Source organism: Notamacropus eugenii, chromosome 1 (assembly GCF_028372415.1).
Source record: "Notamacropus eugenii isolate mMacEug1 chromosome 1, mMacEug1.pri_v2, whole genome shotgun sequence".
Lineage (NCBI taxonomy): Eukaryota > Metazoa > Chordata > Mammalia > Diprotodontia > Macropodidae > Notamacropus > Notamacropus eugenii.
In genome coordinates this window covers 698,816,276-698,960,454 of record NC_092872.1, presented here as the reverse complement: position 1 = coordinate 698,960,454, position 144,179 = coordinate 698,816,276, and the positions used below count along the sequence as shown (strand labels likewise).

Below are 144,179 nucleotides of genomic sequence, written 5' to 3'. Positions count from 1 at the left end.
TAGTAGTGCTCTCAGTATGACAGAACCTTTTACGTATCCTGTACCTCATTTGATCCTCAGCATAATGTGCTTATATAGGCTTCATTATCCCCATTTTACAGATAAGGAAACTGAGGCTTGCAGAAGATAACTTGCACACAATCTCATATCTCTAATAACCACTTCTCAGGTTAGTTAAAGATAGAATTTTCTTGAGCCAAGATGGCGGAGTAGAAAGATACACATATGCTAGCTCCTAACCCATAGCCCATAAAATACCTGTAGAGAAGAACTCCCAACAAATTCTGGGGCAGCAGAAGCCACAGAACAATGGAGTGGAGGAGATTTCTGTTCCAGAGAGACCTGAAAAAAGGACACGAAAGGTCTGTCATGCACTGACCCAGAGCAGAGCCCAGCCCTGCCTTGGCCGAGAGGCACCGAGAGGAGGAGATCCAAACAGACTTCAGGGACAGAATCTCCAGCTGCAGTGCAGGTCCCTCCACCCACAGGTGCCAAAGGTCAGTGAGAGGGTCTTTTCAGCTTGCCAAGAGGGGAGCAGGGTGTCTCCATAACTCAGGCCCCCTCAGGAGGCAGCAGTGGACAGGGGCTCCCAAAGCAGGCAGGAGCTCAGATCCATAGTTGAACATCTCCATGTAAACTCCCTGAGGGAGCTGAGCCCTGTGTGTTGGCCCTGCCCCAACCTGAGCACCTGAATTTAGTCTCACACTGAATAGCAGCCCCACTCCCGCTGAAAGCTCTGAGGCTGGGAAGCAGCATTTGAATCTTAGTCCCCAAGCACTAGCTGGGTGGATCTGGAGGTGAGGTGGGTATGGAAAGGAAACTCAGAAGTCAAGTAACTGGCTGGGAAAATGCCCAGAAAAGGGAAAAAAAATAAGACCATAGAAGGTTACTTTCTTGGTGAACAGATATATCCTCCCATCCTTTCAGATGAGGAAGAACAAGGCTTACCATCAGAGAAAGAGATAGAAGTCAAGGCTTCTGTATCCCACACGTCCAGAATAAATATTCAATGGGCTCAGGCCATGGAAGAGCTCAAAAAGGATTTTGAAAATCAAGTTAGAGAGGTGGAGGAAAAACTGGGAAGAGAAATGAGAGAGATGCAAGAAAAGCATGAAAAGCAGGTCAACACCTTGCTAAAGGAGACCCAAAAAAATGCTGAAGAAAATAATACCCTGAAAAATAGGCTAACTCAATTGGCAAAAGAGGTTCAAAAAGCCAATGAGGAGAAGAATGCTTTCAAAAGCAGAATTAGCCAAATGGAAAAGGAGGTCCAAAAGCTCACTGAAGAAAATAGTTCTTTCAAAATTAGAATGGAACAGATGGAGGCTAATGACTTTATGAGAAACCAAGAAATCACAAAACAAAACCAAAAGAATGAAAAAATGGAAGATAATGGGAAATATCTCATTGGAAAAACAACTGACCTGGAAAATAGATCCAGGAGAGACAATTTAAAAATTATGGGACTACCTGAAAGCCATGATCAAAAAAAGAGCTTAGACATCATCTTTCATGAAATTATCAAGGAAAACTGCCCTGATATTCTAGAACCAGAGGGCAAAATAAGTATTTAAGGAATCCACCTATCACCACCTGAAAGAGATCCAAAAAGAGGAACTCCTAGGAACATTGTGGCCAAATTCCAGAGTTCCCAGGTCAAGGAGAAAATATTGCAAGCAGCTAGAAAGAAACAATTCAAGTACTGTGGAAATACAATCAGGATAACACAAGATCTAGCAGCTTCCACATTAAGGGATCGAAGGGCATGGAATAGGATATTCCAGAAGTCAAAGGAACTAGGACTAAAACCAAGAATCACCTAGCCGGCAAAACTGAGTATAATACTTCAGGGGGAAAAGTGGTCTTTCAATGAAATAGAGGACTTTCAAGCATTCTTGATGAAAAGACCAGAGCTGAAAAGAAAATTTGACTTTCAAACACAAGAATGAGGAGAAGCATGAAAAGCTAAACAGCAAAGAGAAGTCACAAGGGACTTACTCAAGTTGAACTGTTTACATTCCTACATGGAAAGAAAATATTTGTAACTCTTGAAACTTTTCAGTATCTGGGTAGTGGGTGGAATTACATACACACACATGCACGCACACACACTCACAGAGACAGAGAGCACAGAGTGAATTGAATAAGATGGGATCCTATCTTAAAAAAATGAAATTAAGCAGTGAGAGAGAAATATATTGGGAGGAGAAAGGGAGAAATGGAATGGGGCAAATTATCTCTCATAAAAGACGCAAGCAAAAGACTTTTTAGTGGAGGGAAAAAGAGGGGAAGTGAGAGAAAAACATGAAGTTTACTCTCATCACATTCGACTAAAGGAAGAAATAAAATGCACATTCATTTTGGTATGAAAAACTATCTTACAATACAGGAAAGTGGGGGAGAAGGGGATAAGCAGGGTGGGGGGGATGATAGAAGGGAGGGCAATGGGAGGAGGGAGCAATTGGAAGTCAACACTCTTGGGGAGGGACAGGATCAAAAGAGAGAATAGAAGCAATGGGGGGCAGGATAGGATGGAGGGAAATATAGTTAGTCTTACACAACACAACTATTATGGAAGTCATTTGCAAAACTACACAGATATGGCCTATATTGAATTGCTTGCCTTCCCAAAGGGAATGGGTGGGGAGGGAGGGATGAAGAGAAGTTGGAACTCAAAGTTTTAGGAACAACTGTTAAGTACTGTTCTTGCTACTAGGAAATAAGAAATACAGGTAATGGGGTATAGAAAGTTATCTGGCCCTACAGGACAAAAGAGAAGATGGGGATAAGGGAAGGGAGGGATGTTAGAAGGGAGGGCAGATTGATGATAGGGGCAATTAGAATGCTTGGTATTTTGGGGTGGGGGGAGGGGACAAATGGGGAGAAAATTTGGAACCCAAAATTTTGTGAAAATGAATGTTAAAAATTAAATAAATAAATTAAAAAAAACAAACCTAGAAGGAGAGGTATGAATTAATGCAGAGTGAAGCAAACAAAACCAGGAGAAGAATTTATATGACTGCAAATAGGGGGGATAAACAACTGATAGAATAAGGAACTCTTCCAAAGGACCAATGGTGGAACATGCTATCTACCTCCTGATAGAGAGATGAAAGACTTAGAGTGAAGAATGAGACAATTTTTCTGGACATGGTCAATGTGAAAATGTATTTTGCCTGACTGTACAAGTTTGTAACAGGTTTTGTTTTCTTTTATTATCGGGGGGAAAAGGAGGGAGGGTGAGAAGTCAAATTTTTGCTGGTCTATTGTGTTTCTATTTATCTGATTAAATATTTCCCAGTTTTAATCCAGTTCAGGCAAGGTGTTTGACATCTCTGACTTCAACCCTCTCATTTCACAGAGGAGGGAATTAAGGGCCAGAGAAATCATGTAATTTACCCAATGTTACACAAGCAGGGGTAGCAGGGCTGTGATTGGTAATGATGTCTTCTCGCTCCAAGACCAATGGAGCTGAGAGCCACTGTTGACTGTTCTTGAAAAACATGGTTTCAGTTTGTAGTGAAGGCTAGGTGTATCCAGGAATTGGAAGCAAAACAGATAACTCCATCCTTTATACAAATCCATATCTCACCCCCAAACTGATACGACAGGAGTAGGTCTCATTTCTCTGAAGTAGGAGGAGGTCAAGGGAAGTGAGACGTCCTGTGTGCTTAAATTAGATGGAGGTGAGGGGAGTGGCGCAAAGAAACTGGCTTTGAAGACAGACTGAAAAATGAGGTTTGTTCAACTTGGAATAAAAAGCATTTGAAGGTGAACATAATTCTAATGTATGAAATGATGAAGGTTATAGATTGGGAAAATGTGATTCTTTGTAACTCCTGAAATACTAGAACTAAGGAGGCCCTCCTTAGAATGGGGCAGACATAGAGCCCTGACTTAAGAAAAGAATTAAGGGCAAGGTTTCTAAAGTGAGCTGAGAGGTTAAAGATTGATAATCAATTTAATCTATTAATCATTCAAAAAGCATTGGAAATAGATGAAAATGAAACTCCTTAAGGGGTTTGCAGGCCATTAGAGAAGATATATATGTATATATACACATATGTATATACACAGACATACATATAAATATATATATTTATATTATATGTGTGTGTGTTTGTATATAGTTCATTGAGTACACACAGCACAGTGAGTTGGGGTTTTCATGATAGTACAGGGCCTAGGGCTGTTTCTGGTTGTGGGAAAAATCTATATTGCTCTCAAGAGTCCCTGCTGGTCACCAGTCTTCTTAGTAGAGTCTGGGGTATCAGGATTCTCCCAGCTTCAGCCTGGCTTTGGAGAATCTTGTCAAGGGCCTCACCCTGGAGCATCTCTTTTTCTCACTGGCTGCCCTCCCTGCTTGTCTAACATCGTTTGAACCAGTGTCCTGCCAAGACTGTTCCCATTCATCCCAGGAGGAACAAAGTCTGGCTTGGGAGCCCATGAAATGCCACTTCTCACTTGGTGTTTCTGTCTGAATACCATATTTATTGTCCAAAGTCATATGATTTTATGATGGAATAAACACTGTCGATAAAATAAGTGTTTATGAACAAAAAAACAAACCCCAAAAACCTCCAGTGGTTTCCCGATGCCTCCAGGAGCAAATATAAAATGCTGGTTTGGCATTCAAAGCCTTTTATTACCTAGTCCCCTCCCACTTTTCCAGTCTTTTTATACATTAGTCTGCACCAAGTACTCTTTGATCCAATGGTCCTGGCCTCTTGGCTGTTCCATAAACAAGATTCTCCATCTCTTGGCTCTGGGTATTCTCTCTGGCTGTCCTCCAGGCCTAGAACACTCTCTCTTCTCTGCTTCAACTACTAACCTCCTTGGCTTCCTTTAAGTTCTAGCTAAAATCCCACCCTCTACAGGAACATCCATATTTCACATTATCATGGATGCTGATCCAGAAAAGGAGATTGAGGAGAGATTAGAAAAGATAGGAGGAAAACCAAAAGATAGCACTGTCATGGAAACTGAGGTAGAAAAGAGCACTGGTCAACAGATTAAATGCTGCAGAGGCATCAAGAAGGATACAGATTGAGAAGAGGACTCAGCAATTAAGAGACCAATGGGAACTCTGGAGAAAGCAGTTCAGTGTAATGATCCCATCAGAAGTCAGGTTGCAGAAGGTCTAGGAGAGGGTGAAACAAGAGGAAATGGTAACACTGAATATAGACAATTTTTTCTAAGAGTTTGGCTGAGAGAGGGAGTGAAGATATAGTAGGACAATGAGCAGAACTCAGGAATGATGTAAACTAGGGAGAGTTTTTTTACGAAGAGGGATATTTTGGTGTGTCTGTAGAGAGCAAAGAAAGAACAAGTAGAAAGAAGAAACTAGTGGATGGAACTGGTAGAAAAATGAAGGACTAGAGAGGAGGATGATAATGCAGACAGTCTACCAGAGAAGATGCAGGAGACAAAGATCAAGGGTACATGTAGAAGTATTGGCCTAGGAGAAGTAAAGGACTATGTCTTCCTCAGAGACTAGAAGAAGAGATGGGAAAGGGATGTATGTTATGGATGGGGGAGGAGAGAATAATGTCAAGGTGAGGTGGGTTCTTCAGGACACGTGCCCCTGGTGAGCATATATAGGATTTAGAACTTGACAAGATCTTAGAGTTGACATAGTCCAACCCCATCATAGAATATTGGTGAGAGGAAACTCACTCACAGTCATGCATGATGAAAGAAGCTCAGAAAATGTCTAGTCAAGATAAATAACCTCCCTTGGCCAGGGTTCTTTTCTCCCTCCGCATTTTCTTGCCATCTCTACAGAGAAAATAGAGAAGTATGGAATTGAATTGTTTGGAATATTTCATGTTAAGGCAATTGTATAAAGTTATTTAATGTCAAGCAATGGGCAGGCAGACATTTGGAAAGAGAGCCATTGGGGCTTTATGGAGAAGATATTGGTGTTGTTTGGCCTTCATTCTCAAAGAGGACCACAACATCAGGAAGGTGACACCATGACTTCGAAGTGAATTAGATTTAAGTGAAGCAGGACTGTGCAAAGTCACCAGCCTCAACTTTCTCCTCTGGAGCCATCTGGGTCCAGGGGTGAGAGATAAATCAGGATGACTGGAGATGCCCCAAGAAGAGGATGCATGAGAAACACTCTGGAGCCCGTCAAGAGGGGACACCAAGATGGCATGACTGAGGGACTTCTGATGACCAGTCTGTGATGTATCTAACTTCTAGCTAGAAGAGCCTATGAATGGATTTAGTGCCAATCACTAAAGCTCCAGCTAGATAAATACTGTGACGTGAAACAGAGATCACCCTGCACCCTTGACATTTAGGAGCACAATGCTCAAGAAGCAGTCTTCTGCTGATACACTCTTTGAGAATTCCCCAGAAATGTCCAGGAAACTGGATGGTAGGAACTGAGATTTCATGACTCACATGCTTGGGAATTTTAAAACAGACATTGTTGATCTGGATTTTTGGTATAATAAAGAATTCATTTAAACTCTTGGTAAATGATTAATCAGGGGCAGTTAGGTGGTTCAATGAACCTAAGTTCAAATCTGACCTCAGACAACTGACACTTCTAATTGTGTGATTAATCATTTTAGGTCACAAAATTGGGGAAATGATCATAGTTTCATTTGGATAGGGGCTGAGCATAAGAAAATTTTGAGTAATTCATAATCTGAAACAGAAATCTAGGCTAAGTCTCTAAAAGGAAAGGCTGGGAGACATAGAGACCAGGGTCTTAGCTTACCATGTGGGAAAGGGCCTCACTACTCAGACTGGTTAGGTCCTCTCTACATTTGCAATTTGATCCCACAGCTCAGACCTTAGGACTACTATCCTATTTGACTTTTCAGAGCACAGATAACCTCTTAAAGCTAATACTAAACATGTGATCCTGTGAGGTATGGGCTCTTTAGAGTTGTGAGTCCCAAATCTGATTAACAACTTCCCATCAGTGACCTCATTATGTTGCTAAATATATGTTGCTAGGGTAGGGAGGAGGGGAGACTTAGAACCTCAGGCATCACTTTGTCACATTACAATTCATTTGCTCTCAGCGTAAGGTTCAATGCACAGCTGAGGTTTATCAGCTTTTCCTGACACTCATGACTAAGTCACACTTTCCTAGACTCTCTCCATCTCTTCTAATCATGGAATCCTCCTACTCTGAACACTCTCCCTATTCACTATTTCCAAGGTCCCATAATCAAACCTCTCCCCATACTTCCTCAACCAAACAGAAAATATTTTCAGATGAAATACTAACCCCCAGCCCAAGCCCTTTTGCTTCATCTCCTTCCTTCCTCCCTTCTACTCCACCTCTCTCTACTCCATAACCAACAGCAGTCCCTAGGCTACTGTCCAATGGCTTTAAACGTGCCCCCAAAATCACAGGCAGCTGCGTACCCTGGAGCCACTGGCATGCAGCTGTTCCTTATTTTCCACATGGCCTCCAAAATCTTCACCATTTGGCATGGCCAAAGGAGGCCTTAGGGATTATCTAATCCAACCTCTTCATTTTACCAAGAGGGAAGCTGAGACCCACAGATGTCAAAGTTCAATGGGGCATAAATAACAGAGTTAGGATTAAAACGCAGGTCCTCTGATGTCAAATCCAGTATTCTCTTCATGTAAGAGGCATGGTGACCACATGTCCCAATGTCAAGAAAAAAAAGTACAGCTTCACTAAAGTTTTACAAAAGAATTATCTCTTGACAGACCATGTATCCTTACTTCCTATGTACTTCCTATGTTCTTAATCAGTATTTACTTATGTACTTACTATGTTCCAGGTACTGAGTGTGCTAAGTACTAGGGAGGCAAAGGAAGGCAATAAGCTGATCGCCACCTCCAAGGTACTCACATTGGAAAGGGGGAGAGCCCGTGTTCATAACCAGAAGCATACAAGATATGTTCCAAGGAGATGGAAGGGGATTTTAGAGGATGGGTTCATGTGGTAGGAGACAACAAGGAGCAAACTCAAGACCTTCAGTCTATGATGTGTACTTTTGAATATCTTCAAAGCTAAAACAATTCTGGTGCTTTGAGGGGGCAGTCTTGGACTTCTCTTAGAGCCAAACCAGGGAGGAATCAGTGTTTGGTGTTTTGTGATGGCCCCTGCCCCAAACTGATTCCAAGAGAATCAGAATTTCAAAGTAGAAAGAAACCTCATTGAGTTCAACCTGGACCTGAGTAGAAATTCCCAATAAATAGTCTTCCAACCTCTGAATAAACATCCCCACTGAAGGCCAACACACTGGCTTCCAAGGCAGGCAATCCCATTTTGTCAGTTAGACAGTCAATCCACAAAGATTCACTGAAAGTACTTACTATGTCCCAGGCACCATATTAAGCACTGGGGAAGCAAAGAAAAGCAAAAATCCTGGTCCCTGTCCTCAGGGAGCTCCCATTCTAAATGGACAGACATGTAAATAACCAGGTGAATAGAAGGTATGCACAGATCAGATGGAAGGTGATCTTTGAGGAGAAGGTGCTAACACTTTGGGACGGCTAGCTCTACTTATTATGAAATTTCCTCTGACATCCAGTCCAAATCTGATTCTTGGCAACTGTTGCCCCCTGCTCTTGGCTCTGCCCCCTTGGCCTGGGCAAAGCCAGCCTAATGCCTCTACTATATGACAGCCTCTCAAATCCTTGAAGACATTTATCCCTAAATGGCCTCTTCCCCAGGATTAAAAACAAAAACCAAAATCCAGTTCCTTCAGTTGATATATGTCTTATATCATCTCAAAAAATCAATAAACATTTAATAAGTATCTACTAGGGCAGATAGGTGGCACAGGACATAGAGCACTGAGTTTGGAATCAGGAACATGAGTCTCCCTGAGTTCAAATCTGGCCTCAGACTCTTACTACCTATGTGACCCTGGGCAAGTCATTTAACCCTATTTGCCTCAGTTTCTTCATCTGCAAAATGAACTGGAGAAGGAGATGACAAGCCACTACAGTATCTCTGCCAAGAAAACACCCAACGGGGTCGCAAAAAGTTGGACATGACTGAAAAACTATTGAACAACTAAAGCGTCTACTATGTGGCAGGTCCTACGCTAAGCTAGACCTCTCACTAGCCTGGTTACACTCCCTCAGGGGGCTCTCTGGTTTGTAAATGTCCTGCCTAAAATGTGGTGCCCAGGATATTATATGAAACTACAGATGTGGTCTGGACAGGGCAGAGGACCATGTGCAACAGTCTGGGTGATGTGCTTCTCTCCATCCAGTCTGCAATCGCATTTGGTTTTTTGCTCTTTCTGGTCATCACTCATTTTTGAACTTGCATTTCAGTAAAACTCCAGATCTTTCCCACAAGAACTATTGCCTGTCTATGTCTCCCTATGCAGTTCTTGTGAATTATAGTAGTAACAACAACAACATTTGATCCTCACAAAAGTATTATTATCATCCGGAAAGCAGTGTTATTATCATCTCCATTTTACAATTGAGGAAATGGAGGTAGACATAAGTTAAGTGACTTGCCCAGAGTCATACCCCTACTAAGTGTCAGCATCTGAATTTGAACTCAGATCTTCCTGACTCTCTGTGCAGTGTGTCACAGCACCAAGTAGAGAATTTTACATCTATTCCTATTAAATTTCATCTTCTTAAGGCTGTCTCATTGTTCCAGTCTATTGAAATCCAGATCTTGACTACTAGCTTCTCTTCCCAACTTTTTTATCTGCAAATCTGAGAAGCCTGATATCTCTGCCTCATCTAAGGTACTAATAAAAGGGTGTTGAACAGTACAGGTGCTGAGCCAGATACTCCATGAATGATCATCTCAACTTTTCTACAGTGAGTAAATCTGGGAATTTGTCTTTATGAATTGCTGCAGCCAAAGAATTCATCGCTCACTTCTAGCATTTTTAACATCTATGGCAAGAGTTCTTAAGTTTGGGTTTGTGAGTGTCTTTTTGTTTGTTTGTTTTTATTTCTGGGGAGGCAATCAAGAATTAAGTGACTTGCCCACAGTAAGTTACAGCTAGTAAGTATCCAGTGTCTGAGGATAGATTTGAACTCAGATCCTCCTGACTACAGGGCCAGAATTTGTGAACATCTTTTCCCCAACTTTTTGACAATTGCATTTCAGTCTAATTGTTTTCCTTTGTAATTTTCTATCTTTAATTTCATTTTATTCTTCTAAAAAGAGGACTGTGGATTTCGCCAGACCACCAAAGGATATAATGACCCCCAAAAGGTTTAAAGCCCTTGTTTTGGGGGTTGTTGTTGTTACCCTAGGGGTTCTAGACAAGATGGGTGTTGCCTCTGGTTCCAGCCCGCCCCTTCTCCTTATCTGAATCAGGGTCCTTAATTTTAGACAAAGGTGTTGAATTCTTCTACATCTTGTCTGTTTTACTCTAAGGCAACAACCTCCTGTGCCATTCTTGGTGCTGATTGGGGAGCAGTGGCTTCATTGTAGCGATTTCTTTTGGTTAAGCTTTTCATAATTCTTTTGTAGCAAGCTGATGAGTTGTTTCATTTCTCAGAAAGGTAGACCTTGACTCTACCTCTATTTCTTTTTCAGTATATACATATTTCTTTTAAACCTTCCTATCTAATTATCAAATCTTTGCTTAATTTCTGCTTAAATATTTCCGATACTTTCTAAACATTAATGTTTTTCAGCAAGATTTTGTCACCTTGCTTCTATGCTTAAAAGCAAATTTCAGCTGCATAGGGCAACTTGTTTCTCAATAGGAGAAATGAGGAGGTAGCCTTGGGGTGCTGTGGTTGAAGCTCTGGACCTGGAGTCAGGAAGACCTAAGTTCTAATATAACCTTAGCCCTTCCTGGCTATGTGACCCTAAGCCAGTCACTTCACCTATATCTGCCTCCTTGTCTGTCAAATGGGGGTAATAATAGTACCTACCTCCCAGAGTTGTGAGAATAAAATGAGATATTTGTGAAACACTCTGTAATCCTTAAAGTTATATGACACACACACATACACATACTTACACATACACATACATATATATGTATATATACATACAAACTATTATTATTCAATTCTAATTCCTTGGACTTCCTCTGAACCAAATAAAAACTCTCTTCCCAAGTGTACTATATTTGTGTACCATATGGCCATTTGTAACAGGACAATAGTTCTGGTCCTCTGCTTATATCCTGATGGTAATATTCTTGTAACAAATGTTAGAATCCAGTTCTTGATGAGACCATTTTTACTGTTTCCAGTCTCCAAGAAGGTCTCCATTCTCATGTTTATTTCCTAATGCTGGCCCTGTTGACCTTACCATCCATGGCACCAAAGAGAATGCATTCTCTTCACAGGTGTGTTCATTCTGTGTTTGACAATTCATTCTACAGTTCAAACAGGTGATTCTGGCTTTCTGATGGTCTCCTCATATTGTTTTTGCACCTTGAGTCTGTGGTTGTCATTCCTTGTCCAATTCCCTTTCCAGATGTAAAATGTTTGACCCTAGGTCTCTTTCTTACCATTTTTTCTGTGAGATCCTTCAGCTGACCCATTCTTGGACCATGAAAAGGAAATGTCCGAGTGGTATTCAGGCTTAGAGTCTTTGAAATACTGATATTGAATGGACTCATTTTCATAGCACTCAAATGATTTCAAGGTGTCCGTCATGTCACCTTTATTCAATGACAATTTCAATGCTAAGATATTCTTTAGGAATGTCCTTATGTCAAGTCCATTGACTTCTTGGATCATTCTGGTCACATATGCATCTTTAGAGGGTTTCATTTCCTTTGTTACCAATCTAGTTAACTTGATGTGCATCTAAAAAAAGATATCCAGATGGCAATTCCCCTTTGAACTAAATAACATTGCCAAAATTAGTCATCATCCTTGTGGTCTTTGGGCTAGTGGCACAGAACAACTCAGGTCTTTGTATGCACTCCAGATACGTGAGTCCAGAGTTCCTTCTCCTTAGACTCTGACGTTAAGAAAATCTGGCCTTCAAAAGCTTTACATGAAAGAATTCATCTTGTCCCTATCAGAAGTCCACCAGTCCTGTAGAAAGTTTATTACATGCCTGGCTAAGACTTTCCTCAAGAGGGCAAAAGTACTTTTCTAAGACAGTTCCTACCTTGAGCTCTGCTGTGCTATCTATGATGAGGTATTTTATCAAGGGCTTGCTCACAAACAAGATCTAGCTTCAGAGCTGGTGTTTCTCTCGGAGCTAATCTGCACTTTGCACATATGTAAGATTTGTCTTTCCCCTGTAGGGGACCCATCTATGGGTGAAATGCTACTTTCTAAAATAGTAGGCCTGCCTTCCTGGTAAGCTACACCTTTTTTTGTCTAGAGAAAAACATTTGTTTATGTACTAAAAGTATTAGATTCGTAATATTAATTTAATAGTTGTTGTTGAGTCATTTTCGTTATGCCTGACTCTTTGTAACTTCATTTGGGATTTTCTCAGCAAAGACACTGGAGTGGTTTGCCATTTCCTTCTTCTGCTTATTTTACAGATAAGGAAGCTGAGGCAAACAGGATGAAGCAACTTGCCCAGGATCATATAAGTGGTAAGTATCTGAGGCTAGATTTGAACTTAGGAAGAGGAGTCTTCCTGACTTCAGACCCAGCACTCTATCCACTGTGCCACCAATTGTCCTAGTATAATACTATATATTAATACATACGTATATAAATGTATTTAAGTATTCAAGACAAAGTACACATATAGAGAATTGTTAATAACTATACACACATATGTATATGTATTTATATACACAGAACAAAGACGGTAGCTCAGATAACTCATAGAGTACTGAATGAATGGATTCCTCAAACCTGACTTGATTGTGAATTACCTTGAGCTCTAATTCTTTTATCTGTCTTTTCAATATTCTTACAACATCTTCATTTTGAGTCTCTAAATCTAATCCTAAAATTAGGGGACCCCCTCTCACCATTAGTTTCCAGTTCAGAAACATTACAATAGTTAATACGTGCGATAGTTTCTATTTTAATGGAGTGATAACTTAAAATTCATATTTAGTATACTAGTAATGCTGGAAACTATAATCATTAAGCAGTTAGCCTATACAATAATAAAGCATGAAATAATAGTTATATGCTATTAATATGCATCAGAAAACAGTAAACCAGACAAGTACCTAAAAGTAATTGTCAATAACACTGTCAGGCACTTTGCATAATAATTGTACGAGAAAGAAAGTATGCAAAAATCTGAGGCAAAAGCCCTACATGTACAAAGATGATCAAAGTATACCATGGGTACTTGTAAGTCCCCCTTCAGTCTGTTACATGAAAAATTTCCATATTTAACCTCATTATCCAGAGTTCTAGGATAATCCAGGAGGCATGTTTAGATATTTTCTCATTATTTGATACAATTTCAACTACCTAAATTAATTTATTTAAATTGCAATGGATTCAATTAATCAAGTAAACTCAGAGACTTTATCTAGCCCATCAAATATTATTTAATAAATGGGAGATTTCCCACCCCAAAGTAGTTACTCACATAAGGCATATATTAAATGCCTTAATTTTCTAAGATTAAATCAATACGCAAATTATTGAGAACGTAATTTGTTAATAATGGCCTCAGTAATAAAACAAAGGCATTGAAAAGTATTTACAATATTGTAGCTGTGAGAAAAAGAATAGCCTGAATTATCTCTAATCATCATGATACTAACAAGTGACTTCTCTTTACTTATGGAAATACCACTCAATTCACTCAATATGCCAAGAAAAATTTCTTCTCAAGAATAATTTTCATTAAAACAGGTTCATCAAGAAGAACTCCTCACTGTCCTTTTTCTGTCTTCTCAAGCTTCAGTCCTGACAGTAGAAGTGCCAGTCGGTCAGACAATACACATTTAGTGAGCATCCACTATGAGCCAGGCATTGTGCTAAGTGCTGGGAGATAAAAAAAAAGGCAAAAGACAGGAGGAAGAAGTGCCAGCCCTCAAGGAACTTTCAATAGAATGAAGCAGAAGGCAAGTGAATAAACATATACAAACAAGCTATAATCTTCAATATTCAGGCAGTAACTTTTGCCCTCATTTTCACTTTCATGTTGACAACTGAGCACATTCCGCTATGACCAGGATGGAAAAAAAATAAGAGGCATGATGTGTGCAAGTTTTTGAAGCGACTGGAATACTACTAAGCGCTTCATTGCTCTCTACCCTGCCTTTCTATCTTTCACTTCACTCACCCTAACATAGCAAAGAATTCTCTGTGCATTCGGACTGTCGGTGAGGTCAAGACCTTACCAGTCTCAGCAATTTCTAATAGCAGTGACTAAAGTCACAACAACCTCTCCTTTGCTTTTCAGAGGATGGTCAAGGTAGAGAGGTTTACAGTAGGATAATACTGTCTGAAATCAATGTTTTGTTTTGTTTTGTTTTAAATTGAGATGTTAGCACAGAAGGTCACAGAATTCTGAGGAATCACTAGCAAGAAAAAATGTTTTGCATGTTACCAATTTTATTTTGCATACTGCATTTTATGGGTTATTTCATGGTTATGGTGTTAGGAAAGGCACATGTTATCAGAATTAATGTTTTGTTACAAATAATTTTATGCAGAAGAGTGTATTTTCAACGATCTCTAGCAAAAGATCACAGTTTTTTGGTGGATGTGGGAATCTAACCCTCTATTTCCCATAGGTTCAATGTATCAACATTCACATTTTTTACTTCATGCTGTTCTCCAGGAATATTACTCCAGTGAAAACTGAAGATGCATAAGGTATGCATAAGATAAATAGAAAATAATTAATGACAGAAAGGTACTGGAATAAAGAGGGCTCCAACAACTGATCTCCTTGACTTCAAGTCCCAGCGGAAATCCGCTTTCTGTAGGAAGCCTTCTCCAGCCCCTCTTAATTCCAGTGCCTTCTCTCTTTTAATTATTTCCTGTTTATCTTGTATATAGCTTGCTTTTTGTATATATTTGTTTGTATGCTGTCTTCCCCATTAGACAGTAAGCTCCTTACAGGTACTGTCCTTTGCCTCTTTTTGTGTCCCTAGCATTTAGCACGATGCCTGGCACATAGTAGGTACTTAATAAGTGTTTATTGAATTAATAAATGGATGAAGCGTTTTACTATGTGTCAGGTACTGTGCTAGGTGCTGGGTACACAAAGGAAAAAAAATGATACAGTTCCTTACTGTTCCTCTCCACCCAGGCCAGCATATTTACTCTCTCCCCATGGGGTAATTGGCCTGTGCCCCCTGAAACAACCTGGGCTTTGATAGAGCACCTTTGGTCTCCTCTTACTTGGTTCCAAGATGAACAACAAAAAATGGGCATTTTCAGCTAAAATTATCTTATGGGGAGTTTTCCCCTAGTAGAGTTTAAGCTCCTTAAGAGGAGGGACTTCATTCTTTGTCTATATTTGCACCCCTAGCACTTATAACAGCATCTGATATGCAGCTAGAGCTTAATAAACGCCTACCCATCTCTATGACCTCAAGAAACTTACATTTTATTGAAAGAGCCAATAATACACACATAAGTAAGTATGAAATATAAGCCAATTAAATACAAGGTAATTTTGTGGGAGAATCACCAGGAGTTGTGGGGGATCAGGAGAGATTTCATGGAGAAGGAGGTACTTGAGTTTTGAAGGAAACCTGAAATTCCAAGAGGTAGAGAAGAGGAGGTGTGCTTTTTAGTCCTGCTGAAGAGGAAGTGCAAAGGCACAGAGATGAGAAGTGGAGACTGCACTGTGTAAGGAAAGGCAACAAGGTGAATTTTGTTGGATCATACATAGAATAAGAACATGGGAGGAATGAATACTAAGCGTCCAAAAGTAGGTTGAAACCAGGTTGCTAATGACTTTAAAAGACAGATTGAGCAATTCATATTTTATAGAGAGCTATTAGAGTTTAAGTAGGAGGATAACAATCCATTTCAATCATTCATTTTCAAAGCTAAGGAGCACAGAGCCCAAAGAGGTAAAATGAAGGGTCTAAGAGAATCAAAGGCTTGACCTCTAGAATCTGAAGAAATTGAACTGGAGCAAACCCAGAGTAAGGTGAATAGGACTAGGTAGGTCACTGTTGGAGCCCTATGCATTGGCATAATGGTCACCCACCTGCAGGGTCAGTGATTGCATCAGGAAAAGCCACATTATTTCCTGAAAGCTGAATAAACAGTGCTGTTTTCTAAGCTATTCAACCAAATGGTAAGTCAACTATTTCTAGGAAAATTCAGCAACTGATGTAAGCCGGGTGAAATAAATTTCTCCTTCTCCAACTTGCTGGTAACAAAGTAGTTTACTCCCCAAATTCCATTTACTGTGGCCTCAACTAAGGAGCTTATTTGGATATGGCCAGGAAACATCTGTTTCATATTTGTAACAGATAATTCTGATTGTTGCCTGAATCATACATGGGAGCCTTCAAAATTCATATCCCTATTATCTCTGCTAATAATCAGCAAAAGCACAGAATCTTAGAATGGGAAAGGATGCACTTCAGAGGTCACTTATCCAACCTGTATATGACCAAGCCTATCCAGTGTACTTAACAAAAGATTCTCCATTTGGTGGGGAGGGTGGGGTGGAAGACATGCGGGGGAGGGAGTGATCTAACTATCTTCCAGGGTCATCCATTTCACATTTGAAAATTGTACGTCAAGCCTAAATTTCCTATTGGCAACTTTCACTGTTGTTCCTAGTTCTGCTGTTGGAGCTAAACAAAGAGGAGAAGAAAGGGAAGGGAAGGGAAGGGAAGGGGAGAAGATAAAGATAAAAGAAAATAAAATAAGGAGAAGAAGGAGGAGATGGAGAAGAAGAGGAGGAAGAGGAGAAGGAGAAGAGGAAAAAGAAGAAGAAGAGGAGGAAGAAGAAGAAGGAGGGAAGAGGGAAGGAGGAGGAAGAATAAGAATGAGGAGGAGGGGAGAAGGGAAGGTATAAGCATATATTAAGTACTTACTATGAAATGGATACTTTGCTAAGTGCTTTACAAATATGATTTTATTTGTTGGGTAGATAGAATATTTCTTAAGTGCTTACTGTGTGTCATGCAATGTGCTAAGTTCCAGGAACACGAAGACAAGCTAACAAGATAGCTTCTACCCTTAAGGAGCTTCTATTAGAATAGAGGACAAAACATAAAAAGGAACTGGAAAGGGATGGGGGAGCCTCTAGGAATGATGTGGAAAAGCCTAAAGAGTCAGGAGTGGAACTGAGAGAGAAGAAAGCCTGGAGGAGCTGGGCATCTCCTGTAATGATGACCTTCAAAAACTTGAGGACACCTATAATGTTTTCCCTCAGTCTTATCTTCTACAGGTTAAATATCCTTGGATCTTTCAACCTGTCCTCACATGGTATGATCTCAAGGCCCTTTATCTCCTGGTCACCATCCTCTGTATGCTTCCCACCTTATCAATGTCTTTGCTAAAAAGAGAATGAAAAGACTCAGGATATGGTCTGAGCAAGGCAGAGGAAAATGGGGTTATTACCTCCCTGGACCTTGACTCTATACCTTTCTTAATATAGCCTAAGATTGTGTCCTCTTTTTAGTGACATACCATACTATTGTGAACTGGAAATTCATTAAAACTCCCAGATATTTTTCAGTCAAATTGATGTTGAGCCATCTCTTTCCCATCTTGTGCTAATGAAATTATACTTGAATCCAATGGAGTGTTTTAGATTTATCCCTATTAAATTTTATCCTATCAAATTTAGTCCAATATAGATTGTTAAGGTTGTTTTGGATCATCTAGTGTGCTAGCTCTCCCTCCCAGCTTTGTGTCATGTGCCAATCTAATAAATCTAACATCTATGTCATTATCAAAATCATTGATAAAAATATTAAATAGCTCAGCAGCTACTGCAGATATCAGCGGCACTCTGTTAGAGACCTCCTTCCAAGGTGACACTAAGCTATTGACTTGTCTTTGGATCTGGCAATCCAACAATCCAAATCTACCTAGTTTTATTTTATCATCTATTCTCATATCTCCCTACCTAGTATAAAGAATAGCAGGAGTTTTTGTCAAATGCTTAGCTAAAATGCAGGTAAAATATATACAAATGCATTTCCTTGATCCCACTCCACAAGTATCTCAATATTTCAATGAATCCATGGTCCCATTTATTTGAATATTCCCTCTAATGCTTCAGCTGCCAAGATAGCAACTCATCCCCACCATCATCGAGCATGATTTTTGTCCATGCCCAACGTGATGATGGGTGCCTCATGAAAATCTCTTGACATTACACAGATAGTGATGCAGCCTGCAGACTGTTTATTGGCTAATCTTTATTCTTGCTACATGACCTACCCATTCCCTTTGTAGGTCATAAATTTCTCAAATTATAACCTTTATGCCAAATCTTCCACATAATTCTTCATTGGCAATATATTGGAGTATACTCATGCCCATCATCTGCCTCTCCATTACACTTTTGGTGAACTGAGACTAGTTCTTCAGAAACTGATATTTTTTGACTTGCAAATAAATATTACCAGAAAATATTGATGTTAAAAAAATAAGTTTTTGTTGCAGTGAGAAGCTGGGGTCATTAAAAGTACAATGTAGTTTCTCAAAGGCAATCTAGACTACTTTCTTCTTGCTATTCAATTCTTGGCCCTTTTATCGTCCATCCACAATGTCTGGTTAAGATCAAATGAGATAACACATGAACAACCTTAACATGCTATGTAAATGCTAGCTATTATTGTTATCATTATGATCGTTATTGGAGATATACACTGATGGACTACATTAATAATTTGTCCAACCAGCTATATAGTAGAGCACATTTTGACAATTACTTGGAGGTCCTTCCTCCTATATGGATAATTAGGCTGACTCCATTGGAGTAATTATAGATTTAATTCCTGGTCTTGAAATGTTTTGGACTAGAATGGAAACACCACAGCAAAACTCACAAAACAGAATCATTGGAAGTGCCTCACCATCTTTAGGGAAATCCTTCTCCTTTGGACCCTGCTCCGGATGTCCTCCATGACAGTGGCAAACACCTGGTGAGTGCTTATCTCCTGGTTTGATGCATGACTTGACATGAATAACCATAAGGCCACCATTAAACAAAAGTATTTCCTTTATTTCACTTAGCAAGCAATTGTGTATGACTCTAATGTATGCCATGGATATAGCTTCTTTGAAACAAGCCTTTAAGGCTATTATTTGCTCTGCTGAACCAAATGATTTTTACCGCCAACATATAGTAGCACCTTGGAACTGTACCTTTCAGTTAACTGTGTGATGATCAAGATGTGATCCACTATAGTGAAGCTTACAAGTATTTATTGAGCCCCTACCATATGCCAGGCACTATGCTAAGTGCTGGGCATACAAAGGAGGGCAAAAACAACTCTTGCCCTCAGGGAGTTCACAGTCTAATAAAGAAGATAAGAAGCAAACAACTGCGTAGTGTGGATACTTGAATTAATCTGTGATTTAGCTTGTATACATAGAAAAGTATTGCAGTGGAGAGAGCAGTGGACCTGGAGTGAGGAAGACCTGAGTTCAAATCTAGCCTCAGGTACTTCTTAGCTATGTGATCCTGAGCAAGTCATTTAACTTCTGTTTGCCTCAGTTTCTCATTTGTAAAATGGGGAAAGTAATAATATCTGTATCCCAGGGTTGTTGTGAGAATTAAATGAGATCATCGTAAAGTGCTTAGCAAAGTGTTGGGATAGAGTATGTGTCATGTAAATGTTGGGCAGCTAGGCGGTGCAATGGATAGAGCACTGAGCTTAGAATTACTAGCTGTGTGACCCTAGGCAAGTCACTTAACCCTCTATACCTCAGTTCCTCATCTGTCAAATGACCTGAAGAAGGAAATCTTTGCCAAGAAAACCTCAAATGGGGTCACAAAGAGTTGGACATGATTTAAATGACTCAGCAACAAAATGTAAATGTTAGCTTTATAGGGTCTTTCCTGTCACCTCACCCATGTGTACATTCCAGCTTCTAGACTCTAGAATTATTGAAGGCAATTCTAGCCTTTCAAATTCTTTCGGGTCTTCTAGAAGGCAATTCTAGCCTTTTAAAGCTCGCAAGGTCATAGACATCTCTAATATTCCTTCACCTACAGGAAGGAAAGGCCAAATTTATGGGCTACATTGTCATCTTAACTAGGGAGGGTCCAAAGTCCTCTCCTCATCTGGAGGTTTGTAACATATTCCCCTCCCTCAAACTCAGTACTTTGAACTGGAGCCTTTGAACACATCATCAATTCCAGCTGAATATCCAATACTGCCCTTCTCACATGGTAGGTAAGATGACTGCTCAAGTCAATGAGATCACTGAAAATGCTCATAAGGACTGGGCTTATTGGTAAGTCCCCTGCTATACTTAAAAGGAGACTCTTCTGGACTACAAGGTATATAGGGGAACGAACAATAAATTAGTTAACAGTACTGACAATGTTCTACTATGTTCCCAAGATATGAGACACTGTCCTTGCTACCAAGCTTGCTACCTAGCTTCTGTGGGGAAAGGGGAGGGGTGAATCTTAAATCAATATACAGGAGTGAGAATGATACTAGACAAAGAGGTACCTGGTGTCATGGAAAGAACACTGAACTTAGAACCAAGACAATTGGTTTCCAATCTCAGTTTTTCCAAAATCACAGGATCTACCTACTTTCTGTTTACCTCTGGAAAAAGAATCCCTCCCCCACCCTTGGGCTACTGGGTCTTTGAGGAACCATTTCCCCTCTTTGGATTTGTTTCTTCATGTGTAAAATGAAGAGGACTGGATTTTGTGGTCGTCATAGTTTCTTCTTACTCTAAACAGCAGCTAGGTGGTACCACAGGGCATAGAGAGCTGGGTTTGGAGTCAGGAAAACCTGGGTTCAAATCTAGCCTCAGACTTCCTAGCTATGCAACCCTAGGACCCTAAGACCAAATGTCACTTAACATTTGTCTGCCTCAGTTTTCTCATTTGTAAAAAATGAGGATAATGAAAGGATTTGCTTCCCAAGGATTGTTGTAAAGATCAAATGAAATCATATTTGTAAATTGCTTAGCATAGTGCCTGGCACATAACAGATATAAAATAAAGGCCAGCTGTTGCTGTTGTTGTTAAAAGTCTGGTTCTACAGGTGGACTTCAGAAGAACCTGGAAAGAGTTAAATAACTGATGCTGAGTGAAGCCAGCAGAACCAGGAGAACATTGTACACAGTAACAGCCACAGTGTTCGAGAACTGTTTCTGATAGATTCAGCCCTTCTCAGCAATGCAAGGACCTGAAGGACTCATGATGGAAAATGCCATTCACATCCAGAAAAATGACCATGGATTCTGAATGCAGAGGGAAGCCACTATTTTATTTTTTGGTTTGTGTGTTTTGTTTTGTTTTTCTTTCCTAGGTTTCTCCCATTCATTATAATTCTTCGATACAAGATGATTAATATCAAAGTAGGAACATTAAAAGAAATGTTTGTAGAGCCTATATATATGTATAGGCTAAATGTATGTAGAGCTTATATCAGATTGCTTGCCATCTTGGGAAGGGAGGAGGGGAGAAAGGGGGAGAAAATTTAAAACTTATGGAAGTGAATGTTGAAAACTAAAAATAAATAAATTAACTGAAAAAAAAATCTGGTTCTAAAAAGGAAATGAGATAGCAGTTGAATCAATTTTGATGATGGTGGGAATAGAAGTGAAGAAAGATCTAGAACATAAGGGCTTTCTAGGGAGGGTCCCCAGAGTGGGGGATCATAGGTCTGTTGAGATTAGGGGAGAGGAAAGGTTAGATTGGAGGAAAGGAACTTGAATGTGATTATTTTTGTAAAGTCCCAGTACCAATAAACTAATATGCAAGTCACTTCCCAGATGGTATCCATTGTGTACAAGAAACTAAAAATACTACATGAATTGCGAGTCATATCCATAATGGAATTAGAAAAAAAAAAGAATTCACCTTATTCATTATTCATCAAGACATCCCTTTCATGTTTCAGCATATAACAGATTGGGGAGAGAAAAGATTTGGTTTTTTTTTTCCTGTATTGTTCAAGGTCAACCAAGGTTCTATTTCCATTGAAGAACTTAAGTTCTAAAGTGATGGAAATAACAAGAGTTAGACATAGAACTCAGTGCTGTGAATGCCTCCTTCTTTCTTGGAAGTGAGATAACATTTTGTCTTTCTTTTATGCACTTCTCTGGTACTCTGAAGGATCTGGGATTCTGTCAACATAGGTACCCCTCCAATGGTGTAGATCCCAACCCATCCCCATGTCTCATTATCTTGCCTTATCCTCCAGGGGTCCTCCTAATGGAAAGAAATCCTTCCTTTAGATCTTTTAATGTTCTGTGGGGCTATGTGGGAGCACACAGAATGACCATCAGCCATTTCTCACTCTCACTAGACTCACTCTGACTAGACTACCTCTTTTATGAGCCTGCCTTTTTAATGACATCTTTAACACTGTAGCATTTTGTTGAAAATATGTTGTGGTCCTTTTGCCTCTACCATGTGTCTCTTTCTAGCCCCTTGGATGACCTGCAACTGACTTATTTGGAAATTGTTGTATTCAATGATTCTTAACCATATAGCATCATTTTAAGACTGCTGATGTTAAAAAGATCAGCCTTTTTCCCCAGGAGAAACTTGGAATCATTAAAAACATTACATGTTTTCTAAGATTTCTCTTCTTTCTATTCAGTGTGGGACCTAGTTAATTGTTCCAACTACAATTTCTGTTTAAGATATGTTACTGAAGATTTGTTTCTCCAACTACATATCATGGTCTGGACAATAGATAGTTTTATCTATTTGGTTTGATCTCTGTGAATGGTTAAGCTGAACTGTTTTGAGTGAGTAAGAATCTCATTTAGGAAACTCTGCAACATTCTGGGGATTGATGTAAGTCAAGGTAATAAGAGTCACAGAACAGGAGATCCAGAGGACTTTATCATTATATAGAAAATCTCTTTTCTATTTGGACTTTTTGCTGGATATCTTAGTGGAGAATGGCCTCATTTAATATTAATATCAGTCACTGAACAAAGTTATCTCTGTATTTGCATCTGTCAGGGAATCTCAACTGATTTTAATATACATGTGGAATATACCTGGTGGGATGATAGCCTGTAAGGTGAAATCTTGCTCTAATAAATCAATTTTTTTAATGGTCAACACACAAAAACACAATAGAACAGTGTGTGTGTGTGTGTGTGTGTGTGTGTGTGTGTGTGGTGTGTGTTGCCAGTTGCCTGTGTTCTTGTCTACATGAGTCTCTGGAAATAGTGAGGCTGGTCAATACCCTGAGGAAAATGGAGAGGAGCCTGGGGAGATTCTAAAAGCAGTGGATGGCAAGTATGGCTAGTGGTTGAAGTCAAATAAAGTTAACAAGAATTATAAGTACCCACTATATGCCAGATACTGAGCTAAATATTGGAGATACTAAGAGAAAAAAAGTCATTTTCCTCAAGGAAACAACATGAAACTAACTATGAACAAATATACTATATACAGGATAACTTGAGGATAGTCTCAGAAAGAATACTGTAGCATTAAAAAAAGATCAGAAATGGTTTCTTGCAGAAAATGGGATTTTAGCTAGGATCTGAAGAAAGTCAAGAAATCCAGAAGGTAGAGATGGTGATGAAGAGAATACAGGAATGGGGATAGCCAGTGAAAATGGTGCGTGGGGTACAGCAAGGAAATAATGTCATTGGATTGCAAGAATACATAAGGGGAAGGGAGAGAAGGTCCAAGAAAACCAGAAAGGGAGGAAGAGGTTAGGGTAGGAAGGGCTTTAAAAGTCAAACAGAATACTTTATATTTGATCCTGGAGATAAAGGGGGGTTACTGGAATTTATTCAGTAGGATGTTGATATAGTTAAAACTACCCATTAAGAAGATCAATCTGAGAGGCACACGTGTGTGCCTGTGTGCACGCATGGCCCATGGCAGCTTGGAGCCTCCTCTGGGTTGTTTAAAGTTTGTACCTGCCTAGCCACAGTGCTATCATTCATTAAGAGGTTAATATGCAGGTGGGGTAGAGGATGGAAATTAAGTGGAGATCAAATAACTTTGCCAACCACAGTGGATTACTTGCCAGTTCCTAACAGTCTGAAGTTGAAGACTGGAGCTCCTGGGATGAAGATGCACTCACAAGTATAAAGTTTGAAGGAGAGAATGGAAATGGAACAGCACAACAAAGTACAGTGGAACAGTTGGAACCTGTTTTAAAGACATGGCACCAACTATAAGGAAAACATAGAAAATTATTATTGAGAAGAGAGAATCATTCAATTTTGGCATCCCAGATGGTACTACAGGTTTCTCTCGTACATTAGCAGTTACATAAGATATTGCTTTTATTCACCAATCTCCAGAATTGGGTGATTTGGATACCTGGCAGGAGAATACAAATACGTGGGAAGAAGAAGAAGATGCAGCCTGGCAGGCAGACATAGTCCTGAGACAGCAGAAAATATTCAACAGAGAAAAGAGAGCAGTGGAACAACAAAGGAAGAAAATGGAAAAGAAAGCACAATGACTAATGAAGAAAAAACATGACAAAGTTGGTGTGAAACTGTCATAACAGATGTTTGACATTTCCATTTGAAGGATACTGAGCTCCACAATATGAGCATCATTTCTATGGGTTTAAGAGTATTTTTAGAATACCCACAAGCTGCTTGATTTTGATGTGTTCATCAGGCCTTCCAGGATACCAGGATTTTCCTATCGCTACTTGAACTGCTAATAGATGGAACTTCAACAAAATGAAAAGACTTATAAGACAACATTTTTCTTCAGTATCTTCCAAATATATAAGAAAATTGATTGCTGCAGAGAAATTATTGCAAATGGAATATGCCATTAACACTTCAAGTTTGTATTCCTAGCTTGGAAATAATTTTCCGGTAGGAGAATGGACTCTGCTGTCTATTATGCTTTCATTCAATGTGTGTAAAAAAATGAAATAATTTTAAAGAATAAAAAAAAGAAGATCAATTTGATAGCTTGGAGGAAGAGGCATTGGAAGCAGTCTAGATGTGAGGCAACAAGAGCCTGACCTGCAGTGATGGCAGTATCAGAGAGAATGTTGTGAAAGTAGAATCAACAAGATTTGGCAACTGTTTGGATACTATAGGTGAGAGAGAATGAAGAGTCAAGAATGACACCTAGGTTGTGAGCTTGGCTAATTAGGAGGATGATAGTGTCCTTTCTCACTGGTTTATAAGGTAATGCTGCTCATAATCTTCTATGTTCCTCCCTTGAAATTTTTTTTTCATAAATAAGCTTATAATTACAAACCAGGATTGTCCTTGGATGCTATATCTTGCATTTGGCAGGATCAAATTGTTGTGGCTATTTATTTGCATTAGTTAAACTTCTTTGTGAAATGGTGCTAGTCTGTGTCCATTTCTATTCTTTTATCCATTTCCCACTCCCATCCCCCCCCACAACTTATTCAAATAGGTCAGGGTAAAGTTATTTTAATTATATACCATAACTTCTTCTTCATGTATGTTCTTTTATGTTATAACTATGTTTGCGTACATTGGTCACACCGTTATGTTGTAACTATGTTTATGTGCATTTGCCGCACAGACACTACTATGAGCTTTAAGGATTTATAGCTAGAAGGGATCTCAAAAGTAATTAATCTTCCTAAGCCTCATTTTCCTCATCTGAAAAATGAGGAGTTTGATTAAATGGGTTTTAAGGTCATTTTTAGCTCTAAGTATATGCTTCTATAAGTGACTCAAATCCTATTCTTTTACAAATGAGGGAAATGAGATAAAGAAACTCATTCAAGGTCACCCACCTAGCAAGTAACAGCAATGAGACTTTCATTCAGACCTTCTGACACCATATCCTTGCTGTTATACTATCCTGTCTCTCTCGTGCCATGTTGCCTCTTTCTTGTAACTCAGGACCTGGGACAACAATTTAAACATGGTGGGCAGTTAAATGTTTTTTGAATACATGAGTGTCCAAATGAACTAATTAAATGTTGAAAGTTATTCAACAGGAAGTCTGAAAAGTGATTCTGTCCAATTCTCATTCCATCAGCAAGGGTCCATTTTACCATTAAATTCTGGAGAATGTGGAAAACTTACCACCTGCTACGTACTATCTCATAATAACATAATAGCTCGTAGCCAAATGAGGAACTTAAAAAAAACCTAAACAAGATCAATGTAGTTTTTTAAAGTAAGTAAATATTATATGTTTTTAGGACATGAGTTAGCTTTTCCAAATAGACAAACCAAATTACTCACAAAGTGTTGTGAGACACTCTCAATAGTCCCTTGTTCCCTGTTATACTTTCCTCTCCTCTCTTCCCAAGTACAAGGAAGTATGTTAGGTGCTAACGATGCAAAAATAAAATTAAACTGTATCTGCCTCCAAAGAATTTATATTTCTACTGGGAATTGTGGGGGTGGGATAATAACATGCACACAAGCATATGTATGTATGTATAAATATATATGTGTATATATGCATATAACTTCATAAGGGAGAAAATGCTAATGATTGGAGACAGTGGACAGGCCAATATATCAAGAAATATCTTGTAGAGAAAGTGGTTTGTGATCTGAACTATGAAAAAATATTTGCCCTCTTTGCTCCCTAGGGGGAATTGGTTAAAATCAACACCAAGGTCAATTTTGAAAGGGAAAAGTCAGATAGAGATGAACACATGTGTATAGAGGCAGGGTCCTCAACAACCTTTACGTCCTGGTGATAGCACCATAGTATCCTATGCAATGGGGAACTTGCCAATGAGAGTCCCGTCATCAGGAGGATTCTTAGCATTCTCAGCCTGATAAGAAAATCTTTGATGTGGTTGTTCGGTGGTGAACCTTCTTCTGGACATATGTGATAGAAGGTTCTATTCTCCACTTCAGAGCATGTGCAGATATTCTAAGATTGTCTTCTATCTGTTTTACCAAGGAGGGACCTTTTGGTTGGTTGCTGAGCCAGAATTGTGCATAGAAAGGCACTGACTGGCCATGTTAATTTCTTTCCTTGGCTGTGTTCCAGTGAGGATGATGAACTCCTGTAAGCTACTGGGCAGGAGAAAATCTCTGGCTGAGTCTTAATCCCACTTGTTTCAGTTTCAAATCCATTCTCCTCAAGGATAGAGAGGGTAGAGGGAAGAACATGCCTCATCTGGTTCAGAGGGATGTTTCATATTTTGGTGCTTACCATATCTTTCTCTTGCTTCCTTCCTTCCTTCCTTCCTTCCTTCCTTCCTTCCTTCCTTCCTTCCTTTCTTTTTCCTTTCCTTGTTTCCTTCTTCCCCTCTTTCTTTCCTTCTTTCTTTCTTTTTTCATTTCTTCCTTCTTTCTTCTTAGAATAGGATCAGTTTGTTTGGTGTATATATATATTTTTTGTGAAAGTTAATTTGATTGGTTAAACAATGGTGGGTTGCTATCACTATGTTGATATAAGAGAGATATTATCTCTAATTGGTGATTGATATTGAGTAGAGCACAAAAGAATGGAGACTCAAGATGACTGCAGTAGAGGAATCTCATAACTATTCAAGGTTAAAACCCTAGAATCCTGAGAGAGGGGTGTGTCTGCCCTCAGGGGAACCAACTTGCCAGTAAAAGTAGGAGTTGGGAGAAGAGCCCCTAGAGTCCTTTATAGGCTACACATAGAATAATAAATCTCTACCTGGAGGTCATTTGTAGTCGAGGAAACTGACACCCAGGAAAACTGAGGGACTTACCCAAGATCAACCCAGACAGTAAGCATCAGAGCCAGGATTTGAACCCAGGTCTTCTGACCACAGAGTATGTTTTATGGATATGAGTCAAAAGTACTTTTAACAACAGTTGACAGTGATACCTCAGTTTCTTTCTTTGTAAAACAAAGGGGGTAGTCTAGAGGGACCCTAAAGCCTATGCCAAGTCCAAATCCTGTGCTCCTAGAAATTTTAAGAGTAGCCTAGTGCTGTATTTAAACCTGGTGACCTCCTGGTCCAGGGGTGGGGAACCGGCAGCCCTCTAGGTCCTCAACAAATTTGTTCTGTGAAGTTTGGATTCAGTCAAAGAGCCACATTTGAGGACTTAGAGGGCCACATGTGGCCTCGAGGCCTCAGCTTTCCCACCCCTGCTTCAGACTAGCTCCCTACATCCAGGCAATGATTACTTGCCAGAGAAACTGGGGATCCCAATGATCTCAATTTGCTTAGGGGGCAGGGTATCCTTGCCTGACACCTGTTAGCCCTCTTTTCATACTCAGGTCTGCTTAACTCACCAAACTGCCTAGGATTTGGGTCCTAAAAAGTTGACCATGTGCCTGTGCTTTCTCTGTCAGTGCAAGACACAACACTTTCCAGAGCTGCTCAAGGACTCTGCCCCACGTTCGGCCCTTCCAGAAAAGTCGCTCAGCATCGGTAACCCTGGAAGACTCAAGATCTCAAATGGAAAATTGAAACCACACTTCTCAGAGGGCTCAGCTCTTTGCCACTGGAAGGTGTTCCCTATAAACAAAGTAATATAAACCATATTTCTCCTTCTGATCCCTTCATTCTTTCCGCTCCTCATTCTCTCCGACTGGTTGTACTAGGCTGTTGACCATGGGTGAGATGTCAAAACAGAGAGGGCGTTTGGAGGCATGGCTCCAGCAAGCTGGACACCAGCTGCCTGTCATTTCGAGCTCAGCTCTCATTGCTCAAGTGAAATGATTTAATGAACACACCCAGACCAGCCCACAGCTGATGAGACTGCCCTACCCCAAACTAGCCTCATGGGGAGACTGAGTAGATGGGAAACAAAGTGATGTGGTAAAAGGGACCACTGGTCTGGGAGTGCCTATATCTGGCTTGGAGTCCCAGCTAAGTCACTTATTAATTGGGTAATCTCAGTTTCCTCACTTGTAAAATAGGGCCTCAGTTTCCTTAATTTCCTCATCTGTCCTATTTCACAGAGTTATTCAGAGATCACATATGTAACTATGCCAGGGTGGTGGAGTGGGAAGAGATCTGGCCTCAAAACCAGGAAGACCTGGGTTCGAGGTTCGACTCTGAAATATACTAACTACGTGACCATAGGCAAGTCATTTAATTTCTCAGAAATCTAGCCAGGCAACTCCCTCACACCATAGGTTTCTAAAGAGGTCCTGACTTGCATTGGGGGCAGGGAGTCTCCTCATCTGGAAGTTACTGACATTAATAAAATTGCAGGTCCAGAGCCTATCCCTGCGTAAAATAGTACATAAGGACAATTTTTTGTGTATTTTGGGGCCCTTGGATACCTTTCCTGTGGCCAAGAAAGATGCGCCCCTCCCCCCACCCCAGCACTTTAATTCTCCACTCACCTGTCTACCATTGTAGTGTCATTTCTTTGGGTTTGTCTAGGATACTCTCTCTGTCTTCAGGCACACTAAATTAAAATATAAATTGACCTCCCCGCTCTACTTCTTTGTAGAGGTCAGTCAGTCAGTCAATGAGCATTTAGTGAACATTTAACCTGAGCTAGGCACTGTGCTAAATACTGGAAATATAAAGACCAAAAAAGAAAAGAAAAGGTAGGGAACTATGGGTGTGGAACACTTCATATGTCAAACTTTTTTGATACGGTGGTTAATTTTGCTGAACTGGTTTCCCTCTTCTTTTTTATTCTTTGTAACAAGGGCTGACACAATGACAAAGGGAGAGAGGAAACACAATTGAATTAAACATTTATCAAGTGTAAATCACTGGGCCTTAGCTCCCCAGTGTGGATTTAAACAGAAAGGAAGCCCAGCCTTGGTCTCAAAGAGTTCTAATGGAGAAGACAACACACATGGAAAGTTTCGGCTGCAAGTCAGATGGGAAAGTCTCGTGGTCCTTAGGGGGCAGCAGCAAAGCAGATGTGAATGCCTCTTCTTTATGGTCATTTTCACTGATGAAATTACACCGGTCTTTGATGTTGAACCCTTTGACAAAGCCAAGGTTATATTTAGAAATGCAGATGATGTAAAAACAAAAGGTATCAATACCAACTTAAGCCAGAAACAAAGGAATGAATGAATGGATACATAAATATAAAAATAAACAGAAGATGGTTAGAGAGATAGACAGATTAGACAGATGACAGACAGACAGACAGATATAAATATAGTATAGATGGATGGATGGATGGACAGATTAGATAGATGACAGATGATAGATAGATAGACAGACAGACAGATAGATATAGAGATAGATTCATAGATACATAGATACATAGTTGAGTACCAAGCCACATGTCTGTGGCCAGAGGACCAACCTAGGATTAGACGACTTCTCTAAATGAGAAATAGTTTACCACTAAGTCTGTCCAAGGTGATGATTTTTTTGGCCACAACAACTCTCTAGAGACCATCTACTAAGTTAGAGAGGAGTCACAAGCTGCAACTTTGTAGGGGATGTCCCCTCCAAAGAAATTAGAGATCTTTGAAAGAGAGATGTACATATACAGCACCATGTCATTCACCTCAAAGGTTAGTCCTGTCCTCCAGGGACCCTTCTTCCTTCCTCATCCTAGCAAACCTTGGTCTCCACTCCCATTCTTCCCCTTCTACTTTCCTCTAGTCTCAGGGACTAGATAATATAGCAGATCATCCTTATCATGCCTTTTTCTCCCTGGGTTCCACTCCCGAGTCTTTGGACTTTCTTTACCATACAATGACAGCCTGAGAAATTCACTCTGCACCTGGCCTCCTCACACTGGAAGTACATTTCATCCCTGTGGTTACTTCCTCTGATTGGTTGGTTCCTCCCAGAGCTTCCATTTTAAGGAAAGTGCCCAGGCCAGCCGTGTCCCTGTCCATGAGTCTCTCCTGGCCTTCTAGACTTTCTCACACAGACTGTGCCTTCCCTTTCCTTTTCACCTCCCTTTATGTGCTGTGCTATCTTCTCCCATTAGAATGTGAGCTCCTCAGGGATAAGGTCTGCCTTTCTACTTTTATTTGCAGCACATAGTCCATTGCCTGGTACATAATAAGCACTTAATAAATGCTTGTGGCCTGAGTTCTTGGACACCATACAGCCACCTCTTCAGACACCTAGTTTTGCCACCTCCCCAGAGTCAATTATCTACTCCTACCCTCTTTGTTCTTTGGAGCAAGTATGGAGCAGGTATAACTGAGAGCAAAGGTCGGACTTAGATATGGCAGAGAAAGGAGCTATTGAGTAAAATCATCAGGTCTGCAGGCACTATAATAGAATCTGATGTTTTGTTACCCACGTTTCCAGTAAATGGAATTTTGCCTCCAATCCAAAGAGGTCAGGCGTTAACTAGAAATACATAGAAATATAAAGTTAGGCAGATTGCGCAATCTTTGCCTAAATATTAGAAATTTTCCGAACTGGGGCCTCCATGTGGTTGTTAATTGAACTCATGAATAGCTATTATACGTACGAACAAACATACATGACTATACTTATACATCTCTATACTAATAAATAAAACGTGTATTCTCTTTCTAGTTTCTTTCTGTATTACAAGTTGATTTTCCCCTACCCTAGGGAATCTAAGTTAGCTATTCACATGTACAGCCCCAAGAGAGAGAAAGGAAAACTCCAAAAAACGCCTCTGAAAGGTGTCTGATTTCTGACTTGAGAGAGTAACCCAAGACCAGTTCTTTTGAAACTTGTCAGATAATTGGCATGTATTCTGTAGCGTTCATTGTCCCTTCTTTTCTGTTTTCACCTCCAAAATAGCCTGGAAGATCTCCCCCTCTTTTCCCTAATGCTAACTTCATAATTAAAGTATTCCTCTGGGCCCCTATAAAGGTTTGCTACTTAGAGTTTGTTCTCATACCACCTGGTGACATCTATATGGGGCACCATGCTGTTTGTCAGGGAACATTCCACTTCCATTATTTTCATCCTTCTCAACTAACTGCTGTGCCCAAAGATTCCAAATCATAGATATGGGAGCAAAGGGATAAGATAATATCTTGCTCTCTACTAATCACCATCCTAGACACTGCTCCTCCTAAGAAAAGAGTGAAAGTCCCTAACACGTTAAAGATGAGACTTTCTCTGGACCCATCTCGGCCTCCTCCCGTAAAAAGAAATCTGGGATGCTATCTTCGGAGCTGCCACACCAATCCATCTGGATTGCAGATTTCAATGCCTACAAAATGCTACACAGGATCAGCTAGGTGGTCCAGTGCATAGAGTGTCAGACTTAGAGTCAGGAAAAGTTGTTTTCATGAGTTCAAATCTGACCTCAGACACTTGTTAACTGTGTGACCCTAGGCAAGTCAATTAACCCTGTTTGCTTCAGTTTTCTCATCTGCCAAATGAGCTGGAGAAGGAAACAGCACATCATTCCAGTGTTTTTGCCAAGAAAACCCTAAATAGGGTCACAAAGAGTCAGACATGACTAAAACCCATCTCCAGCCAGTAATATCAAAAAATTTCCTTTATATCCCTAAGTTTTACCTGTTTCCTTTTCTCCTCTTTGGAGTGATATATGTAGGCAAATATAGGAACAGAAGTGGTGGGAGAAATCCATCACTGGAAAGACCACTGGTTTGGAAATCAGAGGCACTGGGTGCAAATCTTGCTTCTGTTTCTTTCACGACCTTGACTCATAAGACATAATTTTGCAACTGTGTAAAATAGATGGTACTAGACTTGGTGACCCCCCATATTCTCTCCCAGTCCTAAATTTAAGAACTTTTTAGATAATCTAGTGGTCATGTTGCAGGATGGATCATCAGGAAGGCAAGGGTGATAAGAAGAGGTCTTGGCCTGCATTGGCGGCAGAACTAGTAGAAGTTTCTTGAGTTCCCGAGTCCCGAATGGGGTACAGAGGTGAGTGCAGGTCAGCTGGGAGTATACTTCCTGACACCAAGCCTTCTCCCCAGCCAGCTCTGTGGCCACCAGCATGTTTACTCAAGGACATACAGGGAGGCCTTTCTCTGGCCCCTGGAAGCCCTCCAGGAGCTGACAGAAGAAATTTGTTCAGGTGAACATCTCCCCAGTTCTTGGAAGGGTACCAATCCACTTTGCCAAGATGAAAGTAGAAGAAGAAGGAAAAAAAACAAGAGGTTTTCCAAACCTGTGCCTTTTGTACCAATATTTTGGTAATTTATTATTATTTTTTAATGTGGCTTAATGCTTTTAGGTTCTGATGGCGCCTGAGGACAGATTGTGGTTTGGTCTGAAGTTTTTAAAAGGTAGAAAGATAATGTAACACAACATGACAACATAACACAACACAACAACATATCAACTCAACACAATACACCAACAGAACTGAGAGCCACCCATGTGATGGCAGAGCAGGGCTGACTGCAGTTTTCAGAGGGATCCAAGAATTCCTTGTTTGACTTCAGCTAGCTCCTGGCTCCACATCCTCTCTGGATTTTTCAACCCCATTAATCTGGATGTTAAATCCTTCCTGCTCTGTGTTAAGAACCTCTCTGAGATTCTATTGTCTTTGCTACTCTCTGTCTTGGAGGTTTCTGTCTATTAGCAAATCTCATTTACCTTAGTGGGAAGACTCATCTCACAGAGAGTGCCATGTTGGAGAGCCTTGGGCCTGTGGGCATGAGACCTGGATTCAGATCCTACCTCTTCCATTAGTAGTAGCTGTGTGACTTTGAACAAGTCATTCCTCCTCCTATGGAAGGAAAAGATCACTTCCCCTCTTATTTTCAATCACCTATAAAAAAGAAGGGAACTGGATAAAGTGATGTCTAAGGAGCCTCTCAGCTCTGGCTTTCTATGTTCTAAAGTCCTGCCAAGCTCTAACATTTGATGTTCTAAGGGCCCTCTCAGTTCTGTCATTCTCTATTCTAAAGTCCCTCCCAGCTCTGACACTCTGTGTTCTAAGGGACCTCCCAGTTTTGACTCTCTGTATTCTAAGGTCTCTTCCAGCTCTGACATTCCTTGTTCTAAAGCAGCTTTCCTCTCTGACATTATATATTCTTAGCCTGAAAGGGACAGGGTCTCCCTATTGCATCCTGGGCCATCTCCAGTCATCCTGATGAATATGAGGCCACTGGACCCAGATGGCTCAGGAGAAGAAAGTGAGGTTGGTGACCTTGCCCTCCCTCACTCGAATCAAAGCCAACTGCAAGTCATGTCACCATCTTGATGTCATGGTCTTCTTCGAGAATGAAGGACAAACACAACCACAATGTGTTCTAAGATCGTTTCCAGGCTCTGATATTTTATGTTCCAAGCTCCCCACAGCTTTAATATTCTATGATTCTCCAATTCTAGGTCAATTACATTTTTCTTTCTGCTTGATTTTGACTCGATTTCAAATCATTGTCCAAACCCTGATCATTTTTATGTATGTTACATACAAGAAAACCCAGGCACCAGTCTGAATTCTGCTATTTCCTGGCAGTGCAAATCTCAGGTAAATAATTTTGCCCCCATGGGACTCAGTTTCCTTATCAGCAAAGGAAAGATATAGTAACTGCCCTTGTATTACCCTTCTCCCCACAGTATAGGTGAAATGAAATAATGTTCACAAAAGTGCTTTGTATGTTGTATAAATGAATATAAACTCTCACTATTGATTCAACCTTGGGGCATGACTTTGGGCATCCTATAGAGTCATCACAGGAAGCATAAGCAGCCACTCTCATCTTCTTACCCCAAAATGTCTTCCCAACCCAAATTCTACCATTAGTGATTCATTTCTGAGTCATGTTGTCTTTTATAGGCACCTCATGCGATCATATGATCAGAGGTAGACAGAACTTCAGAAATCACCCAGCCCAACACCCTTATTTTACAGATGAGGAAACTGAGGTTCAGAGATGGGAAGTAATTTGTCCAAGTAGTCATGGTAGAGTAAGGATTTGAAAAATACAACTTCCTCCAATAGGGACAACATGTAAAGATGGGTAACTTGATGGGATGGAGAATAAAAGAGAGAGAAAGGGGATAGAAATGGGAAGGGAAGACAAGTGGGGAAAAAAACACCACTATACTAATTTAACAGATGGTTAACCCTAGTGATAGACTGACAAAGGATAAAGGACTTGTTTATGAAACAAGTATATGAAGCAACAGATACACAGAGACACAATAGTGGTCCTGAGGCACTTAACTTTGAGGCTTTAAGAATCCATGGTTTCATCTGTATGGAGACTCTCTTTACTTACATAAGTTGACCTCAATGTCACAGCCTTCATGAGTTGCTATGGTGAAAAAATTCAACACCTGATGGTCGACTTGATAGGGATCAGCTTCCCACCACCCAGAAGCCAGGATGACATGCACATCATAATGAGACATTGGAAGTCTTGTCATGGAGGACCCTGAGCCACTAAAAGAATGAGATGTTCATTGGCTAGACTTATATTAAGGGATTCTTCGGAAAATGTGGACCGGTTTTACATAGGATGACATTGCTTTTCATGGCTTGGAGGGATTGTAATCTGAATCCATGGAGGGTACACCTACATTCATGAGATCATGGCTTAGCTTAGACCAAAACATGTCTTGTCTCAGAGGAACGAAGCAAGCTGTGAGGCAGGCTCTTCATTCTTCCTTTTTCTGTCCTACCTCTGACCTCCCTACTAACCTGGACTGACCGCTCTGTCTGCGGGTCTTGCTAGGCCTTAGTATAATAAATTTCCTTGGCTTTGCCAAGAAGAACTACATTTGACATAGAAGTTTTCCAGAACTGACCGCTGTCCTCTAGGGACTTCAAACGTGGTCAACCCATTTCACCAGAGACAGTGGGCTGGTGCCAGTCTCTGATGTGAGAGAGGGAGCAGCTTGGAACAGGCAAACAGACAGAAAGGGGAGGAGAGAGAGAGAGAGTAAGAGATGGAAAGAGAGAGACAGATAGAGAGAGACAGAAACAAGAAGAAGAGAAACAGACAGAGATATAGAGACAGAAAGAAAAACAGACAGAAACAGGAAGAGAAAGAGACAGAGATCGAAGCAGAAGGAAGTTGGAGAGAGAGAAGGAGAAAAGAAGGAGAGAAAGAGATAAAATAGAGACAAAAACAAGACAGACAGAAACAAGAAGAAAGGAGAAAGAGAGTGAGAGGTAGGGAGGGAGAGAGTAGACATGTATATATACACATCTTTTCTTTATGGCTTGTCTGTGCAAGAGTTGGGTCTTAGAGAAATTGCTAATATTTATATTAACCAAATTATACATCACTGATGCTAGTGTGGCTTCCCTGAAACTTGGTGACTCACTGGAATTTATTTTAGTTTAGCCTTTTTTTAGCAGGCCTGTCCTGAAGGCCTCCTGGAGGCTGCTGTCTCACTGTCCAAGAGGTAGCCAAAGACCCTCCTTGGACAAACCTTTTGGGTTTCTGTTTAAACTCAGCTCAAGATTTTTTCTTTTCTTTTCTTTCTTTCTTTTTTCTTCTTTTGAGCTGGCATCTCCAAGGCTTCAGTCCCCAAAGTGGTGGGATGGCTTCTCCCTGACTTCATTGATGCTAATTTTAAACATCTGTTTCACAAAAGTGGGTCCTTCTCCTCACTTGAATCCCATAACTCACCAAATCCCCTGAAAACTTTCTTCTTGCCTAAAAACAGAACAGCTAAACAATACAGCTCTCCCTTCAATCTGGGCATACAAGCAATCAGTCAGTAATCATTTATGTCCTTACTATTTGCCAGGTTCTGTGCCAGGTCCTCTGTGCCAAGCTCTGTGCCAGGACTATGAGTCCAAAGCACAAAACGATCCCTACTCACTAGTAGCTAACATTCTAATGGATGCAGTCACCCCCTTCTCAATCATATGGCAGAAATTTTCATCCCAAGGCCCAAGATTTTGATTAAGATAGCTCTTCAGATACCGTCCCATTTGTTGGTAAATTTGACTGCCAGTCATTGCAAAGGGCCCCTGATTCATTAGAGAGGTAGGTTGACTTTTGGGGCAGCTAGAGGATACCATAATGGAGTCAGGAGGACCTGAGTTCATATCCAACCTCAGATACAGCTGTGTTGACCCTGGGAAAGTCACTTAATCCTGCTTGCCTTAGTTTCCTCATCTATCATGAGAAGGAGACATCAAACCACTCCAGTATCTTTGCCAAGATGCTTTTGCCCCAAATGAGGTCACAAAAAGTCAGACACAACTGAACAACAACATCAAAGGCTGGTCGTCATGGCAAGTGATCTGTATTCAGAGACAGAGGACCTGAGTTTGAATCCTGGCTCTGGCACTCAGAGGGTCCTAGACTTGGAAGAGAGCTCAGAGACCTTCTAGTCCAACTCTCTCATAAACTTCTCTGTGCCTCAGTTTCCCCATATGTAAAATGGGGATGACAAGAGCATCTTTCTCGGAGGGTTGTGTAAGGATCAAATGAGTTAAGATATGTAAAGTGCTACATAAAACTTGAAATGCTATATAAATGGAATGCCCAGGATAGAGAATAACGAGAAGATGAGACTAGGTTGGCTGGGAGTTTAGAGTGCGGGAAGAAGAATAAGTAATATGTAATCCTGCTAGAGAGAAAAGCGGAGGCCAGGTTGGGAAGGGCTTGTCCATCAAAGGAGCTTGCTCTTATCCTGGAGGCAACAGGGAACCACTGTAGATTCTGAAGCTAAGAAATCCAGACCGAACACTCATGATTCTCACATTTGACATTCGATCTCCCGTCTCTGTCCTTTTGAACAAGCTATTCCTCATGCATGAAATGTGCTCCCCCCAGCCCCATCTCCTCCATAAGCCCTTTCCTAATCTCCCCTAGCTGCTAGCTGTACCTTCTCCACAAATGATCTCGTACTTGCTTTTTTTTATATTATCATTTTTATTTAAGGTTTTGAGTTCTAAATTCTATCCCTTCTTCCCCTTTCCCCTCCCTGACATGGTAAGCCAATTGTGTAAGATATTTCCATGACAGCCATTTTTTGTACTTTTAATGTATATCACTTTGGCTTAGTGCAATACGTGTTTTCCCTTACCACTAGAATGCATTGAGAGCAAGGACACTCATGTCTGTCTTTTGTGTGCCCAAGCAAAGTTCCAGAAACATGGCAGGTATCTAATTAAAGGTTGTTGATGGGTGATCACTGACGGGGGTCGGTCCTAGGCGCCTGGGCGGATAGGGGCCTCCCCGGGAGTGGCAACCCACCAATCCGAGGGAGACACGGCTCCCATAGAGGAGTTGTGAGCCCACGGGATTGGTCGGGTGGGCTGGATCCAATCGGGTGGTAGGCCTCGCCCTCGGGGCGGGTTAGGATGGCAGCCCGGAAGAACCTCCCTATATAAGACAACGCCCTGAACTGCTCGTGGGACTCCTCCATGCAATAAAGCTATGAACCTCCTGCGCATTGCCTGATTATTGCCTGCCGCCGTGTCCCCCGGGGTAGGTCCGGAGACGTCCGAAGCGGTGCCCACCGAAGGGAGATTCTCACTCGAAGGTCCCGGGGACAGACCCGGGACAGCTGGCGCCTGAACAGGGACTGCAGCCCCCGCCGAGTGAGGTGAGTATAACCCTACCCAGTTAAGGGTAGAAGAGTCAGGCAACCTAGATAGTCGGGGCTATCTAGAGGAAACATGGGCTCTCAGATTTCCAAGGGAATGGAACCGGAGGATGCAGGAGTTCTCGCCTGCCAAGTGTACAAGATATGTAAGCAGGTGGGAATAAAAATACACATAAAGGATTGTAGACAGTGGGTGCAGAAAATTCTAACAGTCTCCCCGTGGTTGGCTCACACAGGCTTGGATCATGACTGGAACAGACAAGCGAAGATTTATGCAGAAGCCAATCACCCCAATGATGTAGAGAACACCATTAATCAGCTCACAGGGTTTGGAGACTATGCCAAGTTCCAACAGCAGTTAGCCCTCCCTGAACCTATAATTCGAGCTGTCCAGGAAGTAGCCATGAAGGCTCTAGATGCCCTCGCAGCGCGCACTCAAACCCTTATAAGTCACCTAAGGCAGAGACAGAGTGAATCAGCATTGGAATTTATGACTAGGGTGCAGGAAGCGGTATGGAAAAGGTTTGGGAAGGGAGGTCCCTCATCGCAACTCATAGTTCAGCTGTTCAAGGAGGGACTCACTAAGTCGAGGGGAATACTCTCCACCCTGCCCGCAGACCCCTCTGTAGATGAAATAGTTGATAAGTGTCTGGATGAGGGCGGTGGAGCAGACCCAAAACTGGTGGCAACACTAACTTCCGCCTTCCAAGCCTTCCAATTGTCCACAAGCTCCAAAAAGGGACATTATGAGCCGCCTCGGGATGAAGCTATCAAATTTTTAGTAAGGGCCATTGCTGTTGTACTGGAGTCCCCACCCTTGAATTGGAAGTCAGACACCCCGATTTGGGTGGAGCAATGGTCTCTGACTTCAGAAAAACTCCAGGCATTACAACTATTGGTTAAGGAGAAATTAGCACCCTGGAATGCTCCTGTGTTTGTTATAAAGAAAAAATCAGTAAAGTTCAGGTTCCTTACAGATGTTAATCAAGCATTTGTAAGCTCCTGGCAGCTGCTATACCAAAGTAACCAGCCACTATGCATTCTTATCAATTTTACCTTGAAGGCGATCCTCGCTAAACAAAGAAGGGGAAAAGGTCGCCTAATACAATCAGAGCTAAGATCAAGAGGCCTAATACAATCAGAGCTAAGATCAAGAGGCCTAATACAATCAGAGCTAAGATCAAGAGGCCTAATACAATCAGAGCTAAGATCAAGAGGCCTAATACAATCAGAGCTTGATACAGCTGTCTCAAAAGGCGCACATACTACTCCAGCTATGAGACATTTTGTGACTTTTCCAAGACAACCCCGCAAGGAAAGTAATACCCAGGCTGGATATAAAGACACATGGGCCATGGTAAAGGATATGGCCTCAGGGAAATGGAAAGGTCCGTATAAGATACTAATATGGGGTCCAGGGTATGTTTGTGTCTCCATAGGAAAAGGTCATGCGTGGATTCCCATTAGAAGGATCCGTAAGTGGGAACCGATGTCGGAGAGCCCGGAGACCCCGGAGAAGGATCATACACCACCTGAGCCTGCTGCTGACAGCTTTAACCTTGCTGCCCAGAGAGGAAGCAGCCCTCATCACAACCGCAGACACTGCTGCTGACAGCTTCAATCTAGCTTTCTACCCAGTGGAAAGATCCCCTACTCCCCTCTACCCCCCTGTGTGCCTACACCCAATATGTTCATTGGTACGCAAGTTTGTTCCACAGGGCATGCAGTAATGGGACAGCAGTGGAACGACACCCAGCAGATCTACTTCATGGATGGAGCGCCAGGACCGTATTATGCAGCTCCAGTGCCCCACGTCCTGGCGAGAAATGGGAGCGTAGTCATCCAAAGCCATCTCTGGAAAATGGCAGCGGCCTTTGGAAACATCACCCACATGACAGACAATAGTGGGCCGCTGATGGACAATGACACCATCCGCTCCCAATGGTGGGACCTCATCATGAAGAAAGGATTTACCTGCCACGAGGGTCAGGTCTCTGGACACTGCAATCGTTTCTCCCTTGCAGTCCAGACCCTGAAAAGGACTGATATGTTTCTAATCTGTAGGGAAGGGAACATTACTCAGACAGGGGGCAAATACAATGTATCCTGCTCCAATGGGACCCTCTCTAACACCTTGACGCCCAATGATGTACATTCCAATACCACCTTTGTCATACTTTTATCCATTCCCCCAGTTACCTTTCTCCCTGTTGGGTCTGATGAGGCATTTGCCGACTCTGATTTCCTTAGGGCTGTGATGGTCAGGGAGAAGAGGGGCTTGGAAATATCCGCCATAGATATGGTAGGGTTAGTGGCTAGCCTTTTAGAGCAGGTGGAAATCTCTGCCATGCAGCGGCAGGTCCACATGATGGCTGCCGACCTGTCAGATTTCATGGCGACATCCGCTCGGGCATGGGCACTGCAACAGCAAATTAACAGGCGGGTAGCCCTAGAGCTCAGTGCGCTGACTGATGCTGTACAGGCGATCTCGACACTCCTCCGAGTAAACGCCATATTGGAGGGACTCCCATGTCACATCGGGCTGGCACGGCCCCTGTGCATGACGGCGCTCAGACTGAACGCCAGCCAGGAGCTGGACGATGCGATCCGGCGATTGCAGGACCACAGAAATCTAGAGGTCTATATAGAGCACCTAGATGACATTGTAAGACAGATTAGGAATGTAACTGAGATATATAAGAGGGACTTGGAGAAACAACATGGGACATTTCCTGACTGGATTTCCAGATTAGATTTTACCACATTTCTGCATACCATTGGGGTTGCTGCTGGAATGGTTGTGATAGTAATACTCTTGTGTGTGCTGCTTCCCTGCCTTATTTCTTGCACGATAAAACTTTGGAAGAGGGTCCTAGAGCAGGTAAAGGCGGATGTCCTTATAATAAAACAAAAAGGGGGAGTTGACGGGGGTCGGTCCTAGGCGCCTGGGCGGATAGGGGCCTCCCCGGGAGTGGCAACCCACCAATCCGAGGGAGACACGGCTCCCATAGAGGAGTTGTGAGCCCACGGGATTGGTCGGGTGGGCTGGATCCAATCGGGTGGTAGGCCTCGCCCTCGGGGCGGGTTAGGATGGCAGCCCGGAAGAACCTCCCTATATAAGACAACGCCCTGAACTGCTCGTGGGACTCCTCCATGCAATAAAGCTATGAACCTCCTGCGCATTGCCTGATTATTGCCTGCCGCCGTGTCCCCCGGGGTAGGTCCGGAGACGTCCGAAGCGGTGCCCACCGAAGGGAGATTCTCACTCGAAGGTCCCGGGGACAGACCCGGGACAGATCACATTGATGTTTTAGAAATATAAATTTGACAGCTGTGAGGAGAATGGATTGGACAGAAGAAAAACTGAATTTGAGGAGACCAATTAGGAGAGACTTATAAGAGTCTAGGGGAATCCCCAGTTGATAAATGATCAAAGTATATGAATAGGAAGCTTGCAAAGGAAGAAACCCAAGCTACCAACAGTCATAAGAAAAAATGCTTCAAATCACTAATAATCCAAGAAACAAAAATTGTAAAGCAACTTGAAAGTTCTGCAAACGTAACAAAAAGGGAAAATGCCTATTTTATTAGGGAGAGATAGCATGCTCATGCACTATTGGTAGAGCTGCAAATTGGTTCATCCATCTGTAGTGAGAATAAGTTTTTTGCCTTGACCTAACCAACTCCATTTTGTATTGGACCACCATTTTGTGACAAAGTGTTTTGATGTCTGTTTTTCATGACTTGCTTTTCAATATTAGCAAAAACCTACGCATGGCATAGGTTTGTAAACAGCATGTTTGTATTAGTAAATAATGAATAAAAACATAGGGTCCCCAGATAGAACAGACTAACAACTGGAAAATATGGTAAACAATCTTGTCATTAGCTTGTGTTTTCAGGCCCCAATCCAATTAATTGATAAACTAAGTAGGTCACTGATCCCCAGTCAGAACTTGGATATAATTGGCTAATGCTCATAGCTAGAGCTATAAGGAACCACCAGAGACCCCAGCCTTCAGCCTGCTCCTGGGTCACACTATACCTCCCTCCTGCTACCCTCACACCTGAAACTAGCAACAGTTCATCCACACAAGGGCAGTGCCAGTGGACTGAAGGAGAACTGACTTGCCAAGCAACTATCTTACAGGGAGACAGCCTCTGGCCAAGCAAAAAAGAAATTTGTTCAGTGCCAGTATGAGATATGCTTAGTAGGAAGCCCCAGAAAATCAGATTGGTCGTTTGTTCTTTACGGATTGATGTTTGTACTGTCTTTTTTTGTTGAGTTGTCTTGGTCAGGTCTGACTCGTTGCGGTCCCATTTGGGGCTTTTCTTGGCAAAGATACTGGAGTGTTTGCCATTTCCTTCTCCATCTCATTTTACAGGTGAGGAAGTGAAAGCAAACAAGGTAAATGACTTGCCTAGGGTCACACAGCTAGCAAGTGACTGAGGTCAGATTTGAACTCATGAAGTTAAGTCTTCCTGATTCCTGGCCCAGCACTCTACTTTGCCACCTAACTACTTATATTGTCTATAGATAAGATAAACTAATGTTTGCCCGCTTTTGATTAATAAAGTTCAATTGCTAGCATTAGAAAGTATAAATAGAATTATGTTTTATCATACTAATCAGCCTATGTCATAGTAAGTGGTACAAATGCTTCATCCTAAACAGTACCAGCTTCATCCTAAAAAACAATTTGGAACTATACCTAAAAAGTCACTAAACTGTGAATTTCCTTTGACATAGAGATATGACTGTTAGATCTGTACTCCCAGAGAGATCAAATGTCCTTCATAGAAGCAAAAAAAAAAAAAAAGGAAATTAATGGGGTGTCCATCTATTGGGAAATGTCTAGACAAATTATGGTATATGAATGGAATGGAATATTATTGTGCCATGAAAAATGATGTAATTGCTGGTTTTAGAGAAACTTGGGAAGATGTGTATAAACCAATGCAGAGTGAGCTAAGCAGGAGAACAATTTATACTATGTCACCAACACTGTACTAATTTGGAAAAATTTAAGAATTCTGATCAGCATAGTAATCAACCATGAATCCAGATGACCAATGATAAAGAATGTTACTTAAACCCTCTGACAGAGAGATGATGGACTAAAATTCAGGATGACACATGCATTTTTGGCCATAGCCAAAATTTATTTTGTTTGATTTTACTTAATTATTTAAGTATTTTGTCTTTTCTTACCCTGCATCCTCCCCAGGGGAATAGGAATGGGGAGGAGGGAAAGATGGAAGGGAGAAAAAAATAAATGTTTGACAGTTGAGAAGAATGTAATTAAAAAATAATTACAGCTTTGAATGACTTAAGAACTCTGACCAATGCAATTATCAATTATGGTTCCAGAAAACTGATGATGAATAAATACTGTGCATCTCCTGACAGAAGGGTGAACAACTCAGAGTTCAAGAGGAGACTTTTTTCTTTTTGACGTGGCCAAAGCAGATTTCTTTTGTTTGACTAAATCATGTTTTGTTTTTTCTTTCTTTTGCAATTAAAGGGGATAGGTAGGATAGAGAGAAGGCAGATTTTTGCTCATTGAAAAATATTTAATTTTTTAAGAGACAACACACATTTGTTACAAGGTTTTTCTTTTTTTTTCTTTTTGTTTCATAGAGGCAGCAGGGGTGCTTAAAAATAGGAGAGAGTAAAAATAAATATTTGTTGAAAAACATAAAATTAATTTCATCAGAATGAGGTGATGAGAATATGATATGAGCAGAAAGTTCTTCAAGGTATTTGAAGTCAGTGTTCCTGCCTGCCCACTCCTCAAGTCATATCCTTTCTTTCTTAAAATTTTGAAAAAAGATTTTTATCATTTAGAAATCATCTCCTTTACTTACTTTTTAAAAATCTGTGCTTTTGCTTTCAACATCTTCCCAACAATATTCTGCTCCTCAATGAGGAAAGCACTTGAGCTTTTCACAGACATGTTTAGCCAGGGGTGTGGTGGTAAATGTTAACAACCAGCTCTCTGGGGAAAAAAAAATATGCACAATACATGTTTAAATTTAATTTGTATTATTATCACTTTCTTAAGTCTGGCAATCAATAAAACAATAAATCAAGCTCTGATTTGTAGTGTTGTCCAATTTCCAAGGTATAAAGGCTCACACTGAAAATTTAACAATCAGCTCTCCTGCGTCTGAAAAGGATGACTCTAGCATGCCCCAAAAGACACGATTGTTTTGTCTTAGTGTCCTAAAATTTTTTGGCTTTATTGCATAACACAAACACCTCTAGGTTGATTTTCATGCTTTTCCAAATTTTCTTGCTATAAAAGCAAACTATTTTATTGCCTGGGGTTTGTGACAGCTTAGTTTTGGTTAGAAGCTATGTTGTAGGTGATACGTCAGATGCTGTTGTTGTTTTTAACACCCATCAGACCATTTAGGAAGGGAACACATGTACACATTCTTCTCTGTGTTATCACAGTCATGGGAAGCCCCATGATCTGATGAAAAGAATACTGTGTCCAGGGTCAGAAATCAAAGGTCTGAATTCTGACTCTGCCACGCAGTAGCTCTATGCCTGTGGGTGAGTCACCTCACCTTGCACCAGTCCCCTGCAAGATAATCTTAGAAGTTTTTTCTAGCTCTTGATCCTCTGTCCTATAGACTGCCACAGCGTAATGTCAGGGACCCTTGATAAGGTCCTCTGTCTCTCAAAAACCTCCCCCTCTGCCCATCTGAAGACTGCAACGTAAGTTTGAGGCTAATAAAACAGTGATTCCCTAGGAGACAAAGTGGGAATATGGTGACATATTTGTATTGATGTGCAAGTGACCAATCTCAGATCTTTTTCTGTCTTTAATTGAAATATTTTTAAATTCATAAAATAAAATTTATATGATTACACAGGAAATTGAAATACAATTATATATACATATATTACATGAAGGCATGCATGTGTGCTTATGTGCGTATGTGTATGTGTAAAACCCTTGACTTAAAGAGCCAAATGTATGGACTCTCCTCATTGATGGAGTTTGATTACTCAGTCCATGCCTGAGTGGGGTTGGAGTTGATGAGAATGAGAGAAATGAGAGACCTGGGCTCTTTTGCCTTTTAGCATCAAGAGAGAAAACATGCAATTCCAACCTCTCTTCAGGTCCACAAAGGGAGAATGATTCTGAGGAAAAGCCTAGACATAGGAGAGTGCTATACTAGAAACTCTGAGGAATTGCCCCTTGGTTAAGACGTGGCACTCTGTCTTGGCTGAACTGAATTATCTCATTCCCCAGAGAATTCATTTGCTTTGTATTGTTTGGTATGCATTCTCCTATATGTACTCTCTTTGATTTCTGTTTTGTTAACTATTTGGATTAATGGGGTTCTTTGCTATTTGTTATGCATGTTCATTGTAGAATCAGCATCTGGTGAGAAGGAGTGGTGGTGGTGGTGGTAGCAAACCCTGGATATAGAGCTTGGGAAGCTCCTTCCCTGTTAATGACTATTAGAAATGTAGCTTAAATAAAGAGCAGCTAATATGGTACAGTGGATAGAGGTCCAAGTCTAGAGTCAGGAAGACCTGAGTTAAAATCTGACCTCAAATATAGTCTCAAGGTCATTATGTGGCTTAACAAGTCAGCTCATGTATGCCTCCTTTTCCTCATCTGTAAAATGGGGATAATAACAGTACTTATCTCCCAGGGTTGTTATGAGGATCAAATGAGACGATAATTATTAAGTACTGTATAAATGTTAGCTATTATTATGATCATTACGTCTGACAACTACTCCCCCAGAATAATAAATTTTAAGGGAAATGGCAAACATCATTCTAGTCCAGTATTCCCCCTTTCTTTGAAGACAATAAAGTAACCAGTCTCTGATCTTAACCTCCTGCTTTGCATCCTGGGAAGAATCAGTCTCCCTTAGAAAACGGTGCAGGGAAGAAATACTAGAAAGGTATATTCTTGCCTCCCTGTGAGCCACTTCTAGAGAGACCCATGTAGACTCACATGCCCTACATGTACTGAAACGAAACAACATCTACACTACCATTCCTTACATATAGACAATAATATCTATCTACCTGTCTGTCTGTCTATTCACCCATTTATTCATCTAACCATTCACCCACCTATCCATCCTTCTTCCTTCCTTCCTTTCTTTCTTTTGAATTTTAACTGGACCCCAGGTTAAGAATACCCAGCACTAGGCCAAGGCTGAATCATGTTGTGTATGTGATTAATGAGTACTTGTTGAATTGAATTAATCGGATTGCCACATTGGTGACATCATGATTTTAACCACCAATCCTGGTTTGGTTGGCTGATGTCAACTTGTGAATCCAAAGGGATAAAACCTCCCCATGCAGCTCCTCTCAGTCCTGTGCTTTACATGAAGTATTAAGGACCTGTGGGACTTAGGGCTAAATATATAGCATAGCAGTTCCTTGTGCGGGAGTGAGTCATATGGCTGCATTTTCTGGTGTTTATCTTACCTGAGCACTCACTTGGAAACCCTTCAGCTGAGGGGATCCTATTTGCCCTAGCTTAAAATAAGTCTGCCTCGTGCAGCCCTCCAGGGGCCTGTGTTCCTCGCCCTTTGCTTGGAGACTGTTCAGCACATTCAGGGCAGAAGATGAAGTCAAAGCCTAAATGCAGCCGACAGCATCACACCTTAAAAATATGGCAAATTACAGCTGTTCTAAAGGGCAAGAGAGAGGATGCTGACTTATTCTGTGCATTTCCAGACACAGGCAGGACGGAGAGGCGATGAGTGGAAGTTATGGAGAAACACATTTCAGTCTGGCGAAGTTGACGATTCATTTGATTTATAATTTGTCTGAAATCTGTGATTTCATCGGCTCAGGGGATCTGGAGGGAGGAACGCTTATCGGTGTAGGTCAGCCTCATCTTTGTAATTTGGAGTCTTAGTCTAGGATGCTGAGGTCAGTGAAGGAAAGAAGGAAACGTGTATTTATTAAGTGCCTCCTGTGGGTCAGACACGTTGCAAATCTCCTCTCATTTGATTGTGCCATCATGCTTTTCACCCACTTGTGGTCTGTTCAAACTCCAAAGTAAACAAGGTCCCCCCCCAATCTTGTACCATGAAATTAACTATTCCTTCAGCCCCATACTAAGAAAGAGCTGTAATAGGTCACCAAATGCCAGGCCTAGAGGGGACTTGCACTCATTCTTTCCTTCTTTACCCTGCTGGGGGACAGGGTGATACTATGGACCACCAGTGAGGGGCCCTGGGTGGTCTGCAGTCCTGAGGAGTATGACCTGAGAGTGAGAACCAAACCTGGCACTAATAAGAATGATGGCTCCTTTGTCTTTCGAGTTCCATGGGGACCCAATGACTCACTCTGTGGTAGAGCCCCGGAGTCTGCTTTCCATTAGCCCACTGTCTGCTACTGGAACGATGATACTCTGCCTAGTTGTTAATTTTCAAAATGGATGACTCAGATAAAAACGCTCCTTGGGGGGGGGAGGGGGTTCTGAGAAGAAAGCAATAAAGGACAGAGGCTGTCAATAAAGACTTTACAAATTGTGAAATACAACTGTAACAATGCTGAGCCTGTGGAATTAAGGCCTTGAAGACAAAGAGGATTCATCTGGTCTATAGGTCAAGGATTGAGTAAATTCTGTTGTTGTTGAGTTGTTTCAGTCCTGTCAGACTCTTCATGGTCCCATCTGGGGTTTCTTCAGTAAGATACTGGAGTGGTTTGCCATTTCCTTCTCCAACTCATTTTACAGACAAGGAAACTGAGGTCAACAAGGTTAAGTGACTTACCTAGGATCATAGTAAGTGTCTGAGTCCAGATTTGAACCAGAGGTGGGGTGGAGTCCCTCTTCTACTTTTAAAATTCTATGGTTTTGGGGGGTTTTTTTCACCAGTATTCCCTCCACTTTCTTGCTACAAGTATGACCAGATCAGCTGTTTGCAGGCTGGACATCCCCACCAAAGTCAATGTCTCTCTGCTGCCAATGTCACAGGGTCACTGCTTTCCTATTATCTTTCTCTTACTGGGGCTGTTGCCACAGAGTATTAGCCCACAGGCCAAGACATCACTGTTTTCCCTATCACCCTGTTGATGGTGCTGTCCAAATGCAGCTACCCTCATTATTCCTGGACTGCTGATGGCCAGGGAACTCCTATCCCTTGTCTTCTACAGATTTCAAAGAGAGACCATTGTCCTGATCCAGAGATCCATTATCCAGAGACCTGATCCCATCTTTGTTGTCAAGATCTTAGGTGCTACCAAGTGAGATTATGTAAGGAGAACCACTCTGACCAAAAACAGGACACAGAGGAGAGCCTGATCCTGGTGCACAACCCAATTCAGTAACTAAAGATGAAGGGATGAGCAAATTAATGAGTAAACTAAAGAAAACACTGACCAGTAGGAAAAAAATATATTTGAAGCCTAGAGATCTCTTAAAAGTAAGAGTGAATATAAACTCAAGCAGAAACCCAAAGGAAAAGAGATTTTCTACAAAAACAACATGAATACCTGGAAAAAATCAGAAGGAAAAAATAAATAATAACCACAAAGGAAAGAACCTGAAGGTGAAAAGTAACTTAGAAAAAATCAAGTGGTGGACTATGCCACAGAAATGGATTATCTGCTTTAATGTTTTTGGAGGCATTTGGAGTTGCCCAACTCCAAAGGTCCCAGTGCCCAAGGTTCCATGGCTAGTAAGTGTCTGAGACCAGATTTAAACTCAGGTTCTCCTGACTCCAGGGCAGGTGCCCTATCCACTGCATCTCCTGACTGCCCCAATGAAATGGATTCTCTGACAACTAGAAGAGACCAAAGAGAAATCAATGACTCCATGCCATAGCAAGAAAAAATAGAACAAAATTAAAAGACTGAAAAATCAGAAAGATAGTGTAAGATACCTGATATGAAATACAACCAAGTTGGAAAATAGGTCAAAGAAAGATCATTTAGGAATCATGATTTTTAAAAGTAGCCTGGTCGCTATATTTCAAGAGATCATAAATGAAAACTGCGCAGATCTATTAGAACCAAAAATCAAAGTAAAGATAGAAATTATTCACTGATCATCTCCAGAAAAGAATTCCAAAAGGAAAAGTCTCTGGAATGTGATAACCCAAATTCAGGGCTTTCTTGTCAAATATAAAATAATGCAAACATCCCAAAAGAAGCAGTTCAAGCACCAAAGAACCTAAGTAAGACCTGGTAGCTGCCACTAAAAATAAGGTATCTTGCAATACTATATTCCGAAAGACAAAAGAGCTAGATTTATAACCATAAATCCTACTATGGAGATAGGGGGTGCACGAATGGACCTCTAGTGGAATAGATGACTTTCAAGCATCTCTGGTGAGAAAACCAGAAAATACAATGAAATACAATCACAAGTAGAGAGAAACCGAACCGAACAATTTAACAAGAACAAAAACATTTTAAAGAAAAACTTTGAAAGACTTAAAAACCTTGACCAATGCAATAACCAACTATATCTCCAGAGACTCTAGGATAAAACAGGTTACCTGCCAGAGAGGGGATGGATAGAAGGATAAGACTTGGATATAGTCATTGTGGGGACTCATTTTGCTTGACTAGCCTTATTTGTTACTTGAGTTTTTTTTCTTCTTCCTTTTGCTTGACTCTTAATGGGGGGGGGGGGGGCGGAGAGGGCTGGGGAGGGAGCTAGCAATAATGCCCCTCCTCAGTAAGGGGCAGTGTAATGTTTTCTTCATAGAAATAAAAGAGAAGAAAGTTCAGAAAGAAGCACAAAGAAGACAATTTTGAAAGTACCATATAGAAAAAAAGCAAATGGCATGAAATGAAAATTCGCAGGTTCACAAAGAATTTTCTTTTTATTATCTGCTTGCATGTACAGAGATGCAAATTTCTGATACATAAGTATAGAATAAAGAAACTGTTCTTCAAAAAAAAATGTATGGGAGTTAGTAACCACAGTTAGTAAAGAAATGACTTTTAATTAGCAAATATAGCATACAGCCAGAAAGAAATAATTAATAAAATTCAGAGGCTTGTTTCTCCAACCTTTTCCTCTTTCATTGACAAATCTTGTCTACCTTTCATGATGTCTGGATTGAGGGATTCGACAAACCCTGTCACTACTGCCACCAACCTAAGTTCCCTGCTCTTCTATCTCTTTACTATTCCCGAAGTGTGAATTTATGACCACAAGACCAGGAGAGGGCCAGTTTGAAACAGTTTTTAAGTCACACAGACTTCCATAGCTCTTTTCCCTGTTGTCCAGTGTGGAACTCCAATGGCTGGGGGGTGGGGAGGGATGAGTGAGGAGGGAGTAAGAGAAGGATAGGGGGCAGTGCAGAGATATGAGGAAGAATATTTCTTCAATTAGTAAGGACTTTCAAGTCTTCCCCTGATGCCCCATCCTTCTCAACCTTGCACGGAGGTGACTTTTGATTCTCTAAGGCTTAGTCAGGTCCTACTGATTTAGAAAGCCTGAAGATGGATTATTGGGGGACCAGACTAGGAAAAGGCAGAGAATTTGGCACCAGAAGTCACCAAGATAAGGGATTATTTCAGCCACAGTAACCTGGAAGGGCCCTCTATGAGGTCCTAGGGTAATTACAGTCTCCATCAGTGGAAAGATTACCTACTCCAAGGAAATCCATGATCCTTGTCCAACTGAAGTAAGAGTCTATTTCTATCTCTGTGTTTCCTCTGCACTTTTCCCTGGCTCAGCCAGAGCACAAGAGACATCAAGATCTGTATCATCTAGTTTCCTAAAGAGATCTTAAAGGTTATCTATTCATAACCCCTCCTTTTAGAGATGAGGAAACTGAGTGACTAGCGGGGGTTGGGAACCTGCAGCCTTGAGGCTACATGTGACCCTCTAGGTCCTCAAATGCGACCCTTTGACTGAATCCAAACTTCGCAGACCAAATCCTCTTAATAAAAGAATTTGTTCTGTAAAACTTAGACTCAGTCAAAAGGTCACATCCAAGGACCTAGAAGGCCACATGTGGCCCCGAGGTCGCAGGTTCCCTATCCCTGGACCAGGGATTTGAACTATGTCCTTTGACTCCCAAGTCACTGAGCTTTTCACATAGTGACAACTAAGGGGAAAGGAGGTGAGATCATGATAATTCAGAGACATGCTAGTATCAGGGCAGGAGGGGGGTGGGTAGCTCCTGAGGCAGAGTTGCTCAAGCCTATTACAGGAGTGAGAGATGCTGTCCAGATCTCTTAGAGCCAAAGGACAAAGGGGAAACAGAAAGAATCCACCAAGTCATCCCCTGAAACCCCTAAAGGATTACTCCCAGGAACATCACAGATAAAATCCAGAGCTTCTAAGTCAAAGGAAAAATGTAGCAAGCAGCCAGAAAGAAAGAATTCGAGTACTGAGAAGTTATAGCTAGGATTACACAAGACAGAAGCCACAAATATAAAGGAGTGAAGAACTTGAGGGATGATATTCCAGAAGACACAAAAGCCTTTAGGCTTACAACAAAGAATGACTTACCCAGCAAAACTGAGTATAATCTTATGGGGGGCGGACTTTAAAGAAATAGAAGATTTTCAGGCATCCCCAATGAAAAGATCAGAGCTGTATAGAAATTTTGAAGCACAAACAATGGAGTTAAGAGATGTATAAAAAGGCAAATATAAATAAACAGCAATAAAGGACTAAGCAAGGATAAACTACCTATGTTCAAATATGGGGAGCTGATACATGTGCTCCCTCAGAACCTTCACATCATCAAGGGTCACAAAAGGAGTCCAATTCATTCAAGTGTGGGAGTGGTTATGTCAGGTCTTGATGATCTTAAGAAAAGAAGGGAATGAGAGGGAAAGAGGAATACACTGCAGGGGAGGGGAAGGGAGGTTGGGCAAAATCATCCCCCATAATCAGGCTAAACAAATAGACATCTAAACAAACACGATGAGGGTTGTTGAGAGGAGAGGCTAACATGAGTCTCACCCTCATCTGAACTAGTCAAAAGAAGGAAGAACAGAGAGAGACAGAAACAGAGACAGAGAGAGAGACAAAGACAGAGACAGAGAGAGACAGAAAAAGAGGCAGAGAGAGAAGAAAGACAGGAGGAGAGAGAGAGAGAGAGAGAGAGAGAGAGAGAGAGAGAGAGAGAGAGAGAGAGAGAGAGAGAGAGAGAGAGAGAGATGGTTACAGGAATACATTTCACTCATAAGGGAAATAGGAGGGAAAAGAAAATGAGGAAGGGAGATCTGAGGAGAGTACATTAAGGGAGAGATTAGTCCTAAGTAAAACAAATTCTGAGGACACACTAAAGTATCTATAGCTCTTTAAGCTGACAAAGAATGGGAATCTGAGGGATATCTGTAAACTGGGGACTGGATACATAAGTTATGGTATATAATTATGATGGAATACTATTGTGCTGATCTCTTATCAGCATAACGACCACCCACGATTCCAGAGGACTACTGTTGAAACATGCTACCCACCTCCTGATAGAGAGGCAAAGGACTCAGAGTGCAGAATGAGATGAGTATTTTTTTTTGGACATTGCCAATGTGGAAATTTGTCTTGACTAACTTTATGTGTTTACAATGGGGATTGGGGGGGTGGAGGGGAAGATGGGAAGATTTAGCAGTATAGGCGGGGAAAAGGATAGCTATTATTATTAAGCATTTACTATATTCCAGACACTGTGCTAAATGCTTTACAAATATTATGTAATTTAATATTTACAAAAACCCTGGAAAGTATGTGCTATTATTATCCCCATTTGACAGTTGGAGAAGCTGAGGCAGACAAAAGTTAAGTAATTTGCCCAGAGTCACAAACCTAGTAAGTGACTGAGACCAGATTTTGACTCCGGTATTCCTGACTCTAAGCCCAGCACACTGTCCACTGAGCCACTTAGCAGCCTCTGAAAATGAAAAAATTTCAGAAACCAATTGAATGAATGGTTGGATTGGGAGAGTAGTCATTGTTTGTGTAATGTCAACTTGAAAAGAAGTCTCCAGTGAAATAAGGATCATTCTTCAGAGTGGGAATGCTGTGTTGTCTACCATTTTTATCAATGACATCAGAAGGCACAGGTGGTTGTTCAGATGCTCAGGTTACACGTAGCTGGGTGGGATGGCTAACTGGTTAGGTGACATAGAAAGCATCCAAAAAGACCTTGACAATCTAGAGCACTGAGCTGATTCAAATAAAAGTAAAATTAATGGAAAGTTTTACACTTAATTTTTAAAAATATATTTATTTATTTATTTTTATTTTCAACATTCACTTCCACAAGATTTTGAGTTCCAAATTTTCTCCCCACCTCTCCCTTCCCTCACCCCATATGATTACCCTTTCTCCCCATCTGCCCTCCCTTCTATCACCACCACCACCTCCTTCTCTTATCAACTTCCCTTCTATTTTCTTGTAGGGAAAGATAGATTTCTATACTCCATTACCTTACAATTAATTTTTAAAAATTAACTTCAGAAATGCAAGGCAGAGAAGGAATAGTTGAATCAGGATTAAACACAGAATCAAGGTTAGAGAACAAGATTTGGAGTTTTTATTGGATCATGAGGTTATTAAGCCAACAGATACTTTGATGTGACTCACCAAGAAGGTTAGCATCATCTTGCACTACAGAAGTGAAGCATCATTTTCAGGAATAAGGAGGTGATAGTACCACTGCAATCTGGCCATATGACAGCCGGAGAATTCAGCCCACGGTCGGAAGAGAGCAGCCACTGTACATGAAGGACCTCAAGCTCATGCCCTCAGCTGAAGGAACCAGGGATGTTTAACCTGCAGTCAAGAAGACCTGGGGGGCCCATGATCACTGTCTTCAAGTATTTGAAAGGATACCACCTGGAAGACTGACCGATTCGACTTGGTCTTTTTGGCTCCCGAGGACAAAGCTAGGAGCAGCAAGTGGATGTTCAAATAGGCAAATGTAAACACAGAACAGGACCAAGGACAGAACCCTGTAGTATATCACAGGCTGCTAGGTGGCGCAATAGATAGAGTGCGGGACTGGGAGACTTGTTCAAATCCTGTCTCAGACTCTTAATAACTGTGGTGACCCTGGACAAAATCACTTAACCTCTCTCAGTTGCAGAGATAATAATAGCACCCATCTTACTTATTGTAAGGATCAGATGAGATATCCCATGTAAAGCACTTTCCAGACTTTTAGGAACAATATAAAGGCTATCCCTATCTCTAGGATGGGGCAAGGAGGGAGAAGGAACATAAATGCTTTTGTATGGTTTGTGATGCCCATCCCCTGTTCCATATATGTGGCACATTTTTAAAAATTAAAAAGAATTTGGTTCAAAGAATTTAATCTTACAATTGTGGTTCCCCCTTGAGATTACTGGAGACATTCTGATGTGTGGTAAAAACCAGAACTGGGTTGAGCAACCATGCTGGCTGTGTATCAGGTAGTCAGCAGAACTTCTTAACTAGAAAAGCCATATGAAAACATATGCCAGGGTAGTCCAGTGGCAAGAGGACAAGACTGACGCTCAGGAAGCCTGGGTTTCAGTCATGGGTCTATCACTAAAATAGTTATGGGTCTCATATAATCTACTTAAACATAAGGACTGTTTTCATGACTCACATAATTCTGCACCTCCATTTCTTAATCTAGAGAACAATGATTAGCTTTAAATTAAAAACCATTCATTAAATGAATGCAAGGTCTATGCAAGGCCATATGCGAAATAAAGAATAATAAGAACTATATACTACTTGCTGCATAGGTATGCCAGAGTAATCATCTAAATTACCATACCAAGACACCAAGATTCAAAGCAAATTAAAAGAAGAAGTTGGAACCTACAGTTAGATCAAAGAAATACATTCAGTTTAGCACACATGGGAGGGAAGTTGGTAGAGTGAAAAGAATACACTGAACATGGAGTCACAGGACTTGTGACCTACGTGAACTATGACAACTCATTTCATATTTCTGGGCCTCAGTTTCCTTCTCTGTCAAATGATGCAGCTGTAGTAGTTGGCTTCTAAGGTTCCTTTCAGCTCTTAATCGATAAAACTACCACCTATTAGGGACTGAGGATACGAAAACTAAGTGGGAACAGTCTTTGCACTCAAAGAGATCACATTCTTTTTTTAAACTTAATTTTTTGTTATTCTGAACTCAATAAGAACAGAAAAAGAGGATTATACGTGAAACTACAAATTTCTGTTTCCTGGATGACACAGTGGATTCACGATTGGAGAGACTCTTCCTGGAGTCGGGAAGACCTGAGTTCAAATCTCGCCTCAGATATTCATTGGCTGTGTGATACTGGGTGAGTTATTTAACCTCCGCCTCATCTGGGATATAGGAATAATAATGGGCCCTACCTCTCAGGACTTCCATGGGGAGAAAATAAAATATTTGTAAAGCATTTTTCTATCCTGAAAGTGCTATAAAAATGCCAGCTTTTTATTTCCATTATGTACAACTTCTTTTTTAAAATACATAATGTTAGTTCCAAAGCTACCTTCTTTTCTGTTTCTCCCTGAACCTGCTTCTAGTCTGTTCTATGCATTTTTAATGCTTCACTGATGCTTTTATCATTCTGTTCTGCTTTGTAATATCTTCCCCTCCCCCCCATTAAAAAACCATCTCAAATAACCAATGGGCATAGTCAAGTAAATATCAAAACTACAAAATAAACCCACACATTAGCCACGTCCAAAGTATATGTCTCATTCTTCGCCTGTAGTCTAGCCTTCCTCCATCAAGACGTGGGAAGTGGGTTTCATCTTTGCTCCCCTGGAGTTGTGGTTGGGCATTCTAATAATGTGAGGGAGGGAGTAGATATAGCATGTTCACAAATAAACAGAAACAAGTAGTTTGAGGAGGGAGAGAGCATCAAGACCTGGGGACGGAGGAGCAGCTACTTTGTGCAGTGGATAGAGCCCTGGCCTTGGAGTTAGGAGGACCTGAGTTCAAATTCGGTTTTAGACACTTGACACTTACTAGCTGTAACTTTACCCCAATTGCCTTGCCAAAAACAAAACAGAAAAAAAACAAAAACAAAAGACTTGTGGAAAGCTCCATGGAGGAATTAGTATTTGGGTTCAGTCTTGAAGGAAGATAAAAAGAGGCTGAATTGAGGAGAGAGTGTGTTCTAGAACTGAGGGAGAGAGTGGCTTGTGCAAATGCATCATTGTGTTTGGGCAGTTGACTTTGATCTGAGTGAGGGAGGGCTGTGCAAAGTCACCAGTCTCACTTTCCCCTCCAGAGCCATCTGGGTCCAGTAGCCAGATATTCATCAGGAAGATTGGAGATGGCCCAGGATGCAATGGGAGACCCTGGCCCTTTTAGGCTAAGGCCTTTTCAGGTTCTCACTTTGAGTGAGGTAACACCCATTCAGTGAATAGGCCTCTTTAAGAAGTGAGTCAAGGGATGGCCCCTTTAATAAAAAAAAATCATACTGGGAGGGGAAGACCCTCAAGGATGCTGGCCAAAAGAGAAACAGTTACTATTGACATTCACTCTGAGCCAGAAGGGCCCAAAATACAGTCTTTAAGTGGTGCTTGGGCAGGAACCTATTATGGTCCAATCTATGAGCTCAAGAGTGAAATGAGTTTAAGACTTGGTCTTTGAGAAAGAAATCTACCCAGTAAACCTCAAATTAATGAGGCAGTGTGTGAATGCATCAGAGGTAGCATGGATAAACTAGAGTCTGGAAACCAGCAAATTAACTAGGTGGAATGTGTGAATAGGATGGAGGTTGGAGGATTGATGTGAAATAAAACTGGAAAATTAGGTGGAGACAAACTGTGGAGGGCCTTAAATGCCAAGCTGAGTGATTTGTACTTTAACCCAAAGCTATTAGGAAGTCATTGATGCCTTCTGAGCAAACTAGTTACATGATCAGACCTGTGCCTTCGGAAGGTTATATTTAACACAGAAGATGGAATTAGAAATTAGAGAGAGTGGAGGAAAGGACACCAATCAGGAGACTATTAAAATAGTCTAGGCAAGAAGTGATGAATGAAACAGTGTCTTCATCTAGGCAAGAAGTGATGAATGACACAGTGTTTCAATCTTGTGAGTGGTAGAGTCAAAGAGACTTGGTATATGACTGGATACAAGGTTAGAGAGAGAGAGAATAATACTAATAATTCTGAATGTTACAAGTTGAGGGAAATATATGCAAAGACCCATGGAAACTGATAAGATCACCAAAGAAGAGAGGAAAGGTAAAGATGGTTTGGTGAATCCAACAGAAGAGACTGAAAAAGAGTTAATACCCAACTATACACAGAAGTTTTTGTTCCTTTAAATCTTGCTCTTTAAATGTTCTTTTTTCCTGTAAAATAATACTGTACTATCTATGCTTTTGTTGTCTCAAAAAAGGTTTCACCTTTTTAGAAAAAAAAAAACAAGACTATTCTCTTTGAGTCACCATTTTATGATGCCCATGGAAAGTCTAGTGGTTTGGATCACAAGGCTATAAGTATTTTTCTAACTTTGCTTTTTTAAACAGCAATCTCCTAGGTGTTCGAATCAATCTTTGCTTTTTCTCCCTTACCTCCTGCTAATTTCTATTGATTCTACTGTCTACGTGTACTCTCTATGTTCCTTGACCACTGTCATCATTCTAGTTCACGTCTGTGTACTTGGCCTATTTCAATAGATTATTAACTGATCCCTTTCCTCCTTCCTCCTCTCCCCCACTAATTCATTGGTAAATCCATCTTCCACGCACTGCCAAATTAGTCTTCCTAAACACATCATGTTTGTTGAATAAAGTCAAAATAATATATCCCTGGCTTCTCTTTCCAAGCAATCTCCCACTATTGCTCTGCATGTACTGCGTGCTTTAGTCAAACTGAACTCCTATTGTCCATCAAAACCTATCCCCGTGCTATTCAGTCTTTGCTCATGCTGTTACTGTAACTTTAAATATCTACTGTATTTTTCTGTCTCTCCCCTAACCCAGCTTTGTCTGTTAGGAATCTCACCCATCCTTCAAGATCCAGCTTAGATATCACCTCTTCCATGAAGCCTTTCTTGATTTTCTCCTCTCTACAGTTATAATCTCTTTCTTCTTGAAATCCCTCACCCCACAGCATAGAATTTGTACTTCAGAAGATATCATTTTTATCACATATTATAGTCATTTTTATATTGGATTTTTTTCTCTCCTTCCAAGCCATTCTTAGACTATAAAATCGCTGAAGGGAGAGATTGTATCTTATTTGTAAACTCACAAGGGCCTACCATGATATCTTAGCCATAGTAGATACTCGATAAATATTTATTTGTATGGAGTTCTCTTGCCTTGACTCGAATGCACCTGGATTATCTCATGTTCTTGCTGCATGACAGATTGTTCACATGGTTTTCTCTCTTCTAATCACATCCCTCTTCTGAGGCTAGTTGTGAGTCAAAGCAACCAAGCTGCTGACCTTTGTTATCTTTTGCCAATTTAGAAAAGCAGAGAAGGAAGATGGGACCTCTCAGAGGGCTGAAGAACAAATTTCCAAAAGATCCAGAGTGGTGCTTATTCATCCTGACAACCATTTTGCTTTAGTACTTAGTGCCCTTGATGATCTGGTTCCCACCCAACTTTCCAGTTTTAAACCAGGTTTTTCCTCTTTATACACTCTACTATACAACCACCAGACCCTCTAAGGATACATGTAGGCCCATTCTATCTTAACCTCTGCAGCAGATTGCCCTCTGTAGCATCCCCACTTTCATAGTTATTTTCAGTCTCTCCCCATCTATTGGCTGCTTCTCTACTACCTACAAACATCCTGGTCTCCCCAGCCTTTCAAAAAAGTCTTCACTTGATCCATTCATCCCGGTTAGCCATTGTCCTGTATCACCCCTTTAGTTTTGGAGCTAAACTCTTTGAAAAGGCCATCTACAATTGCTGCTTTCTCATTCTCTTTTCTCACTTTCTTTTAAACTCTTCAATTTTTCTTCCAACTTTCTCATTCAATTGAAACTCTTCTCTCTAAAGTTACCAGTGCTCTCTTAACTGATAAGTCCAACGGTTTTTTCTCAACCATTGTCTTTCTCAACCTCTCTGCTGTCTTTGACACTATTGATCAACCTCTTCTCCTTCATGCTCTTCTTTCTCTAGGTTTTCAAGACCCTACTTCCCTCTTCCCCTCTCCCCACCCCAGCTCTTCTCCTACCTGTCTGACCACTCCTCCATTTCCTTTGTTGGATCTTCATCCAAGTCATGCCCATTAATTGTGGATGTTCTCCAAGACTCAACTTCTTCTCTCCTTCCTATATACTATTTTGCTTGACAATTTCATCAGTTTCCATGGATTTAGTTATCATTTCTATTTATCCAGCACTAACCTCTCTCCTGATCTCCAGTCCTGTATCTCCAGCTGCTCATTGGACATCTCTAACAGGATGTCAAGTCAACATCTTAAACTCAACATGTCCAAAACGGAACTTATTATCCCTCCCTCCAAACCTTTCCTTCTTCCAAATTTCCCTGTTTCTATTAAGGTCACCACCATTCTCCCAGTCACCCTGATGAGACATCTCATTCTCTCTCAGCCCTGTATGCCATCTGTCTCCAAGGCCTGTTAATTTCACCATCATAACATCTCTCATGTACACCCCCTTCTCTCCCCTGAAACTGTCATCACCTTGGTGTAAGCTCCCATCACCTCATATCTAGACTATGGCAACAGCCCACAGGTTAGTCCTGCTTCAAGTCCCTCCCATCTCCAATCCATCCACCACATAGCTGCCAAAGGGTGCACAGTATCTGGCACATAATAAATCTTTAATAAATGCTTGTTGATTTGACTTGATTAGAGGCTCCCAAGTCTTCTGCCCTCTGACACTTTCCTGCATTTGTGCAGGTCATGCCTAGAATAGCTCCCCTTTTCATCAAAATCCTTTAGGGCTCAGTTCAGGATGACCCCTTCCTTAAAGCCTCCCTTGGTTACCCTAGTTAAGCAGGAGAGCATTCTTCTACAATTTTCCTATAGTACTCCTTTGCCTTCATCATACCATACCTTATATTATATGTCTGTTATCCCTAATAGATTATAATCCTCTTGAGGGCAAGGACTGTGTCATCTTTGTCTTTGTGTCTAGCACAGTGCTTTGCACATCATCAAAACTCTTCAAATGTTTGTTGAAATGAATGAAAAGGGAAAAAAAAATCATCTTCAAAAGAAAGTCTGAGCCAATTGCCTGGGCCAGGTTCTTACTTCCTGAGGCTCTTTTCCCAACTTCAGTAAGTACCTTGAGCTCCTAGCCTAGGTTCAGACTTCATGGAAAAACCCAAACAGAAAAACAAAGCAATTCACTGGGATAATGTCAGTGCAGGGAAGCTTCCACTAGCATGAAGAAAGGAAGGAATGGGGAGTCTGCAGATAAGGAGGTTTGAGGGGGGCGGGACCTCATAGCTTTGTTTTTGCCTATTGGAAGGGATATTGTCATGTTGAAGAGTCAAGTCAACATGCATTGGGTAAGAACCTAGTATGTGTCAGACACTGTAGCAGGATGGAGCTGGCTCCCAGCGTCAGGAAGACCCAGGTTCAAGTCCTTTGTTGTTCAATCATTTTTAGTCATGTCCAACTCTCTGTGATGCCATTTGGGGTTTTCTCAGCAAAGATACTGGAGTGGTCAGCCATTTCCTTCTCCAGCTCATTTGACAGATGGGGAAACAGAGGCCAACAGGGTTAAGTGACTTGCCCAGGGTCACACAACTAGTAAATGTCTGAGACCAGATTTGAACTCAGGAAGATGAGTCTTCTTGATTCTAAGCCCAGTGCTTACCCACTGTGTCACCTACTTGCTCAATCCCCCCCCCCCTTTTTAAATCATGATGCCCAATAATAACCTAGATTATGAATCACTCACATCTAGTTGTAGGTAATAGCAAAAATAGCTCGCGTTTAGAGAACCTCCTTCAAAAATCCCACAAAGTCACCTTACAAAGAGCAAGTCCTTATAAATGTGGAATTGAACAACAGGATGATGGTTTTTTTCACACAGATGCCGATGAACATAAGGCAAATGAGACCCTATAAAGTGACTCGTTCACAGGCCTCATGTAGCCAAGCCTTCAGACCTCAAGTCCATCACTCTTCCTATGAAACCACACAGTCTTTATTATTAGAAAAAATAAAATAACTAGGAGGACCCTTTTGAGGTTTAACTTTTTTTTATTTCACAAATTGTCCAAACTTCTCAAAAATGATATTTTACAGAAACTTTAGGAAAAAACTAGGATAAAAAAACAAAGTATGGCCCCTTGTTCATGCAAAGCACACACAAAAAAATTTACAATAAACTTTTGTACATAGGAAATAGTAAAAATACATCATTTTTCATAGAAAAAAGCACATATATAAACTGCAGGTAGAAGTGGCCTGCAGATAATATTATTAAACACAATACAAATTTAAGAACATGGTGAAAGTTGACAATCCAAGACAATGATAAACATTTTATTTGAAAAATAGGAAACATGAAATAACCCAACCCTATGTTTGTTTCTTTTATTATTAGACATCAATTTCTAATAACATTCATGGCCCAGGGCAAAACATGGATTTACAGATGGTCCTTGTCCAATGGGCTTGTGGTTAAATCGTGACATGCTCTCAATTAAAAAGACCAGTGATTACAAATGAAAATTATTCCAGTTTCAAAATACACAGGTGATGAATGAAAAGAAAAAAAAAATCAAACCAGAAAGTTCTGGTTCTGGTCAACTTGATTTTACACTGTTAGACGGGCTGAAATTATGATTTTTATAGAGCACCAGTACTTTATGTTCAAATGGGGCATACAAGACACTTAAGTATATGAAAAGATTTTCTGATATGTACTTAATAGCAAGATGCTTGCTGGTGAAATACACCCAGATTTCACTGGACTGTTACCATGTTATTTACCAAATTAAGGAATTTGATTGACTTAGGTAATACAACCATAAATATCTCATTAAAAAGTAAACAATCCTGTCATCCTGACCTCAGGCATCCAGAGGCAGCCAAATATCCAGATATTTGGCATCCTTCATACAAAACAAAAGTGTCTAGCACTGCGCCTTGCATACAGTAAGTGCTTAATAAATGTTGAATGGACGAATGAACACACAGATATTGGGGTAATGAAGTTTTTCACGCAGATGCCTATGCATAACTCTAAGCAATCACTTAATTAAGCAAAATATGTTCCAACTAATTTTTAGCCTCTGTCTAGCTACAAGTTTAGTTGCTTTCTTGCTCTCTAAAGCTAAAGTCTACTTATCTTCAAATGCTGTAGTAAATCGGCATGCAATAATGTAATTTTGCCTTCCTTATTCCCAAAGTAGATAGATCCCCTATGCTTAACTTCTTGATAATGTGCAAACCAGCTTAGATTTTTAACTTGATGCTAGGTCCCTGTCTCAGAACTTACTCCATGGAAAACAAAATTAAATTTGAAACCAACATTTGAAAAAAATTGTCAATCTTTTACCATCCTAGAAAATGAATTTCTAACATGTGTATGTCTATTATGCACCTTTGTTACATGCTCATGAGGAACTGAGATTTAAAAAAAAGAGAGCATGACCCAAACAACACAGGACTCCTCAGAGCCTTGGAACATTTGGAAACTACAATTTCAGAATAACAGGAAGAGAAGTGATACTCATGTGTTACATTCTATGGTTGTCATTAAACCTAGGGGCAACTTCAGAACCACAAAGCTGTCCCTCTCCAAATCTCGCTAACCACAGAGAAAAATGTGCACTGAGGAATAGTGCTGGGCTTGAATGGAGCCGATCTCAGTAATGTTTAAGAAGGAAAAAAATAGGTCATCCTTTGGGAAAGTAATTCATAAAAGGGGATTTTTATGCCCTCACATTGGTGTTATGTGTATGTATGGTCACATATGGAATGTGTATATGTGTTTATTATATACACAAACATAAATACTCATACATATACAACACTAGGCATGTTCTTAACCTTCTCTATGGAACCAAGGATTAAATAAAAATTCACTTTCAAGCAAGGACACACGAACAATAAAAACCTATAGTCTGGCATATCATATGGGCTAACAGTAAAGACTCTAGCCCAGGAGTCCCCAAACGACACCAGAAATTAGGATTAAAAAATAGGTGCTATGAATGAATGAAATGAATGACAAGAATATTAATTTTATGAGCTGCTGCTTAGATAAAACCAGCACTGCTGTGTATATTAAACAAAAACCAAAGACCAGTTGGGGCCCATTCACTTAGAGATGTGCCAGGACAGGAGATTCATTCCCTCATTTTCTTTTTCCCCCCTCCCCCAGTCCTCTTATTTCCTATAAATTGTCTGACCAGCAAACATTAAACCCATGTTTCTTTATTATTAAGGACGGTTTTATTTATTTTTACATCTTGCACCATCCTTCCCTCTTGACTAAATTCTACATGCCCATCACCTAACATACCTTTCCCCCAATCCATTCTGTAACCGAGCATTTTTTCAGTCAAAATCTTTTCTTCTTTGAAGAGTCTTTCCCTCTCTACCCAAACACACATATCATAATGGCTTTAAAAAAATCTCTTGTTCATCGCAGGCAGCCATTTGTTCCATGTGTGCTATGGTACCAGGACTTTGGCCAGTGGGTCTCCACACACCTGCCTCAAGCCAAAGGTAGCCTGTCTCTGAAAGCCTCGCTGGACAAGGCTGCTCCCCAATGGAGGTGAGGTGCTGCTCTCTCCCAAGGTGATGAATGGGAAAGGAAGGGTTCATTCAGCCTGGATGTCACATCAAAGGCCATTACAAGGAAATTTTCCAATGCTCACAATTTATAAAAAAAAAAACACAAAAACACAAAAACAAAAACAATAAAATTTGTAGCACTCTCATGAAGAAGATCCCTTCTTCCCTGGCTCTGGAAGTTTACTGCTTCACTGCAAAGATCCGGAAAGCCTTCCCATCTCGAGGGGTCCGCAAACTGCAAAATAATGCAAGGATTGAATTATTGCTCCTCAGTTCATCACCCAGTCACTTCTATAGAGCCTACCTTCAATGCATTTTGTTGGGAGAGCCAGAAAGGAAAAAAAAGAAATTGTTCCAAACCTGCAGAGATCTTAATTCAATAACAACAAAACAAAATTAAAATGGCATGATCAGAAGAAAGGCACAGGGATTTAATGAGATTGCAAACTCCTCTATTAGATTGTAAGCTCATTGAGGGCAGGGACCATCTTTTCCTTATTTCTGTATCTCCAGTATTTAACACAGTTCCTGGCACATGGTAGGTACTTAATAAATGTTTGTTGATTAACTGATTAAAAGATGAACTTTTGTGTCAATGAGCATTGAGGACAGTACACAATCTCCCAAATGCATTTGAGCTTGCTCTTTTCTATTGTTTAACTCTGGACAGCCCATTGAGTTTGTGTGTGTGTGTGTGTGTGTGTGTGTGTGTGTCTGTGTGTGTGTGTGTCTGTGTGTGAAAGAGAAAGAATGTGTGTGTGTGAGAGAGGGAGAGAGAGAGTGTGTGTGTGTCTATATCATTAGCAAGCCCTGATTATTATACATAAGCAGATCCTGTCCATTATATTTGATTGTACAAACACATACACACACAAACTCAATGGACTGTCCATCCAGCTACATGTCATTGTTTGGACAGAAGGCATTTTTCATACCTTTGGCTCCTCTGATGTGGATCATTAAGCCTATAATATGAGGGACTTTGACTATATGACCTCTGGGTTACCTTGTAATCCCAAATTTATGATCCTGTGAATGGGCACAAATATTATTGAGAAGTACAGCATCCTGATATGCCAACAACCAGCTACATGACTTTGGATAAATCATCTTTCTGTTCTAGATCTCAGTTACTCAGATTAAAAGAAAAAAAGGAACCAGGAACATAGGGATTAGAAGGGGATCATGAAAGAAGTAATATTAATGGCATTTGAAATAGTCCTTGAAACTGGGTAGGATTTCTATAGTCAAAAGCAAGGTCAATGAAAAAGCCTTCCAGATGTAGCAAACTGTGTGAGAAAAGAAGTGGGACACCACAGGTGGAAACGTATGAAGAATGGTGAATAACCCACTCTGGCCAGAATGAGTGTATCTAGAGGGGAGAAGCATGAAATGAAGAAGGTTAGTGCCATATTGTAAAGACTCTTTAATGTCAGGTTAGGAATGTTGGACTTCATTCTGGAAGCAATGAGAAGTCCTTAAAGGCTATTTTGAGCCATAGGGTGTTATGAGCAGATTTGTGCATAAGACACAGTAGCAGCATACACTGCAAGTGCTTTACGTTCACCAAAGAATACTTCATGTGGAAGGGATGGATAAGCCAGATCAGAGCAGAGGAAGCTTGTGGAAGAAAGATGTGCTATGGCACAGTGCTAGCAGTGGGACTGTTCAATCTAAATAGAAAGAGTTTATAAGAAGCACAAGTTCCTTCAGCTAGAAGAGATCTTAAAGGCCATTTAGTCCTCCTTCCCACTCTCTGTCAATGAGCAAACAGAAGATTTGCCCAGTGTCATACATAAGGTAAGTAAATGAACTGGGATTTGAACCCAAATGTCCCAATTCTAAATCCAGTGTTGTCACCAGCACACCATAGCATGAGAATGTCTCTTTGACAAAAGGAGCTACAGAAAGTCTCATTCTATGCTTCAGTTTACAATCTTTAGCATAATCCTCTGCAGGTTAACTGTGTCATCAATGTGAATTTTCTTTTTATTATGGAAGCTCAAACAACTGATCTTTCCTGTGGGATACTTTGTTTGGAGCTGATCAGGTGAGAGAGAGAGAGAGAGAGAGAGAGAGAGAGAGAGAGAGAGAGAGAGAGAGAGAGAGAGAGAGAGACAGAGACAGAGACAGAGAGAAACAGAGACAGAGAGAGACAGAGAGAGGGGGGAGAGGGAGACAGAGAGAGAGGAAGAGGGGCAGGGATGCTTGGAGGAGCAGCTGGCAGATTTAATACACTTTGTGAATGCTTCAGGTTTTGAATCTAGGTCAAGCTTATTAAGTTATTTTCTTTTAACTTCATGCTTTGATAGGACTCTATGCTGAAAACAAGTCTGGTGGCCAGAAGTCAGCTGGACATTCTGTGGCCCCCTCTCCTTCAGTCTCCCTCAGGCTGTGGAGTCCTTGCCAGCTTCTCTCTTTGCCTGGTACTTGTCACTGTCAAACTGGGTAGCGCCAGGCTGCCCGGCTGACAACCGGGTCTGCAGTGGCTAGAAAGGGCTGCTCTAATGATGGGTCTTCAAACTGTCAGTGCAGGCGAAGGACATGGAATCGATTTTCAATTGAATTCTGAAGGGGCAGAGGCAGCGTGTTGGAATCATATGAGAGTCTTGGTCTAGGATACTAGAGAGCTAGATTCTAGTCCAGAACTGGCAAAAGCCCCAGATTTGGAGGCACAGGATCTCAGAGCAGGAAGAAGCCTCAGAGGCCATCTGGTCCAGCTTATCCTGAATAAGAACTCCCTACAGAATTCCCAGTGGGTTGTTAACTAGCTTTCCCTTGAGCACCTTTCTGGGAATAAGGGAAAACCAGAAGTCCTAAATCTCAGCTCTGTCCCTTTGCCTCTCTGGGCAGTTTTGCTTTGCCCACTGGTAAAATGAAGGGGTCTGATCATGTGGTCTCTAAGGTCTCCTCTAGCTGTAAATCCCATGATGCTCTAAGTCATTCAAACCCCAAGCCTCAGTTTCTTCATTAAATAAAATGAAGGAGTTGATCTAGATCAGGGGGTTTTCATCTTTTTTGTGTCCTAGACTCCTTCACTAGATTGATAAAACTTATGAACTCTCCTCTCAGAATCAGGATTGCATAAAATAAAATGCATAAGATTACAAAAGAGCCCATTGAAACACAGGTACACAATACTTACAAAAAAAAACGACAAAACAAACAACCAAGCGACATACACACATTCACAGCACCTGAAATCTACCCACCAACTCCTTCAGGGTCTGTGGAACCCACATTAAGAGGCTCTGTCTGGAGACTTTTCTAGCTCTAAACCCTACAATGGTACAAGTCTTTTCCTTTCTCTCTTATATTCTAGAATTCTATGAGAAAATCTGCTGTTTGCAACTTCCACCCCTCTCCTATCTGCCTTCTCCTCCCCCCATTCCTGCTTTCAGGCCAGCTTTGAGCTTTTGGCTACCCTGGAAGTGAACTTTTTAATACATCAGACTGGAGTACATAGTGTGACTGAAGCCCAAGGTGAAGCCAAGATCCAAGACAGAGTTCTCTGACACACACTTAATCTGTGGCTAGCCCTTCAGGCTTGCTGCCAGTAAAGGAGGGGATTCTGGCTGCAGCTCCTCCCCTCCAAGTTTTTCTGGAACAAGGGTAATCACTGCTCTGCTCACTCACTCAGGATTCTCCTTTCTTCTTATCCTCCCAACCCCAACTTCAGGGAGAAAAAAGTCCCTCAGAGTTTCCTGGAAAAATAAATACCCCCACCTACCTTTCTGAAATTCCTAAGGAGCTAAACTTCATTCTCACTCAGGGACCTGAAATTCTCAATTTGACAAATGTCAAAATAATTTAAGGATTCACTGGAAAGGCCAACTCACTGGAGTTCCCCATTATTTGCTGTGATTTGGTAGTAGGAGTGATGCGGGGCTAACCGTGTCACCCCCCTTACTCAAAATTCTTCATGTCTTAACTATCGCCTCTATGATAAAATACAAAGTCCTCAGCCTGAAATTTAAGGTCCTATAATCTGTCTCCCTTTTACTTTTTCACCTTCCACACTCTCCATTCCATACCAAATGCCCTGCTAGACATTTCCCCTCCATCTCCTGACACTGTATGTCTACATGGGTAGACCTACATGTCTAGATGCACTCCTTCTTTCTTAGCTCTGTCTCCTGAAACACAACTTCCTTTAAGACAAAACTAAAAGGCTGCCTCATTTCCTTGACCCCACTCACTAGCTGTTAATACTCTCTCCTCTTGAATTTACTTTCAAATGGTGTCTTAGGAAGAAGCAAATACCAACCATTGAGAGGAACCAGAAAAGGTTTCTCCACTGTACCAGTGACACCAATATTGTACAATGATCAGCTGTGAATGACTTAGCTATTTTCAGCAAGACAATGAACCAAGAAATTCTGAAGGACTTGTAAAGACAAGTGCTATCCACCTCCAGAGAAGGAACTGACGGAGTCTGAATGCAGATCCAAGTATATTTTTTAAAAAAACTATTTTTCTTGGGGGTTTTTTTGGTCTATGTTTTCTTTCATAACATGACTAATGTGGAAATATGTTTTGCATGACTGCACATGTATAACCTGTATCAAATTTCTTGCCTTCTGAATGAGGAGGGAAGGAGGTAGAGAATTTGAAACTCAAAATTTTAAAAAAAAGTATGTTAAAATTTATTTTTACATGTAACTGGAAAAAATTGTTTAAAACAAAAGGTTTCTCCTAGGAGTTGGCATCTGAATGAAGCCACGAAGGAAGATAAGGACACAAGAAGGAAGTTCATTTCTTCTAGGCATGAGGGATAGCCTATGTTCAGAGATGGCAGCCAATCTGGCTAAAATGTAGAATGTAATAGGGCTAGAAAAGTAAGCTAGGACCAGATTTTAGGATGCTTTAAACACCAGGCTAGTGAGTTTATGATTTATCCTAGAGGCTAAAAGGAGGTTTGTTTTTTAAAGATAGCTGCAAAGATTTAAAGCTAGAAATGACTTCAGAGATCAGCTGGTACAGACAAAGAAACTAAGGCACAGAGACATGACAGCCAAGTATGCGACACAGTCAAACCTATGCCTTTGGAAGATTATTTTGGCAGTTCTGTAGAAAGGGGGAGGGATCAGAGACAAGGAAAATAATTAGGAATCTCCTACAATCAATCAGGCACAGGGTGATGAGGCCCTGAGCTTCAATAAAGGCTCAAGGAGTAGGGAGAAAAGGATAGGGGCAAGAGGTGAAGTGGACTTAATTATATACCAGAAGAGAGAGGGGTAGAAAAACTAAAGATGAGATGGAGAATATGTGACTGGATGGATAGAAAGAAGGTTGGAAGATTGGTGGAATGGGGATGGGGAGGAAGGGGAGGATAATAATAAATTGTTTTTTGGACAAGTTTTGTTGCCCATGGGACATTCAAATAGAGATTGATCAACAGGTTGTTGGTATTTCTTAGGATTCAGTTTCTTGCTCTATAAAAATGGGATGGAGAGTGGTAGGAGGAGATATCAGAAAGAAACAAGTTTAATAGATCAGGGGTTCTTAGTTTGGGGAGTGAACTTTCAAAAGAATATTGTGATGACTATTTCAATATAATTGGTTTCCTTTGTAATCCTCTGTATGTAATGCATTTAAAAATATGATTCTGAGAAGAGGTCCACAGGCCTCATCAAACTGTTGCTGAAAGACTCCAAGACACACAAAAAGTTAAGAACCCCTGAGGTATCTGATCCTTAGGATTGCTTTCAACTTTAAAAAACAATGCGTTGGATTCTATCTAGGATTCTAATACAGTGGCTTGAATCCCTCGTGGCTTGATGCCCTAGTAGGGAACCATGACAAAGGGATAGTCCTCTCACAGGACTTCAAGAGAGAAGTCAATACAGAATCTTAGGATCATTGATTGCGTCTCTTTTTCTTTCTCTTTTGAAATGGACCTACCCAGAATCCTACCATTCCGGGAACAAAGGACTGAGAAATAGTTTCAAAGCCAGATCCCAGATGGTGGGAATGGAGGCCCCAGGGCAGGGACCCATCCTGAAAACCAGTTATTCTGTTGTCAATATGCACACAAACTCCCCCCATAAGAGTCCACTAAGCCTGTGTACGTCCCAGTAAAAACAAAATTATACTTTTTAACTTAGGGAATCCTTAAAAAAAAAAAAGCTGAAAATGTATTTCAGCTAATAGTTCTAATGTTGGCTCTATTATCAAAGCAACTTCATTTTGGAAACAATTTTACAAGGAACAATTTCTTGCTTAAAACCAGCTGGGTCTCCCCCTTCCACTAGGGGCCACAGAAATTCCAAAGGTGGCAGGAAGAATCATTTTTGAATAGGGACAAATGCACTGAATTTGGGTTCAGAGGGCCAGGTTCAATCCAAGGCTCTGTTATATACTCCTTATGCTACCCTAGATAAGTTTTATGTTAATAATTTTTCATTAATTTTATTAAATCATTTCTTCGGGTCCTGGTTTCCTTCTCCTTTTCTCAAACTCATCTGATCCAAGGACACACTGTCTCTCAGACATTTTCATTTTTGGAATCACACAACGAATCTGCTGGGAATGTGGCTCTGAGGGCCAGAGTGGGTGGTCCTTGTGGTAACCATGGATAATAATACTTATTTACTACTCCTATTATCATTATGCTTCTAAACGATCATATGTGTAAAAAGCAGGGAAATTGATCTTGAGCAGTGAAATTCATTTTGGCTTGTTTAACTTTAATTGTCTTTTGGTTATAAACATTTAATTGCGAGAATTTTGTTTTCTAAAGGTTCATTTTTGTTTCTAGCTGCTGTTCCAGATCTCATCGGTTCTGCAGCTTTCTCAAATGCGTTATTCCTTATCTGTAATCTCTAAAATGGAGATAACGATTGTATTGCATATTTCACCATGTAATGATTAAGAAACACCCCCCCCAAAAAAGCATTAAATAACATGTGAGCTCTTCTCATCATCTAATTCAGCCTTCTAATTTGACAGACAGGGTAAATGAGGTCTGAAAAGGTGGAATGATTTATTTTATCCAAGGTCCTACAGCTGTCTGATGGCCTGCCAGGGATTAGAACCCAGGGTTCCTGATTTTTGGTACAATGCTCTTTCCTCTATGTCCTCTTACTACGAAAAGCAAGGATCAGGGAAAGCCTAGCACCTGGGGGGAAGGGAATCATTTCTCTTGGCAGCTGGCTGGAGTTGTTGAGCTTTTGGAAAATTACAACACCATGCATCACCAAGGGCTTTCCTCATAGCAGCCCTGAGAATGAGCTAGCAGAGCAATACTTTTCCCATTCAGCAGAAGAGGAGCTATGGCCAAGAGACATGATGCTTCTTGCCCAAAGCCACACATTTAGCAGGTGGTAGGGCTGGTGGGCCAACCTAGGTCCTCCAAACACAAATAGAACGCCTTTCCTAGAATGCCGCTTGTGCTCAAGTTGAAGGAATCTAGTTTTATACAGGAGACCCATCACACAACATCTAAGACCCCAGGAAAGAGGGCAGCAAAGCCACCTCAGGACTCAAATGCCACCTGTGATCTTATTAATGTAAATATTCCCTCCAATGATGCAGATCACTACCTAGCCATCCCTTCCCGTGGACAGTGTGACTGATCCATGGCCTCTCACAAATTCCCAACAGGGGATCCATCTCAATCGGGTGGCACAGCAGGAAGGATGCTAGACTTGGAGTTGGGAAGACTAGAGTTCCCATCTAGACTTAGAGACTTCCTAACTGGGTGATCCTGGGCAAGTCTTAGCTTCTTTCAGTCTCCATTTCCTCATCTGTAAAACAGGGATGTTAATAGCAACTACTTCACCTGATTCTTTGTGACGATCAGATGAGACGAAAGGCTTTGTAAAGCCTACGTAAAGTGCTAACTGTAAAGCTATCCAGTGATGATGATGATGACGATGACGAAGATAACTCTCTCCCCAGTAAACTGAGGTCAGGGAACCTCACCCCTTCATCTCCCACCATGCTCCCTGGTCCCATGCTGGTAAGGCTGGGTAAAGGAGATGTTTAAATTCTCTTTCCTCCTCAGGTACTCAGCTAATAGTCTTCTAACAAACCCCTGTTTTATGCCCAGTTAGGTGGCAAGTATAATACTCACGCAAGTTGAGGCAGGCAAAGAGAACAAAATGTAGCCCATAAAACCTCTCCCCAAAACTTTGTTTTCTCTTAGAGGGGAAAAAAGGCCTTCCAAGAATTGGTATCTTGGGATTTCTTTTTCCACTACACAGGAAATTCTCCTTAATCAGCTGCCTCATTTCCCGCCTGTTAAGTCAATGGAATTTCCCTTCATTAAGCATTTCCAAATGAAAGTTATGATGGTAAAAAGAGACAGGCACTAGATGGGGATGATAAGAATAACAAACTTCAATTACAGGACGCGTTTCCTTGGCCAGTGCATGGCACAGTGGGGAGGCCACTGGACTTGGACGAAGGAAGACCTCCGTTCCAGTCCTGCCTGACACTCACTAGCTGTTTGCTCCCAGGAAAGACATTTCACTTCTCTTAGCCTCAGTCTCTCCATCTGTAAGATGGAGATAATAATAGCACTTGCCTCACAGGACTGCCTCAGGGACCCCAAAAATGTCTGCAAGCATTGAAGTTCTATAAATGCTGTCGCGATTGATATTAATTATGAATACTAATGTCATATCAGTGTTGAATTACTAGTAGTGAAGGAATATATTGGTAATGTCATTTAGTAATTGATGCTACTTGTTAATAATTACCGGATAAGAACAGATTATATTAACTGTAAATAATTATATAATCAATTACTTAATTAATTTAAATAATTTTAAATAATTATACATATAACATATATAAATATATAAATTTATATATTTATTAATAAATTAAAATTATTTATTTTAAATAATTACGTGGTTGATTATTTAATTAATTAACTATTCACTGGTAATTAATATATTGATATTATTTAGGTTATTAATATGGTGATGGCGATAGTGATAATGATGACAGAATGGCATAGTAAACAGAGGGCTAGCTTGAGGGTCAGGAAGACTTGGTTTTAAGTCTTTCTGTCTCTGACACAAATGATCTCTATCGCTATTGGCAAATTATATTTAGCAAGCTGATATCCCAGGATGCTCTCAAAGACAATCAAGTCACCAATCTGAGTTAGTGAAGGGAGTTCCCATATCAGAATCCCCTGTGCCAAATTAAATCACAGGACTGTACCAGAAAAAAAAAGACTAGAACTACTGTCACTTCCATTTTACAGATGAGAAAACTGAGGCTCAGAGAGATGAATTGGTTTACCCAATTCTCATGACCAGTAAGTAGTAAGCAAGTAAATAAGTAAGTAGTGATGATGGTGGTGGCGGTGGTAGTAATAGTAGTAGTAGTAGTAGTAGTAGTAGTAGTAGTAGAAGTAGTAATAGTAGCAGTAGTAGTAGAAGAAGAAGTAGTAATAGTGAACATTGATATGGGGCCTACTACATGCCAGTCATTGTGCTAAGCCGTTCTTCTTTCCCCTATACCACGAGGCACAGACCTAGCTGATAGCAATAGCTCTTATTATCAGCTAGCCCAGTTTGGTTAATTCAAACACAAGAGTTAAGACTCTTGCCTTCCCAGCTCTGCTACTTACCACCTAAGTGACCTTGGGAAAGTCATTTAACTTTGTGGGTCTCTGTTCTTTTCATCTGAAAAATGACTAGGTGACCCCCTAAGGTCCCCATCAGACCCAAGTCCTGGGCTCATTTCCCAAAAGTTTAAAGGCTTAGAAAAGAACCTAAAAGAAATGCATTAACAGCCTAAAGCTTGTTATAATCCACTTCAAAGCTGGCTTCCAGTGAAGATTCAACCAAAGATAGAGTAAAATACTCTGCTGGAACAAAGCCCAGGGAAAGGTCTTGTGTTACACAAACATCTGGCCCAATAAGAAACAGAGGGCCAGGAGAAACCGGACTACTCTGAATTCAAAATCTGCTCAATTTCTTGGACTCAAGTCCCATTTCCAGGCTGATTCGGCCAGGTAATGCCCCTCTAATGCTCCAAAAGAATGAAGAACATGCTCCCACCTTTCAGACTGAACCCCATTTCTGAGCGAACCAACATAAATCTTCTTTTTATCTACAGGCATCACATCCACATAACCGCCGGTTTCATCTTTGATGACTCCAGCGTGCACTGCAGTCCTGCAGATACTTGAAGTCTGGAAGAAAAATATGATTATTTCAGGGATGTGACATTTCTCCAAAAAAGGTAAACACTATTTCAAATTCAGTCTCAAAGTCACAGTCCTGCCTCTAGTGACAGCCTTGTTGACTCAATGAGACTGCTGCACAGGTACTACTTCTGTATCAGATATTTCATTGCCATTGGTATATTGCAGTGGAACATGCTCTGGATAATACACCAGGAAGCCTGGACTCTAGTAACAGCACTTGGTAGTGGGGAGAGACCTGAACCAGGACTGGAAAACCTGGGTTCAAATCCCAGCCCTATTACTTATAAGTTATGTGCTCTTAAGCAAGAGACCTTACTTAGAATCATAAATAAAGAGTTGAATTGACCCCTTTCATTGTACAGAGGTGGAAACTGAGGACCCAAAAGGGGAAATAGTTTTCCCAAGACCACAGATGTAGACAAAGTCATAATTTGAATGACTCAACAAAGTGTTCTTTCCTCTCTATTATATTGCCCCTTTCTCGAGGCCTCAGTTTCCTCAATCATAAAAAGAACAAAAATGAACAAGACTGGTCTTTTCCAGGCATAATATTCCACAGCTTGACTTCTCAAAACCTCAGTTTCTTCACTGATTAAATAGGAATAATATCTTCTTGACCTCCCCACACCACAGGTTTGTGATGGTCAAATGAGAAGATATCAATAGACTTGTAAATTGGAATATGCTATTATTATTGAGTAAATTTATTAAATAAAATTCAAACAAATCTCTATTAAGCATCCTTATATACAAGGGATATAGGCCCTTTCTTGCATCAAAAGTCACAGATTCTTGGCTTCTGTGGTTTTCTAGAGTGGTGGTTGCCAAAGTAAAGGCTGAGGGAGTCTAGGAGGAAACTCAGAAATTACTTAACAATGACTAGCAAAACGTCAACAAAAACCTGCGTAATCCATGGATGGGGAATGAGTTCTGAGCAGCATGTTTTACTAAGTAAGCACTTGTCCACTTGGATCTAGATATCAATGTGAGGTGTCTTTTTGACTCTGAAACATGAAAACTAAGGATCAAAATAGACTGAACTTGGAACTCAACCTTCAAATTGCCATATTACAAAGGATTAAATTAAGATTTTCTTTTTTAAATTTAGTTTTTTATTTTTCCCAGTTACATATAATTTTTAACATCCATTAAATTTTTTGAATTCCAAATTCCCTCCCTCCCCTCACCCATCATTGAGAAGGTAAGCAATTCATAAATCAAGATTTTCAAAAATAAGAAGGCATCTTCAATCCCAATGTTCCCATGTCAAAGATATTAATATTAATATTTGAGTGAGAACAAAACTATCAATAATTTCATCCTTATCTCATTTTTTAAAAATTGTATGTTTTCCAATGACAAACATATTAGTATAGTAACACATGCTTAAACTTATAAACAAATAAATATGCATATAGTAAGAGTGTGTAATCAAGCATTTTTGGTGCAATTGGAGGTCACATTGCTAGACATTGTCCCAGTTGGGTTAAATGTCACATTGTTCTCCTACCAAGTTATCATTATATATCTTTTCTCAAACCATAAGACATCCAGGGGCCTTGAGACAATAGATTTATGTTCTAAAAATTCTTGGATTAAGCTTTCCAATAATACCATAATTCATTTAAGAGCAAACAAATCTAAACAAGTTCAGAGCTATGTTTGTTAACCCCACAATTCCTCTTTCTCCTCATTTCATAGGAGCTCATGGTCTATGATGACCTCTTGCATGAGTCTGCCATGTTGTCTAACATAGCCATCCATTTATGGGCTGAACAGTTTCATTTATCAGGAAACTCACAGGAAAACACTTTTAGGGAGTATATCTACATTTCTAATGGACAATAAACACACAATCTCTTAAACTCAGTTTGTCTATTAAGCACCAAGAGGAGAAGAGAATGGTATGAGGAAAGTGTTAGAGTCAGAAGACCTGGGTTTGGGTGCTAATATTTGCCAGCTAGATGACTAGCATGAACGATCCATGTACCAAAAGGTTGACCCAGGTATACAGGGTAATTAGTGGTTTTCAGAAGTTATTTATGACCTGGCATACTTTGTCTAGGTATTGCAACAAAGTGTCTGAAATTAACAATCACAGGAGCGAGGATCCCAGCACTCCCTTGGTGTGCTCCATTCCTCTGGCAAAGAGTAACACTGTGTCATGAACAGAAAGAACCACTGATACAAATAATCCTGTCTTGACAGTTCTGTTCTCAACCTGACAGTTTGCTTATTTCCTTGATGGCTATTCTCAAAACAGTTCTTAGTCAGGCAGTCAGTAAACAAGCGTTTATAGAGTGCCTACTATGTGCCAGGCACTATTCTTAAGCACTTTACAAATATTATCATGTTTGATCCTTACAACAACTCTAGGAGGCAGGTGCTATAATTATCTCCATTTTACAGGTGAGGAAACTGAGGCAGAGAGGTGAAGTGATTTACCCAGGGAAAAGTGATAATCCAGAGTTAATGTGTCACACTTTGCAAGATTCCAAAGTTGTTTTCGCAGCCACTCTGTCCTTCCTAAGTTGATCCTGGGAGGCTTCCCCAGTCTCATGTGTATTTACTACTTGGGTTTGCCTCGTTCTTGGTTTGGCGGCTCTTAACCACCCTAATTGCCAATTTGATTTTGCTTCTTATGATCAACGCTGCAAGAGAAAGTTTTGTCTGGAAGGCTCGCTTCACCCAGGCCTTTGAAGGCAATGGGAAATCTATAAATCTAAGAAGTTAATGTGTGAAAGTAAGCTGTCCTCAAGGGATTTCTCCAAAATATCAATTTAAAGTTATTTTTTCCAGACCCTATTCCCTATTCCAATGCTGCAATATACCCCAAAGCCTGGGTCTTCCCTCCCTCCTTTCTTTCCTTTCTGTCAGTGCAGCCAGATGGATAATCACTCCCTCTTCCCTCCAAACCAAAAATCCACTCAGGGAACAGGCTGTTATTGTACCGAGTGCACAATAAAGTATTTCATCACAAAGAGCTGGCTTCCCGCCCACACTTTTATCATTTTTTTTTCTTCAAGATGGAAGATTTCTATTGAGAGATAGTGGGGACTCACCAGCTAGGAGACGAATCCCTCTTCTCTTGAATAAGACTGGCAGCATTGGTGTAATGGACACAGACCTGGAGTAGAAACCTACCCCAGATACTTCTGGTTCTGCCTCAGTTTCCTCATACATAAAATGGGGATAATAATAGTACTTACCTCACAGGATAATTACTTTTCAAACCTTAAAGCACTATATAAGTGTTAGCTATTATAACTTAAAGGCAAATGTCTTTTCCAAACGAAACCCTATGATCCTAGGGTCTTTTATGGTCTTTTGTCTCCCTCGTAAGATTGTGAGTTCCTTGAGGACAGAGACTGTCTTTTGCCTCTTTTTGAAGTGCCAGAGCTAAGCTACATAGGGCCTGGCACATAGTAGGTACACATATCAATAGATACTTTTAACCACATGCTAACATTTTCATTAACAACTAAAACAATGGATTCAGGTCTGACTCAAAGAGATAGAATCACAGAGTCTCAGAGTTGGACTATATCTCAGATTCGAATCTATAACTGAACAGGAATCCCTTCTACCAATGAGACATTGCCCAGCCTTGGTCCCCAGTGGAGGGGAGCCCACTGAAGCAGCCTGTGTTACTTGGGCATAGCCCTGACCAAAATGAAAAGCTTCACTTCCAGAGTCTAAGTCTGCTTTTCCGAAACTTCATTTATATTTCTGCCCTTGGGGACCAAGGAGAGCACCAGGTCTACCCTAGGTCCCACATGACTGCCCTTCTTTCCAGCACTTGAAGACAATCATCATGTTTCCCCATGACCATGAATGGATTAAATGACGATCTAGGAGTTACTTTCAGATTTATGTGAACTACAACAGGCAGTCTGATAACTGAAATCCCATGTGGGCTTAGAACAGGACTAGACTGGGCTCAGGACACCTAGTTTCTTGTCCTGATTTTTGTCACTAGCTGGCTAAGTGACCTCCACCTTCCCTCCTCACCTCAGTTTCCTCATATGTAAAAGGAGAAGGTAGGGCTAGATGGAGCAGTGGACTCATCTTTGTGAATTCAAATCCAGCCTCAGACACTTCCTAGTTGTGTCTGGGTAAGTCACTTAACCCTGTTTGCCTCAGTTTCCTCATCTGTAAAACAATCTGGAGAAGGAAATGGCAAACCACTTCACTATCTTTATCAAGAAAACCCCAACTGGGGTCAAGAAGAATTAGACATGACTGAACATCAAAAAGAAGTAGAAGATCTCAGGAGCCCTTTTCCCTGTAACAGTTTAACATTTCCAGAATTGCAAAGAGATCTGCTCTTATTTACAAGACTGGTCTAACATTTCTGTCTCTATAAATCCAGTTGCTTAGATCACATTTCTGGAGTTACTTCCTTAGGAATAATCAGTGTCATTACTCCCCACTGATAAAAATCAAGTTTAGAGCTAACTCCCATCTCCTGGAAATTCCTCCATTTGGGAATGAATTACTGAGGTTTGCCAAGAGATGAAGTGCTTTTCATTTCATGCCCAAGGAAGTGTTCCCTTGGCCTCCCATCCCCTGAGGGTTCCTGAATATCTATGAATTGTACATTTTCCCTCTTCACTGCCAGCTCTGTCATGAGGTGATTCAACGTCACACCCAAAAGTACATCTTCCCCTCTTAGGGGATGGCACTACTCATAGTATACTCTGATACACTGGGGTTGGGTAAAGCATTCCCTTCCTCTTTTTCTCCCTTCCTTCCTTCCACACCCTTCCGCTTTCACGGCTTTTGTAAAAGGTACAGGTTGTGCTCTGCATCTGACTCAACACTGATGTCTAAATATGTGATCATTCACTATGTACTTTTGTGAAGCAGAATTTTAGGATGGGAAGGGATCTGGGTCTCTAACCCAGCACTTAGAATGCAGGCAGATAAAATGCTATCCATCCTTTCCTTTAAAACTGGCCAAGAATGGAGACTGCCCAACATGACTTGCTACACAATTTAGCATTTCTTATTTCTCTTACATCTCTAAATCACACGCCAACAATACCTCCTGGCACGAGATAAGCTAATTTCCTCTCCTGCTCTCTTCAGGGGATACAAGAATTTTCCTTTGTCCAGTAAAGAGCCCACCTTTGACTAAGACACAAAAAGATACAGACTATCCAAATGCTACTGAAACATCCCTGAGAGGCGGCTACATGGTGCAGTGGATGGGGCGCTGGAACAGGACTCAGGAAGGCCAGTGTTTGCATCCTAACTCAGACACACCAACTGGGTGATTTGAGAAAGACATTTAACCAATGGCTTTCTCAGTTTCCTGCTCTGGGCACTATGGGCAGAGAAATAACACCTATCACCCAGGGTGATCTGGAGGATAAAATGAAATGTAATGTACATTGAAAACCTTAAAATGCTTTTTAAATGCTATCTATTATTATTAAACAGCTGATCGTTTTATCTCCTCCATTCCACACTATATCATGCCTGGCTTCTTCCACCAACTCCCAAATATCATCATTAGATTTGTAGAAACAGAATCTTATACACACACACACACATCTATACATGTACATGTATGTCCCCCCCCCGACACACACACTGCACACAAGCCTATGAGATCAGTCAAGCCTACAGTTGACTGGTTTTCCCTATAGTAGTGCTTAAAGTCTTGCAAAATACAAACACAGGGTCTATTTTAAGATTCACAACAACCCTGAGAGGCAGGGATCATCAAAAGGCATCATCCTCACTTCACAAATAATGCAGTGAAGATTCATAGAAAGATGCCAGGAAAAGTCATAGGCAGGATTCAAACCCAGGTCTTCTGGATTTCAAGTCCAGAGTTCTTTCCATTGGGACATTCTACTCTTAAGCAAGGTCTGTGAACTTAGCACAGACTCAGCCCAAGTTTGGTCATGGCTATTTCTATCTGCTCTTTCATTGGGACTGGGACCTTCCCCAAAAGCCTTATGGGACCCAGCACACAGTTTAGAATTGGGTTTCCTTTGCGGCTCAGTTGAAGTACTGCCTCAGTGCCCCTCAGTCACCAATAACCTCCTTTCCTCTCAATTACTTTGTATTTGCTTTTCTGTGTCCATGGTGTTGCCCTCTCTCCCCCATCTCCCAGAATGGGAGCTCCTTGAAGGGAGGGAGAGTTTCATTTTAGCTTTCACATCCCCAGCAGCTGGCAGGGAGCCTGCTATTAAAGAGCTGATTATTAACTGAATGTGTGCTGTATGGGAAAAATGCCAATGCGGAGAGGGCTTTGTCAAGCAGAACACCCGCCCCAAGCTTACCGATCATAAAAAGGTTTATAGGTTATGCTAACGTTTGACCCATTTTGAAATTCAGTCAATCAACAAGCAGTTTATTATTGCCTACTATTTTTAGGCACTGCACTGGCTATGGTGGATACAAAGAAAGGGCAAAACAGTATCCCTGCCCTCAAGGAGATTACAGTCCAATAGAAGGAGATGGTATACAAATAACTAGATACATACAAGACATAGATATATACACACATATATGTCTATGTGTTCTATCTATATCTATACATATAAATGTGTGTGTATTTATATATGTGTATATATGGAGGGGGAAAGGAGAAAGAGAAAGAGAGGGAGGGAGAGAAGAGAGGAAAGGACAGGGAGGGAAAGAAGGATAGAGAGAGACATAGAGAGAGAGATAATAAAAAGAAGGAAATTCGTGATTGAAACTTCAGGTTAGATTTACTCCATCAGAATTAATAGCAGCGTTTGTACTGAGAATGATTTTGACAAAGGCAGCAATAATGTGAGAAGGGAGGCAGTTCTAATCATTCACAGGCATGGGACTGAATATCGAATCCCAGTATTTTAGAACTAGATGGGACCTTGGAGGTCACAAAGTCCGATCCTCTCATTTACAGAAGAGAAGAAATACGGAGAGGGCAGTGACTTAGCTAAAGTCATACACACATTTAGTGAGAGGCAGAGCTGGGACTAGGAGGCAGATATCCCAATCTGGCTGCCCTTCCTCCCTCCCCCAACCATGGATCTAGAACCTTTCAGATGGGACTGGGACATTTTGGAGGGTTCATCTTACAAAAACTAGGAATAAAATTTCTTCCTAGGAACTCAAAAGCCATCTTTTTTTTTCCTCTTAGGAGTGAAGCAGAAGTAAAGAAATAAGCAGTCTCTTATTATTCTATGACACCAGGGCAGCACTAGTAGCTACCTAGTCTGTATACATACAAAAAGTATGTCTATTTTCTATTTTTAAATGATCTGTCAGTTCTCTAAATTCGGCTAATGATAACAATAATAAATAACAATGATAGGGAGCATTTTATAGCACTATGTCATCTTATCCTCATAGCACCCCAGGGAATTAGGCAGGTGCTATTATTATGCCCATTTTACAGGTGAAGAAACTGAGGCAGGCAACAGTTAAGTGACTTGTCCAGGCTCACACAGCTAGCCAGTGTCTGCACTCTGATGTGACCTCAGTTCTTCCTGGTCCTAGGTCCAGCTCTAGCCATTGCACCACTTAGCTGCTTAAAAATTGACCTCGTTTCTTCAATCTAATCACTTTTGTGTCAGAGTATACAGCCTATCTCTTCCTTCATCATGTTTCTCTTCAGATTTACCCAGAGGCTCTTGAGAAATCCAGGAATCCAAAGCAGCAGCCACAGGGCTTTGCTGTCTCATTACTGGACTCATGACACATGGTTCCACACAGTGGTCAGGGCTCAGGTGTCTTGCTTCAGTAGTTATCAGGATCCTTGTTCTATGTAAGCATGTGTAGCCTCAGCACAGCTTTAGAATGCCCATGTCCTAAAGTTATTCTCCAGATTTCAGTGATGCCTTGGAGTGACTTAAGTCCCTCAGCAAAAGCAGCCACCAGCACTAATCAAACCCCCAGAAACCCTGAGATGCAAAGCTAAACAGAGGCAAGGGAACTGTCTACAAATGGGACCTTGTATCACACAAGCAGCTCCTCTCTTTGAGGGAACATCCAAAGAAAAATCCCATGATGAAGAGGCCCTGCTCTCCCTCAGCTGGTATGATACATCCTGTGGAATGACTCCCCTCATTAGATGCAGTGGAAGGAACACTCAGTTTGCAGCCAGAGAATCAGAGTTCGAATCCTACTTGCTACCAAGGAGACCCTGGGCAAGTCCCTTTACTCTGTGAGCCTCAGTTTCCTCATCTGTAAAATTTGGGTTGGAATCAGGCTTTTTTAACTTGGGGTCCATGAACTTTTTTTCTGAAAAAAATACTTTGAGAACTGTGTTCCAAATAATTGGTTTTCTTTGTATTTTATTTTATGCATTTAAAAACATTATTCTGGGAAGGGGTCCATAGACTTTGCCAGATTGCCAAAGACACAAGAAAGTTTTAGAATCCCTGGACTCTAGATGTTGTCTGAGGACCCTTCCAGCTGTAGATCTAAGGTCTCTTCTACTCTAGCGCCAGGCCAGATTGTAAGTCAAACTCTACTCCCCTGAAATGTCCTGAATCAGAGACAGGAACGTGCTTCTCTTCATAAACAGAGACAGTATAAATCAGAGGGTGATGGGTTTTCAGCCCTCCCTTCATCGTACCCTTCACCTAACTGTGGGACTGCTTTGTTATATGGCTCCACTCCCTTACTGGAGCCATTGAGGGGAGGTTTAGGCCAGATCCACAAAGCTACCAGAGATTAAACCACCTGCCTGGCTCTTTCCACTTCCCCGCCTACGAGAAAAAACGTTGGACTCATTCCTCAGTCCACTGAAAGTCTGTTTGCTCTGTCACTGCTCCAGGGACCTGGGGTTTAATCAAAAATTCAAAGAGCTTTTCAATCTCTTCCCTCCCTTTCCTGTTCTACTAAGGTCAAAATGATTTTCATTCATCTTCTTCTCGAGTTAGAACCTCTCTGATGGCCAGCGGCCAAATTTTTCAGCCTTCTACCTCTCCCATCTTTAAAAACAAAGAAATACAAACTGAATGTACATTATTTTTTTTTAAACTCAAAGGACTCAGCCTCCCTAAATGCACAGGTCTGTCCATGGGGGCTTCACAGTCAGCTGAAAAGACAACAGGTCTGTTGAGGCAGCTTGATGTCATGGGGAAAGTTGGATTTAGAGTCAAGAGACATGGGAAGAGAGCACTGATTTGGCAGTCAGATACTCAGTCATTTTTCAGGTGTATCCGACTCTCCATGACCCCATTTGGGCTTTTCTTGGCAACTGTAGTGGTTTGCCATTTCCTCCTCCAGCTCATGTTAAAGATGAAGAAACTGAGGCAAACAAGGTGAAGTGACTTGCCCAGAGTCACACAGCTAGTAAGTGTCTGAGGCTGGATTCAAACTCAAGTGTTCCTGAGTCCAGGTCTAGCCCTCTATCCACTGTGCTACTTGGCTACCCCTACTGCAGTCTAAGAACTTAGGTTCAAATCCCAGCTATGACACTGGTAACCCATCTGATGATCTGTGAGTCACTTATCTTTTTCAAACTTCAGTTTCTGAAACGAGGAAGGTGAAATGAATGTTGATGCCTCTTTAGTCCCTTCCAGCTTAGACAAACAATCCTATGACCTGAGGCTGAAGCGTGCCTCTGCCACTTACCTGACATATGACCTTATTTGAGTCACAGTCTCTTGCTGGACATCAGTTTCCTTGCCTGACAAAACCTGTACTACCTGTCTTACAATGATGTTGTAAGAAAAGAAATAAGAATGATTTATTTAAAGCACTTTATAAACCATAAATCTCCCTATAAAGTTAAGGCATGGGGATGATCTACAGCCCTGCCTTTGGGAATAAGTAACGCTGTTGTTCAGTTGTTTCAGTCATGTCTGACTCTTCATGATCCTCTTAGCAAAGATACAGGAGTGGTTTGCCATTTCCTTCTCCAGCTCATTTGACAGATGAAGAAACTGAGGCCAAAAGGGTTAAGTGACTTGCCCGGATCACATAGCTAGTAAGTTTCTTAGACCAGATTTGAACTCAGGTCTTCCTGGTTCCAGGGATGGTACTGTATCTATTGCACCACCTAACTACCCAGATAATTAACCCTACAGCATGTGAATAAGGGAAGGATATGTCATTTTATCAACATGGCAGATTCCCACTATGACAGACAGCCCATCTCTAACTTAATAGGATCCTAGGTTCTGAGTGGACTCTGAGTCCAGCACTTTCCATGTTTAAATATCTAATTTTCTCTGATCATAGAATGATTATGGGGTCATAGATCTGGAATTGGAGGACCATCAGGGGCCATCTGATCAATCCCCTCAAGGGCTAGGCAGTCATGTGTGACTTGCCTGGGATCACATAGCTAGAAATGATCAACAGTAGGATTTGAACTCTTCCTGATTCCAAACCCAAGACTCTATCCACTACACCTCACTGTTAAATTATAGTGGACAAATGAATATTTATTCTATTCTTAGAAACGTCTGTGGAAAGAGATTCTACAACTCTATTCAGTAACCTTCCCCCACTCCCCTTCCCTAAGCAGCCCTTGGTGTCCAGGAGTTTTGTTTTTTAAATATGTAACCTACAATTACACTTCTGTCACAGGCCCTGGGAAGGTCAGCCCTGCCAAAGCACATATTTAAATGGCTTGCTTTGAGAGCTGGGACTTCAGACTAAGTGGGGGCACATCTGGCTTCAGAGCACATCTGGACACATCTGGCTTTGGAGACAGGGAGTGACCAGCCTGCATGCCATCTCGAGTAGCTGCTGCAGTTGCCAGACACTAAAGTCGTAAGAGCAGATGTTTTTATACACTGCACTTAAAGCTTTACAAGGTATTCTCCATCTGGGGAAAGGTGGAACGAATACAGTATATGAAATCTGAAAAACACTACTGTGCTGTAAGAAGTGATGAAGGGGATGGCTACAGAAAAGCTTTCAAAGACGTGAATGAACTGATGCAAAGTGAAGTGAGCAGAACCAGGAGACCAATTTACATTGTAGCAATGGTACTGTAAAAACAAATAATTTGGAAGGACTTCATGCCAATCAATGCAGTCATCAACCATGATTCCAGAACAGCTGCAAAAAGTGCAAAAGTTCACTTTACAAATATTATCTTATTTGATCCTCACAACAACCCTAGAAGATAGATGCTATTATCATCCCCACTTTATAGATGAGGAAACTGAGGCAAAGAGAGGTTAAAGGACTTGCCCAAGCTCATAGAGCTGAGAAGGAGTTGAGGCAGAATTGAACTCAGTTCCACCTGACTCTATGTCCAGCTCTAACCACCGTACTACCTAGCTGCTCATCCTCTTGACGACAAATCAAGCTACCTATGTCCTGACAGAGAGGTGAGGTCCAAATATGTAGAACAAGACACTTATTTTTGAATATGGTCAATATGGGAATTTATTTTGTTTAATTTTATGTATATATATATATAAATTTGTTACAAAAGTTTTGTTTTTCTTTTTTCTTTTCAGTGTTTGTGGAAAGGGAATAACTGCATGTTAATAGAAAAAATTAATTAAAAACCACTTTACATACATTACCTCATTTGAACTCCAAACAATCCTGTTAGGTAGATACTATAAGTATTACTATCCCCATTTTACGGATGGGAAAACTTATGCTCAGTGAAATTTAGCAACTTGCTTATGGTTGCACAGCTAAGAAGTGCCAGATTTCTCCTGACTCTAATCCAATGCTTTTTCCATTATAATCAAATGGCCTCGTGGAATAAATCATCTGTAACACAAAGCTGTGCTTCTAAAAATGGTCATGCTCAAATGCTGCAGGAGGATCCAATATGCAGCATTTCCTCTTCCAAGGAGCGAGATGGCAAAAGTAGATGGACTGCTAGGCCTAGAATCAAGAAGACCTGAGTTCAAATCTGGCCTCAGACACTTGACACTTACTAGCTGTGTGGCCCTGGGCAAGTCACTTAACCTTGATTGCCTTGAAGAAAGAAAAAAAGATGGAAAGAAAGGAAGGAAGAAAGGATGGAAGGAAGAAAGAATAGCAGGAATAGAGAGTCCCCTCCCTACCCAATTATATTCCAGAAGCAATCTCTAAACTAGCTTTTCCATCCTTTGATGATGGGAGGAATATTCACAGTTATCTCAGCAGTCTTTCCAATTTTTTTAAATGGCTGTAATATGATGCTTAATTAATTTATTCCTCAAAGGAATTTATTCATTGTTTGCTTGATGTTTTATATTATTAATTAATTTAAAATTAAATAATTAAATTAATTCATTTTTAATTATTTTTAAATTTTTGTTTAACAATTTTATTAAATTAAAATTCATTATTATTGGTTATTAATTTGTTCATATGTATTCTGTTTGATATTTCTCAGAGGAGCTTAAAGTATTTTTTCAGGCAAGTGCTTATTTATAAAAACCTGAAATACATTGAAAAAACCTAACTTTAAATGTTCTTGTTACTAGAAGTCCCACCCCAGGAATCTTGGGTGAACACTGAGCTCCCCTAGATTTCCTTATACATGTAATTGCTTTACCAGGGGACCATGATAAAGGAAAACAAAGCTGACCCACTAAAAGATGTAGTTAATAAAAACTTCAGAAATGAAAGGAAAAGAAAGAATGAAATTACAAAATAGAAGTCAATGGGGAAACGGAATTGACATAAAAATTCAACCCAATTATTTTATAAAATGGTACACACTTCTACAAGTACTTAGCTAATAAGAACAGACTTGGAAATAACCATAACATCACAGATTTTAAACAAGAAGGTACCTTACAGCCCATTCAATCCAACCTTATAATTTTACAAATAAAGACACTGAGGCCCAGAGACATTGATGTCTTGCCCAAGGTGACAACTGGTAAGTGTCTGAAATGAGATTTGAACTCCAGTCTCTCCAACTGCAAATCCAGTCCCATACCTTCTCCATCACGTAGCCTTTCAACCTTACAAGGAGGGAAACTGACTGGTACTAACCAGGGAAGTGGAAAGGCTAAGATTATGCAGTTATCTCATAATGTAGTTAAAACTCAAACCTACGTTTCCTGATTCTCAGAAACCTAGTATATAAAGACCTTGAGATTGTGTCTGTTATTAAAACTACCAACATACTCACGTCTGCATAAATGTTGGTCCCATACACTGGAGCCCAGTATGACGGTTCATTCTTACAGTGGGCTGGACAATGAATTCTGAAACAACAACAGCACGAAATCTTTACTCTTCACATTAAATGACCAGAGAAAGCTAAAATAGATTCTGAGGACTCTTTTGCCCACCTGCATTTCTTTTTCCCGTTCTCAGTCTCCCTGGGACCTAATAAAATCTTTTCTTGGCCACTCATTAATGAGCCTGGCAACACTGGTGCCTTTTCCTCCTATTAAACTGTGAGATCCGTGAGGGAAAGAACTAGCTCTCACATAAACTCTGATCTTCCCAGTGTCCAGCACATTTCTCTGCACATTGTAATAAATGCTTGTTTTATTTCTCTATGTTTTCAAATCTTGTTCTCTCTCATAGATGGGCATCAATTGCAAAAAGGAGAAATGCATTTTCTCTCCTTTTCTTCCACCCCATTGTATTTGTCAGTGATGATGAGGGACATCCCTTCTTCTAGATCATCTCAGAATAAAAAAATTTAAACTTCAGACTTGATAAAGTAAGACATTTATTTTACACAGCTTAAACTGACGTTCTTCTCAAGATGGCATGCATCATACATCGGATGCCAGTAACTATTGGGGGGGCCACCTGGCTCTGGCTTGGTATTTTGTCTTCCTTTACCATGGATTTTGGTAGGACATTTATGAAAAAGGGGCTAAAGAAATGCCCATTTTTCAACTTCAATGAATTTCAAATATCGACCTTTTACCTAATGTATTTTTACCCCAATTGATGTACTATAAGAATTCATCATCCAGTTTTATAATAGCTAATATTTGTATGTTATTTGAAAGTTTACAGAGTGTTTTATATGCATTTATATACATACGCTGGCTACTCTCTGAATTAGGTGCCACAAGGCATTATTATCTTTGTTTTACAGATTGGGTTAGAGAGGCTAAGTGTCTCCTCCATGATCACACATCCATGGACATAAAGTTGGGGAATTCCTTCTGGAGCAGAGTTAGTGGAGGTGCATTTAAACCAAGGTGCCTCCTGACTTCTGGTCCATTGCTGGGAAGGGTCCTGGGCTAAGAAGGAGGAAACTAGGGCCCTACTTCCAGTTTTGCCACTGACACTGGTCATTGTGCAACCTTGAATACGTCACTTCCCTTTCTCTAAACTCCAAGGTCCTCATTTATAAAATGGGAGGTTTGGACAAAGAGATTTCTTCTAGCTTAAAAAAAGTCTATAGATAAGCTTATATTATTAAGTAGTTTCAAAAGTTTCTGAGCATATGCTAATTCGAAAGTCACAAAATGGACTTCTTTGTCACAAGGGAGAATTCTATTGCTGGAGGGGAGTAGTGACTATAAAGTAAGAGCAATATTTAAAAAAAAGATCACCGATAAAACTTTGAAAAAATGATTTAAGAATCATATGACACAATGTTTTAGGGAAAGTGAAACTGACCCCCTGCTAGTCTCTTACCTCCCAAACTAGGATGGCAATTTATGTAATAAAAAACAGTTTCGAGTCAACAGAGGTGTATCTAAACGCCACTGTAAGGTGGAGACAAATCGTTTTTCTCTACAAGTAATTTCATTGAAAATTTATCATGAGTCATTGTGTAAATTTTAAAGATGGTTTATGATTATGAAAATCTCACATGTGTGTCCATATGTTATGTGTACGTGACAGAGAGATAGAGAGAGAGGTGAGTGAGAATGAGAAAGAGAGAGAGAGGGTGAGAGAAACCAAGACAGAGATACACAGAAAGAGAGAGACATGCTGAAAGAGACAGATGAGACAGAATGGAACAGACACAGAGAGCTACAATGTTGGAAATCCACCATAAACAAAAAGTCTTGCTTATTCTGCACATAAATTGTTTTACACAAACTAATACCACTCTGGAAGAAATTCCCCAACTTTATCTCCAAATCACTTGGAAGCATTAGGTTAAATCCAGATCTCACTGGAAACCTCTGAAAATAAAAGAGAATCAGCATCCGTTTGGGAGACGAAATGCGCCTGAACTTGACTCTGGTCACCCCTCAGCCTCTCTCAGTGTGGTAGAGACATGTTAGAATGTCTCCATAATGAAGGAGTACCAGCTGTCACAGGCACAAGCGTGGGCACTGAGTCAGTTCCCATTACCTTGGGCAATGTTTCGCTGGCTTCTCAAATTGACACAGCTCAGCAACCGTGCTATAACAATCCAAGTCCTGCACTGGAGAACAAACACAATGGAAAATAAGAGAATCATGAGCAAGTCATTTCCCCCATCCTAGAAAACCAAGGGCATGAATTTGCTGCTGGTCAGTCGTTTCAGTCCTGTCTGACTCTCTGTGGCCCCATTTGGGGTTTTCTTGGCAAAGACACTGGAGCAGTTTACCATTTCCTTCTCCAAATCATTTTAGACATGAGCAAACTAAGGCAAACAGGGTGAAGTGACTTGTCCAGGGTCACAAAGCTAGTTAACATCTGAATCCAGATTTGAATTCAAGTCTTCCTGACTCCAGGACTGCACTCTATCCACTGTGCCTTCTAGCTCTCCCAGGGCAAGGATTCAATAATCTCTAATAGCCTTTCCTGTTTTAATGTTTTATGAATTGTTAATATATAAGACAGCTGCTTTTACCATTAGCAGAAGGGAAACTAGCCCAAAAGTGATGTGACCCACCTACCTTTCCATGACTTGATAGTGACAGATGCTAAATTCTGACTCCCAGCCTAGTACCCCCAATTCAATAAGCATTTTAAAGCATTCACTTATGCGCAAGGCACTTCAGAGATTTTCCAGCAGAAATCTAAATTAACTTTTGCTATCTTATGCAGTGAGTAGAGGACTGAAGTTGAAAGCAGGAAGACCCCAAGTTCAATTCCAACCATAGACATTTACTAGCTGAGTAACCCTGGGCAAGTCATTTAACTGAAGTCTGCATCAGTCACTTCAACAGTAAAATGGGGATAATAATAGCAATCACCTCCTGGTGTTGTTTTGAAGAACAAATGAGGTAAGATTTGTAAAAGCATTATTTAACTCTTAAAGGGCTATATAAATACTAGTTATTATTATGTCCTGGCAAGAGGTTTACCTGTTACTTTGGAAACCATGAATGAGTTAGAAGCTTTGTATTTGCTGTAAAACAAAAACAATAGAAAATGATTAGTATAATGATATTCTAAAATATGTTGAGATGATTGGATTAGATGTCTCCATACGGTCTCTTCCAACTCTGACATTCTATGATTCTGTCTTTCTAAACTGCACACAGCCTTTTCTCAGTCCTCATCTGTCTTGCCCTCTCTTTATGTGGTCTTTTTTAAAATTTATTATTTATTTTAATATTCCTTTAAAAAAATTTTTTTGAGCTCCAAATTCTCTCTCTCCCTCCCCTACCTATTTCAAAGGCAAGCAATATGATATCCATTATCTGTATGGCTCTTTGACACTACCAATCACCCTCTTCTCCTGGGTGCTCTCTCCTTTCTAAGTTTCTGTGATACTGTTTTTCTCTCATTCTCCTCCTACCTGTCTGATCAGTCATTCTCAAGTTCTTTTATTGGATCTTCATCCAGCCTGTGCCCATTAATGATGAATCTCCCCCAAGATTCTATCCTAGGCCCTTCTTTCTTCTCCCCCTATATTAGCTTGCTTGGTGATCTCATCAACTCCGGTGGTTTCAATGAACACCTCTGCAGATGACTCTCAGAGATCTGTCCATTCCTATCCTCTCTCCTGACCTCTAGTCTCATACCACCAACTGCTTTGGGCATCTGGAACTGGATGTTCCACAGATGTCAAAAATTGTACTTGTTACCTTTCCCCCATATTCTCCCCTGTGCCAAATTTCCCTCTTTCTGTCATCCTCCCAAGTCACCTGGGCTCACAGCCTTGGTGTGATGACACCAATTTCTCATTTACATTCACCCCACATAGACAATCTGTTGTTCCTCCCTTAACAGCATCTCTCCTGTATACCTCCCTCTCTCTACTCCCATAGCTGTTATCCCAGTGCAAACCCCCAGGCCTGGACTACTGCAGTAGTCTTCTACTTTGTCTCTCTATCTGAAGTTTCTCTGCCTCTAATTCATCCTCCACTCAGCTGCTAAAATTATCTTCCTAAAGCCCAGGTCTGACTGGGTCATGCCCTATTCAATAAACCCCATTGGCTCTCTATGACCTCTGGAATTAAATATAAAATTCTCTGTTTGACTTTTAAAGCCAAAAGCACCCCAGTTCCATCTGAGCTTTCCACATTTCTTACACTTCCGTCCTCTCTATGCACTTCATTTTATTGCCACTGTCCTACTTGCTATTCCTAGAACACAACACTCCAGCTTCTGACTCCATGCCTTTGTACTGGTTCTTCCCCATGCCTGGGATGCCCTTGGTCCTCCTCTTCTCCACTTTTGGCTTCCCTGGCTTCAAGACTTAGCTCAAATCCCACTCTCTGCTGCAGGCCTTTCCCAGACCCACCAGGCTTTTCCTTCTGAGACCGTCTTGTATACCTCATATCATCTAGTTGTTTTCATTCCTGTCTCCTTCATTGGGGACAGGTACTCATTTTGTTTTTCTTTGCATACCCAGTGGGTGGCACATAGTAAACAATAAATAAATGCTTACTGATTAATAAAATGACTAAAAGCGACCTGTCTTTTGGTTAGTGTTTTTAAAAAAGAAAAGAGCCTTTGGTTTATGCAAAAGAACTAAATTCCCTTTTTTTAAAAAATAGCATGGGTAAATAAAAGGGAGAGGGGAGGGAAAAAACTCTAATTCTAAAAGAATCAAGAGAAAATTCAAGTCAAGAATTACCTTAAAGATGCAATGCCATTCCTTTCAGACCGCACAAAAAAGGGCACCCTCCCATTCCTGGTAATGTCAACCAAACCACCTTTGTCATCTATGACACCAAAATGGATGGCAGCACGGCATATACTCGATGACTAGAGAAAAAAACAACACAGAGATCCAGAGAATCAATTACGACTAGAAAACTCTTCTGAGCAAAATATTGTTTTACACTGGAAGTTTTAACAGAGGGCATTGGTTGAGCATATCCAACAAAGCTGCCAAGATGGCTATTACAGATTGAACCGATGCAGAGATACTTTGTTCTACAATACTAGCGCCATTTTATTATTCTCTGGGCTTCTTATTCCTCGAAAACCCCAAGATCAGAAAAATCTTAAAATAAAAAGGATCAAGGGCAAAGTTTCTCCTTCCCAACTTAGGAGGGATAGAAACCAGACCTGTCTCCTTATCCGTACAGGGAATTCCCGACTGAGAAAACTCCCTCTACCAATGCAGGTTGCCACCTTTTCTGCAATTTCTGGTCTTTGAGAACTAGCTAAAGCAATGAAAACGAAGTAAAATGACTTGGCCAGGATCCTGTAGTCAGCACATGTCAGAGATGGACCCTGAGCCTGCATCTTCCTGACTCCACAACCAGCTCACTATTGACTACCCCCCATGTATGATTTTGTTCGTTTGCTTCTTTGTTGGTTCGTTTGAAGGCTGATCAGCCTGCTGATCATTTCCAGTTTTCAAAACTGGTTTCCTAACTTTGTTGTGAGACTATAGGGAATTTCTGTAGGTCAGCTCCCTAAACCCCAGGAGCACCATTCTATGAATAGATAAGAAAGCCTTTCCACATTAAAATGGTTGTGTTTTCTGTTTCTATAAAATTTGATCCAAGTCCCTTAAGGGAGCAAAGAACAACACTTACGCTTTCATAAAAAAGAGTTCCAAAAATTTTCGCCTTGTTGTTAAAACAGCCTGCTGGGCACTGATACCTGATTTAGAAAGAAGAAAAGCGACACATCATTTCTCAGGAGCAAATACTTTACTTAATTGTTATGCCAATGACTTAGTCCTTTTCATGCTCATTTTCTACAAGTGCTCTTTCCAAAAACAGGAGAACCTTATTCATTTGGACTCTGATTAACTTTGAATTTATGATAGATTTGATGAGAGCTACATTTAAATCTTAATTACTATGCTCTTCAGTTTTACATATGGAGCTGAAATAAATGAATTATGGACACAACAGAACAGTTTACCCACTTAAAAGCCAGGTTTGTGTATTTTAAAGACATCAGTGGGGGCAGCTGGGTGGTGGGTGCAGTGGATAGAGTGTCAGACCCTGGAGTCAGGAAGACTCATCTTCCTGAGATCAAATCTGGCCTCAGATCCTTACTGTGTGACTCTGGGCAAGTCACTTCATCCTATTTGCCTTAGTTTCCTCATCTGTCAAATGAGTTGGAGAAGGAAAAGGCAAACCACTCCAGTATCTTTGCCAAGAAAACTCTAAATGGAGACATGATCGAAAAAACTGAAACTGAACAACAACCAAGACATGATTTACAAACAAACCAAAGGACCTAGATAACCTCTAAGGTCCCTTATAGTTCTATCAAAATTCAATAGAGTCAGAAAGAAGAGTTCTCCAAGGTCTTATTGAGTGTGACACTCCCCCCTCCCTCCCTCCCATTTTATAGATGAGGAAATTGAGCCTCAGAGATGTTAAGTGACTTACTTGCCTGGGGTCATATAAGTAGTAAGTGACAGAACTAGAATTTGAACCCAAGTTTTCTGACTATAATGTTGAGTATTCTAAGGTCCTTCTAGCTTTGATGTTCTAGGTTCTAGGTTGAGCATTCTAAGGTCCTTCCAGCTTTCATGTTCTATTATTCTGTGAATCAATGTGTCAATTATATATCATCCTTGCCTTTGTGGTACTTAAAAATCATAAAGTGTTATTTCTTTTAAAATATCCTACAATTTGAACTTTTTCTCTAGGGCAAAGATCTTTCCTCTAGTTAATCTAAACTATTGATAAGTTCTCCTATTATCTCTTCTTCAGGATGAATTCTGCAGGGTCTGTAGGGTACATAGTTGGTTTTCCAAGTGATGATGATGATAATAATAATAATGATGACATTTACTAGCCCTTACTATATGCCAAGCACTGTTCTAAGCACTTTAAAAAATTAAGCAATTAATGGTATTTTACTAAATTCTTAAGCCAGATTGAGTTTCTACCTATATGGGTAGAAACAGAGATATTGAGTTAAAAGAGCAGGTCAACAGAAATAGAATATCAACTTGTGCCAAGTATTGAATAAATGGTGGCAGTCAATTGGGACCCATGAGTTATTGTGGTCATGCGTCACTTTTAGCATGAAATAAGATGGACTTGTACTCTTGTTAAATTTGACACCTATGTTGTATTAACATGTCATAAAAGTCATTTTCACAAAGACTATGATTCATTGTGTTGCTCCCTGAATGAACCTGAAGACTTTTAATAAAGGCATCAACTACAGGAGAGTCAAAACAAAAGATTACCTGTTGCATGTGGACCCTTTACACTTGTCCCTCATTTTGGTCTCACACTTGATGATTTGTGCTAAGAAGTAAAAAAAAAAAAAAAAAAAAAATGAAAAAGAAATCTGAAAAAAAGAGTAAGGGAACAAAACTAGAAAAACCAACAAATCTAATCCTCCTAATAATACAAAAATAGAAACACTGAAAATCAAAGAAGAAGTAAACAAAATTGAAAGCAAAAAAAAAAAAACCTTTATTGAAACTAGCTGTTTTTTTCTTTTTTAATTCTAACAAAAAAGACAAGCTGTTAGGAAATTTGATCATAGAAGGAGAGGAGAAAAAGAAAGAAAAATGGGAAAGTTAGAAGAGAAGACCAGATTATCAAAATAAAAATGAAAAGAGAAATATGAAATATGAAAGCTGAAGAAGATAAAAAAGAAAAAAACAAGGGGAAATCTCTCCAGAAGAAGACACCTTCTGCAATCCACCCACTGACTGAGGTTTGGAAAGGGTTAACTCAGACCCTCCTTTAGGGAGTGTTGCTCTGCATTCTTAATGCAAGTAATGAGGTAAAGGTGTTTTCATACAAAAACTTCTCTCATGAAATACATGAATTGAAATAATGCTGGAAACTGAGATGGAAAAAAATCAACCCATCACAACTGAGGTTGAATTCAAACTCAAGTCCATTGCCCTGACTGCCACCACCTCCTCAATAAAGCCTTCCCTGATGCCCCAGATAGGAGTCACTTCTGCTCCAGACTCCCAAAGCCATGGGTCTACAGTTTCTGATGACCCATATTCTACAGGAAGTCTTTCCCAAGCCCTCTTAATTCTAATTCTTCCCTCTGTTAATTATTTCTTTGGTATCCTGTATATAGCTTATTGGTATATATCTGTTTCCATATTGTCTCCCCCATTAGATGGTGACCTACTTGAGGACAAGAGCTATCTTTTTCCTCTTTTTACATCCCTAGCTCTTAGCACAGTACCTAGGACTTAGTAGGTACTTAATAAATGCTGATTGACTGATGAATTGACTCTGACTCCTCTGTTTATGAATATGACCCTAACTAGACCCTAAGCTTTCATAAGAGTTCTCTGATCATTGGAGTGACTGATTGTGACTTCAGTGAACTGTTGGTGAATCAAGGACTGGAGGTAAGAAAGAAATGAGTCATACATAGTCATGCAGACAATGTATCATTGTTTCTTATGGTGGATCATCATTTGGGAAGAGACAGCATTACAAAGAGGGAGAAAAGAACATCAATAAAACATGTAGCTAATTTTTTCAAAAGAAAAAAGATGACTGTCTTGTCTTTCTCATCCTTATATTCTTCATAGCACCCAGCATAGTTCATAGGAATGTATCTTTAGTTGTATATTAAAATGCCTGAGTTAAAAAGAAGGTCACCCAAGTGCACCCCAGGTCCAAGATTCTTACAGTGTTTAACAAAAATAAAGTAATTAATTCCTTTAAAAAAAGAAAGAAAGGTCTAGGGTTTTGCTTTGACACTCCACCCTACTGCCCAGTATTTGCCTGTTGGAGAACTCTCAATACCCTCGAGCCACTCGACCAACCCAAGGGTTGGTTCCAAGGAATGGGGGTGGAGGGAGACATGGAACAAGGGTGTCTCTTACTCATATAATTGTCTGCCGTGGTTTTCTTGGGCTTGGTGGGTTTGGTTACCCTTGGTTGGACCCATACGTGTTTCTCCTCAGGAATCTGAGACATTTCCACCTCGTTCGTCTCGTCAGTCTCAGGCTTCTGAACGTAAGTTTCATCTTATTAGTTGGGGGAAAAAAGAACATAACATATTAGTGTTACAAATCAAATGCATTTTGGTGAAAGGTATATGTGTATATGTATGTGTTCCAAAAGTTCCCCAAAAGAACTTGACATATTAGTGTTAAAGTCAAATATATTTTGTAAGGACACACACACATACACACACTATTCCAAAAGTCCACTGAAAGCCTCTACATGCAATAAGACTTTAGGGATGCCCTGTATATCTTATTCATGAGAGGCTTTATTTTACACACAAAAAAAGGTTCATTTCTAAATAGTTGGAAACCTTTCTGTATGAAAGGTCATGCAGAAGAAATCATGCCAGGTGAAATTCTACTAGGAAAAGGTAATATTCATAGTGATTGCTTTATACCTAAGAACAACAGGTACGACATTTCCTAGGATGTTAGATTTGGAGCTAGAAGGAGCTTGGGAGGTCATTCAGTTTTTATATAGGAGGAAACTGAAGTTGAGGTATTTGCCAAGGTCATCAAAGTAAGAAATAGCAGAGTTGGGATTTTAAACCAGAACCTCTGACTCTTCATTGAGTGATAAGGTCACTGAATTATTTAATCATTGTGTCACTGAAGTAAGGTCATTGAATCATTGAATTATTTATTGTGAATTTCTTTCATCATCCGTGACTCTAGAATTTCCCATTCTGGCATGATAGAAAATGGAGAACCTATTTGCCTACTGAATTTGTCATTCAGAGAAATGTGCATTCTCTCTAGACCCTGAGAACAGTTTGGGACCATCAACACCTCTGAGCCAGAAATCCTATTTGAATCACACCTAGAAGTTCTCCAAAGACACCCACAGTCTGAAGGAGACAGACTAAGAGGAAGAAATGAAAATGAAAGAGGTAAGCAGCAGCAGAGGGGAGAGAGCACCTGGCCCCACCCTGGACATGATGAGCTGATCCAGAAATGATCCATGGCTAGGAACAACAGGCAAAGGGAGGAAGCAAAAGGAGATCTGGGCTGTAGCTGAGAAGGGAAAGATCCAAAGGAACCACTGGATCCCTCCATGTGGCTAAGAACAGAGGAACTGTGTTGAAACTAACGGTCATAACCATCTCTTCCCACACTGAGAGAAGTTCCCCCCAATGGCTGACTCTTTCCCCAGTTTACCCTCCCTGTGCCTGTCCAGTAATAGACATTACCATATACTCTGCTTGTGTCTTCTAATAAAACATTTCCTGAATCTTGATTTTTGACTCAAACATAAAGAGGCCAGGGGTTAGCTTGAGATAAAATAATCCAAAATCCCATGTGTCAACTCATCTCCTCATTCACTCCCTAAATTTGTGGAGTCAGAAAAGGCTTTTTTAAAAATTAAGGGAAAAACCAGCAGTAACACAGATACTTAAAGACAAAAAGGTGAATTGTGTTCATGTCTATATTCGATGCTCTGCAGAGACATTCTATTTGCAAATGCTGCTCAGGTCAGTACTTGCTACATCTTGCTGGCTTCCTTCATTCCCTTGAATGCAGCTAATAAAAAGTTTGTTTTCCATTGAAAAACAGAAAAGGTGTAAGGAAAATAAGCCAGGCTTTCTTTCTTGAGCCTTCCAGATTTTTATACCTCATAATCCCAGCTTTATTGAGTCTAATGTAGGTCAGTGAGTCAGTCAGAAACCTTTGAATATGAACTGTGTGGAGAGAACTATGCAAAAAAATTGAAGACAATCCTTGCCCTTGAAGGACTTAAAACCCAGTTGGAGGATGGAAAATACACATGTAAGAAAGTGGTAAGGACACTTGACTGAATAACATGCTTTCTATTTTAATAGAATGGAACCAAGGATCCCTCCAGTCCGCCAGGGTAGCTCTGGGGAATTTCCATCCCTAAGTTCATTACAAGGTTTTCTTTAGACTGCCTCAACCTCTGGGCAGGTCTGCTAAGGGGGAGATGAAAAGCTAAGAAGAATGTGGAAAAGGCACCTTCTAGAATGAATTAGCATTAGCTATTTTTCTTTCTTTCATCCTATCCTTTTCATCTGTGTGAGGATCTCAGAATATGATTACTTTCTCTACCAATGTAAAAGCAAATCATGTCAAACTTATAATATTCAAGAATGTGAGAAATTAAATGATTTGCTCATTGTTAGGACTCGAACCCCAGGTTTTTCTGATTTCCTAACCATATATCTCTCAGTCTCTTACAGGTAACACAACATCAGCATTTGCACAGGGCTTTATATTTTTCAAAAGATTGTCAAATGATACCATTTTATTTTAGCTTCACAGCTGCCCCCAGGAAAGAAGTACAACAATATTAGGTTTAAGAAATAGTAGGAAGGAAGCATGGTACAATGCGGTTAGATGACCCAGATTCAAATTCTGACAATGTTCTTTATTACCTGTATATACTGGGGCAAATCACAACTTCTCTGGGCCTGAGCGTCTTCATCAGATTTAAATGATGGGATTGGGCTAGATGATCTCCAATGTCCCTTCTAACTGTAATTCTATGAATCTATTACAGGATGACCTCAAAGCCTGAAAAGGTTCATTTTTCAGTCATTTCCAACTCTTCTTGACCCTGTTTGGGGTACTTTTTGGCAAAGATACTGGAACAGTTTGTCATTTTCTTCTCCAGCTCATTTGACAGATGAGGAAACTGAGGCAAATAGGGTTAAAGGATTTGCCCACAGTCACACAATTAGTAAGTATAAGATGCTGGGGGCTGGATTTGAGCTCACAAAGCTGAGTCTCCCTGACTCCAGACCTGGCACTTTACGTATCTGAGGCCATATTTGACCTGACGAAGATGAGCTTTCCTGACTCCATTGGCCTCCTCGCCCTAGGTAGGTATGCTAGCTACTTACATACATAAAAGCAAGTAAGCAAAGTTCTGAAGTAGATGCTTCACCTAAGGGCTTATGTTTCTGTGCACTTCCTTTTCCCATTCACTTGAATGGGGATTCAAAAGACTACCAGGATGGGAAAATCCAGAGGGTCTCAGACCCAAACAGTCATTGCTGGTTTACTGGAAGGACAACACCTAAAATAATGCTAAATGGGTAGACCCAATTTGGCAATTAGACATTATGTAGGGTATCACAGGACTTTCTTTTCTTTCCAGGAGCATGCCCAAGGGTATGAGGGAAATGGTGTGTTGTCACTTTTCTTACTGCATTGTTTCATCAAATGCCTTTTTTTAAAAAAGTATCCTCTGGCTGATGAGCAAATGCAAACATATTGGTGAGGGCTCATGGGCTATGGGATAAAGCTAATTTGAACAGAGTCCCTTGACCCTGGTATAGCTTGTCTGGAGGAACTCCTATTCAAGTTAAGGTGCAAATGCCACATTATTATTTATCTCCATCTTATGATCAAGAGGAGACACAGCAAAGGTAAGTTAATTGTCCACAGTTATTGAATATTTAATGGCATTCCTACTTTGAGGGCAGAAACCATTATTTTTTTGTATCTCCAGAACCTAGCATGGTATCTTGCAAATAATATGCATTGAACAGATGTTTAATGGATTGGATTAGAGTCAGAAGTAGAATCTGATTCTCTACACTTTCTAGGCTCTCTATGAGATCTTTCCACAACGTTACATCACTTCAGTCCAATCAAGTCAGTATTTATTGAGGACCTAATAGGTGCAGGGCATTGTGCTAGACACTGAGGAGACAGTGACACAGTCCCTGTCATCAAGGAAGTTAAATTGTCCTAAGGGGAGGTCTGACACTCCTCAGATATATCTATATATGATATAGATATATAGGTATATACACACACACATACATACACAGACAAACACACACATATAATACAACTTATAGCACAAAGAAGGCAAAGCAGAGATCCATACAAATCTCAGGAGGCAGAGGACACTTTTTGACTTCCTAGTATATTACAGAATTGTGGCTGCTAGGTGGTGCCATAGAGCACAGAGAGCCAGGCCTGGAGTCAGGAAGGCTCATCTTCATGAGTTCAAACCTGACCTCAGACACTTACTAGCTGTGTGACCCTGAGCAAGTCACTTCACCCTGTTTGCTCGATTTCCTCATCTGTCAAATGAGCTGGAAAAGGGAATGGCAAATCATTCCATTATCCTTGCCAAAAAAACTCAAATGGGGCCACATAGAGTCAGACATGACCAAAATGCTTTAACAACAAAAACATTACAGAATAAAGATTGTATTAAGAGGTATAAACATGTTGGTCAAACTATACTTTGAAAGATAAAGGAATTGTCCTCCTTCAATGTCAAAGCCTACAGTCATAAGAGCATGGATTTTTAAAAAAATGGATGATAAAAGTAATTACTCCAATCCCTCAGTTTTATAGGTGAGGGACTGGGACCCAGAGAGGTTAAGTCATTTATTACACAGGTGGTAAATGACAGAGCCAGTACTTCTGACTCTAAACCTAGCCCTCTTTTCCCTGCCTGGTCCCTTCTGTGTGCTCTTGAACCTGAAACTCTATGAATCCATGGACCTCCAAGGATTCTGTGGATGGATTTTCAGGTATTCATGAACTTGGAGGCAAAAAAAATTTAGATCTTTATTTCCATATAATTGGTCTCCTTTTTGATTACATATTTTGTTTCAAACATTTAAAAATAAGCTTCTGAGAAGGGATCTACAGGTTTCACCAAACTGCCCAAGGAATCCTTGATACAAGATAGTTTAAGAATGCCTGTCTCAAACTGTCAAGCCAGCCTCTGGCAAAAGGTGCACAGCTTGGCTACAGATCAAAAAAGAAGGAAGTCACCAGAATCACCCTAGATTTCTAATACATGGCCATGTGTTGTGATTCAGCCTCCAGGGATGTGTACAGCATTGAATGTGATACAGTTTTATTATCCTCAACTCAATCCAATTTCCACATTCTTTCCTTTGGGAAATGTTTCCCCTTTCAACTGTTAACAAAAGCAGTCTGAGAACAAACAGGGAATCTTTTTTTTTTTTTAAGACTTGAGACCTTGCAATTTCAAGAAATTTTACATATATATATATATATATATATATATATATACACATACATATGTGTGTACATGTAAGTATATGTATATATACATATACATGTATATATACACATACACACACCAAAAATATTCCTAAAGTCATCCCTTAGTGCCCCAGGCCAGAAGCATCAAATTTCTGCCAAAAAGCTCCCCACTGCAGCCTGAACCAAACTGAATCATAACTGGGAAATGTTTAACAAAATAAATACAAAACATAGATAATGTTCATTTGTGGTTTTCTAGGTCAACATGTGGCCAGCATTGAACACTTTCCAGGTAGACAGCAATAAACAAATTTCTTCTGATTACAGAACAAATGATTAGTGTGGATATAAGACAATATTTCTGTGCAATAAGCAATGACAAACATGAGGAATGCCAGAAAACATAGGAAGATTTGCATGAACTGAGGGACAGTAAAATAAGGGGAACCAAAAGGATAATGTTGATAAGAATGCTGAATGCAGACGTCAGAAGGGACTATCTGACTCTGATCCCACTGAACCCATTGTTGCCACAGATCTAAACCAGTCTCCCTGTGGCTGTAACGGGAGCCAGCTGTTCTGACCAGAGGATACTCGTCACCCCAGTCTTCTTTGTGAACTTTCAGTTGTTACACAAAACAACTTGTAAGGCTGAGCCTCCCACAACACTCCCTCCTGGTTGAAATATAGTTAATTCTGCCCTGCCTCCCTGGGCATTCCAATACTCGGGCACTGAGTGGCGCCTCAAATTGCCTCGATTAAAAACCCTAGTTTTCAATAATCTAGTAGCCTCATTTTCAGATTGATACCAATGATGGTCCCAGAGAATAAATAGTGAACTGTTCCTCCCTATTTTAACAGAGAGGTGGAAGGTTACTGGAGCAGAACATTATACACATTGTGCAGAGGACAATTTGTAATTATAATTTGGGGTGGGGGTCCCTAAAGTTTTTTCTGTTTCAAGGAAATTCCTTAAAGGGGGAGAGGACCCAGTAATTAACAGAAATAACTGCAGTGTCAGATCAAAAGGCCTCCGTAAAACATTTTTCATTTAAAGACTCATACCTCGGTAGCAGAGATTATTTCTGCAGCCTCCACCATAGCTGGGCGGACATTCAGAACAGGGCCTGCCATTTCTATATGGAGCTTCTCCAATCCAATTTCCCCTGAAGTGAAGCAGAAAATAATTGTCAAACATCCCTCCAACATCTTTGTGAGTCCCATTGCCATGGACCGGCCAGGTACCTGACTCTGGCCTGGCCTGAAATCTCCAAACTGCAACCCCAAAGGCATCAGGAATTAGGGGGAAATGAATGTTCCCACTGTTTGTAAGATGGCAGACGGCATTAAAAACGGAAGACAAAAAAAAAAATAAGGCTGCTGGCCTCGGCTCTTTCCATGAACTTGTAGTCTGAAGCTTTCGAGCATATTCGGCGGCTAAGTAAACGGACGGAGATACAGTGGGGCCCCTTTTCATCCCACAACTGTGTAGTCAGTTTATGTTTGCCCTGAAATACCAGCCTGGCCACAAATCCACCAAAGTTTCTTTTAGTCCCAGGACTGAAACGGCACCCAGCACATGCTAGGCTCTAACACAAAGTGTTTTAAAGTCTACAGAATTTTCTCCTCTTAAAGCCATTTCAGAAATAAAAAAGCAGGGTCCCCAGCCTTAAATGTCCCAAAGCAGAGGTTCACAAGAGAATAGCTCATGCCATAATAACAAACTAGTAAAAACGTTATAAACACCCTGATGGACTTAAGAACTTGGTGCTCAGCACAGAGTCTGGCACATAGAAGGTACTTAAAAATGCTTAGTGGATAGATCGCCAGGCCTGGAATCAAGAAAACCTGAGCTTAAATCCAGCCTTATATACTAGCTATGTGACTGGATAAGTTGCTTAACTCTGTTTGCTCAGTTTCCTCATCTGTAAAATGAGCTGGAGAAGGAAATGGCAAACCACTCCAGTATCTCTGCTGAGAAAACCCCAACTGGGGTCAGGAAGAGTTGGACATGACTGAAATGACTGAACAATTAATGCTTATTAAAGTGACTGCTCAATCCTATAACCTGCCATGATTCCAAAGGACTTGAGATGAAGCAGGCTACCCACATTCTGACAGAGAGATGACGGACTGAGGACTCAGAATGACTCATATATTTCTGGACACAACCAATAGAGGAACTGATGTGTTTTACTATGTGTATTTGTTAAAAGTAGTTTTTTTTAATGGGTTGATAAGAGAAAATAAATATTTGCCAATTGAGAAAAATTATATTTAAATTTGTATATTTTAATTTACATATCAAAGTTTAATTTTTAAAAACTTTGTAGGATCATTGACTTGGAATTGAAAAGGACCTTCAAAACCATTTAGTTAAAGATCATTACTTTATAATGAAGGAAACTGAGGCCTAGAAGGATTAAGTAACTTCTACAACATTCCACAAACAGTAAATAGCAGTCAAGATTTGACTTTATAGATCTTCTGGTTACAAATCCAGCACATTCTTCATGAGGGACAGAGTGTATAATCTAAAAGATTCTACCTAGATAGAAAAGCATTTGGATCAAAGAATTTAGCATCCCAAGGGACCCTGGAGATCATCTAATCGAGGGCTGTGGAATCTGCAGCCTCAAGGCAGCACGTGACTCTTTAGGACCTCAAGTGTGGCCCTTTACAGGTGACCTGTAGGTTCAAGTTCCCCAGCCTTAGTCTAATTCAATCCCTTCATTTTACCAAAGATGCAATTGATTGATTTATCCTAGGTCACAGGTGATTAAAAAAGAGTCAGAACTCAAACTTCTGGGCTTTCTTAGATGAAAGGGCAAAAAATATGGATACCTGACTGCTAGGTAGGAGTAAGAAATTCTTGTGATCTAGACAGATAGATAGATGGATGGATGGATGGATGGATGGATGGATGGATGAATATACACATGTACACAGAATATATAATTTGTTACTACATATGTACATGTGTATGTATGTATGCATATATATGCAGACACAGAAAGTATATAGTAAATATAGATGTCATCCATTTATTTCAGTGCCTAAAACTCTACCTTAGGCTGGTACCCTTGCTACACATCCCTCATGAGAATTGTGTTTGAAATTAGCATCGAATAACAAGAGTAGCTTTCTTTCCATTTTTCTTTCTCTGGCTCCTGCTGTCATCAGAGAAAGGTGAGAACCCTAGACAATGTGGGAACACATCCTTGGAATTGTACTGGAAGTCAGTGAATGTCTGTGATTCATTTTAGAAATGTGTGTCATAGCCAACTTTCTAGGAACAGGCCTCTTCTTAAAAGGGAAAGTCATTTATCGGCTTCTAGCAAGTGTTGAAACACCGTATAAAATACTGCCTGAATACAACAAGCCCACAACTGTTCTCAAAATACATCACACAGAATGAAAACAGAATGAGTGCCCATAAACTTGGGGATGGCTGACAAATTGTGGTATATGAGTGCAAAAGAAACATATTGTGCCTTAAGAAATGATGACTGAGGATTTCAGAGAAGCTTGAGAGGACACAGATGAGCTCATACAGAAAGAAGCAAGGAGACCCACAAGAATGATATTGACAATGACCGTGATAATTTAAAAGCAAACAGCATTCAAAGTCATCAGAACTCTGATCAACCTAATACTCCAGAGGACTGATGACAAAATACACTTCTCTTGGTAGAGACAGGCTGAGCTACAGGTAGAGAATCAGGCACAGACCATGCACATGGTCAATGTGTTGTCCTTGTTTTCTTTGACTTCATTTTTCTGTTAATTACAAGGGAGGGTCCTATTGGGATAGATTATTGTGTGCATATGTATATTTAATAACTATGTATCATGTATATTTAATAAATATACAGTACATATTAATATTATTAATATTATTTATGCTATAATTATGTTATTTATAATATATAAAAATTAAGATTAATATTAAAGCTTCGAAACTTTTTCAAAATCATTTGCATACACGTGTCTGCATGTATAGATACATATATATGTTTAAACGAGGCAGCATGGATAGAATAGTGGATAGAAAGTTAAGTCCTGCCTCTCACATATCCTGTGTGATCCTAAGCAAGTCACCTCTCAGTGTCCCAGAGCAGAGGCATCAAATTCCTGCTGAAAAACTCCTCAGTGAAGCCTAAACCAGATTGAATTATAACTGAGAAATGTTTAACAAAATAAACATACAACATAGATAATGTTAAGTTGTTGTTTTCTAAGTCAACATGTGGTCAACACTGATCTGTTTCTATTTGAGTTTGATGTCGTCACTGCTCTAGCAAAGTCTCTAAGACTGTAAGTTATCAGATGGTGTCCATATGCAGTGGGAGGGAGAGTTTCCCTACCTGGGAGCTCCTCATACTAGTGAAGTCAAGGTTTTTAAACAGTGATCTAAAGACAAGGTCAGGTGGGGAAGTGGGATCCAAAGTCTGAACAGAAGAGTAAAGAGAGAGAATGAGAAATGAGTGGAATGAGCTCTCAGTATACAATCATGGGGTGCAGATTTGAATCCTGACTCCCCGTCTGTGTGACCCCAGGCAAGCTATTTACTTTATCTGGGTCCTGTACTCCTCATCTGTAAAATGGGGAGATGGATCTGACTTTTTAAGATCCTTTCTAGTTCTAAATCCAGGATTCTAACATGGCTTACAACAGAGGTTCTCATTTCCTTTCATTCTCCTTGGTTTGCCTAATGGCCATAGACACTATACTAATTCCATCTGGTACAGGGAGAGGGAAGGAGGTGCTTTAATTGCACAGTTGTAAGTATGGCAGTCTAAGTACATCAGAAAATGCAAGAGGAAGGTATTGGGTATTTCCACTATTGGCAAAGATCAAAATTTCTCAATGACTTTGTTCAGACATTCAGTCATATCTGATTCTTGCTGACTCTACTTGGGGTTTTCTTGGCAAAATACTAGAATGGTTTGCCATTTCCTTCTGCAGGTCATTTGATAGATGAGGAACCTGAGGCACACAAGGTTAAGTGACTTGCCCAGGGTCACCAACTAGGAAGTATTTGAAGCCAGATCTGAACTCATGAAGATGTTTCTTCTTGACTCCAGGCCAGGTGATCTATGCACTATGGGCATCACCTGGTTGCCTCTCTGAATGACTTAGCAGAAGGTTTTTGAGAGCTGATTGCCAACAGCATGATGATTTTTCAATCATATGTGGTGATGAATCTCCTTGAATTTAGCTAGGCTGGTCCTGGGATGACAGGCAGATTTAGTCCATCACGAGGACTATATTTAAAGCCATTACAAATTGCTAGGACTTGCCCAAGCTCGCATTTTACTAGTATCTTAAGAATCCAGGGATACTCTTCTCAGTAGGAAGGTGAGAGACCACAGATAGATAATGTAGTATAAGCTGACAATCAGGTTTGCTTGTTTCTTTGGGTTTTTTTATATATTTATGTCTATGCTTTGTTTTGTTTTGTTTTTAAGACCACATCTCTCTATCTTGCCCCAGATGGATGCACTCACAGGAATTGAACCACTTTGACTGCTATAATGTTAATTAGAGTTAAAGATCTTCCCCACCCATTAATAGGCCTCACTTTAAGCTCATTAAGGGAAGCTTTTGTTAATTTCAATGAGGCACTGGGTCATGATGCCAGGCTTGGAAGGTTCATGTGCCAGAAGAGACTCTGAGTAGCCATTAAGAAGCACCCCCTCCTGCTCCAGCTTTGAAAACCCAGATATTGGTGTTTCTGTCTCTGGTAACTATGTATGTATGTAATGGTCAGACAGCTGGATCTGTCTATTGACCTGTGATGCATGTATTGCTTATAGTCAGACAGTTAGAAGCCATGTCTGCTGGTCTTTATTTCTCTGCTTGTATTTTCTCTGTTGGTGAATGTAATTAAAGTAGATGGTTGACCCCTCAAAAGTTGCTTTCCTTTTAGAAAAGCGCATCTAAGAACCTGTGCAGCAGGCTCTCCTGTGTATGCTGGGGTGCTTACTGCTACAGTTGGCAGAGAAACTTTGACCTGCTCTATTTCTATTTGGGGTCAGTTCACTTCTCCTCCTGTAGCTATTGGGCTCTTATTCCCAGGGACTGAACACGTTAATGAAGGATTTTATGTGACCAGCCAATCAGTGTTTGTTCACTGTAGCTAAAAACTCACAAACTCAGGGCCCTCCAGTCTCAGCATCTGCTACACCAGGAATTACAGGCATGTGCCCCTGTTTTGTTTTGTTTCTTAAACCCGCCTGTTTTTTAAAAACCTTCCTGGTTTTTTTTAAACCCTGCCTGTTTTTCTTTATGAAAAGGGAGAATTAAGGGTAAAAGGAGGTATAACGAGAAATAGTTGTGATATAAGAAACAAAAGCCATCATTAAAAAATTTCTTTTGAATCATGGCCACCACATCAAAATGAAACATTTGAGTAAAGAACTTCAATAGATACGATGCATAATTGTTTAAAAGTGAGAAAACCATACCAAAAAATAATTTTAAAAAAACCCTTCTAATCTGAGGAACAGATCCTCTGGGGTTAAGTCCCATTTATAATGTCTATATGTTGTATGTACAGTTGTTTGCATAGGACCTCCCCCATTGGAATATGAACTCCTCGGGCAGGGACCGTATTTTTGCCTTTCTTTGTATCCCCCGGTATTTGGCACAGTGCCTGGCACATAATAAGTACTGAATGACTACTTGTGGATGGATGGAGAGATAAATGTTGGTTGCTTTGAGGGTCTTCCTGGTTCTCTAAGAAGTCTCCAGTAAGTTTTATAATATCTTAAAGTAAAAACATCACCCCTCCTCTCACAGGGATGAACTCATTGGGCAGAGTGTCTTTAGGTTTTGCTGAGCTATTTTTGCCAGGAGTAAATCTCTTTTCTATCCAAGCTGGTTTTAGTATACCAGAGATCATGTCTTCTAAATACCTTTTTATTCCAACCCCCATCCATGGTATCTAGTAGGACACCCTATACACTATAAAGGCTGAAATGCAAGCTGATTGATCATGGAAGGTTCTAAACAATGGAAGAGTCATGTCTGTTAAGGCAGGACTTACCAATGTATGTTGGAATATGTGTATTAAGAGGAGCTGGGGGAGGGGAGAAAAGGGGAAAAAAAGTTAAGCAAATTGTGTCCTATTATGGAATTTTCTGTACTCCATACTCCCGGGTAGTGATGTAAGCCACACTGCTCTCCTCCAAGACTGCCCCTGAAATGCTACCACAGATATGCAAAATATTCTCCCAGGACTTCATTTTCCTTCCAACCTCAGCTATGGCCCACCCTACCACAGCCAAGTCTGACGGAAAACCAAATGAGGATGTTTCCATGTCAGCCAATCCTTTAAAAACAGCAGGCTATAAACTGGGTTAGCTGTTCTCTAATCTACAGCCCAGACTTCTCATTTGTCTACAGCTCCCATTCATTTTGAATACATGAATGAATGAATGAATTATCCCCCCCACCCTATACAACATGCTGGGGTGTGTGTGCGTGTGTGTGTGTGTGTGTGTGTGTGTGTGTGTGTGTCTCAGGGAGACACAAAGAAGGCTTTTGCTACTCATTTCTGGGGGATATATTAGAGGAAGGCACTGGCAAACTAGCATAGGTCTAGCAGAAGGGACTAGAACCTGGGCCATTTTAGGATCAGAGGAAGGGTCTAAAGATGTTTAGGCTGAAGAAAAGAAGATTTAAATGGGACAGGATGGCTGCTTTGACAGGTCTGTTTGACCTGGGAAACCCTTCTCTGCCAAGTTTGACCTTAGGCAACTGACTTCCTTTTTTCTTGGCCTCAGTTTCTTCATTTGTAGACTGAGGAGGTTGACCTAAAAACCCCATAAGCTTATGTCTAAGCCATGGGCTTTGCCCTTCGGGAGTTTGACTACCAATGGCAAGACAAACACAAAACCAAATCCAATATGGAGAGCCCTTGTGGTACAATGGAAAGAGTGGTAGCCTTGGAGTCAGAGTTCCTGTATTCAAATCCCATATTTTCTGTGTGACCTTGATGAAGTCAACCTCTCCATGCTTCAGTTTCTCCCTCTGTAAAAGGGAGTGGGACTTGGTGAGTTCTAGGATCCCTTCCATCTCTGAGTCATGATCAGTTAATTGCCAACTGAGCGTTACAAATCATGAGTGGATGACAATGGTGCACTCTTGCTGAGTGTTTTGAGGTAAAAATCAAAAAATCATTTCTTATCTTTCTTACTTTGGAGAGTAATTGCAGACGAGATAGACTGCATTCTCCCACATGTCTCCCCAAACATTTATCCTCCTGCAGGTGTTCACAGCACAGCCAACCTTGTTGGTAGTTGCCCAAACTATCTGGAAAACAAACAAACAAACATGGTGCATCTGTTAGACTACCAAGGAGCAAGTCAATACTAGTGATGATTTGTCCTCTTCTTGGGCCACCTTGCAAACAGGTGGCCAACAAACATATGATTGACAGCACACTGAGTGGGGCAAGGGAGGTCCAAGGAGTCTTTGCATCCTCCCCTACCTTTCACAAGTATTTCAAATTCTACCATTAGAGATCTTCCTCTTGAGTTCTAAAAGCTTTCTGGTCTTGAATCTCTTCTGGTAAAAGGAAAATACCCCTGGGAATGGCAGTACCTTCACTCCTCATCATGAACACCTGAGCAGGTCTAGCTAAGGTCTAAGCAAGGGGGTGGAGGAATGAGTCACAGGATAGTGAAAGGTACCAGAAGAGATGTATAAGGCTACGAGGCCTTCATGCTTCACATTTTTACTATAAGGTTGGCTCTGAACTTGAGGTACAGAATAACAAAAGAAACTAAATTTTTTAGGTCAGTATCAATAAACTTAGGAAGGAAGGAAGGAAATAAGCATTTATTAAACTCCTACTATGTGCCAAATACAATCTGTAATGTATTTACAAATATTATCCCATTCAATCTTCACAATAGCCCTGGGAAGTAGACGCTATTATTATCCTCCATTTTACAGTTGAGGAAACTGAGGCAGAGAGAGGTTAAGGGACTTGCCCAGGGTCACACAGCTAGTAAGTATCTGAGGATACTTAGAATACTTGGATACTTGGAATTCAGATCTTCTGGACTCTAGACTCAGTGTTTTATTCACTGAACCACCCCGCTAACTCTGTGCCAAGGAGTCAGGGCTGATGCTACTATACTTCAAATAGTCATCTGTCCTTAATATTCATTTTTCTGACAATAAATAGTGTTTCAACCACTCACTCACCGTTGTTAGTAGGGGTTTCCAAAATTTCTCCCAAAATATCTGTTTTCATTTTTCTGTCAGACGATGTGTAGATATTATATGGTGATCTGTATTAGCTAAGATAGCAGATATTTTCTAGCTCCTTACCTGGGTATAATGAGTGCACATAGGTCCCGAGCATCTCTCTGGACACCAAGGGTTGCACTCATGGGGGTAAGGATATGTGTAATCTTTGACTTCATCATACCACGACTGGACATGGAATGCTGGAGAGCGATACCTGTGGAATCAGAACTATTTTGGTGACAATGTAGAAAACTAAGGTATTAGTTACTTTGAACATGGATTCATAGAATCACAGAATTAGAATGGACCTCAGCTCTCTTGGCTGGACCGCAACCCAAAGCATGAATCCTGTTTTCAACACCTAAAATGACAAGACAACTACCCCCTGCCTGAGGACCCTAAGTCATGCAAAACTTACCACCATATATGGAAACTCATTCCATCTTTGGATTGCTCTAATAATTAGGTAGTTTTGTGTTCTTGTTATTAAAGATGATTTATAATAAAAAATTAATTAATCATGATTAATATTGTTTCATTTTTAGATAGCTTTTTGTTAGATTAAACTACAACTTGGCTCCCTATAATATGCATCCCCTGATCCTGGATCTGCCTTTGGGGGTCAGTTAGAACACATGCAATCCCTTTTATACATGCCAACTCTGCAAAGACATAAAGACAGCTATCCTATTCCCACTAAATCTTTTCTTGAGGCTAAACATCCGAGCTTTCAGAAAGGAAATACCTTCAAACCCCAAGCAGATCATGTCTGAGTGCTGGCTGAGGGCAAGGTTCTCTGAGAAAAGCCCAGGAAAGAAGATTACTTTAAACAAAATGAGGTAAAAATTTTGTAACAGTTTCCACACTTTACTATCTATTATCAGCCAGAGAACGGAACTGGGGGGAGGGTATAAACTCCCATTTGTCCCCAGAACCCCCTCTTTTTATACAATACAAAGTAAAAACAATGTAGAAACAATGAGAAATTATTTGCTCTATAGAAAGTACCCTTGGGAAAATAGGAAAAAAATTCCCCTCATCCCATTAAGAAAAAGAAAAATGAAAACAATTAGCATCAAATAATTCGCTGGTGGAAAAAAAGGCATTGAGTAAGAGATAAGAGCCCTAGGTTCTCATCCTGGTTCTCTCTTTCATTTGATGTGTGAACTTGGGCCCTTTCTGTTCCTCATTTTCTTATCTGTACAATAGGAGGATTGGACAATACCATAGACTGAGACCCAGAAGGGGCTTTAAAAGAATTTGGTTCAACCACTTCATTTTGCAGAAGAGGTAACTGAAGCCCACAGGGATTAAATGACATATCCAAGGTAATGTAGGGAGCTGTAATTAGCAGATGATCACTAAGACCCTCTCAGCTCTAACGTTCTATAGTTCTAACTCCAAAGGGACATATCACATATCACAGCTTAAAACAAACAGTCAATGCCATGTTGCCAAAAAGACAAGAAAAAGAAAAGAGCGTCACTGAAATATCTTTAAAAATACCCAGAAGGGAAAAGAAAAATTTTCAGAGGGAAACACAGACAAGCAGGACAGTTTTGAAAGTAGCATGTTGAATTTCTTACATATTATTTTAAAAAGCAAAGTAGATTATATAAATTTGTGGTTTCGTATAGAATCCTTTTTTTCTGTTCTATTCCCTTTTCTTGGTGCTCAGTTAGTCCAGAACAAAAAAAAAATTAAGACACAGCTAAGAAACCTCACTAATGAATAATTAATACTACTCAATTTCTTTATATGGTATCAAGAAGCTAGGTGAAGACTGAGAATTTAATCAAGTTTCTGGAAGCTTTCTGATATCCACATCTCTATGTCATACACACACACACACGCACACACACGCACACACACACAGAACTTTTACATTTTCCTCTGTACTCTACAGGTGGAGTCCCAAGGGAAGAACCAGACCCTGTTATTGTACCCTGGTCAGGTAAGATACAGCAGCTGAGTTATTCTCAGCAAAAATTGGTGGAAATCACTCATGTTAGAGTGCTGAATTATTCCATTTGCAAGGCTGGCACCGATATCTTACTAGGAAAGAAAATAAACTGTATGCAAATCTTGAAAGGTGGAGGTCTATGGCCAGCAAGTATAAATCATGTGATTTCAATAAAGGAGAAACTAGAATAAGAAATGACCATTTAAGAGCCATGTGGTAAACCAGGCGGTTTAGAGGTCATGTAACAATGACTGCTGGGCCCAAGAGAACCATGGTGGTGGTCAGCGATGCTTCCAAAGACATTCCATCTCTGCAGAACGCCAACTCAGAAAAGTGAGATACATACTGAGCTTTTAGGCAAACATCAGTTCCCTTCTGGACTGCCTCTTCTCCCAAGATTCAAGACCGTCTATTGATTCTAGATAAGAACATCATGAGACTTTGCAACGTGAGTTCCTTGAGAGCAGACACCGCATTTTTGCCTTTCTTTGTATCCCCAGTACTTGGTACATAATAAATGTTTGCTGAGGCTCATTGATTACCGTTGTGATAAGACACTTAGGATTAATTGTAAAAAACTTGGGCAAGTATTCCTCATCTCCAAATGTGGAATCCATGGACAAAATTAGACTCTAGAACTGGAAATGGGGAGGAGGAGACAGAGGAAGGGAGAAATAACATTTGAGCTTCAAAAAAAAGCAAATCTCTAACCTATGTTTTTTAAAAATTCCAACTGGAAAAGGTAGACTATAAAGGAAAAATACTGACGTATTCAGTGCCTGGTCTTTTCAAAGCCCTGCACCAGGTTCTGAAGGTGATTCCAAGTTCAGACAAGCTCCCCACAGAATGTCCAATGATATGAGAGGTTATGCAGAGGTTATGGGCACAGATCACCAAAACACCCAGAATTTTCTAAGTGCCTTAGAGAATTGCCAAGCTCAAGAACAGTAAAGGGTCTGAAAGGGACCATAAGCAACTAAAGGGGAGGGGGAATTAAGGAAAGCTTCCTGGAAGAGATGTTATGTAAGTTGGGTTTCCAAGGAGGGAGAAGGATTCAGCAGTTGAAGAGAGAGGGAAAAATATTCCAGAGACCAAGAATAGCACAGGAAAAATGGCAGAGCACAGGCAATTTTCATAGAAGCAAAGCTAGTCCCATTTGGCTACCCAACTGGTGCATACACAGAGTAGGATCACAGATTTAGAGCTGAAAAGGACATTCCAGGTGATGTAGTTCAAACCCTCACTTTAGAGATGTGAAGGTTACACAAAGGTAAAAGCTGACCCCTAGGTCCTCTGATTTCTAAACCAATGCTCTCTCCATTGTAGTAATATAAGGTTATAAATTTAGGATGGTAATCTTTGTCATCTCTCATCGCATTAACATTCATTTAATCATTCTACTTAGAGGAGGGAGATTCCTCCCCCAGGATCTACAACTATGAAACTAACTCAGCCCTTCCCTGGAATGTTCCTCTTCCTGACCACAGCAATAAAAGTAACATCTCTCCCCATTTCCCATCAATTAGTGTGACTTCCAGTAACACATTCATGATGAAATGGTTTACTGTATTTGAAGATCAACCTGAAGACACAATGTGAGCAGGGAATGTACCAAGAGATGTTTCCCAGTAGTACAAATGGAAAGTACTGGGTCATTCTCTTGACCAACACCATTTGATGTTAGTAGTACCATCCCACCCCTACCCCATGGCCATGTGACAAATGGAAGCCAATGGAAAGACCCACATACAGATCCAATCCTATAATCTTTGCTTCATCAGTTGCCTGGATTAACCATAATGGGAGTTCATAGAAACTACATGAATGATGTTTTCTGGTTCTTACCTGCCCCAGTGGACTGCCAGGTTCTGGCCAATCGACACAAGGAGGGTGGCAGGTCCATGTTCCCAGATACATTCATGGGCCCAAGATGCTGCTGATTTTTCCAACTCATCATCCCAGGTCTACATGAGAAAGAAAGACCGAAAAAAAGCAAAGACAAATGGCAGTTATTGGTGAGATCAACAAACCATCCAACCCAAGGGTGAAATCTGGTCTCCAGAGAAACCATTTGATGTAGTTTGTTGGACCCATTTTTAGCTGCTCCAACCAGAGAAGTTCAATATTGTCATGGGTAGGTAGTATTTCCTAAAATAAGCAAAATGGATGAGGTAGGCTGCCAAGAGACAACAGGGTTCAGCAACAAGCAACATATTTCTGAAATGAAAAATGTGCTCATTCTCTCATTCCATCCCCACTCACCATGTGAACTGATAGATAGGCTCCTGAAGCATCTAGACCTCAGTTTCTCGTCTATAAAATAAGTGGTGGGACCAAACAGTTCAGAAGCCTAAGAATCTAACTCCAGAATTCCATTACCTTTTATAACTCTCATTGTTCTCTTTTTACAAGTCAGAGTCCATATACTACCACATCTACACATTTGAAAGGAAAGAAGCTGCCTTTTAAAAATTTTTCAAAGGGAAAAATAACGATTCTAAATAAAGTTGTCTTGATGGAAGAATACCAGAGTTAACAACAAACCACTCCCTTATGGTGCGTGAGATCTTGAAAGTTAGTACCAAAGAAATCAGTCTTGGATTTGTTAAGGCACTGGTCCGCATCCTTACATACTGCCAGAATCTGCTGTGGTTTGGACAGGGGCCTAGGCAAAGAACAGAGACCCTAAGCTAAAGATAAGTCCGGGGCTATTCTCCTTCTCCAAGAAGAGTCGGAGTACTCATAATTCATCAGGAAAGAAGATAATGAACAAACTCAGCTGAGGCTGTTTCTCGTCCCCAGAGAAGACTGCTATATGTGTCTTTTGGCTTAAGGTAAGTCAATTGCTTTGAGTCATACACAGCTGGATTGTTCAGGAGAATAAAACACATAACATTGGCTTTTGGAAATCGGACCTACAGGGCAACGTCACCAGGCTCTTGCTGTGGTAAGGGTCATTTTCTAAGTAGCTAAAGAAGATTACAGGGTTTTGAGTGGGAAGGGATCTTAGAGACCATCTAAGTGTAACCCCCTTCATTTTACAGGGAGACCCAGGGAATAAGTGACTAGGCTAAACTATGGAGCAGAACCTGGATTCTAATCCAGATGTTTGGGGTTATTTTTTACCTCCAAATAGAATAATAACAAGGAGAAGGAAGAAGAGGGAGAGGAGAGGGATGAGGAGGAAGATAGCAAATTGAATGTTTACCAAGCAATTTACACCTATTAGCTCATTTGATCCTCACAATGATCCAGTACTTAGTGAAGTACTTGGCACATAGTACACATTAATAAATATGTTTTGATTGACTGAACCCTGTGAATTAGGTGCTATTATTATCCACATTTTACAGGTGAGAAAGTGACATGTCTAGTTGGTAAGTATCTGAGGCAGGATTTGAACTCAGGTCTTCCTGACTCCAAGTCCAGCACTCTATGGGCTATGCCCCTTAGCTGCCTTATCCAAATCCAATGCTCCTTCCACTACACCAAGCTTAGTAGTTCTAAGGGATGCTCTTACTCTCCTGAGAGGGCAGTTGCCAGAGCCCAGGGTATAGGATTCCCATTACAGCTGGAAGGAAGCCTTGTTAGAGATGCTTCATGTAAGAAATACATACCTCTTAGGTTTAGCTTTGTGACTTCCAAGTCATTAGTAATGGGTATAAACAGAGGTTCACTCTCCTCTACTTTTTCAGGCATTTCCCAACCAAAGTATGAGCACTCATGGATTTAGATGAAATAAGTGAGATGTCCAAGATCTCTTCCCTAAATGCCTGACCCTACTCAATCTTCAAGGCTGAAATCCCCTCTCTTGGACTCTCTGACTGTCAGGGCTGGCAAGGTCCTTAGACATTACCTGATGGAATGAACAAGATCCCTGATGACTCTGTGATCTGGGTTTGAATCCTAGCTTTGCACTTATTTCCCATATGATATTGAGCAAGGCATTTTTTCCTTGATGGACTTCAAATCTGTCATCTATGAAATGAAGGGGTTGTATCTCTAAGGTCCCTTCCAGCTCCAAAACCCTAGGTTCCTAATATCTCCCCTTGTTTTATAGAATGAAGAGAGGTAGGGGCTTGCCCAAGGTGAGTGGCAATAGTGGGTTTGACCCCAGGTCTCCCATCTCCTGACTCAGTTGTTCTCTCTACTATCCCATACTGCCTCAGATTTAGAGATCCATTCATTAGAATGTTTCCAGTTACAATCAATCTCACCTATTCACTGTTTTTCCTTCCTTTCTTCCCTGTTATTCACTCATTATGCAATCATTTTGAAACAAACCAAAGCCCAAAGTCCCAGGTACAATGAAGACCCAGCCATGAGAGAGGCATCATGGCTTAGGGAACTGAGAGTCAGCCAAGGCTTAGGTTCAACTGCTAACTAACAAGCTGGGTGACCATGGACAAGTCCCAGTTTCTTTAACTGTAAAATGAGGATAATAATACCTGTCACCCTCAATTCCCACGTTTATTGGGAGAATCAAATGAGACAATGCCTGTGACATGTCTTGCAAACCTTAGGTCATCTATCAAGGTTAGCTACCATTCTTCTAAATCCTTCTAAGGATTTCACCTTATACTAATCTGCTTTCAATCTAGCAAAATATACCACCTGTCTATCTATTAAATATACTTCCCAAAATGATTGAAATCTTCCTCCAGTAGGGTCAAGCAAGCCATTAACCTCCAATCCATTCATAGATGGGGGACTTATGCAAAAATGGAAATCCCTTCTGAAATCCCAAGAGGAGGGTGGAGTCTTGGTTCCTTCACAACTGGTTGAGCGAACCTTAAGGCATTTTAGAAACTGCTGTTTATTTTTTTTACTTTGGCTCGTTATCAAAGTGGACTTTGCTGACTTTTGGCCACAGTCCATAACCTTCACTACTGTTCCTGAGAAGAGCAGAAAAAAAAAAAAACTAATGAAATAACCTAATAAAGGAGAAGGAAGTGAAGGGACTTGAAGGGTATTTTTGGTCTTGGCAGACTTCTAGCTTGAGAATGTACAAGAAGAAGGAGACATCTGGTCTATAACAAAACCTTGTCAAAGGGGAACCATGGGATTCCTTCTCCACTGCAAACCCATTACTTTCACCTAAGCAAATTAAAGAGCATCCTGAGCCATTACTGTCCCTCCCTTCTTCCCTGAATAGCTTAATTCTCACCTTCTCCAGGGTGCTTAACCTAACTAAGCCAAACCTTCTGATCTCAGCTTATTTCCAGGTTTGTTAACATCTTGTGTCTGTATTATTTAACCAAAATATTAACTTGGGAATTTCTGATGCTAGCTGTGTGACCCTGGACAAGTTACTTAACTTTTCAATTCTCTAGGTAACTCTCAAGGATGTTAGTAGATACTTAATATATGCTTGCTTCTTTCTCTCCTATCTCTAGCTTGACCTGATCTTACTAACCAGTTGCTAAACTCTCTAATTTCTAGCCAGAGAAGGACTGGTTGTGCTGGCAAATTCCAAGTCCCATCACAAAGTTCCTGTAATCCTCTATTTATGACATACTGCTCTGTGAGCTCACTTCCATTTCTGTCTGGTAGAGCATTTTAATAAGTTTTTAAGACTCATCTTTTCTGACTGCGACCTTGATTATGAGCTTCCAAGGGTAGGGACTCTGTCTGGGTCGGTCATATGGCTTCTTATCCTACACACACCCAGCACAGGGACCCAGAACAAAGGCCTCGACACATACTTGCTGAATGAGTGAGTGAACAACCTGGGGAGGATTTGTCGAATGATTATGCTTTTAAAAAATCTAACTTTAACTACCTCAAGTAGCTTTGATGGTGACTATCTAAATCCAATATATTAAATCCCCTAAATTAATCGGATCATCCTTGGAATGTTCTTCTACCTTAACCCTGAGCACGTACCAGCCCTCTCTAGGTTTGGATTTCCTAGTCTGTAAAATAAAAGAATTGGGCCAGATGATAGTTCTCTTTTAATCTAGGATTGTGCCCAAGATTCCTTTTGAGTAAGTCAAGTCAATAAGTATTTATTAGGCACCTCCTATGTGTCGGGGAAACAAAGAAAGGCAAAGATAGTCCCTCCTCTCCAGGACCTCATGGTCTAATGGTGAGGAGGGGGGAAGATGATACATACATACATACATACATACATACATACATACATACATACATACATACATCACCACTTGTACAAACAGGATGTTGGAGGTAAGCACAGAGGGAAAGCTGAGATCAAGGAGGACTGGGAAAGGCAACTTCTGGTAGAAGTAGGATTTCTTCTAGGACCTAAAGGAAGCCAGGGGAGTCAGGTGATGGAAATAAGTGGGGAGGGAGAGAAGAAACATTTGGCTAAGGCTTAACTACTTCACAAATCAGCAGCTGCATTTCTGGAAGTCTTTTTCTTTTATCTTTATCAGCAGAAACAAACCCCTGGAAGCTGTGTAGCAGTGAAGGAGCCCTGAATTAGTCAGAGGGCCTGATTCAAATTCCAGCTTTCCTCCTCACTACCTCTTTGTCCTTGGGGACCCTCTCCCTCTCTGGGCCTCAGCTTCCTCATCTATAAGACTAAGGGATTAGACTGTTTGCTCTCTAAAGGTGGTGCTGGGGACAGTGCACGAGATTTGAAGTCAGAGGGCTTGTGTTCAAATCCCAGCTCTGTCACTACCTGTGTGGCTGTGGGTAAGTCAATTGATTCCTTTGGACCTCAGTTTCCTCAGCTGTCAAAAGTGGGAAGTAGATGACTTCTAATGTCCTTTTCAGCTCTATATCTCATGATTCCCTGAGTTTTCTGCCCATACCATTAACAAAGGGTACTAGGCTGCTCAGGACCATCTTAGGACCTCTTAACAGTAGGATACTTCAAAAGTTTTGTCAATAGAAACAGAGGATTCAAAACAAAGGATTCAGGTTCCAGGCAAGGCATTAAAATATAACCTAGAGTGAATAGAGAGACACAAAAAACCAATTACGACCTTAGCAAGTGGCACTAATTTATAGCAAACTTCTTTCTTCATGGTATTTAAGCTTCTCTTTAGTGCCTAAATCCTCCAGGAAAAACCACTAGAAAAGGGAAAGAGAAAAACAGCAACTGTTCTCAATAAGCCATCCAGGGAACACTGTAGAGTCGGGGCGGGGTTAGATCCTCTGGCCAATGAAAACATCTTTCTTGTGGGGACTTCTATTTCCTCACTCAGAATCTATCCAGGATGATTCTTCCTTCCCTAGACCACTGCCCATTATCATGGTGTGAACTAAAAATCCTAAGGATCCCTGCTTCTAGCTGATGAGACCAGAATGACTAATACTTAAGACGGCCAGACATGGAGCTCAATACAGCATTCACTCTGTCTTTACTTTCCTGTTTTTCCCTTTCCTCTTCATGAAGCAAGTTTTCCTAAGACATATTTCAGTAAGACCTACCATACACTGTCAGGAATCTCAGGGCCAAAAAGAAAGGGAAACAAATTTTAATTAAAAAAAAGAGCAAATGAGACTTGGATGGGGCCACCAAGTCACTTCTCCTCTGTCTGATTCTCATTTTCTCCATTCTCCAGGTTCATTCTGGGGGTGGATGAAGAGCAAAAGGAACAGCAACTGGAAACTACGGTAAGAAGCCCAGAATTAAAGGGAGGGAGGGAGGAATGCTATCATCATTCTCTGTGCCTCAGTTTCCTCATCAGTAAAATGAGGTTGTACTTAATGTTTTCTAAGGTTCTTTCCAGTGCCAAGACTGGGTAATTAACCATAAGGGATAAGATGGGAAAAAAGAAAGATCACCAAGCAAGGATCATTATAATTTTCATATTCAGAGGTGAAAGTAACATAAGAGCAAAATATATCATGAAAATATGATTAAAAGAAAAAAAATCAAAAAGGCACCAAAAAAAGAGGGGGCTTCAGTGTTACTGAGCAGAAGGGAGGAGAAGAGAGAGGCAGTCAATGGCGTCAGATGCTTAGAAGGAAAAAAAAAGGTCATAAGTTGACATCGAGGTCATTGGTCATCTTTAAAAAAAACATCTGCAGAACAGCTGGAAATGGAAGAAAGGAAGCAGGGCGTCCCTCCCCCAGCTTTTCATCCTTTGCTACAACACACACTTACCATGTATTCCATGTTTGAGGCTGATGGGTAGACCTGACCTCTCAGTTTATTGTGAAGCATCAGTATCTCCTCCCTGTCTGCCCTGGGGATGGCTCTCTTGCCTCTGGAATGAGGCTGGTCATTCTGGTATTTGCTCAGAAGCTTCTCCAAATGAGTGGCATTGGGCAGGAAAAAACCCTGTGTTTGACATATTAAAAACGCTAATCCCAGGGGTACAATACAAGGCAGGGTGGGACTCATGGTTGAATTTTATAGCAAGAATTGGAATGATCCTATGCTCCGGTGTTGAGGCAATACTTCCAACAGCCGTCTTCTCGAGAGCGGTTAGAGTGTTCTTAACAGACCTGGAATTAAACAGAAGAAAAAGCAGTAAGGAATATAGGTTAGCATTAATCCAGTCTGCTGTCCTGGGAAGGACTCCTGGTGAGGCAAGACTGCTTAGGTTCCAAAAAGACGCCAGGGCAAAAACGCTAATCATTCCATTTGTCTCACATTCTCTTGACCTCATATTTGCTAGTTTGAAAGGAGGTTTCCTACTTACCCCAGATGACCCATCATTCAATCTATCATCTCAGAAACAACTATGCCATGAAGCAAGTTTCTGAAGGAAATTTGCCCAGGGATATGACTAATGTGATTTCACCCGAGGGAAAAGCTCACCCCTGGGTTCCTCCACAAACCAAGGCTCCAAGCCAGGTGTTCTTAACCTCTCTGGCACTCTAGTACCAACCCTAAAGCCTATGAATCCCTTCTTAGAATAATGTTTGTAAATAAAATATATAGGATGACAAAGGAAGCCAACTAAATTGAAATATAATTATCCAAGTAGTAAAAACCAAACAAACCCAAGTTCACGAATCCCAGGTTATGAACCCTTTCCTGTTCCAACCCATTGAACATAGGAGTTATTTTAGTGAATTAGAACTATACAGGAAGACAAATATGAAGTAAATAAAGAGAGATATCTCAGTGAGTCCTGTCCCAGAGAAGATTAGATAGGAACATAAATGGATCTGTGTAAAGCAATCAGCATTGAACTTGGATAGCTTTGAAAGGGTCCACAGTTGAGGCAGAGTCTGAAGAGTACTGAAAAATCAGTCATCATTCCCTCTTACTAATACTAAGTCTATCTAATTTGCTTGATAAGATTATCAATATATTAAGAGAGCTATAGATGAGTTCTATTTCACAATCCCTTGGATATTCAACCCAGTCTCAACCTCCAATTGACTTAAGCTTTGACTAATTTAGAAATAATGTCTCGATTGGTTTGTTTTATGTGTCTCTAACTGTACTTTGGGCAGCTAGAGGCACAGTGGATAGAGTACAGGCCTGGAATCAGGAAGACCTGAATTCAATCTGGCATCAGACACTTACTAGCTATGTGACCCTGAGCAAGTCACTTAACTCTGCTTCAGTTTCCTCATCTGTCAAATGAGCTGGAGAAGAAAATAGCAAACTACTCCAGTATCGTGGCCAAGAAAACCTCAAATGGGGTCACAAAATATTGGATGTGACTGAAAAATGACTGAATTGAACAATGTACTTGTATAATATTATACATGCCCATGTGTAGTACCCCCTTCTGGGCTCCTCTGTCAATGTACACTCATATTTGCTGGTAAAGTACCCGGACAATGGCTGCTACCTGGATGTTTGCCAACGTATTTTCCATGAACAATCAGCCAGTACTCTCAATTAGCTCTTAGCAAAGGCATTTGCTCAAATGGCATAAAATACTCCTCCCCCCAATAAATCGGAGGCAGTCTCCCACATGCATAAAGCATCAGTAGGAAGACCTGGTATAAACTTAAAAAGCACAGTGGCAGTGAGGCACAGATGTAGGAAAATACACATTAAAGTAAGGCCTGAAAATCCTTCCTCTCTTCATAGAGTCTTCATGCAGCTCCTCTTAGAACATCTTTGCTGGATGTGTTGCTTGGCTGGATTCCTGGGGTCTGCTCTGCTTCATAATCAGCTCTCTTCTCTGGTACCAGGTGTCTGGTTTCTTCAAGGTGTTTCCTCCCTTGAGTGATTTTCACTGTATGTCTAGAACATGTGCCTCTGCTCCATACAAGATAGGGTGACTCCCACAAGTCAAATCATTCCATTTCAAAGCAACATGGCCAGGTTACACGAGAAAAGAAATTCCCTTTTCCCTACTCAGCTCAAGAGGGATTCCTTAGGAGTCAGGTTCCTCCTATACTGGTGACTCAACCTGATGAACTCAAGCTGCTGCATGGGTTATCTCCCAACGGGCAAGATATCATGATCAAGCCTTCATGGCCAAGGAGGGATGGAGCTAGAAATCCTCTCCTTTCCACTCCCTGCAAGGATCTCCACCACAAAGTGCTACCAAACCTAGATTCCCTTGGAACTCAACTGTCCCTTTGGCTTAGCTATTTATTTTAAGCCCTATTTGTTCGATGAGAAATCCATTCAATTGTTCGATGAGATTGATCCATTTAATTCTGTCAGAGAATGACTTCGAGGTGTAGTAGTTGAGGCAGAAGCAAAGAAGTTCAGAAGTCAAGATTAATCTAAGCCTAGGACTTTCAGTGCTTACCTGAGTGTAGCTGAGTTCATATATTCCAAGGGAATTAGCACATAGGCTCTCTTTACAATTAGTTTAATATTTTGTTAATCCTTCTGATTACATTATGAGCTTTATAGGCTAAGAGTTAGTCAAAGATCAACTCTCTACAAGTCTTATCCCCTTTTAAACTGTAATATCTCTAAGATCAGACATCATGTCTTATATAACTTTTTATCTCTCCTGGGATTTAGTAATGTTTTTATAATGAATCAAAGAAGCTGTGTGACTCTGGGCAAGTAACTTAACTCCAGTTGTCTCAAAAACAAAAATATCTAAAGTCACTGAACTGGCAAAGATTGAGACAAGATAAGGATACAAAAGGCAAATAGAATAAGTGTGGTATAAAGAGGGGAAAAATGAACTTGGAACAAGAAGCCCTGGGTCCAAGTCCCAGCTCTGCTACTGACCCATTATTTAATCTTGGGTAAGTCACTGCTCCTCTATATAAGCCTCAGTTTCCTCCCATGTAAAATGAGTAGGTGGAACTAGATCAGGGTTCTTAACCTTTTTGTGTGTCACATACCTCTTTGGCAGTCTGGTGAAGCCTAGAAATCCCTTCTCCAAATAATGTTTTTAGATGCACACAATAAAATACATAGGATAACAAAGGAAACCAATTATATTGAAATACAGGTGTAATCCCCCATCCCCATCCACACTCATGAACTCCTTGAAATCTATACATTGACCCACTGAATAAGTCCTAGACTAGATTTTCTTTGAGGTTCCCTTCAACTCTGACATTATGATACTTTAAACTGGGTCTATAATCCAAAGGAATAATGAGCAGAAAAGGTTTTAAGAGATGATGAACTGGGGCACACAGGAGAGTAAGTGCTACTAAGAAGAGGAGCAAGGCATGCTGACATAGTTGAGGAAAAAAACTGAGTCATGGGAACTCTCCAGCACAGGGTTGGTGGTGGGGAGGGGAAGGGTCAGTGAGAGAAATGTCCAAATCCCCGAGGTTGTAACTGTGACAGATATAAATAAACATAATCCAAGCACACTGTGTTTGGCACTACATTTGGACAACCTTCCCAGAAGTACCGCTTTTTGATGTAATATTTCTGGGAATGATGGGAAAGATGCACCATTCTTTCCAGTATTCCTTTGGAATCCCAGTTAATCTGGCAACATTTTTCCAGAATATTCCTAGACTTTTCTTTTGAGTTATTCACTCTACTGAAAAATATAAATGTTTAAAAACAAACATGACATGCAAAGTAGAGATGTCTTACTGGCACTGAGGTAAAGGTTAAGAATTAAAACTCCAAGTGAATTTATGATTTATGTGCAAAAAGGACAGTGATTTTGTTGTATGGCAAGCCTATCTAGTCTACCTTCCCTCTCCCTCATAATCTTGCTAAGTGAAGTCCTTGGCATGCTTTACATGGACCTACACTACTAAAAAATGGGATGAAACAAAGGTATTCACCGTAACTCTAATTACAAAATGAGTTCAACGTGTAGTAGTTGACGCAGAAGCAAAAAAGTTTAGAAGTCAAGATTAATCTTAAGCCTAGGACTTTTGATGGTTGGCTGAGTGCAGCTGTGTATTTGACTCACACAAGAGCCAAAATAACCCCTGAGGCTACAGGCTAAATTAGAAGTTGAGCCACCACCCCTGTGGAGAATCAGCTTCTTTTGTTGCTGCAGTTTTGGAGGCAAACCAGCAGATAAAAATTGGGAACAGAGCTGCTGAGGACTACCTGATTGCAGGAAAAGGAAGTGGAGAACAGCAGCAGCTTGCACAACTTCAGAAAAAAGCAGAAATCAGCCATACCAAAGGCAGAACGGATCTCCAGCTGGGACTTGGCCTGAGAAATATACATTGTTCTGGCTATATGTGTTTCTTATGCATGTGCACTCTCCTACATGTGTTCCCCAGTCAACACACGTTCCCTGTACGTGCTCCTTCTTGCAGTGGTGGCATATTCCTACAAATATGTAAGAAAATGTACTCCTGTGTATATAAATAGGATTTTCTTTGTTATTTAACTTGTTATCTAATTAAATGCTTCTTGCTTTGAACTAGTGTATCCTCTGGTTGGTAGGATTTGGTATGCTATGACTTTTAACAGGTACTAACTCAAAGCATGTCTTGAAGCTAGAGTAGCTTTGGGGGGCCCAAGCTAAAGACACCAAGGCAAGTCTGCCTGCAGTTATTATGCTTCACCTTAACATCCGTGGGAAAGCATAAAAGACATTTTGGTAACCCCTAAACTTTATGAGATGTAACCAGCCCTCTCTCACGTAAATCCAAATCACTTACAAATCATGGCAACATTTTCCTGATATCATGATCCTCTTTGAGAATGAAGGACAAAAAAACAATAAAACTTAAAAACTAGAGAACATGTATCCAAAAGTGTTCTCCTCTCCCAAGGAATCATAGATTGAGGGATTAGTGAGGAGACAAGTGAAACCATAGGGGTAATAGTTGAGGTTGCAGTCAGAAGACCAACTTGATTTGAGCCCTGTCTCTGCCTACTTAATACCTATGTGAATTTGGGCAAATAATTCAGCATATCTGGACCTCAGTTTTCTACTCTTTGAGGTGAGATTGGACTATAGATCTTCAAGATCCCAGTCTAAATCTATGATCTTTCAGAGAAGGTTAATTTTTTTAAAATCAATTTCATTACATTTTAGCCACATCTCATTTTAAACCAAATAATTGTCACCTAGTTTGGTCTCCACTTTATATGTCTCTGAAGTTTTTGTAGTTATTTCCAGAACTCAGAGATGACCTGTGGACACCACTGAGGCTCTCTGAAGGAATGTCCCATTGGATCTAGAAGCAATTCCCAAATAGGAGTTCTAAAAATGGTTTATGCCGTGGAAGTAAGATAGATTTAGAGCTGTAAGGAAGAATTTAGGATCCAGAAAGGTCTAATTATTTGCTCAAGACTTTACAGGTAGTAAGTGGCAGAGACGAGATGAGAATCCAGGTTCTTTGACTTAAAAGCCAATGTTCTTTCCATTGAAATACTCTGTCTCCTGACCAAAATGATAAAATATGCAAATGATAATTCAAATGGAAGTAATAGATGGGGGAGTATCTCAGATTTCTAAATGGCCATGACCCCTTCCCCAATCAGAATGATAACTCTTTCAGTCTACTTCAGATTATATATGGATATATAATATGTATATATACACACATATATACATACATATAAAATTATATAAATTATATATAATTATATGCATATATATGTGGATATATATTTCATTGCTAACAGAATCAGTCAGAAGTTATGTCCAGGACATTTCTACCAACCCTTTGCACAGAATCTAAGAAAGCCAATTTTCAAAGTCAAACATACAGCTGCCCTTTCTCTCTCCTTCATCTCTGTGCAACGCAGCCAGTGGTTTGACCCTGAGAGACAGTGAGCATTCCAACACCAAGACAACCAGTCAACAAGCATTTTTAAAGTGCTTACTATGTTCTGGGCATTAAGCATTGGCCAGTGACCACTGGCCATGGTGGGGAGGCAGTCTTGAAAATGACCCATAGCTACCATAACTCATCAGGGTGTTGAGGGAAGGCAGGATTTCCAAAGTCAAGATGCTCCATTCTTGTGTCAGAATTCTTCTTTGATCCCTTTTTCTTGTCCAGTAGAGGACATGTGGCTGATAGAATTTTCCTTTTTGCTAACATAGAATAAGCGGGTCACCTCAGACTCAGAAATTTGATAGCTTCGACATTAGAATGACATTTCACCTACACATCCACAAATCACAAGAGCTGGCCATTATTTCATTCCATCTGGTGATTGGCTAGTAGCTCTGGGATGACTGTTCTCAGATTTGGATTCTGAATGTAGACACTATGCAACCTTCTCTCCCCAACCCCCACAACCACTGAAATTTTTGTCAGCCTATGTGATATCAAGGATAGTTATTTGCTCATCTCCTACACTGTGTTCTTGTCAATCAAGGGGAAAAAGTCATAATCCTCCAACCTTTCACCTTATGTATCCCACCCTCCACCTCTGCATCTCTTAATCATCACATCCCTCTGGTGTGAATTATACCCAGAAGCCATCACCTTAGTTGGATTCCTTCGGATGTAAGCTGTTTGAAATCAAATGATGAGGGGGAAAGGGTATAGGAGTGGAGGAAGGTGTGGAACTTAGGGGAAATTAACACATCACAAAGAAAACAACTATGAAACATTTGTTAAAGCAACTGTCTGAGCGGAACAAAAATGATTACTCTAAGTTATTACGTAAGCAGGCAAGCAGCAGTACATGACTTTGCAAAACAAAGTGTTTGGGGGCAGAGGTTAAAAAGCAAAACTGCAATGCCTGGCAAGCCTGCCAACAGATGGCAAAGGCAGAGCTCATGCTCCAGATTTAAGCTTTAAGTGAAATGCCATGATGATAACCCAAGCTTTGGAGTCTCCCATGCAGGGATGACGCACTAGAGTGTTCTCCTGGACACAAATACATTATCCAGGAATGAGGTCACCTACTCCAAGTCTTATAGAAGAGAAGCAAGGGAACATCATATAAAGACAGCTGTTTCATCTTGTCTCCAATATATTCTCTTTGTGTTTAGGAGAACCTGCCAGAAGGATTACTCTCAGGGTTAAAGGAAAGAACACCAACTTTAATTTAATGATGTGGGTTTTTACTGCAGCCTGAAGGCTTCATTTGTCTAGTGGAGACTTCCTTCAAAACCCAGAAGGTTTATGATGCTGGCCATGGTTTGGTTTTTAACTTGGATTTTCCCCTTCTCTCAACTCTTGTAGCACTTACAATCCGTACTACACGATTTAACCTTAAGTGATAATACAACTTTTTATTATTTTTTCTAATCATGTACTGTCCCAACTAAACTGTTAGATGGCAGAAACCAAGTCTTCTCCTTCTGAATCTCCCCCAATCCCACTGTGCTGCGTAATCCAATTCAAAAAGTATAAGAGAGGGACTCAGTAAAATTTAGCAAGTGAAATCAAGTGGTAGAGAAGTAATGACATATAGAAAGAGTTTTGGATTTGAGTCAGACTTGGGATGTAATTCTGATTTCAAGATTTCTTGTCATTTTCCATTAGCCTTTCCTCAGTCTCTTGTGTTTAAACTGGGAACTAAAGATACTTATATTTAATGTCATTGCCTTCCCTCTGAAACTATTTCTGATTTATTCTGTTTATGACTTATTTGTACATAATTGCAAGATGCCTCCCAGCCCATTAGATTACAAAGGAGGAAACAGACTCAGAGGTCATGTGACTTATCTATGGTTACACTGCCAATAAATTTGGGAAGTGATATTTAAACCAGACCTTCCTGATTCCAGATCCCAGACATCTCCAATTACAAAGTCTTCTTTCAAAGATGCTGTGGGTTTCATCTGAGATTTCCATTTATTATTCCTACTGAATTTTTCCTTAGGAATGCCACCAGCAGTGGTGGTGCCCAGAAAGCAGGGGATTCCCCCTGTTCTTTTCCTTCTCCAGGATAATCAATGCCCAGACAAGTACCAGAAATCTGAGAGAGCGTGAATGAGGCCAAGGACAGCTTTTAGAACTGTTAATCCAAACCACCCAGAAATTCCAGGAACAACAGACACCCCCACCACTTTCCCTAAGTGTGGGAAGACCTCTTCAGACACTGGGCAGAGACCTCAATTTCCAACTATCTGGGTCAGTACTAGATGGTGGCAAATACAGCTAAGGCTAGACTTGGCAGGAATGAATCACTTTTACAAAAAAACAAAACAAAGTACTTGGTAGAGCTGTTCTTTGATATTTTTTAGGATATGAAAAGAAATAAGTGTTTGCCTTAACTTGCTTTCCTCTAGTAAACCATGTGACCTCTCTGAGCCTTAGTTTTCTCATCTGTTAAATGGAGGAGAGTGGATTAGACAACCTTTAAGCCCCTTCCAGGTCCAAATTTTATCAACAAACAGCCATTTATTAAACACTTCATATACTAAGCACTATGATAAATACTGAGGATGTAGAGATGTACTGACATTCTAATAGAGGAGAAAACATATACACAGATAAATTTATATATAACATATACAAAACAAATGCAAGACAGTTTATAAAAGAGTACACTAGTCATTGAGAAGGGGGAGAAGTCAGCAAATGTTTTATATGAAAGGTAGCGCTGAAGCTGGATCTTAAAAACAGGGATTCTAAAAGCAGAGGTGAGGAGAGAGGGTGTTCCAGGCAGGGGGAACTTCCAGGTCAAAGGCTCAGGGATGGAGATGGAGAGTTTGTTCAGAACAGCGAGCAGGATGGTGTGGTTGGTTTGCAAAGTGTATCCAAGCATCATAAATCTAGAACTGCAGAGTAATGTGTAAAAGAAAACTGGAACGGTGAGAATTGGGCTAGGTTGTGAGGAATTTTAAATAACAGAGGGGTTTATTTAATCCTAGAGGGAGCTGGTGGAGTTTATTGAGGAGGAGAGCAAGATGACTAGACACAAACATGGCTGTATGCATGATGGATTGGGGTGAGGAGAGGTGAAGTTAGAAGACTGCTCCCATAGACTCAAGTGATTAGGACATTGGGACTACTACATGACCTTGGGATGGGGACTGGGTGTTGGGACCCTACGTTAGAAATGATGTTTCTCTCAAAGGAAGAAACCCACATACTCTACAGCCATATAAAAAATGCTGCAGATCACTAGTAATTAGAGAAATGAAAATTAAAGTACTCTAAGGTTGTACCTCACATCCACCAGACTGGCAAAGGTAACAAAAAGAGAAAATGACAACTGTTCCAGGGGTTGGGGGAAAACAGGTACATCGATGCACTATTTGGCATGACTGTGAATTGATCCAGTCATTCTGGAAAGCACTAGGACTGTGCCTTAAAAGTCACAAGTGTGCATTTTGACCCAACAATACCACCATTAAACCTATACCCCAAATTGATTAAAAAAAAAAAAAAAGATGAAGGAGGAGGAGGAGAAGACCCATGTGTACAAAAATATTTAGAGCAGTTCTTTTTGTTATAGCAAAGAAACAGAAATAAAGCGGAGGGATGCCCATCACGAATATAATGGAAAATGGCTTCATTATAAGAAATGATGAAAGGACAGATGCAAAAAAAAATCCTGGATGACTTGCATGAACTGATGCAGAGTGAAATGAGCAGAACCAGACCAACTTATACCATAGCAATACCGTAAAAATAGACAACATTGAAAGACTTAAAAACCCTGATCAATGCAATGATCCATGATCATTCCTGAGGATAGGTAATGCAGCCTTCTACCTGTCTCCTGAGAGGAAGCTGATAGACTGAAGGTGCCAATGAGATGTAAATACATTTTTTGATTCAACCAATATGGGGAATTTGTTTTGCTTGATTCTGCTTACTTGTTACAAGGATACTGTTTTGCAGGGTTTTTTTCCCCTCTCCATGGTGAGAGAATGAATGGAAGAGACAATGAGACTTAGCAACTGGGCTGACAAAAAAAGGTAAAGGTGAGGGGAAGGTTATTGAAGCATTTTTAAATGCACAAAAGAGGACAGAAGAAAGGCAAGAGGAAAAGATGGATAAGCAGAAAATCTATGAAAGTTGCATCGTGAATTTATTATATACTTAAAACAAAAAATAAGTTATATATAATAGATCCTGCTAGAAAGGTTCATTTTAGCTGGTATGTTTCTTAAGCTGAGAACTAAAAAATAATTGTTAAGTGATACTCTCAGCTATGATGTGATCACTGATGGTACTGGCACAGTCCAAAGAAATGAAAATATGAAATCCCAAGTTGATTCACCAGATTAAGTGTTTGCCTGGCCAGTGTTGTTCATGTAGGTCAATGTATTGTGCCAAAAACACTGGCTTACAGAAAGCTGTAAAATCTGACCGGGACCTTATCGCATGATTTACAAATTTGCATTAAGTAATGTAAAAGTTGATGAAAAATGCAATCCACCTCCAGAGAAAGAACTGGTGGAATCTGAATGCAGAGCAAAGCATACTTTATTTTTTTGTGTTGGTTTTTTTTTTTTGGAGGGGAAGGTATTTGTCTTTTCCTTCACAACATGACTAATATGGAAATGTGTTGTTTGATTGCACATGGATGACTTTCATCAAATTGTTTACCATCTCAGGGAGGAGGGAGGAGAGTGAGGGAGAGAATTTGGAAATCAAAATTTTAAAAAATGAATGTTCAATTTTTTTATATGCACTTGGGAAAAAATATAATTTTTAAAAAGTAATGTGAGAGTAGATCCAGGCACACATCAATTGCTCTTGAGCTATGGTCACCACCAATGCACAGTGTATCACATTGATCCAAGAGATCTAAAAGACTTCAAAATCATCCAAATTGATTGGAAAATGAAAAATTCTGATGCCAGGCACTTAGGTGGTGCTGTGAATAGAGCACTGAACTTAGTGTCTGGAAGACCAGAGTTCAAATCCTAACTTGGACACTGACAAGCTCTGTGACTGGGCAAGTCACTTAACCTCTTTCAGACTTCAGTTTCTTCATCTGTAAAATGGGTATGATAATAGTACCTACCTCCCTTCAAGTGAGACAACATCTGTAAACTGCTTTGCCTTAAGAGCTGTTTTAAGTACTAGCTATTATGTAAGACACAGAGTGGATGGCAATGGTTAATGCAGGAAAAGGCTAAATTAGCAAAAGTAAAAATTTTTTTAAAAAGCCAAGTCTGAGTCATAACCCCGTGCGTGCATCATTAGGTTCAAGACCTTGGGCAAGTTCTCTCTGGGCACAAGTTTCTACATCTGGCAATGAAAAGGCGAAATGAGATGATTTCCTTTGTCCTTACTAGCTCTAAATACAATGGTCCTAAAACATTTTGTATGTTTCTATTTGTGTATATGTGCATGTATGTGTGTATATGTGTGTGTGTTTGGGTGTATGTGTATGTATGTGTATGTATGTAGTTAAAGCTTAAACCACACTTAGATGGGGAAACTATATGTATACTATAAGTATATAGGTATAGTTATATATATACCACGGGTTAAGTATATACATGCATGTACATAAATGTAAGTATGGGCAAGCATGTAGAGCACAGTACGGCTATGCGTGGCCATAGTGGCCATCTTTCTGAATTCGAATCTGACTTCAGACACTTACTAGCTGTGTGACCCTGGGCAAGTCATTTAATCCTGCTTGTCTTTACTTCCTCATCTGTCAAATGAGCCGGAGAAGGAAATGACAAACTACTCTTTGAGAAGAAAACCCCAAATGGAGTCACAGAAAGTCAAATATAACTGAAATGACTGAAGAAAAATAACAAAATACATAAGTGTGTCTATATTCATTTATACACATGTATATAGGTATACTCACATACACCATGGGTAAGTATACACATGAACAGATACATGTGTATATATAATATATATAGTATGTATGTATATATATGTGTGTACGTATATACGTGTATATATATGTGTGTATGTATGTGTATATCTATATACATATATATATATATATATGAATGATTGTTGTAGATACTGCATTTAACTGATTGAAACTCAAGCAATGATGGGCCTATGAACTTGGAAAACACACACACACACACACACACACACACACACACACACACACACACACACACACACACACACACACCCTCAGAGGACTCCTCAGACAGTGCCTGGTTGATTCAGCAGTTTGAGAGAGTACTTTGTTCGTGGATGCCAAAGTATATCTGAAAATACCTCCTCTCTCCCCATAAAGCATAAGACTTCAAATTCCCTGGGAATAAATACAGTTTGGCCCCATTTTCTGCCTGGTGCTTTCCTTAAAATGAGAACAAATTTGTCTGTGTTGAAGATGGGGTGGGGGCAGGGAGGCGGGAGAAGAGGCCCAGACTTCGATCCAGTTCCGAGAACAATTCCTTCTTTCAGAGGCTTCTCCCAGAGAGTTTATAGATAGTTGGATATTGCATTGTACAAACGTATCATAAGCCTTTGCAGTAGGAACCTGTCCTAGATGCTTTGTGACAAAGAGAGATTTGAGAGGAGGTGGACCTGTTCACTACTAAACTAACTAGGGGAGACAGAGAGAGACAGGGAGCACCTCTCCCCTCCCTGCTCTTTCTCCCAGCCCCCCCTCTACCTGTCCCACTTTGAATGGGACACTCTCCAAGAAGCCTCCATACTCCCAACTGGAAATGATTTCCCACTCACCTGATCTTAGCACTCTCTACTCCTCACATGCTCTTTTCACGTTCTATTTTGTATTATATTTATCCACCCCTGTCTTATTCCCTCTACTAGACTATCCGCTCCATGAGTGCAAGGCCCATCATGTATTTGTTGTCGGTGTTTCCTAAAAACCTGGTATAGCACTCTGCAAATGATGTGCAGCTAGGTGGTGCAGAAGATAGAGCACTGGGCTTGAAGTCAGGAAGACCTGAGTTCAAATCCAGCCTCAGATACTTCCTAGCTGTGTGACCCTGGGCAAGTCACTTCACCTTGTTTGCCTCAGTTTCCTTATCTGTAAAATGAGTTGGAGAAGGAAATGGCAAACTACTACAGTATCTCTACCAACAAAAGAGTTGGACATGACTGAAATGACTGAACAACAAGAAGAAATATTCCTACAGATGGAGATTAGCCCTGTGATTTCATGAGTTTAGGGAATTCAGATGAGGAAACTTCCTTCTACAAAGGCAAATTGATACCTTCTCAGCAACTTGGTATCTTGGAGAATTTTCTCGAGCACTAGGAGATCAAGGGACTTGTCCAGGGCCACAGATGGTTTATGTCAGTGGCCTAACCACTGTGCCATACTGCTTCACAACCAAATGCTTATGAAGCAAATGAATGAAGTGCTAAAATGCTTCACTCTAAGGTATCTTTGGGGTTAATGTCACAGAAACCCTCTTGCAAGTAAAGATAGCATAATTTTAAAGTCCTTGCTTATAAGAAATATTAAAATATTAGATTTGAGTGGAGTTGTGAAGAGTGGTTCCCAAACTTGGAATCCTACCCCCTACCATGTTTTCCTAGCCTTCCTCCCTTCTTCCTGGGACACAGTAAAGAGCCTCCACCCTGAGGTACTGTCCACCTCAAGGACAAAGTGGCTATACATTAGAGGTGGTTCTGTGACAGTTGTCAGGCTTGGGGAAGGTTGGACTGCATGGATGTTAAAGAAAGGGTGGAAGAAGAGTTATATTTGTTTTCAAATATCAGCTCTATTTACTCCCTATTTGACCTTGGTCCAGTCACTTTCCCTCAGTTTCCTGATATGTAAAATGAGAGATTTGAACTATCTAGATCAGATTATAAGCAAGGATCATCATAACCTGAGGGCCATGAACTTTAAAAAAAAATATTTTGATAACTTGACTTTGAGATAATTGGTTTCCTTTTTAATCCCCTGCATTTTATTTTATGCATTTAAAAACATGATTCTGAGGCGTTTCACCACACTGACTGCCAGAGGGATCCATGACACACAAAAAGATTAAAAAGCTCTGGGCTCTAAGGATGATCCCTAGTGGCCTTCCAACTCCTACAGCCTATAGACTAGAGCCAATACCACATTTATTAATATAACACACGTTGGCGGATCTCCAGTTTTCTCACCCATATTTGCATTTTCTTTTCAAGCCAAGTGTATGTTCCTCTGGGCCAGGGCAATGACTTCTTCTGAACCCCCTAACATTGTACTGAGAATACAGTAGGTATAGAATACTTTCTGAATGAATGATGAGAAATAGCCAGTCTTCTTAATGCATTTCTTATTAGTCTTATTGCACGATGTGGCAATATTACAAGCAACCTCTGATGTATGAGGAAACAGGCTTCACATTCTTCTTGGAGAAAGGCAGGCCTTCTGTTGCTTATAAATATGCTAACAACTTTTCCTCCACCTGAAGAAGTCAACTGGTGCATAAGACATCTCAGCCCTGGAGGAAAATCAAAGTTTTAGCTCCTAAAAAACAAAACAAAACATAAACCTACCCCTATCTTTACTATTTGACTTTGCTCTGAACTATCTGGGCCAGCTGTACAAGGATGAGTCGCTCTTCCCCCATTTGAACAAAGTAAAGGATGCAAGTTTGCCAAACATTTGCACGCTTGGAAGCAAATCACAGGCATCATTAGAACAGGGGCTTGCCCTGGTCACAGCAAATGGTCTCCTAAAAAGAGGCAGTATTTATATCCCACCTTGCACTTAGAAGAACAGCCAGGTGGAGCCATAGAGCATAGTGCATTGGGCTTAGACGTAGGAAAATCTGAATTCAAAAATGGCCTCAGATACTTATTACCTGGGTGACCCTGGGCAAGTCACTTTACCACTTTTTGCCTCAGTTTCCTCATCTATAAAATAGGGATAATAATAGCACTTACTTCCCAGGGCTCTTGTAAGAATTGACTGGAATAACATGTAAAGCACTTTTCAAATCTTCAAATGAAGTATAAATGTTAGCCATCATTATTCTCAAACTACTTTTGTGAGATATTTAAGAAAAAAATCTATCACTAGTGGTATTTTTCCTCTAAAGTGCAAGTGAGATTTGTATTACCAAAATAACATGGTCCACAGAAAGATTTGGTGGTATAAAATAGATTAATGTCCAATTTTGAAAAAAAAATCCTTCTCTATTCCCTTTATCCTAGGGGGTGTTTCACAACCTTGCAGATCCCACTCTCCTCTCCTACAAGACCAATAAGTCCTACAAGATCAGTAAGTGCACTTAGCACAGCACCTGGCACACAGTAGGTACTTCATAAATGCTTGCTGCCTGACTATGTGAGGTGGATAAACAAAACCAATAACTACTTTCCCCTAGTATATATTTTGTGCTCCAAAGGGTTAAATTCCATGAAGTGCTAGATTCAATGCTAAGTTGTGGGGGCACAAAGACAAAAATGAAATAATCCTTACCCTCCAGATGTTTCTATCCTAAGGGGAGGAAGGAACAAGCCTGTGCTCTTTAACTTTAATAAATAATCTTAAAGATTATAATTAATACATACATAATAAAATAATAATCTTTAATGATTAAAAAGGTTCAAGAGACATAGTTTCTGGGTAATTTAATCCCGTTATTAGTAAGGCCAGCAAGTTATTAATAAAATGATGATCGTTTGGTCATCTTTCTTAGACCAGAGACAGTCGTGGTGGGGCAGATTCAGAGCTTACGTGTTCTTTTGGAAGAGAAGTAGTCATCACCTCTTTCTGTTTAGCACAATGAGAGGCAAGGGGCAGAAAATGACATCATGTCACCCTTGGAGAGAGAAACTATGTCTATACTCTGACTAGATAGCCTTGGGCTCTCTGCAGAGTCTATACTCCATAGAGACACTACCCAGACCGGTACTGGGTCAGGACTCACGGTTTAAGAAGCTCCGATCTAGAGGAAAGGCCGTCTCCACCCAACCTTGATTGTATGGTATTCACCTGAGCTTAGAGATGCCTTATAGGGTTGGGTGAGCTAGAGAAGGTTAGCTCAACCTTCAGAGAATGAGGTCTTGAAAATACAAAAGAAAGGGGAAACTCCATTTCCCCAGATCATAAGCTATTAATAATCATTTTTCTCAGCGAACTGTGACCGACAACATTAGTTTCTCGAGATAGTCGAGGCCAAAAATAATACTCTTATAATACAAATTAAATGTTATACATGGGATACAAGGAACTTTATAGAAACTTTGATGGCCTTTGTCCAGCTTCTTAGAAAAAAAAAGCATGGGATTCTGCATATAAAACTGGAAGTTATTAGAGAGGTCATCTAGTCTAACTCTGTCATCTTACAGAAGGGGAAACTGAGTCCCAGAGAGGCAAACAAAGTGCCTGGTGCATAAAAAGTGCCTAATAAATGTTTGTGGACAGATATGACTGGCTCACAATCACACAGATAGTAAATTCAGAGCTCAGATTGAACCCAGGACTTGGAGAGAGTATTGTACAGTAGAAGGAATATTAATTCCACAGCCAACAAGGACCCAAGTTCTGATATTTAGGTCTGTGTGATGATGGGCAAGGAAGCTGACCTTGGTGCAGGTCAGTTCCCTAATCTGTGAAATGGGGTAAGAGGGTCCTATTAAACAATCTCTAAAATTTCTGCCAGGTCTAAATCTTTCTATGCTTGAGAGGGGAAATGAAAGGAGGTTAGAGAGGATTAAGTGCTAACAGGAATACAACAAGGAACAAAGAAGATGTGACAGGCTTAGTCAGGTCTTTGAAGGGGATGGGATCTCATTGAGAACCTTGGCAAACTGACTTGGAGCCCAGCCAAGGTTTCCGGATCTTCTGATGGATCTAGACCTCCTAATTAGGAAACCCTGCTGTAGGAGGACCAAGGCATCCTAGCCTTAGAACAGGGAGGGACTTCAGAGGTCAGCTATTCCAATCCCCTCAATCCAATAAGCATTTATTAATCACCTTCTGTATACTAGGTACCATGTTGGAGGTCAAAAATGAGACCATTCCTGCTCTCAAAGACATTCCAGTCCACTGGGGGGACAGGAATGTGAATTCAGGACATGACCGCAGAGTAGAGGTAAGTACAAGATAATCGGGGCCTAAGTTTTAACAACAGGGAGAGTGAGGAAAGGCCTACTGTAAGGTGTGACACTACAGCTGAGGGATGGAGTGGTTCCATGAGGAAGAGGTAGGAAGGGAAAGCATTTCAGTCTTAAGGAGAGAAGGAAAGGCACAGTCAGTGTAGACACAGCTCAGTTGTTGTTCAGTCATATCCAACTCTCCCTGATCCCATGAGGGGTTTTCTTGTCAAATACACTAGAGTGCTTTGTCATTTCCTTCTCATTTGACAGATGAGGAAACTGAGGCAAACAAGGTGACTTGCCCTGGGTCATACAGCTAGTCAGTATCAAATTTGAACTCAAGTCTTCCTGACTCCAAGTCTGGCGCCCTATCCACTGCACCATCTAGCAACCTGTGCAGACACGTGGTAGCAGGAAATTAAATGTGTATGGGGTACAAGTAGGTCATTTTGGTTAGAACATAAATTATGTCCCATTAGACTATGAACTCCTTGAAAGGAGGGACTGTTTTTTACTTCTGTTTATAAACCTAGCACTTAGCAAAGCATCTGGCACACAGTAGGTACTTCATAAATGCTTGCTTCCTGACTATGTGAGGGGGTTAAGCAAGAATAAGCCAGAGTCAGATTGGCCTTTAAACAGAAGCATTTGAATTTCATCCTAGAGGCCATAGGGAGCTGATGAAACTTGAGACAACTGAGACTTTTGTAAAGCACTTAGCACAGTGTTCCGCACGTAGTGGGTGCTCTCTAAATATTACCTTTCGTTATTATGTGCCTATAAGAATTCCAACACCAATATGGTAAGCCCCCAGGTTTGGGAGGCCACCAGGCTGCCTAAGAACAGATGAGTCTGCCCAGGCTGGACATGGAGCAGCTCAAAGTTTCCTCACCAATCTGCAATAGCTACTCTGCTTTCAGTCTGGGAAAGACAGACCCTGCTAAAAGCTAACAAACATTTATATGAATGTGTGTATGTATACATACGTACATAAAAACATATATGTATGTATGTATACATACATGTATAAAAACTTGGCAACTGTAGGGGATAAGGGCATGGAGGCCAATTAGAAAACAACTATAATAGTCTAGGCAAGATATGATGAGGGTATGACCTAGGTTGCTGCCTAGGTGGACAAAAAGAGATAGATATGAGAGATGTTGTGGGGTTGATGTTAGGGGGGAGGGAATAAGCATTTATTAAGCACCTACTATGTGCTAGATTCTGTGTTAGTACTTTACAGTGGTCTGACTTAATACCCCTGGGAAGTATATGTTGTGATTATCCCCCATTCTACAGTTGAGGAAACTGAGGCAGGCAGAGGTTAAATGATTAAATGTGTATGGGGTACAAGTAGGTCACTTTGGTTAGAACATAAATTATGTCCCATTAGACTGTGAACTTCTTGAAAGGAGGGACTGTTTTTTACTTGTCTTTGCCCAAAGTAATCCAACAAGTAAGTATCTGAGGATGGATTTGCACCTAGGTCTTCTAGACTCCAAACCCAGCATTCTCTCCACTTTGCCATCCAGCTGTCATGATATGTAGTAACTGATTGGATTTGGGAGTAGGGGATGATGAAGGAAGAGTGGAGAGCCAAGGATGATGCTTCATGTGAGAGGTAAAGAAATAAGGTCCAGGGTAATTAGAGCACAGGGGATGAGTGATGGGGCTCCTAGAATGTGACCATCCTTATGCTTTATCAAACTTGAAGGTTGGATATAAAGGTTCTGATCTAAACCAATTGAAAATGGCTCTTTTCCATTCAGTGGTCTCTTCAGCTGAACTAGCTCTGACAGTTCTTTAAAACAAAAAAAAAAAGTTTGAAAGGATCCGAAATAGAAGACTGACCTTTCTGAAGACATTGCCATTCTGTGCTGAGCAGTAAAGTAAGCTTCCCAGAAATGGAGATCTCTAGGTCAAGGATATTTCAAGGGAAGGGCTCTTCAGCACCTGTGATCCAGTCCTGTGATTTCACTGATTTCTCAGTATTACAACTTGTCTGTAAGTGGTCCTTTTTAAACTATTACCTGATGGTATTGAAAAGTTAAGTGACTTGCCCAGATCACAGTCAGTATGTATCAGAGGCAGGATCTGAACTCAAGTTTTACTGACTCTAAGGCTAGCCCTCTAAAATAATAGGAGCTGACTTTTACATAACCCTGTAAAACTTTACACTTTACACAGATTATCTCACTCGATATTTACAATTACTATGTGATGTAGGGTCTCTTATTACTCCCATTTTTTTTTTGAGACAATCAGGGTTAAGTGACTTGCCCAGGATCACACAACTAGTAAGTGTCTAAGGTCGGATTTGAACTCAAGTCCTTCTGACTCCAGGGCCAGGGCTCTATCCACTTCACTCCCTAGCTGCCTCTGTTATTCCCATTTTCAAGCCAAGCCTCAGAAAGGCTCGCCCAGGGTCATAGAAATAGGAAATGTATGAGGTCTTGGTGACTGCAAGTCTGGTCCCTACCTATTGTGCCAAACTACCTCTCCCATAATAAATGGCATTGGAAAAATACACTGTCTAGAGGTTTGCTCAACCATAGCAGAGCCACGTTTCTAAAACTGTGGTTTGTAGAAATCTAGGGAAGATAAATTGCCCTCTCTGGCAGACTAAATCGAAAGGTCATCTCCCCAGAATACAAGGCACTGTCCTTTGGAAAGCGGAGTCTGTTCTAATACTAACCATGCTTACACAGCCAGAGTCACAAAGCAAGGCTAATGGGGGTGACGGAGGAGCAAGAGGAGATCCGTTCTCTCTGTTCAAAGCAGTAGACTCAGGGAACTCAAACACCTCTCCCTTTTCACTGGGACTGTCAATATGAAATTTCCAGGGCAAGAAAGGGAAGGAGAAGGAATGAAATCCCTCCTCTCCTACTCCTGCCCCCCTCCCCACCCCAGAACAAGATGTGCTTAGTTTGAGGATTTAATGGATGCTCTCAGATTCCTGTCACATGAAGTTATGAGCATCTATTCAGCTGAACAAACTGAAAAAAAAAATACCCAGACTGTATTTTTCTTCCTTTAAAATCCATCAGCCCCAACTGAGTGATGCCATTCTAGCACATCTGGGATTGATCAGAAACCAATGAGTCTGCAGAAATGGTCTCCTGGGCCCCAAGCAGTCAGACACAGAGGCACCTCACATACAGAACAAATCACCACTGGTGACAAAGTTAAGGTATTTTCCAGATCCATCGAGGCAAGGAAGGTCACCATTTGGTGAGAGGTCCCCTTCCCAAATAACAATCATCAAGCTTAGCACAATGGCTCACGTGGAGATGTCCTACAGGAGTGGCATTTTCTCCTCTTGGGGAGATGAAATGAATATGATCAGTTCTCTAAGCAAATTCAGTATCCTGTTTGCTCCATCCATTTCCAAGTGGGCCAAGTAAACTCAACTCCCAGTTACTTCCTTTCAAAGTTTCTCTAAATTCAGACCCTCCCAGCAGGGTTGTAGGTTTTCCAGAGTGTATGGCAGAATTGTATTTCTTACATCCACTCCCTTCCCCAAAATACTCCAGGCTTTGCCCTCCTTCCCCTCACCCCCATTCAAAACAGCCGATCTACCCTGTGTGAAAATCTTAAATTGTTGGGTCCCTACAAAATTCTGCTTGGTTGAGTAACAATCATAGATCCTAAATCTATAGAGAGAGCCTTTCATAATCATCTAGGCTAAATTCCTCATTTTATAAATTCTGGTCAGATCCCCAGCTATACTTAATTATTATTTACAAGACTTTATAGGGTAGGGGAGACTCTTCCAAGATTCAACAAGTAATAAGTGGCTAAACTCAGATACTCTGGTTCTAAATCCAGTGCTCTTTTCCCAACATCACACTGGCATGCTACTACAACTGATGCCATCAGAACTGTCCCCTTAACTGGATGGGGGTGAAAGTGAAGAGTACAGAAAAGGGAGGGAAAGGAGGCACTAAGGGAAGCCCACACAGCATTCAGAACTGCTGAACCTCTGGGCCAGAGGCAAAATTCCAGGTACCCTCCATGTAAGTAACATGTGTAAACCCCCAGCAATGTCTCTTTTGGCATAGGTATCCCCTTTGCTCACAGTGACCACTCTGGGCAAGGATCCACTTAACCCACCCATTTCACACAAAAGAACTAATGAAAACCCAAGAGAATGTACTCTGTGGAAGCCCTGAGCCTCATGGTAAGTGGGTAGGTTTGTACCCAAATATACATACTCTACATAGGAGTGGCCAAACATCAAACAAGGTTTGAATTCAGTATTGGTTGAAAGTGAAGACTGTCATTTACACAAGTACACTCTGTTTTATGAAGAGAAAAAAAAAAGGAGCAACAGCTTGTCCAGAATTCAAGCTGGTTTTAAGTGAAAGTAACTTACCAAGTCCTACTGTTCTTCTAAAGCCCAACTTCAGTCCCATCTCCCCCAAGAAACTTTCTAGGTGCCAACCCTTGGTGATCCCTGCTATCTCTGAAGCCTTCCATTAGTGATTGACTATACAAATCACCCTAGACTTAGCCTGTGTTACCATACACCATTGTAGAGCTTTAAATGTCCATAGTTTCTCTCCTCAGCTAGATGGTCAGCCCATCAGGAGATGTCTTTCCCTCTCCAGCAGCCAGCACCAGCAGGTGTTCCCAGAGTGTCTACTCATAATAGAAGCTGACGAAGACATTCATTCATTCAAAGCCTTCTAGAACTCCGATACATGGGCAGATACTTTGACATACATCATTCATATGTACCCACCCATCCCTCCACATATCTGAATGCACACAACCATGTCACCATCCTCACTACTATCTGAATGCCTTCTACAACCACAAGTGATCTAGTACAAAAGGTTCCAGCTGTAGATTGAAATCCTGCCTTTGTGACTTACTACCTATGTGATTTTGATAAAGCTCTCCAGGCTTCACTTTCCTCACCATAAAAAGAGAGATTTGGATCAGATGATCTCTAAGGTAATCTGGTTCTGATTCTATGATCCTAAATCACTTAATCTCTCTGTGCCTCAGTTTCCCCAGCTATAAAACAAAAGACTTGGATTAAATGATAGTACACTGATATCAGACCTGCTCTGAGAAGCAAACATCCTGGGTCACAGTCCCAACTGTGATACTTTACTAGCTGTAGGACTCTGGGCAGATGATTTTTACCTCTCTGGGTCACAGTTTCTTCGTTTGTAAAGCAGGAGCAATAAAGCTGACACTGTCTATGTTCCAGGACTGTCGGGAGAGCTCTCTGTAAACCTCACATCTTCCCCCTAGTCTAGAGGCTAAAATCCTGAAAATCACTTGACTTAATCTGAGTCTCATCTGTGAAATGGGGATAAGCACTCAAGAAGCACTTATTAAAAACGACACCCTAGGCACTGTATGACGATACTTTTTCTACACTGACTTTGGAAACTGTAAAACCTGAACTGGTGTTATTATTGCTATGTGCCACAGTGAAAACTTTAAGATAAAGTGTGACCATAGATTTAGAGCTGGAAGAAGTCACCTAGTTTACAGATGAGGAAACTGAGGCACAGGGATAAGCATCAGAGCAGGATTTGAAGCGGGTGTCTTCCAGTTCAGCCTTCTCCGCTGCTTTTCGCCCCCAGCTACTTATTTTAAGTTGTCTAATAGCAAAGAGCCCTTAGTGTGATTAGAAGTGGAGGAAATGAATGAGATCTCAGTCCTCCAGATGCAAACATTGAGTCCAGAGACTCAATGAAGGGCTGGAAAGGTATGGCGGGGGGCACTCACCTCCCCGGAGCCGCTGACTTTCGGCGCGTCCGCACAGGGGATCGATCCCGTAGGACTGGAGCTGAGCGGAGCGAGAGGATACGCCGCAGGTCTCAGCAGCCCGCTGCGAGTGAGGAGCAGCCCCCGCGGCCCCACGCCTTTTATGCTCAGGTCCTAGGTCCTGCCCCCTCCCCGGAGGGCGGGCTCGGTTCCTCCGGGACCAGTAGGAGGGTGGGGGGAGGGGGATGGGGGCGAGGCAGGAGGATAAGGAGGCTCCAAGAAAGGCTCGCTCTCCGCGCGGCTCCGCCCCTTGGTCAGGCTGGGGAGAGTGGGAAGGAGGAGGGTGGAGGGGCGGGGGGTGAGAGGGATGCGGGCAGTGAGGAGTTTAGGAGACTGGGCAGGGGGCTATAAAGAGAGAGAGAAGGGCATTGGAGAACTAAGGGAATGACAGGTTCAGAGACGGAGGTATCCAAGAGAGTAGGGGGTCTGAGCTTGAAAAGCCCCAAGAGAGACTTGAAAGGAAGGGGATGAGAAAGGATGGAGGGATGAGGCATGAAGAGGGATTGCGCAAAGTGAGATTGAGGGGACTGAACAGACCCGGACAATGCAGGCAAGGAGTTGAGGCCCTAGGGGGAGTGGGAAGAGGGGTGGCTACGAGAATCATCCTTCTAGTCCAGCTTGGGGGGAGTCTCTGTGCACACCTTAGGGGCGTCCCCTTGACAAACCTCCCTGTCAGAGCAAGGTGTCCGTTGTCGGG

General features: G+C 40.7%; 1 protein-coding gene and 1 pseudogene across 1 annotated transcript; one reads left to right on the top strand and one right to left on the bottom strand.

Annotated features, from left to right (window-relative positions):
* The first annotated feature begins 23,596 nt into the window (after positions 1-23,596).
* On the top strand, positions 23,597-24,506 carry LOC140519946 (receptor-binding cancer antigen expressed on SiSo cells pseudogene; annotated as a pseudogene).
* A 39,491-nt stretch (positions 24,507-63,997) lies between these two features.
* On the bottom strand, positions 63,998-143,556 carry CRISPLD2 (cysteine rich secretory protein LCCL domain containing 2). The gene is made up of 15 exons (XM_072636219.1): positions 143,444-143,556; positions 120,612-120,955; positions 114,377-114,495; positions 110,650-110,782; positions 109,508-109,623; positions 102,370-102,470; positions 96,184-96,327; positions 94,561-94,621; positions 92,939-93,005; positions 92,026-92,156; positions 90,305-90,348; positions 89,364-89,436; positions 87,217-87,292; positions 74,011-74,144; positions 63,998-64,223 (listed from the first exon to the last, which is right to left on the bottom strand). Exons 2-15 carry the CDS (start codon positions 120,849-120,851, stop codon positions 64,169-64,171), a joined length of 1,494 nt encoding a protein of 497 aa, XP_072492320.1. The 5' UTR covers positions 120,852-120,955; positions 143,444-143,556; the 3' UTR covers positions 63,998-64,168.
* Between the last annotated feature and the right edge of the window lie 623 nt (positions 143,557-144,179).

Coding starts and splice junctions, on each gene's coding strand:
- CRISPLD2 (XM_072636219.1), bottom strand. CDS start 120,851: ATGAGTCCCACCCTGCCTTGTATTGTACCCCTGGGATTAGCGTTTTTA. Junction 92,157..92,938: donor GAACTCTTTTTTATGAAAGC/GTAAGTGTTGTT, acceptor TTTTTTCTCTAG/TCATCGAGTATATGCCGTGC. Junction 74,145..87,216: donor GGACCAACATTTATGCAGAC/GTGAGTATGTTG, acceptor TTTTTCTTCCAG/ACTTCAAGTATCTGCAGGAC.